At 44.3% G+C, this 119,262-nt stretch overlaps 1 protein-coding gene across 1 annotated transcript; it reads left to right on the forward strand.

Moving 5' to 3' along the window:
• The first annotated feature begins 23,878 nt into the window (after positions 1-23,878).
• Positions 23,879-81,827, forward strand: LOC146009006 (hexokinase-1). The gene is made up of 18 exons (XM_083148953.1): positions 23,879-24,266; positions 38,597-38,759; positions 52,338-52,486; positions 60,434-60,553; positions 64,269-64,364; positions 66,392-66,491; positions 66,572-66,755; positions 68,239-68,394; positions 69,656-69,889; positions 70,687-70,991; positions 71,466-71,614; positions 73,730-73,849; positions 74,074-74,169; positions 74,766-74,865; positions 75,703-75,886; positions 77,810-77,965; positions 78,806-79,039; positions 80,801-81,827. The coding sequence occupies exons 1-18, from the start codon at positions 24,204-24,206 to the stop codon at positions 80,943-80,945; spliced, it is 2,754 nt and encodes a 917-aa protein (XP_083005079.1). The 5' UTR covers positions 23,879-24,203; the 3' UTR covers positions 80,946-81,827.
• The last annotated feature ends 37,435 nt before the right edge of the window (positions 81,828-119,262 follow it).

Consider the following 119,262-nt stretch of genomic DNA (forward strand, 5'->3'; position numbering starts at 1 on the left):
ATAAGTATCTTCAACATCCAATGGCTGGCGCATAGTTTATACAGATTCCTGGTAGGGTTAGTATCCATCATAACGTAACGTCACTTCCGGTGACGTAGCTACGGCTCCCGTGTCGTTCTCAAGTTAGCGCTGTGTTCTCCGATTGAAGTCTCCTTCCGTAACGTCACTTCCGGTACTTTTGTTCCGGCCTTGTCTATCCCCCGGCTTCCTATTGTGCGTTCCAGCTGCTTATTTCCTGATGACGTATCTGCGTTCCATCTGCAAATACGTGGGCTGTTTAATCTGTATCGTTTTACGTGCCAATGTCATCGCGTGAATTTTGAACTTGATCCAAACCTATTAGGATCAAATTAGCAGCATCAGGTTCTTTATTTAGCAGCATCAATTAATATTTAGCAGCCACAGTATATATGTTTATTTTAAAAGCATCGCAAAGGAATTACTCAAGGGGACATGATGAATTAGCAGCATTGGTTATGTAAAAAAATTTCTTTTATTATAAAAAAAAATTTTTTTTCTTTATATAAATATTATTAGCAGCAGATATTTGATGATAAATAAGCAGCCTATTAATTTTGATAAAAATAGATAAGGTATAAATACACGTGATCTAAGAGAAATTGCTTAAAAAAGAAGGGGGTGTTTCCAATTTTTTGGACTTATATAGAAAGATTTTTTTTAAAATTTATTTTTCATTTAAAAGGGGGAATGTTTTAAGAAAAATTTATTTTGAGGAATATTTGATAATTAAATTAAATAATTAAAAGCGGAGAAACGAGGAAGATAATTTTTAAAAGGGTTTGGGTAAGAAACAGTTATTTTAAAAAGCAGATTTGAAAAAATATATATGATATGGGTTCTACAAGAACCATTTCAGTTCAAAGTCCTGATTGAGACCATCAGGGGCCAAAGTCTTGCAATTATATATAAGTTTCATTTCTGCTTGTGCCAATATTTTGGGCAAATTTTTGTTCCTTTCAGTGGTTTTTACCAGCTTTATGCCCCAAAAGCCTTTTATTTCGCTGGGAGAACATTTGTGCTGAGTTTTAAAGTGAGCGGATAAGGAGTGTACTTCCACCCCCTTCCGAATGTTTCTCAAATGCTCTCCGATCCTGGTCTTAAGTGGTCTGGATGTGCGTCCAATATAGAATTTATCACAGGAGCATCTAATTGCATACACCACATTGGCGGTGTTGCATGTGATAAACTCTTTTATCTTAAAGTTTTGTCCATTGATAGAGATGTTTTCAAATTTTGATTGGCTATTGCTTGGAATATTACGGCATCCAAGACACAGCCCACATCTGTAGAAGCCTATGGAGCGGTTGTAACTTTGTCTGGTCTCAACCGCTGGACATAGGCTTTGTACTACTTTGCTTTTGATGTTTGCAGATTTTCGATAAACATGGACTGGTCTATCTGGAAGATGTTTACCTAATATTGGGTCCTGTTTAAGGATGTTCCAATTCTTTTTGAATATTTTTTCAATTTCTTTGTGTTGAGCACTATACTGAGTAATAAATGCCCATTTCATCCTATCATTCTGGCGTATTCTTTCTTTTGGCTGTAGCAAAGTCTCTCTTTCAGTTGCTCTTGCTTGTGCCAAACCCTGTTCTACATTTTCTTCCTCATAGCCGCATGATTTAAAAGCCTCCTTCATTCTTGTAGATTGTTCCTCAAAAATATTGATCTCAGTACAGTTCCGTCGGAGGCGTTTAAATTGGCCTCCGGGGATCCCATGCAACCAATTTCTATGATGGCAGCTGTCTGCCTGAATGTATGCAGTTGAGTCCGTAGGTTTTTGGTACGTCTTTGTATGGATGGTGCCATCTTTGATGTAAACAGTTAAATCTAAAAAGTTGATGGTATAATGATCAATATTAAAAAGAAGTTTAATGTTAAAAGGATTTTCATTTAAAAAACTGCAAAAGAGGTTCGTTACGGAAGTGACGTTACGGAAGGAGACTTCAATCGGAGAACACAGCGCTAACTTGAGAACGACACGGGAGCCGTAGCTACGTCACCGGAAGTGACGTTACGTTATGATGGATACTAACCCTACCAGGAATCTGTATAAACTATGCGCCAGCCATTGGATGTTGAAGATACTTATGAAGATACACAGAAACACTTAGGATTAGATCGTATGCACCTGTGACAGGAAGTACATCACTATAAATATCTGGAAGGCAGAGGGAACAAAATACACCTTGAAAAAGAACCATTAGAGTTCGAAACGCGTCGGTGGAGTTCCCTTTGCTTTTATTTTGAGGAGGCAAACAGCTGGTGGAGCGGAAAAGGACGTGGACTGGCGGTGGACAAGGAACAAGGGGCCCCGGTAAGACTTGTTTCCACCTACTCTTTACCATCATTCCGTCCAGCCCTTACCGGCTCCACACAGTTTAAGCAGCCTCAAACACTGTTTTTAATTGTATATATTGCAATAAAAGGATACTTGTTCAATTGTACAAGAATCCAGAATCATCTTTTCACTGGTTCCTACACTGGGATACAAAGAACCTGTTCCATGCGAGTAAATGTCAACTCTATTGTGAGTATTTGGTGTAGGGGAGATCCCCCGACACCCATCAGCTGATAACCTTGGAGATTATGTTTTCTTGATATGCGACACTGATCTACTCCTTTTGTGAGTAGGATTGTGAGGGGGTGATACCCCAACTCTATAAGATTGGAGATTATATATATACCATCTAGAATTTATTCTGAAGTGTTGCTTGTAGAAACAGGATTACACGAGGGGTGCGGCCCTCTCTCTTTCTCTTTTTATGTCATTTCATATACTTCGATAAGAACAACTAATCGAAGAAACCACATCTGAACAACTGGGACCTGGAGGGGAGTATTAAATATTGTGTCCTGTCTACGAAAGTAACATGAAAACCGTGACCTTTCAGCGACCTTTCAGCGCGTAAAACAGTTTATAGCAAATAAAACATGTAAATATCTTGCATTTGTCCTGTCATTGAAGTGACTGGTAAATAAAAGGGTTGAGATCGTTGGGTCTACAACAACTAGGTCGACAAGCATTGAGTCGACACCACTAGGTCGACATGCAGCAAGGTCGTCGTGGGTTAAGGTCGTCGTGGGTCAAGGTCGACATGGATCAAGGTTGGCATGGGTCTAGGTCGACATGACATTAGGTCTACACAAGCATTAGGTCGACATTGGCTAGGTCGACAGTCAAACGGTCAACATGGGGTTTTTCACAGTTGTTTTACCCGAATGTCCACAAAGTCGACATGGACACAGTTTGAAGTGCACCGCATTCCCCCTCACAATGCTTCGGGCACACTATTTTATTCTCTCACCATGCCCTAGTGGATGGTAGGGCATGCAATACCGCCTGTCGGCACATGTCAGCTCAGAAAACAGTGAAAAACATCATGTTCACCTTTTGACTGTCGACCTAGCACATGTCGACATAATGCTTGTGTCAACCTAATGTCATGTCGACCTAGACCCATGTCAACCTAGACCCATGTCGACCTTGACCCATGTCGACCTAGTGGTGTCGACCCAATGCTTGTCGACCTAGTTGTTGTAGACCTAATGACCGTATCCCAAATCTTTCTCACAACAATGGCGAAGGTCACAGAAAAGGATGTTTCTGAAGATAAAAGGAAGTGACCTAGTTTCATTGTTAATTGTATGGACCTTGACAATTTAGCCCTTTCAGATTGCAATGCCGGGTATGACCCGGGATCTTTATCCTGGGTCCGACCTAGCACTGACCCGAGTCCGATGCATTCACATTATAACTAGGTTACCCATTATACAGAGGATGACCCGGGTTTAAACCTTCTTATAACCCGGGTTGAATTGCCTGGTTGGTCAACACGTCAGCAACCCAGCAATTACCCAGGTCTGAGGGGCAGTGTGAAAGGGGTATTTGTGGTGTGATGGTACAGAAAGGCACTGTAACATACTGTATACTCGCGTACTCTGCCACACTATCCAAGTTACCATGGCTTAGCTACATGCCTTGGACGGGAGAAAAGAACATTTGGCAACTATGGGCATAATCCAGAGATGTATCTAAACCCAAAGTTTATGTGCATACTGAGGTTTTCGATCTCTGCATGCGCAGAAGCCAATTGATAGTTTAATGCCACTGACTGTTGTTAAATTTCCTCGCAGATCTGTTCGGTCTCTTAAAGATAGCAAGCCAATAGTGACAGGAGCCTATTGTGTGCTGATGCCACTGAATACAACACAATAAACAGACTCCCTTAAGTGGAACCTTTGAAAAAGCTGCAGACAGCAGCAAAACGCGTAGGTGTTTGTTATCAGGACGGACATCAGACCTTTCCTCCACCCTTGCCAGAGGATCCATTGGTCCCCAACTTTGTGGGAAGCATTCAAGTTTGGACCCACTTTGCCACAATCACCCACTCTTCGACACTTCCCCTCAGGACTGCAGCCGATCCTCCTACTCAACTCCGAGGCACAAGATCATCTTCCGGAGGCACGCCACCTCCTTAAAGGCCCGGCATCACTGTTGTTTGAGGACTTCTGCACCATTGGCTCCCAAAATCCCTTTAAGCAAAAAGGGTCGATTACAACTAAATCTTGACATCCTCGGCACAGGCACAAAGATATCCGTGAGGCTCCACATATCCTGGCATTGTGGAAACTGAGGGTGACTATTGGTCTAAATGTCCTATTATTTTAGTACCTGCTTTTTAATGTTTTTTTTTTAATGTATATTGCTATTAAATTTGTTTTCTTATCCCCGTACACCTGACCACTCCTAATAATTTTAGAGTATTCATAATCTACTACTCCAGCGCAATCTACATCTCTTCCTGTTTCTTCAGTAACTATACAAATCCGTTCCTAAACGGAGCCTGCACATGCGCATAAATGCCCAGTAGCAAAAAATCGCTCCTATGTGCAAACGCGCAAGGGAGCGTGTCAACCAGAATGACCTCCAAAGTTCATATCCTCCTCATCTCCCCCTACCACTTGTCCCCTTGATCCTGCCAGCTCCCCTGCTCTTTAATTCCTGATGTGTTTTCTCCCACCTTGCCAATCTCTCCACCGTGTCTCTAGTTCAGTTGCCTCTTCCTCACACATTCTCTATGCTCACCCATTTAAGAAACCCTCACTCAACCCAGACTCTCCCATGTGCTTCTTAGCTTCTTGAGAGGACTCGCCTTTGTACTGCCCACATGTTCAGTGCACACCTTGCTTTGTGATAATTGCTGAAGCTAATATTTGCCTCAAATTAATTGAGAACTATCATTTATTTCTGCTTATAGTCAGTTATACATTTGCATACCCTGTGCAGACACTGCCACCTACTGTCTCCCTACCTCAGTTATTCTTTTCTTTCTGCAATCTCTCACTGCATGATGCACCTCTATAGACTGGTCATCCAACCTATTGTAACCTATGTAGTACACCCTAAATGGCTGCCTTGCCTGGTACTTTTAAAGACAGGATGGGAAAATGTGGCATTGCTTATGCAGTAGGTATTCTGTTAGTTAATTTTCACCAAATTTGGCTGTTTCATCTGGAGCTCTGTGTAGAAAACAATGCATGGTATTGATTATCTTGCAAGGCTTTTGCCATTTAATTTCCCTTTGCCTATTATCATCAGTTCCAGGCATTGCCTATTCTGCCCAGTGTAATCTGATGTAGTGCACCAAAAATGGCTGCCTCACCTGAATCCTTTGTGTGTAGGATGAATAATCTTTGGAACTAATGACCCCAAATTGTGGTTTCAGCCTTTGTAGTATCTCCACAATATCTGTGTGTCTTGCAAAGTGAAATCTTTTCTTGTGTGCACTATTTCTATACCGTATTACATACCAAACCTCTCAGAATGGCCAGGAGGCTTCTGAAAATTGGTTCCCCCTCCTGGCCCCCCAGGAAGATGGGCAAATCTCCCGCATTGCCCCCGCACCCCCGTTTCCCACTGCACCAAGTACCAGAATTTGCAGGTCCGCGGCGAAGGGTCTGGGCTAAAATGAAGCGAATCGAATAATTTTGCATAATTTCAGGCTTGGTGAAGTCAGCCTCCCCCTGGTCTCTGGGAGAAGCCCGGAGAGGAGAAGAAGAAAGTAGGCAAGTATGCCATATTATAGTCATTCTGTCTGTTAAGTGTCTTAAGTAATATTGGAGAAAGAGTGCTATATGCATATTTTATTACTAGTAATAGAAGTATTATCTCTGTCTCATTTTGGGAGTTATTCAGGCCTGATCGCTGTTGTGCTAATTTGCAAGCCGATCGATTAATGAATGACTGCACATGCCAGTGGCATAACTATAGTGCTGCAGCCCCCGCGGTGGCAGGGAGGCGCCGGGGTGTCTGCGGGCGCTATTGTTGCTCCCCCAGCTCCCTCCTCCTTGTGGGTGCAATGGGGAGAGGGCAGGGGGGTCCGTGCGACACGGGGGTACCTGCGGTCATGGAGAGGTCCCCCCCCCCTGAATCTCAGCCAATCAGCGTGCGGCCAGTGTTTTCAAAGTCAGAAGCGCTTCCCGCGCCGCCGCCCGGCAGATAGCAAGTTATTTCCAGGTCACTGCAGTGACCCCGCCAAACGTAATACTCAGCGTCGCAGGGACCTCTCCATGACCGCAGGTACCCCCGCGCTGCATGGACCCACCTGCCAGCTCCCCGGGGGGGGGGGGTGTCTTGTGTTTTAACTTAGGGGGGGGCGGCGAAAATTTTCCGGGGGGGGGGGGGGGGGCAGATTTTTTTGTTACGCCACTGGCACAGGCTTACAGTTCTAAGTAAAGTAAAAAGTTTGGTGAGATTCTTTTTTGCGCAACCAAGCAGCAATTCCAGGTAATGGCTTGGAGGAAACACCACACCTCCAAAAAGAGATAGAATGTAAAAGAATATAGGGTTGCCCTCCACCTCAGAACAGCGCTAAAAAAATTACGTAACTCCCCTGTTTATATGGAACTGCGTACAGTTCGTAGCACGCATGAGGGAGGTCAAACAGTGACAAAAATCAGTGATTGCTTTTTTTTCAATCCTCTTGACTGACAGGAAGCTGGCGTTTGGGGGTGGGCACCTGCCCCTTCTGGGAGTGTCAGAAAAAATGCAGGCATGCCCAGGTGCTTTAAGGGAGGGTGTGTGATGTCAGCTCTGGGCTCGATCAGCCTGTCTGTGTTGCAAAGTCGGGGAAGGGGCAGAGTTATGCACAATTGCACATACTGGGGAAATCATTATAATGTGAGTGAGTTGCAGATGGATTTGCAGATCATCGATTCATTTGCAAGCCATTCATAGACTTGCATGGGCCAGGATTTAACTCTGTCTGGATGGTGGCTACCTGATCGCAGTCCTTTGCAAATTTTCACTGAATCAGGCCCTCTGTTCCTTTATACCCTCTCACTTCCTGACCCTCTTCAATCTGGCTTCTGTCACCAGCATTCTACTGAATTTGCCTTCACCAAAGTCATCAATGACCTTTTTATGGCCAAATCAAAGAGTTGCTTCACTCTTCTCATCTATCCAAACCTTTCTGCCGCTGATGACAATCCTCCCCTCAACAAACCATACAATCTCTAAACCACCATTCTTTCATGGTTCCAGTCTCTCCACCTGCTCCTTTTTCCATCTGTACCTTTGTATCCACCTCCCTCTTCTACCTATATGTATCCTACAAGTGTTTCTTGGCCCTCTTCTCCCACTAAAATCTTGAAAACCTTATTACCTCCGATAATACCAACTATATGCTGCTGACAAGAAAATCTGCTTCTCCTCCCCTTGCTCATGTTTCTTCTTCTTTCTTCCCCTGTCTGCCATCTCTTCCTGGATGTCTCCCTACATTAAAGCTATCTCTCAATCTTGCTGTTTCCAGCTTCAGAACACTGCCAGAATGGGTGTGGTATAACACACCGACAGTCGGGATTCTGACAGTCATTAGCCCTACATCGGAATCCCGAATGCACATCGGGGCGAGCGCAACGAAGCCCCTTGCGGGCTCGTTGCGCTCACCACCTATTTTATTCTCCCTCTATGGAGGTTGTGGACCCCCACGAGGGAGCAGTCGGGATTCCGATGTCGGGGTAATGACTGTCGGAATCCCGACTGTCGGTGAGTCGTCCGGCACATGCCAGAATACAACTCTTCCTTATCCCTGATGTCACCAAAACTAACTTCCTCTCTCATCATTTCCCGCCTGATTCAGAGTTGATTGCTGATGTGCAAATTCTCATATTGAGCGATTATTGATTTACTGCATATGCATACAGATCGTAGCTTGTATAAGTAAGCCCAAATAGCGACAAAAATAGCATATGGATCATCATCGCAATCCCCTTATAATTTAACTGACAGGAAGCTGGCATTTGGGAGTAGAAAACCAGCTATTTTCTGGGAGTGTCAGAAAAAGTGCAGGCATGCCCAAGCGTTTATGGGAGGGTGCGTAAAGAAGGTGCAGGCCACAATCAGCCCGCCTCTTGTGCAATTGTCTTCAGCACTTATGCTTGCTAGTACAAATCAAAATACGTATATCTCACAAACTACAAACAATTGGGAAACTGCTCCCAAAAGCTCTCACTTTTTGATTCTCGCACCCGTATTATATGGCCCTTTATCTTAACTTTATCACATAATGCAGAGTACTAGGGGCCTTATTCAGAGCAGTAGACAAAGCCAATGGTTTGAATACTACTCCTTTGGCAGGTGGACTGAGCATGCTGGTGGCTTCATGTAGCTTCTTCACTTACTGCACCAGTATTCTGTAGCTTCTTTATTTAATTCTGCATGTCTCTGAATTGTATTTCCCTTAATGTAGATTACTCCAATTCCCCTCACAAGCATATTATGACCATTCAATACCTTAAACATAAACAGGTTCATATTGCCCTCCTTCCAGAACATACACTCATACACTATTTCTCATAGGCTCCACCAGAAATACCGATTTTACAATTGCTAACCTTTACCAACCTATCAATGCTCAAAGTGCCTTCCTCTCCATGGTCTTTACTAAGATTTTTAAAGTTGCCAAGGGTAAGATTATTATTGGTGGTGACTTTAATACTATGTTTTCATCTCAATTGGATTGGAATGTTCCTATGTAGATATCATCCATTCAAACCCAGGAATCTCCAAAGTTGTTCTCTTTATTGATCTTATATGACTTTTATGGCGATTATTATACCCCACTTTTCGTGAATACTCCCACTTCTCTCATCCTCACAAGCTTTAACTAACTGTTATGGTTTATGGGTATTTATGGGTTTTATCCCACAGCTGTGACCACTGTTTAGGATGGCCACAATGAACCCTACACTGTCTCTGTTGATCTGTCCCAATGGATGGCTAGTAACTGCAGTTGCTAAGGCTTCACCTTTAATCGCCACGAGGGGCAAATGAAGCCTGCCCTAACTCCGGTGCAACCATGTCTTATGGTTGAACAAGGTACTGGAGATCCTTCAGAGACCGTCAAAAGATGGAACTGACTAATGTTGGCCACACATCAGACCAACTTTCCTCCAACCAACCAACTAGTTGGTTGGATGGAATAAAAACCTGGAACTGGATAGGAGCAAATGTAATTTGTAATTAAGTCATTTGTTTCTCAAATCTGAAAATGGACAACAATTGTCACTCAGACAATGTACTGTAGATGGACCTATTTTATTTAAACTATTTCACTGAATGTTTTTGTCCATTCCTCCTGAGTTTGTAAGCAAATTGCTTATTGGCATTTGTCCTAATACAGTACCAGATTTTCGGTCCAACCAACCAACCAACCAACCAACCAACTAGTTGGATGGTTGGAGGAAAGTTGGTCTGATGTGTGGCCAGCATAACATGGGCCTGACTTAGAAAAACACTAACTAACTGCTCCTGAGCCAATCCAATTGAAATGAGTAAACAAAATGTATAAGCGACCTCGTCGCAAACTAAGGACGACCTAGACATAAACATAAGAAAAGATGCCACCCAAAAGCACAATATAACACCAAACAACAAGACACAGGAAATTACACAAAGAGATGGTTACTCGCAATACCCAGGAAAGCACCATGCGTGGGTGAGAAATAAACTAAAAGGTAGCACAGACCTGCGGCAATCCTCTGGCAATCCTAGAACGAAAGTACCAATATGGACCAGAGAGATATAACAATACTGTCCATAAGGTAACTGGCAAAAAAATTAGGAAAGGAATAAAGCAGGGCTCCAGGTGGAGCTCTTACAGTGTCCCATGACTGGGACTGGAAGCAGGCAGGAATGTCCAGGAGAAAATGAGACCAGAAGCTTCTGCAGGAAACTGGAACAAACTGGAGGGCAAGTGAATACCACCAAGGTGGAACTAGACAGCTGGAAGCAGTGAGCAAGAAGCTGGTACTAGAAGCTAGGAACAAGACACAGGAGCTGAAGCAGAAGCTATACTCAGCGTCAGGGTCTGCGTATGCAGAGAATATAACAGGAGCAAGCACCAATCAACACTGCTGGAGAGGCACAGGCCTCCTGAAGCACAAATTACTGCAGCTGAGTCCTAAAGTTATAACAGCATTGTACAGAACAATCACGCAGAATAGAGCTGCAATAGCACAGATTCACCACAGGAGGCCACTAGCGAGTCGCATATCAGAAACAGAATCTTGGAAAGCTCACAGAAACTGACATAAAAATAATGGCTCATGATCCCCCCCCCCCCCCCCTGATGAGGGGGTCAACAGACCCCAATTTCCATATTATCCCTTATAAGGATACATAAGAACCCAGAATATTGGTTGAAAGGAAACAGTAGCAAAAACCAGGCAAAACAGAAACAAGCTATAACTACAGCGTGTAACAGTGCTCCCCCCCCCCCCCTCTTGATGGTGGCCACAGGACAAGAACATTTTGTGACAAACTGGGTGAAGGAAAAAGATCAGTGCTTAATTCTCTTATTTTTCTTCGTCTTCCCTTGATGATGTATAGGACAGCTTTCACGGAGCAGAATCTCCTGCTTGGAGAAAAAAAGACCTGGAATAAATTATATTTTGTTATCTTCAGCATCATCACTGAAACTAGAATCCAATTAAAAAATTGGTCTCACTCTCCTAGGAGCTGAAATTTTAAGGAGGCTGACCGTATGCGGTAGACAGGAAAGCACATCCCATTGTCAAAACAATGGGTTGCTGTGGATTCTCACCCGGTTACTTAAAACCAAAACCATTCCTTTTAAAACCAAATTCCTCAACGACAGCCTTACAGAATGATGGGAGATCTTGAAGGCAAGTGGTTAGGCCATGAGCACATTTAAGAGGTTTACCTTTCAAGGCATAATCGAGGAGGTAAACAATATTATCCAAGGTGAACTCTGACCTTAGAAAGGCGCTATAGTGATTGTTCAGAGCAAAAAATTGGGCTAGATCTCCATCAAAGATTATTGACGTGGAGACATCCACCAAGTCATCTGGGCCATCAAGACAGGAATCCTTTGCAGGAATAACGTCATCAGAGACTTCTCCTGAGGCTGAAACCTTAGGGGCCGGACAGACAGTGCCCCCTCCTGGGGCCGGACAGCCTTTGAGAACCTTGCTGAGGCTGGGGACTTCGAAAACCTTGCTGAGGCTGTGGCCTTTAGGAACTCAGCTGATGTTGTGGTCACCCTTTCTTGGGACACAGCTTCTAAGACCCCTCTTGGGGACGGACAGAGCCTCCCTCTGGGCCTGGACAGACTGAGCCCCCTTCTCCTTCACTTGCACAATACCTTTGATTTCTGATGGTGTACTGCACCAAAACGCATAGACTGAGGAGTTAAACAGCCATTTTATTCCATCTGGATATATTACCAACAAGAACCTTTATGTATATTGGATTTAACATTTTTTTTCTGTTTTGTATACATTTTGTTTTTAGAACTCTTTTTCATTTTGCAATACTCTGCCTTCGGATTACTACTGTATATGATATTTGAAACTTTGCTAGTTGTAAGTAAGGTACGCAAAAAAGGTTGAGGTTCCTGCTACTTTAACCCTTTCTATGAAAGATAACTTTATAGGAGGTCCAGCCACTATATTCATGTGAGCGTGGGTATGCCCCCACCCTTCTATATAAAAAAAAAAAATCACTTTTTTTTCATTGTCACGTTAAGAGGTGAGCATATCTATTAATGAAGCCCTTTTGGAGTTAAAGAAACTAACCACACAAAGATACCTTGATAAGCCCAAAAGAATCCATCACCAACGTGAGTAGGGTATGCATACTCAATCCGGTTGTTCATTCAGGGGTGAATTTATGAAGCTTGGAGAAGTGTTATCTATCCCCATAAAGAACGTTATGAGCAAGGTGATAATGGTTCAGCCAATCAGCTACAATATGTAAATTGACAGGTAAGAGCTGATTGGCTGAACCATTATCACCTTGCTCATAACATTCTTTATGGGGATAGATAACACTTCTCCAAGCTTCATAAATTCACCCCTCAGAGAGGGTAAAGGATTCAATCTTCGCAGAATCTAGGTCTAAGAGACCTTGGTACTTGTGTATTTGCAGGGCGCCCAATTATCATATGTACGCTAGCGTAGGGAAATCGCATTGCCCGTTTTAGTGCCGAGTTAATATGGTATGGACGTTAGGCAGTTAGCGTAGCTGTGCTTTCAGAATCAGCTTAGGCTGCGCAAATAGCGTAGTCAGTCAGAACTTGCGTAGTGTTCCCGGTCCCTGTCAGATTCAGTCAGAGCTGAATAACTGACAGTAATGGCTGCATCAGGAAGAGCAGAAAACGAGAACAAAGGCCCTTATTCTGATCGGTGCGGTTATATCCGCGTGCGTTCGGGCCGCCGATGTTTTGGGTCTGCGCATGTGCAGAGGCGTCTCTGCGCATGTGCGAGCGGGGCGTACGGCCAAATCCCGCATGAAATGTGAACACTCCGAACAGGGGGTGGAGAGGGGCGTGAAGGGCTATTTGGGCTCAAACGCTGGGCGTACGTATGGTAATGCACTCGTGACGCACGTGTAGGGGGCGGACATATGACATCGCCGGATGTCAGCTGCCCGCCCAGATCCCTGCTTTTGCACGTAAAAATGTCCGTGTGGTCTGAGGTTGCGGGAGCTGGTGGAGCACTCGGTCCTGCATTCGATGGTCAGCGACCATCGAATGATGGGGGAGGTTCCCTGAGATGGAGGAGGCGTATTCCGTGAAAAATACACGTGCGGTCCGTTCGGCCAGCTTCTTACCGCATACGGATGGAGTTGGCGATCCGTATGGAAGGCGGGGTTTCGCACGCACGGTCCAGGCCGCATATTCGGCTCCGGCCGCACCGATCAGAATAAGGGCCAAAGTGACAGTAATGGCTGGTGAACCTGTGACATGTTCACCTTGCCAAAGACAAGGAGGAGGCTGTTCGTTTTTTCCAGCAGCACAATTTGCTTCCAGTCACACAAAATTGTGTCAACGGCACCCTATGCGCCTATCGATGAAAGAGTGCATGTGGCGCTGCCACATTAAAGCCTGTCGCAAGAAGGTGAGCCTCAGAGTGGCGCATTGGTTCCTGGGGTGCCGTTTATCATTCCTGACCCTTGTCCTCTTTATATATTCCTGGGCGGAGGAGCTGACAACTGTAACTTATTGTGAGCGTCAACTGCAGTTGTCTAATAAAACTACAGTGCAGTATAAGAGTTTAATGCGTGAGGTCTGCACTATGGACCTAATAGCACAGCCCCAACGGCAAATTGGCGGTCCTGGTAAGATAGTAGAAGTGGACGAAAGCCTGTTTGTGAAACGTAAAAGCCATGTGGGATGGATGCTGCCTCAGCAGTGGATCTTTGGAGGGATTTGCAGGGAGACTGGTGACTGCTTTGTGACTCCGGTCGAGAAGCGTGATGCCACTACATTGATGGCCACCATCAATCAGTTTGTGGAACCAGGAACAATGATTTACTCTGATTGCTGGCGGGCCTATAATACGGAGCAGCTTGAGCAGGCCGGATATGAACATGCTCGTGTGAATCACAGATTGAACTTTGTCGACCCGGCGCCAAAGAGGCACGTTACGCAAACATTTAGACTCCTACCTGCAGGAATTTATGCGGCGGAAGACTCTGGGCGCTGATAATGCGTTTCTCCACATTCTGCATGCACTTGCCCTGCTTCTGAAGGCCAATGCACAGTGTGAAGAGTGACTTTGTTATTAATGTTTTTTTCGTTATTAATTGTCATTATTCATGTTCTTTTATTGATTTATTGTTATAATTGTAATTAATTAATGTGATATGTTATTAATTATTAAGTACATTTCAAGTTAATCGTTAACGCATGTCGTCATTACTGTGTCAGATGTATGATATGGCAGGTGTGAATGTGTTCCTAAAACACCCCCAATATCCACGCCACTCCGAAGCATGGTGAGTGTAGTGAGCCCCGTGAGGGTATGCGTAACGCGTCCTTCCGACCTTTTCATACCCCCACTATCCACGTCGGTGTGGAGTTGATTATAAAAAGTGTGGCGAGCCACTGAGCCCGGATCGTGGCGAGCGCAGCGAGCCCCGTGAGGGGACGCGGATTACTTTACATGTATTCCGTGTGCGCTCGCCACACTTTATAAAATCAACTCCACGCTCATGTGGATAGTGGGGGTATGAAAAGGTCCGGAGGACGCGTTACGCGTCTGCTCGCTACGCTTCGGAGTGGCGTGGATAGTGGGGGTGTGCAAAATAAAACACAAAAAATGGCATGGGTGCTTTCAAAATTAAGCACCCATCATATCTCATAGCATGGGTGCTTATACAGTGGGTGGGGGCTTTCAAAATGAAGCACCCATCATATGTCATAGCATGGGTGCTTATACAATGAAATATCGCATTGCATCGGATCCCACCCATTGTATGGTGCCGCGCGATCCGATGCGATGCTCTCCTCGGGCAGGAGTGCACTTAATATTAACTAAAGGAGCATCGCATCAGATTGCATGCCACCATACACGGCGTGCGATCAGATGCAATGCGATTTCACTAGGGAGAATAGCTCACTAATCAAATTGCTTAGTGTTCGCCGTGGTACTACACAAGTACCGATACCTTTATATGCTGATACCTAGCCCCACTTTGTGTGTGAGGGTACGCCCAATTGTTTCCTAGTTCCTGTTCTTCAAAAAATATACATGTATAAGGATACTTAGAAGTAATAATATGAAATTCTCGATTTGATTTCATATTCCACACATCATGATTCATTGTGATAAAGTAAAGAAAAGTCCTGCTGGCTCTTCCATCACTTATAAAGAAACCATTATGGACTTTACTAAAGCACTTAAAACCGTTGGTACGTCACTGAGTCCGTTTATATCACCTGCACTTCACTAGGATTAAAAGAAACCAAGATAGGTGTGTCGGCTCCACAAAGTTGTGTGAGTTTGGTACATCATCATATTAAGGAATATACACAAAATTATTTGGTACTTGTGGAGTATCACGGCTCCCATCGTTTGGCATCATATGCCATATGTAGTGGCATACGATGGTATACGATGCGATTTTTACAGATTTTTCAGCATTTTTGGTCAAAAATCGCATGCGATTGCATCGGATGCCATACGATGGCATCCGATGCGATGGCATACGTTTTTGATCTTAAATGCATCCAAATGCATTAAAATTAGTATGAAACATGTTAATTGGCCCCCAACTGTCATTTTTCACTGTGTACCACCCCCCAATATCAACACCAACCCGAAGCGTGGCGAGCACAGCGAGCCCGCGAGGGGCGGCGGTACGCGTCCTACGACCTTTTCATACCCCCACTATCCATGTCGGCGTGGAGTTGAGAATAGAAAGTGTGGCGAGCGCAGCGAGCCACGAGCCACCGAGCCCGAAGCGTGGCGAGCGGACGCGGATACCTGTGAAGCCCGCGAGGGGACGTGTATAGCTGTGAAGGTATCCGCTTCCGCTCGCCACACTTCGGGCTCGGTGGCCCGCTGAGCTCGCCACACTTTCTATTCTCAACTCCACGCCGACGTGGATAGTGGGGATATGAAAAGGTCGTAGGACGCGTACCGCTGCGCTCGCCACGCTTCGGGTTGACGTTGATAGTGGGGGTGGTACACTATGAAAAATGGCATTTGGGGGCATTTCACATGTTTACTACACATTTCAATGCATTTTGATGCATTTCAGTGCAAAATCGGGTGCGATCGCATCGCATGCGATTTGATCGTATGCGATGCAATTTTTTATCATACGATCAGCATACGATCAAGGTCGTGGGAGCCGTGATACTCCACAAGTACCAATTATTTTATAAATACAATACATAACATTGGTTATATTTTGTTTCCTTTACATGGTTTGGGTACACACACTGACAGCGGTCCAGCACACCAAGTCCTCGCCTTGAAACTATAACTGGAAAGGAGCGATATCCAACAAAAAGACGTATAATTGTTTTTATAGACCTTAAGTTGCACCTTGTTGTTTGTGGATTGTTTTACGTTTTGATTTGTTTTTAATTTTTATCTGTCATTCCCTGAAATATTTGAGAGTGTAGCTAACCAACTCCTGTGACAAGCTTTTTGATGCATATTTTCCACCCCTCTTGGAGAAAATCCATTGTGACTTTAGGACTTCACTTCCTATTTTGGATTGGCCGCATCAACGCCATTAAAATGAATGTCCTCTCTAGATTTCTGTATGTCTTTCAAACACTCTCAGTTAGAGTCCCTCCCCTCTTCATGGCCACCCCTCTTCAGAGTTTAATTTCTAAGTTTATATGGTCAAGCAGGAGACCCAGAGTGAGATTTCGGATTCTATGCCGATACACCCATGAAGGTGGTTTGAGTCTTCTGAACTTTCAGAAATATTATTTGGCAGCTCACCTTACTCAAGTTGTTCTTGCATATGCTGACCTCCATGCCAGAGAAAGGGTTCATCTGGAAGCTCATCTTGTCAATTTTCTCTGTTCTCTCTTCTGGATGCAGCCCAAACATAGCCTCCCTCCTACCCTTCTCTGATGATTTGGGATTGTGATTGTTGTAGGACTTACTTGATGGTCCAAAACCATTTGCTCATAATCCTGTCTTTGTAGCAACAGAGAGTTCAGTCCAGTGAGCAAAAGGTTTGATCCCAGACATCACCCCTCTGCGGGTGTTCCCTCAATTTTCTGCCCTTCAACACCAGTTCAGATTATCTAATAAATGTTTCTATCATAATCTTTAAATCCAACATCAATACGCATCGCTTATGGTCTCTCGCTCTGGCCCAATTTATATTCCCCTAGAGACATTCTGCCTCCAAAGCTCTCATAGCTACACTGTATGGTCTTCTGATTGCCCACAACCAACCTCTCAAGGAGCCTCACGAGCTGGCCTGGGAGAGAGACCTCGGAAAGACTTTGGAGCCAAAGGAGTGAGCTGAAATTCAGGGACTGGCTGCTAAATATTCTATTTTCTTTAGGATTCAGGAAAATGCTTTAAAACACCTATATCACTGGTATCTCAAACCTTTCTCTCTCTGTGCTATATTCCTCCAGGCATTGTATAGGTGTTGGAGGGGATCCGATACAATTTGCCGGCGGTCGGGATTCCGACCGCCGGGATCCCGACCGCCGGCAAATCGTATCGGATCCGACCACTGGAATCCCGACCGCCGAAATCCCGACAAGGGGGGGACATGGATCGCCCCCCCTTGCGGGCTCGCTGCGCTCGCCACGCAGCGGGCCCGTTGCCTCGCTACGCTCGGCACGCTATTTTATTCTCCCTCTATGGGTGTCGTGGACACCCACAGAGGGAGAAAGTTTCGGGATTTCGGCGGTCGGGATTCCAGTGTCGGGATTCCGACCGCCGGGATCCCGACCGCCGGCAAATTAACTGCATCCCGGTGGAGGGACTGTGGAGAGGAGAGCACCTTTACTTCCATTTGGTGCCAGTGTCCTTAAATTAGGGGCTTCTGGCATATGGTAAACCATTTAATTCTCTCCCTATTGAATTATTCACTCCCATGTTGCATATCATACTCTTTTACCGCAACCCATTCCCTATTGTAATAAAAACTCTCAAGAACTGATCCAGCACATCCTCAATGCAGCATATTGTGCCATTGCAGCATCCTGGAATCAGTAGACCCCCCTCTTCCTCATCTCTTCAGAATTCAATTTGGCATATTTTCCATCTGTCTACGTAAATTCACTAATATTTGGTTCCCTTGGATTTCTTATAATAAGGCCCACACTCATAACTTATAACTCTCCACTACACACAGCTTCTACAAACAGCTCCCCATCCTTCTCTTTCCTTATCCATACACACAAAACCAGTGCCAACAGCCCCCATCCTTCTCTTTACTTATCCCTACACACAGCTACTGCCAACAGCCCCCATCCTTCTCTTTCCTTATCCCTTACACTTCCCCACTTATATATTATTTTGGTACTTGTTTCCTAGAACGGCCACACCGATTTGCATTGGGGTGATCGTGTCGGAAAAATCGCGTCGGTCGCATCGCATGCGACCAAATCGCATGCGATGCGACCGACGCGATCAACCCGATTTTTACATTGAATCAAATGTGAATAGGGTCCCTGGGACCCTATTTTACATTGGATTCAATGTAAACTATTCCCCAGACACCCAATTTTACCCCCTCAACGCCACCCCACGATTGACGCCAACCTGAAGCGTGGCGAGCGCAGCGAGCCCGCGAGGGGCGTCGGTGCGCGTCCTCCGACCTTTTCATACCCCTACTATCCATGTCGGCGTGGAGTTGAGAATATAAAGTGTGGCGAGCCACCGAGCCCGAAGCGTGGCGAGCGGACGCGCATAACTTCACAGGTATACGCGTCCGCTCGCCGTGCTTCGGGCTCTGTGGCTCGCAGCGCTCGCCACACTTTATATTCTCAACTCCACGCCGACGTGGATAGTAGGGGTATGAAAAGTCAAAGGTTGCACACCGCCGCCCCTCGCCACGCTTCGGGTTGGCGTCAATCGTGGGGTGACGACGGGGCCATATACAATGTGAAATGGGTCATATTGGCCCATTTCACATTTTTTCCTATGTGAGATGGACTTAATCAAGTCCATCTCATCTTTGCCATTATAATGGCACAAGACTGACGCGATGCTCCCGATTTCAATGTTAAAAATATTTTAACATTGAAGCCTACGGCAAAATTGCGGGCATCGCGGCAGTCGCGTCGGGGGCCATGTTAATGCACGCGACCGACGCGATGCCCCCGATTTTGCCTTTGCCGGCAAAATGGACCTGATTTCAGAGGAAATCTGGTCCATCGCGGGCATCGTGTACCTTAACATTAAGGTACACGTTGCCCGCGATTGTGGCCGTTCTAGGAAACAAGTACCCTTATTTTAAATGTGCTGGTATCTATTATAGCTAATTGCTGCTTTTGTAATGCCTCTGTACTTTTATTTCATTGGGATTTTATTACTATACTTGTATTGCAAAAACCCCAATAAAGTATTCTCTCTAAAAAAAAAAGAGTAGTCACTTAAATGTCGTCTCCAGCAAATTTCAGCAAATATTATTCCTAGAGTTTTGTCAACTGGTTTCACTAACAGGAGGAGCTACACATGGTCCTATCCATTGATTCCATGCAGCACAATATAGACATACATGAAATTCATATTGCAGACAAGTTGTTATCTTTACCAATGACATTATTCACTAGTCTTCTGATCAAGGGTGTCATTTAAAGTTAGTGCCTTATATGGGTCTCTGCTGTAACGTGCACGGGTGCATGTGAGCAGTGGTGGTAGGCAGAGCCCTCAGACGGGACCGCTGTTTAGAACGTCCATGGCAAAACCCTACTCTGACTCTATTGGCCGTCCCGGGCAGGTGACAGTAGGTTGTGAGGTGCTAGGCGTCTCCTTTAGTCGCCGCGTTCGAAGGCGCGAGTTAAGCATCACGATGCAACCAGGTTTGAGGATGGTACAAACCTACGGAAACCGTCAGGGACAGTACCAAGAGGATGATCTATCTAACAGGGCCTAGCTGAACTAAACACCCTGGCTAATGGCACCAGGCCAAGGACGAGGAGTGTGACCTAGTCACGGGACCAAGTAGTAATGGGGTGCCACCAAACAAAACACACGCCAACACAAAACAGTACGCTTAAGGTAACGGTACCCCGACACAGGCCGAGCCCACAACTGTGGCCTCGCCGAATCACGGAGAGCTGGACTAGGACAATAATAAGGATAACTAAGGATAAAGGGCAGCTTGCCTGCAGAAATGAAAAGATAAGAAACCAAACTCTACCGGAGCACTTACGTGACTGGACCGAACCCTCCGGCAGCACAGGATGAACAACGTGCATGCCAGCAGCGACTTGGCAGGATCGGATGGTGATATGCTGACCAAGACAGAACCGGATCAAGACTGGACCAGGATCGGACCAAGACGGGTCCGTAACCGGACCGTAACTGGACCAAGACTGGACTGAGACAGAACCAAGACTGGACGCTGACCGCAGCAAGATAACAGCTGGACAATGGCTGAACCACAGCTGGACAATGACTGGACCACAACTAGACCACAGCTGGACAAGACTTCTCAGCACAGGGATGCAGCAGGTCCGGGACAACAGAGTGCTGCAGGCACTCTGTGGGGAACAATATCACCGGTGGGGCTGAGCTGGGCCAGATCCCTTAAAAGGGATACGCCGGCCAATAAGCCACTGCCGGACCAACCCCCTGGATTTACTTAATTTAATACAGCTGGCTGGGCGCGCGCCGCCCAGCGCCCCCTGGTTGCCGAGCAACCTCCGGGCAACGCGGCCCGACTACTTCCAGTGTCCCGACCTACCTCCAGCTCTCTGTCTCCCATCAGGTGGAAGTACCCAGTCCTTCTTAGGGCACCGGGATGCTGCTGCGATGCCACAGCAGCCGAATTGTCAGCGCTACTGACATCTGCTTTCCTTAGGAAAAAGTCTTGTATAGCTGTGGCCATCCCTGGAAATGTATGACAGTTGGTAACTAGGAATTCTCATACGTCATTTAAGACCCCATACACTATGCGATTTGGGCCAATTTAATCCAATTCTGGCAGAAATCTAGTGACATTGGCCCAAATAGCAGGTGTTTGACATCCATCCTATGTGCAGTGGATCGGGTGGATCGGACCCAGAGATCATACGTGCTTCATGTATGATCTCCGTGTGGACCCCTCATGGTGTCAGGGAGCCCGGATCGCATGCGATCCACCTGAGCTGTTCAAGGGGAATTGGATGCGACTTCTCCCTTTAGAAAGTTGTAATTACACACATACTGGTTCCTGGGGAGAATGTGACAATGTCAAATACAAGCAATTTAAATGCTTTTTATGCGATTTATTGCCGCAATCGCATAAAAAGTAACTGAATCGCATGTACACCACCTAGTGTATGGGCACAGGGGTAAAAGACAAAGAGGTGGTCCCAGGCTCTGTGTCCCCCATATGTATTAATTGATATTTAAAAATTGATCTGTAAAGTCCCCAACACGTCCTGTCTGGTCGTTATATTCAAGCACTGATGACTGACCTGAGGTCCAAGCCCTATGTTCACATAAGGGTCTCGAATATTCTAATTATCCCTCAGGAAATGGACCGAATTCAGTATTCGTATGTAACGACCACGCTGTTCAGTGAATGCCCAAACTCACTGACCCATTTACTGTACCCTATATACAAATATAGGTTTCTTTGAATCTTCTATAGCGCAAGACAATGTTGTTGACTCTATTCACCCAAATCAAAGGGTACCCGGGTAGGTGGCCCTTGTACTCACCAAGGGAATAATCCTTATGTTCGCTGAGAGGTTTCTTTATTGAGCCGTCCCCAAGAAGGTACACAAAGAAAGTGGTGTGGTCTAGTCCTCCATAAGAAAAAAAAGTTTTTATTTGCAATACAGCTGCCATCGTGAAAATCAGCAATTAAAAGGGTCCAATGGTTAAAACATGATAAAATGCAAAAACACAATAACAAAAAACAAGACAGCCTGGTGCTTGGAGACTGTGGGGGTACCGCCATATCCAGATAGAAGGATCCCCCAAAACAGAGAAGAAAAAATGCTGAGTGTGATTCACAGCAGGTCTCAACAAGCGATACAGGTGTGCCCTCCACAGACCAACACGGTTCAGGCTACACAGAGTGTGTATGGGCACAGGGGAATTGATAGGCTAAGAGACACAGGGGGATGGGGGATACAGGAGGATGGGGGTGAGGATACATGGGGGAGAGAAACACAAGGGGGTGGAAAGAATAGTGTGGAAAGCCACTGATGAGGCTGGAACGATACAGGTAAGAAATGAGGCTGGAGAGAAACCGGGGTGATAAGCCAATGGCTGATTAGCCTGTACCTACCTCGGAGGGATAGGAGCCCCAATAAAACATGAGTGTCCTGGGAAGAAACATTTCTTGTTTCCCGGCCCTGCTGAGCAACAATGCTCAGGCGCATCAGTACATGCCCACTTTAATGCCGCACTGTTACATGTTGCTTTCACAAACTCCCTTAAATTATTTTTTAACAGTGGCAAGTATATATCCCACAGGTGGTTCAAGAGGAGTAGGGTCATTTGCAGTATCCCAGTGAGCCCCTGCTCTTTCATCAGCACCATTTTCCCAGTGATTTTTGTTTCACTTGGCACACAGGAAAGTATAAGCTATATCTGGAGGGTGTGCGCTGTGGAATCCCTGGATCCAGGGGCCCTTGTCCACCACACACCCATCATAGATACGCCCATCTATGTCTACTGCAAATGTGTACAATTTACTCAGAATAGTGTATCCTAACTTTGTCCTGAGTCTTGAACCCTGTTATAGCTGGAATATGGAGTGTGTTACTGCGCCTCCCACCATACTTTCACCAAGATGGCCACCGATTCTCAGTCTGCACATGAACAATGCCATAGTGGTAGGCAGCTGTATACCACTTAACTCCATGCGGTATGCTGGTATATCCTGCTGCCAGTGTCTACATAGCATGGCCAGTCCACTGCTCCATCTCCGCTATCCATATGTGTATCTGTGAGGACGGCTGTACTGTATCGTTGCACTACAAATAAACCAAACCTCCTGGTAAAGTCCATCCGGCTGGTGTGCTCCAACAGTTCTTCTTCCCATTGGTGTCTGCTATTCAGCCCCCTGTGTACACTACAGAATAGCACTCATATTAATAGTTATTACATAAATGTCATATATGATACACACTTAACCAAGATCTTAACAGTGTTGCCATATTTCAGAAAGTTTCTGCCCTATATCCCAGTGTGACATGCCAGAAACCAAGGACTATAAGACTACAAGGTGCAGTGATTCACACTAGATTGCTTTGTCTCTTTCAGTCCTGTGCTGTGTAGACCAGCCGCACCTGGGGCTTCTTGCATTATATGTTGGTGGCCTGGGTAATATGTGGGGGAAGGGTGGCTGCTTGCTGTGTCATCATCACCTCAGGTTGTGATAGGTAACTATGACAATGCCATTAGTGACACAGAAGGAATGCAGCCCTCTACTTCCCCTCCATGCTATATGTATACCAAACACAGTACACACCTTTCTATTGAGGGTTCCTAGCACTCACATGCTCTGCACTTCTGCACTGCCTCATGTATCAATAATAACTGTGCTGTAGTATGCAGATAAGCCCAGCCAGGAGAACTGTGTGTGTGGTAATGTGAGATGATTACAGTGGTACATAGCGCAGAATCATGTCTGTCATGGGGTGTAGTCACCATCAGAGTGGGCACCATAGCAGCCCCCTGCAGTACGTGCTGGACGTGTTACAAGGACATATTTAGTAGCTGAATTAAGTCCTGCCCTTTCCTCATAAGAAGTTACATCTTATACTCCCACCCCCCTTCCTGGCTGCTGTGCAGGAGCCTGTACGCCCCCCTGAGTGAGTGCAGTGTGTACACCCTTCCCCCTACACCTTATTCTGCTGCACAGCTTCCCCATACCACGTCTTGCACACACCCAGCTCTGCACATATATAGATGTAGCATACACACACACAGCCCCCAGTGATGATGATGGTGATCAGCCTCTCTCCTCAGTGCAGCGAGTCCTCATGTTACAGCCAATCCCCGGCCAGGAAGTGGGTTGGATCTAACATGTCACTGTCAGGGAGGAAAGGAGACATCGAGCAGCAGCAGCAGCAGTAGCAGTGTGGTGTAGTAGGCAGTGAGGAGGAGGAAGGAAGCACTTGGCTGCTATTAGAGCATTGCTGCACAGCACATCTCTCCTCTGCTGCACACATACATACACACACATATACACAACACCTTCCACACCAGTCAGAAGGATGATAGCTGCCCAGCTCCTGGCCTATTACTTCACAGAGCTCAAAGATGATCAGGTCAAGAAGGTGAGTTAAGAAACCCCATGTATAAACTGCCCCCTGTCATCACTGTCTCCTGTGCATCGCTTACTAGGTGAAAGAAGTGTTACCTGTAGTGTATCATGTCATTATAGCCTTTACCTGTGCGGATCAGTACCATCCAGGTGCATTAGAGGAGGGCACAGCAATGTATGGAGGCCTGGCAGGAAGACTGGAGCAGGTCTCTGGTGCAGTCTGCAATGTCCTTGAAACCAGGATGTGGATGACATTTCATGTGTTACCCTGTTTAGGCCTTTCCTAGATCCTACGCACATACAGATGGCCTGCTCTGCTCATTGTACAGTGGTTGGAGGGAGGGGGGGGCACTACCTGCACCCACATTACCTGTACCAGTTCATTGCCAAGCTGGCACACAGGTGTGTCTGTGTGGTCAGTGCTTTTGAGCAACTTTTGCAACCATGTTTGAAATGCATTGTATGCTACTATTGCCACAACAAATGGGTTTCCTTCTGATATATATAATTATTTTATTATTATTGTTGTTATTTTGAATAATAGAAGTATTTCACATCATATTGGGTAATGCTCATACTGACATTTTTTTTGTAGTCATTCATAGTCCTTCAGTATGGATTATCCATCCCTCCATCCTTTAGCTTTCCTGCCATTATTCCCATATAGCCTTGAAGCAGCATTGCCATCTAGTATTCTGCAGACTATACTCATTATCATTAAGAATTCATTGAATTCCATAAATATATGACTAATGCGTGTATATATATAACAACTCAATTTAAATGGCAGCTGGAGATTCCCTTAGTTAACTGTATTCCTTCTAATCCTCATCCGGACTAGCGTGCATGCAGAAAGCAGGCTGGATTTATGTGCAAGGACACACCTTAGTGTGCATGGTTTGGGTGGATGACAGTGATGTCCTCCTCATTCAACAGGGCTTATTACACTAAATGCAGTCACTTACCTGTTACTGGGCTGACAACACTCGGGAAATAGAGTAGGTCAGCTGTGTCACCTCTGCTGTGTTGTGTACTTGGGGACCGCCGTAGGGGAGGTCAAACCACTTGGGTGTGTGTTTATATGTTGCCATTGCTAGAATGGTTGTAGGCTAACAAATTAATGCCATCTCTTGTTTATGTCATTTACAAGCCAATTCATGTTAAGTGGGCTCGGCTGTTATTGTATTAAAAGCTGGAGTAAAATTCAGACATATTATTTATTAAGAATAAAATTACTTTGCCTTGGCCATCTGTTTGATGGGTAGATGAGTGTTCTATAAAACAGGACCAGGCTAGTTATATTGTTATTTACCTATTTAAAATTACCTATTGCCTATTATATAACGTTGTTAATGGATTTTATATGGACGTGCAGCTCCGGGAGACGAGTGGAATTTAAAGTGGTGGAGTACAGGGTATCCATTCCACTTGTGACCTTGTATAGGTCAGTCTGTGTACTCACTCTAGGCCTGTGACTTTTATAAATGCTGGAATAATATGCTCATTACTGCTGTATCTAGTAGCTCTGTAGTTTATAACCTAGCAGTGTAAATTTAATTATATTATAAGGCCCTAAATGTTCTTGGGACAGTAAAGGCTGAGAACTTAATGTTTATATGCGGCAGAGGAGTTTGATTTGATATCCGATGATGCTACTCCTTATAGTACTTAGGGGCAGATTTAACAACGAATAATAGTATTCTAGTTATCACTTATTACTAACGATAAATGGTGATCCAGCCAATCAGCTCCCAACAGTCATTCTTCAAATCTGCCTCTTAAGGCCCCCATACATTACTGCGACTTCTCCGAGGGGATAATTCACAGCCGACCCCCCCTTGAGCTGCCTGGAACCATCGCATGTGATATATCGCATGAACACACCTTTCTTGTAAATTTGGGCCTGATTCAGTGGACACTTCTAACTACTGGGTAGAAATTGTATAATCAGTAGTATCCTACAACATTTACACCTACAGCTTTAATACAAACTGAAGAACTTTCTTGTCGTATATTGTTTGGAATCGCCATCATTTTACCATTACTGCAGTGTTTTGTGAAATGGTAGTCTTACGTGGTAATTCTATTACATCTGTGTATTAATAATAGCAGACTGACTTTTTTGAGTGACTTTTTTTATGTGTGTATATGTATGTATATAACTTGTCCATATAAAACAAGTTAGTTAATGCACCAAAAAATATTTAATTCTCACAAAAACAGCCTACCATAGGCAACAGACATATTTCAGTATTAAAGCAAAAAAAAAAAATTTAAAACCCTAAAATAAACACAATTGAAATTGAACCGTGCTCAGAATTGGAAGGCCTTTTGTTTTAGCTCCTTCTCATAGGCAGATTCAGTTAGTAGCAGTTTCTGATTAGAATCACACAAAGTAGCAAAGTCTCTGGAATTTGTAGTATCCATCTGTGCCAGCAACTTAAGGGGTATACACACATAGGGATGTGTGCTAAGCGTTTTTACATAGCTATTTAGGGTAGGTGTTGTCCATAGAGAGCCCATACACATGCAGGGATGTTTGATAAGCCATTTTACTATGTGATTTTACTTAAGCAAAAAAAAAAAAAAAAAGGCAGGGTATTGGTTTAGAATGATGTAGATTGCGATCGCTATCTCTTATTCAGTACCCACAATTTGCAGTCACTTGTTAAGCAATTTAACTAGATTTTGATTACATGCACTGACTTAACTAACGGGCGATAGCAATGTGCGGGACCGTGCATTGCCATCGCACAGGGTGCATACACACGGAGGGATGTGTTCTTACTTTCTAAGCGATCTGGTCACATCGCTTAGAAAAAAAAGCACAAAATCTCTCTGTGTGTATGTCCCTTTAAATATTATTGAATAAACAGTGTTTATGTAGCAAAGAGCCAGATGTACTAAGCTTGAAAAGTGATAAAATGGAGAGTGATAAATCAGCTCCTAACTACCATGTCACAGGCTGTGTTTTAAAAATGACGGGTAGGAGCTGATTGGCTGGTGGTTTATCACTGTCCATTTGATCACTTTTCAAGGCTTAGCACATCTCTCCCAAAATGTTATCCAGCAAATCACAATGCATCACTATTGTGACAGTTGGTGAACACTCCATGTGCAACTGCTGGCTGGTCTAGAAAATGTGACACTTATTTTCAGCCACCCACTAAGCAGGGATTTTTTGGGGAATTTAACACCTAAGGGGGTGAAAACTGGTAAAATGTTTCGCCCAGCAAACCTTTGCCCAGTTGAACCCGTGCACATCAATTAGTTTTATCTTATTAGAACATCACATTGTAGTAGCACACTATAGGGCTCAGTTTATGATGCTGTAACCATGGCAACACCAAGGAGGTGGACAGGAGGAAGCAATAAAGGTTTTGAATACATGTAAACATATATACAGAATACTTTTGTTGATAATCAGCTGAATGACTCCATACCTGTACGATAAAGTTATTATTTGTGCCTTGGAGTGTAATGGGCCCCATACATCAGCAATCACAATTAATGGTTTTCCAGATCCAGTGATTTTTTGGCCAGATAAATGGTTTCTACAATCTATTTGACTTGCCCACACATTACAGATCGGCAGATTTTTCCCATCTAAAGATTGCATCTTCATATCTGGAAAGTGCCCATACATCACCTCAATCGATTGTCATTTCAGATGTTACTTCTTTTCATAATGTAAATAGAAGAAGATGAGATTGGAATGCCCAGACATATAAAAAAACAACCGCAGATAATACCAGATTATTAAACATGTTTAAAAATCTGATTCAGCAATCGATTGGCCATCCCGATCAATTTTTGATCGGGATCGCCAAAAGGGGAGCCCACACATTAAAGATTAAGGTACTTGTTTCCTAGCACGGCCACACCGATTTACATCGGGGTGGTCGTGTCGGAAAAATCGGGTCGATCGCATCGCATGCGATTTGGTCGCATGCGATGCGATCGTCGCGACCGACCGATTTTGGACCCGATTTTTTTTTTTAATTAAATGTAAATCGGGTCCCTGGGACCCGATTTTACATTGGATTCAATGTAAAATATTCCCAACCCCCCCCCAAATGTCACGGCGTACACCCCACCCCACGATAGACGCCAACCCGAAGCGTGGCGAGCGCAGCGAGCCCGCGAGGGGCGGCGGTGCGCGTCCTCCGACCTTTTCATTCCCCTACTATCCACGTCGGCGTGGAGTTGAGAATAGAATAGTGTGGCGAGCGCAGCGAGCCACTGAGCCCGAAGCGTGGCGAGCGCAGCGAGCCCCGCGAGGGGACGCGGATACCTTCACAGGTAAACGCGTCCCTTCGCGGACTTCACAGGTGTCCGCGTCGCCACGGACACCTGTGAAGCCCGCGAGGGGACGCGTATAACTGTGAAGGTATCCGCGTCCCCTCGCGGGGCTCGCTGCGCTCGCCACGCTTCGGGCTCAGTGGCTCGCTGCGCTCGCCACACTATTCTATTCTCAACTCCACGCCGATGTGGATAGTAGGGGAATGAAAAGGTCGGAGGACGCGCACCGCCGCCCCTCGCGGGCTCGCTGCGCTCGCCACGCTTCGGGTTGGCGTCTATCGTGGGGTGACGACGGGGACATCTAAAATGTGAAATGGGTCATATTGGCCCATTTCACATTTTTCACATTTTTTCAGGATTTCAATGTTAAAAAATCTTTTAACATTGAAGCCTATGTAAAAATCGGGGGCATCGCGTCGGGACCTATGTTAATGGTCCCGACCGACGCGATGCCCCCGATATTTTACCTTTCCCGACACGATTTCAATGTTAAAATATTTTTTAACATTGAAGCCTATGGGGAAATCGCGGGCATCGCGTCGGTCGCGTCGGGACCATTGTTAACGGTCCCGACCGACGCGATGCCCCCGATATTTTGTCCTAGCCGGCCAAATGGACCTGATTTCAAAGGAAATCGGGTCCATCTTATGGATCGTGTACCTTAACTAAAGGTACACGATCCATAAGATATGTGGCCGTGCTAGGAAACAAGTACCAAGATTAATTATGACAATCATCTCCAGATATGAGGATTGTCACAATTAATTGCTGATGTATGGTGCCCATTCCTCATTTAATTGTTGAAAAACCTACAGTACCTGTATAAATGTGACTGCGCACTTCAAGTTGCGGTACTTGTGTAATATCTGGGCGCCCGATTTTGTTCATCGCATGTCACTATGTAATGGTTCCCATACATCAGCAATCACAATTTATGGATTTCCAGATCCAGGGATTTTTTGGCCACATAAATGGATTTTACAATCTATCTGACTTTGCCCACACATTACAGATTTATTTCAGTGATCGGCAGATTTTTCATCTAAAGATTGCATCTTCATATCTTTTAAAAACCTGATTAAGCAATCGATTGGCGATTTTGATTAGGATTGTCAAAAGGGGGAGCCTACACATCTAAAATTAATTGTGGCAATCATCTCCATGTCTGAAAATTGTCACAATTAGTTGCTGATGTATGGGGCCCTTGAGTGCATGCGATGTGATGCGATGGATTTTGCACGCACTAATGGGCCCCAAACATCAGCAATCACAATTAATGGATTTCCAGATCCAGGGATTTTTTGGCCAGATAAATGGATTTTACAATCTATCTGACTTTGCCCACACATTACAGATTTATTTCAGTGATTGGCAGATTTTTCCATCTAAAGATTGCATCTTCATATCTGGAAATTGCCCAATCGATTGTCATTTCAGCTGTTCATAATGTAAATAGATGAAGAAGACGAATTGGGAATGCCCACACATATAAAAAAGATCTGCAGATAATACCAGATTATTAAACATGTTTAAAAACCTGATTAAGCAATCGATTGGCGATTTTGATTGGGATTGCCAAAAGGGGGAGCCCACACATCTAAAATAAATTGTGGCAATCCTCTCCATATCTGAAAATTGTCACAATTAATTGCTGATGTATGGGGCCCTTTACTTTGCTGGACTAATCATGCGTATTTCTGATTGTTACATTTCTTACTGTTATTTAATTATTGTTATATTGAATCATTATGTTTGCATCTTATGTATTTTTTGTTAATCTTTGTTCATTTTTTTCTTGTTATTAATACATGTATCATTTAAATCCGGTTGTCATTAATGTGTCAGATATGAATGATATGATATGAATGATTTTGTATGTTCTGAATGTGTCTACAAGGCCCACAACCAGGCCACTATAAACGTGAACCCGAAGCGTGGCGAGCACAGTGAGCCCGTGAGGAGCGGCGCTATGCGTCCTCCAACCTTTTCATACCCCCACTATCCATGTCGGCATGGAGTTAATTTTACATAGTGTGGCGAGCGTAGTGAGCCACCGAGCCCGAAGCGTGGCTAGCGGACGCTTATTACTTCACATGTAATTTGCATCCCCTCGTGGGGCTCGCTGTGATCGCCATGCTTCGGACTCGGTGGCTCGCTGCACTCACCACACTATATAAAATCAACTCCACGCAGACGTGGATAGTGGGGGTATGAAAAGGTCTGAGGACGCGTACCGCCGCCCCTCGCGGGCTCGCTGCGTTCGCCACGCTTCGGGTTGGCGTTGATAGTGGGGTGGCATTAACAATGGGGGGCATTTAGCCATCAGGGTGGGTATACAATTAAAAATGGGGTCTGGGGGGCCATTTCACATATGAAACAGGCATCTGTATGCCTGTACATATAAAAATTGCGTCGCATCACATGCAATATGATTGTATGTGATGCGATACAACGCGATTTTAAGGTGCGATGAACAAAATCGGGCACCCAGATAATACACAAGTACCCAAGTTGCTAATGGAGCTATATTAATGTAATTACCTTTAGCATGTTTAAGTGGTTTTTGTTTTTGCAGTGAGACTAGTTTATATACTAGTTTTTTGTTTCAAAGCAAAATAAAATAGCTTAAAGTAACCCATATTACTTCTCTACAAGTTCTAGTTTCTGTAGTCTAGGTTAGGGGTTACAAAGAATGTGCCTTCAGAGTCACAAGTCTGGTTTTTGGTACAGTATGTTGTGCTTTTCTACCAATTATGACATTATAGCCTATGACCAGTATTTTATTTTTTTACTGCTGTAGTACTAGACCCAGTGACCAATGACTGCTTCAAAGCCCTGAGAACAACGTGTTCTAGTTGTAATGCAAACCAGGGTGACATTTAATAGAATGAGAGTTTTAGTAAGTTTTCAAAATCGCCCATTATCGCACTTTTTAAAATCACATTTATTGCCATGAATTTGCATATTTAATGAGCTGTGTATTCCGGGCAAAAAAGTGCGATACGGTGCGATAATGGGTAATTTTTAGTCATGAAAATGTGCAAATTTGTGTTAAAAAAATAAAAATAAAAAAATGTCGCGAGGTCCCCCCTCCTGAGCCAGACCTGGTTCCAAAAATACGCGGGGGGAAAAAGCATAGTCCCGGACTCTTGGACCAGTCCTGGTTCCAAAAATACGGGGGACAAAAAATCTGGGGGTGTCATGACACAAAGGCGGGACACTTTTTACATAAAGTCCCCCGGCCGAAACATGAGCACCGTGGCTGGTCAGCCTTGGATGGGGTACCTGGAGGAGTGGGGACTCCCCCAATAAAGCCCCCCCCCCCCAGGCTTCACCCATCCAGGGCTGAAGCCCGGGGCTGTCACCGGCGTCCCAGGGCTTTGGACGCCGGCCTGATAGGGTTAAAACAATCATTCATAACATTGCTTTATACAGGTAAACCGTAAGTTCCAGCATGCGGGGCATTAATGGGCCCGCTGGGGGACTTGCAGTCCACCTGTAAAAAAAATGTTTAAATAAAAGACACACACACAGAAAAGTATAACTTTATTACACACACAAACACACACCTCACTTTTACAACAATATACTTACCAACCCACGGTCCAGCGCTGTCCTCCCTTCTCCATAGCCAGCTCACCCCGCACTGACAGTGTGGTTGGCTTATGCATCTCCATGGAGATGCATAGCTCAGCCAATCAGGGCCATGCCCATGTCAATAACAGAGTGGGCAGGTAAGTGATGACACAAGTGGCCCCATCACATTGGCTGTCATGCCTATCTCTATTCAGCCTGCACATCTTTCTGCATAAACTATGATTTTATTCATCCTTCACAGAATTATTGATAGGGAACCTCCCCCAGTGAGCCTAATTCAAATTTGTATGCAAATGCAGGTGCAATAATCTAGGCTTCGGAATTGCTAATATTAGAAAGTGAAGCTGCAGTCCAGAAGGAAAGAGACAGCTACCAGAGCCATTGCAAACATATTCACAATTGCGTACACATTCACATATAGCCTGATGGAGAACATCAGGCTATAGACCAACTTTTAGCCCTGATGTTCCTCACATGTAAGTATATAGCAAGTATGCTAAGAAGTGTCCCTTTTCTAGGGAGGGTGGATGAAGAAGTGACTCCTGAAAGTGTAGCATGAACCTACTAATTACTTTCTGCACAAAACTACTTTACAGTACACTGCTGCCTCTGACCACTCTGCAACATTACAGGGCTTGCTTGCTGATAGGTCTGTGCTAGCCATGAATGCAGTCAGATTGCTATGTTGATAACTTTGATAATTAACAGTTGTTCTCCATTGTTGAACTTTCTTTTGGGAGCGGTGATATACAACCACCTGTTTGGACACAACATTACAGCACAGGGGGGGGGGGGGGGGGGGTGTATTTTGAAATATAATATATAGTATCTTTTAAAGGATCTTTATTTTTTTAGTGAACAGTTCTTGTACATTCCACTACTAGAACAGTTTGGGGTTAGACAAGTGGAAGTCTCAATATTGGCCAGATAAAGCTGCCCCAGGAAGCAGCAAATTGTAGCCAAACAATTGGATCACACTAATTAATGTGATTATCAGCGAAGTGTATGTACTACAGTAGTATTCCCAAGATAAAGTATATAAGTCCTATGGACATTTTGATATGAACAATTGTTTGCAATATAGCACAGCTGCTCAATAATTGTTGTTCTGTGTGCTGATTGCAATGTTAGGCAATGTTTCATCCTGAATGCTGCAAAATGGAGTATGATTATAATAGGTCCTAGAATACCCGCCTGCTGTAACATGCTTATTGTGAGGGGACTATCCTGCCGCCGCAGAGCAGGAGAGGTGTAGGGAGCAATTTCCCTACCTACATAACAGATGCAGCTACCGTCTCTATGTATGCCAGTAACATGGTGATTTTGTAGCCAGGAGGCAGTCTGGCACTTCAAAAGTGCTGAGCACACCTCGTGGAGGCCTGTCCAAGCCTATATGGAAGGGTGTGAATATGAATTGTTGACATTATTCAGGTTAACATGAGAACATTGACAGGCCTGATCTGTCAACATGCATCATATCTGCATTTTGACAGTGTCCATGACGAGGTTCATAATGTCTATGCAGATTATATGTCGACATGATTATTATTCAGCAAATCGTCGCTGGTGGTCTAGTGCAGTGGTAGCCAACCCTAGCCCTCGAGAGCTACCAACAGGTCACATTTTCCAGGCAACCTAGCTGCTGCACAGCTGCACTCATTAATCACTGACACATTTTAAAAGATCTGCAGGTGGAGCTGATTAGCTCACTTGTGATTCTGTGAGGAGACCTGCAAAACATGCACTGTTGGTAGCTCTCGAGGACTAGGGTTGGCTACCACTGGTCTAGTGGCTTCTTGTCTTCTACCAGTGACAGTGGCGACTCCCGCATGTTCTGGGTGCTGGTGATGCTGCAATGTTCTTGTGAGTATTTCTCCCCCTAAGCCTCACCCTGGTGCCTAACCCTAGCATCTTCACCCTGCAGCCTACTAGCCTTAACCCTTCCCTCGGTGCTTACACCTAATTGTAGACCTTTTGAAAATGTTGACATTTCAAATGGTGACAGTGTGAGGATGTTGGCATAGTTTCTGTCTACAGTTTCAGTGATGTTGGCATTCTAATGTCGACATTGGCCTTATGAACATCTATATGGTCACTGTTGACCGTTCATCTGGATACCATTTGTAAGGTGGTCACGGCCACTATGATACATCCATGACCTTCAGCATGCATTCCCCATGTCCAGAAGTCATAATTCTGGCATTAGCTAATGTTGGGAGGAATGGGTGTTCGTATGCTTGCCAAGAGAATTCAGCACATACTTGGAAATTGTATTCAGTTATTGGTCAGGATTGTAATTTATTAGTGTTCTAAAATTGCATATTGTGTAACTCCTTCAGTGTGACTACACTACTACAACTCAGATAACTGGTTTCTTTAGCACATTATAGGTTAATAAAAGCCCTACATCAGGGGTCTTCAACCTTTACGACAGTGTGGGCCACATTAAAAAATTCAATGAAGCCTGAGGGCCACTAATCTCTACTGTGGTAATTAGCACAGTCCTTCATAGATAGACATCGCAGCCCCCATAAAGCACAGCCCTTTATAGATAGCACAGCCCCTGCATACATAGTTGGCACAGCTGCCCATACACATAAACCCCATCCCCAATATATAGTCAGCACCAGGACTATTTCTAGACAATTAGGGTCCCAGTGCGAACAGAAAAAAATGCAGCTCCCCATACATAATATTATATTGATGAAATTGCACGCGGTGTAGACGCGCTCCCAAAAATGGGTGTGGCCTAATTCTAAGGGGCGTGGTCTAATTATAAGAGTGTGAACTAGCAGGAAAACCATTACCTGACATCTCACTTTTGCAACCTGCATGACCAGACATTGGTTACAGCAGGAATAGTTGTTGTCCTTCCACGCTTAAGTTGGCTGGCTAAAGGCCACACAGTGACATATAAACATTAAGGTCCACACAGTGACCTAGCTCGCCTCACAAATCAAGCCCAAACAATGACAGGCTACTTAAATTAATATACACGGTTTATCTGTAATGTCCATTACACATTGTGCCACACACCATAATGCCCATTACACATTATGCCACACACCATGATGCCCATTGCACCTTGCACTATAATGCCCCCAATACTCCTGCTTATACATATTATGCCCCCAGCAGTGCCTCTTATAAAATGCCACCAGTAGTGTCCCTCACAAAATGCCACCAGTAGTGTCCCTCACAAAATGCCACCAGTAGTGTCCCTCACAAAGTGCCCCAGTATTGCCCCCCATAGTCAGCACCACATTGCACAGCCTGCCAGCCCTCCCATAGTCAGCACCACACAGCCAGGTAGCCCCCCCTCATAGTCAGCACCGCATTGCAGCCCATTCACCCCCCCATGTTCAGCACAACATTGCAGCCAGCTCGCCCCCCCCCCCATAGTCAGCAAAGCATTGCAGCCAGCCCACCCCCCATACTCAGCACCGCGTTGCAGCCAGCCCCCCCGAAGTTAGCACTGCATTTTGCCAGCTTCCCCCTTCCCTAAGAAACTTGCCTGAATCTTCTGCAATGTCACAAGATGCTCCATGTCCCTGGCAGAGGTCTCAGGAAACAACAGCTTCATCAGAGGACTGGCGGCGGCTGTCACTGCGCTCTGAAAGGGCGCAGGGGGGGACAGGTGCACGGTATCAGGAAATACACAATGCGCATGTCCGCGCACAGCCACTGCACATCCACCTCTGCCGCGTCCCACATGCAAAGGGGACTAGCGCGGAAGGTTTTTTTTTTTTTTACACAGCAATGAGAGGCAGCAGGTGGAGGGCCACTCAAAACAACTCAGTGGGCCACTTGTGGCCCGCGGGCCATGGGTTGAAGACCCCTGCCCTACATGAAATGATAACACAAATAATACTTCAGTTTTGGGTTCAGGTAAAAAAAAAATAATAATGCTGAATACAATGTATATGAAGGCCCGCATTGCTCCCAATCACTAAAGTAATGATCCAGCAATACTTTTCCTGCTGCATGCTTGTAGCAGTTTCCTCAAAAAACCCTTATTGTGAATGGAAGTTTCTGGAACAGGGGCTGGACTACAAACTAGCTGTTCAAACAAAGAACCACCTCATGAGCAAGGACCGTATTAGATCTCTCTCACACATCACCTTGGTTGTGTCTATCATGAAAGGGTCAACCAGGTTCTCAACCCTGGTCTTGACCAGGGTTAAACATAGAACCAACCCGGGTAGACTGCAGTGTGAAAAGTGGGAACATGCATTATTCTATCAAGGTAACCTGGGTTGACAGTATTCACATCGACCCTTGACTCGGGTCCCAGCAATATCCGATCTAAACCCTGGTTCCTTGCCTCAGTGTGAAAGGGTCTTAAACGGATATCATCATGGCTTCAATCAGTGTTGATAATCCCTGATCTGAGACAGGAAGTAAGTGAGAAAGATTCCTCTTAGATGTAGCAGTACACACCCATGCTTCTAGGTGCCACATTCACAATGTATTTTCACAATCTCTGCATATATGGATCAAGACACGCCCTCTGGGTGGAGCATGACACACCCCATCAATGGGGAATGTTCAAAATTCTGCTATCAACAATAATCTCCCTGAAACTAGTTTTCAAAAGTAGTACTGATATCCTCACTTATAACTGATGAGTTTTGATATAACCAGTACATAAACCTGTTTATTCAGTTCCGCTATAATAGTCAGTACTGACATTACCCAGTGCTCAGGCATGCTCTGTCACGCAAGTCCCTACACTGTAAGTTCCTGTGCAATGTTTACAAAATCTTGGTTTCTGTTGTAAAAAGAATCCTCCGCAAGTAGTAGCAAGTTTAATCTCATTCAGAATATTTGCTTTGAAACTAAAGCATGGTACCCATTGGTTGTGCATTACAAATAATGGGACTATGCAACAAGCGATGGCCATGGGTACACGTTATGCGATGCGTGCAATAAATCAGTCCGATCCATGCTGGAATACATATCATATTATATATTGCATAGTGGGCCTTGATTCGGCTTTTTATGGAGGTGCGTTAGCGGTTGCTTACAGCAGCGATGCACTAATATGGTAATGCGTCTGATATAAGTACACACCTTCTTGCATTAATGGTATGTGCTGCCTCTGAGGACACTGCATCAGATCACCTATGACACAATTGGCCGGATGCGTGACCTATGGGATCACCCAAGCTGACTGCCACATATACAACAAAGAGGCCAGAAAATCTGCCTGATCCTGGCTTCGTCACTCCCCCCAAGATGATACCACTCCATTTTCTGAAATGGCCGCCCTCGACCTGAAGCATAAAATCTATCACTGGCAGTCTGCAGTCGATCTGCTTCTGAAATCTCAGACCTGTACTGCACATGTACAGTATAGATCCGGTAACGATTGTTGGTACTTTGTGGCATGAGCTGCACTACCACTGGAACCTTAATCAACCCAATGTGTACCCGACTTTAGTCCATAAACACCATGGGCCTTATTCAGAGGGAGTTCTCAATAGCATTTGCGGGAATATGCAAATACCTATCTCCACCTTCCCTTTATGCTCCACCATGTGACTAGGGGCTACTTGCTTTAATCCAACTAAACATGGCCTCTAAAGCAGGGGATTTGTGATCGAGAATTCAGCAGCATTCCCAGACTTGCCGTGGCACCACTGTAATATGCCCATGAAACTGACCCTTTTTGTGCTCACCTTAGGTTACCTTCTGTATTGTGTTTGTTGTTGTTGTTATAATTATAGTTGACTTTACCAAGCATTCTCTAAAGGCCCCCTTACACTTGTCAACTTATTGTCTCAACAAATTGAACCTGATTGACTCGAGATTTATCCTATGTGCAGGAGGTTCAATCTCTTCCAATCTCTTGGTTATACTCAATGGCACAGGATTGTAGATTGTGTCCTACACATCAGGCACATAAGATTTTGTCAGATGGCACATCAGATCTCGTCAGAAATTGACTCAAATTGGATGAAATCTCACAAAATCTCACAAGTGTAAGGGGCCCTTAAGAGTGTGTTCACACGGCAGATACTGCCGTGAGATGTGAGTCCCGACGCGATCAGATCGCATCGGGACTCGCATCTCATGGCATGCTAGAGGGGCACAATTTACACTATATAGTGCAGATCTGCACTATATAGTCTTGCCTGCCCTGTCTGTCTGGCTGCCGATTTGCGCTCACACGGGAGCGCGCATCGGCAGCGCATCGGGCTCGCAAGCCCTAAAAAAGGTTTGCATGCGACATGGCTTCCGATGTTCACTATATCGGGAACATCGGAAGCCAAATCTTACGGTCTGTACACACTGTAACTCTTAGACCTAGAGCTGCAGGTCTTATTTTATACAAATACACTTAAAATAAGCAACGTGCTAATGTAATACCACCTTATGTATTATGGTTGTTCTACAACATTGTAGATCTAATTAAATTGTTTTATTTTCTTCTCTTTACAGATTGATAAGTATTTGTACGCAATGCGGCTTTCAGATGAAACCTTATTGGACATTATGTCTCGGTTCAAAAAAGAGATGGAAAACGGTCTGTCAAGGGACACAAACCCAACGGCCATTATCAAGATGCTTCCAACTTTTGTGAGATCAATTCCTGATGGAACAGGTAAACCAACGTCTTATAAATATATATAGAGCTGCACTGGGGGGGGATTTGGCACCTGGTGTGCCATTTTTACTTGCACTAAATTGCATGCATTTCATTGCATGTAAAAAAACTCTTGGGGAGTTGGCAGTGGCGGAAGGGGGGGGGGGGGCAGCGCGGTCCAGCCAGTGGAATTCTCTCAGCCAATCAGCATCTGGCCAGTCTTTTCAAAATATTTTTTTAAATTCAGCAGCGCTTCACATCCCACCACCCGGCAAATTCCGCTACCACCTTCCAGCAGCACCTCGGACGCGCTGGCCGGACCCCGCTGCTGCACATATGTGTGTGCCTGTGGTGCTTAACAGCTGGCACACACATAGGATCGGACCCAACACCTCGTGGGTGCTAAAAAGCTGTAGCTGCTGGGTCCGACCCGATGCGCATCGGGTCGGAGGGGATGTAAAATTTGGGACAATTTCTCGGCCCGATCTGTCGGAATCAGGTGAAATCGGCCGAAATCGGATAAGTGTAAGGGCACCTTTAGCCCAAGTCTTTTAATAAGTTAATGCAGTTGTTTGAAGAGGTATGATTAATATTTTACTAGGGAATAGAAGGCAATCTGGACTAGGTCAACCACTATTGGTCGACATGGACAATAGGTCAACACAAGTAAAAGGTCAACATGGACAATATGTTGACACATGAAAAGGTCGACATGAGGATTTTACAATATTTTAAAAAAAAAATCATGTTTTTCTTACTTTTACCATTTATGTAGACTACAGTTGGGAACGGTACAGTGTGCCGAGTGCACCTGACCCGAAGCACGACAAGCTATTCGAGTGTACGTGGCATGATAATTGGGATCCACGTTCTGAAATCTACAAATTGAAACAAAAAAAATTGTGAAAAACTGATGTCGACTTTTTCCCATGTCGACTTTTGTGCATGTCGACCATTGGGTCAACCTAGACCCTTGATGGCTAACCTTGACACTCCAGCTGTTGTTGAACTACACATCCCATCCTGCTCTGCTTCAGTATTGCTATTTGGCCATACTAAATCTGATGCAGAGCATGCTGGGATGTGTAGTTCAACAACAGCTGGAGTGTCAAGGTTAGCCTTCAAGGACCTAGACCAAGGGTGGCCAAACCGGTCCTCGAGATCTGCCCATAATAATGATGATTGTTGGTGATAAGGGCAGAGCCGCTTTGTGCATGAAGCCAAACGGAGCCTCGTATTGGCCCTACGGAAACTACATTTGCATAAGGTAGAAAATAAGGCTTCCATGACATCATATAAGCACAGGAACATTACATCCGATCCATAGTCAGCCCCTTTATCATCTATCTACTTTCCCATATTAATATGGTAGAGATGTATCTTAGTATAATGCACCAAGTCTCCCATTGCAAGTTGTAGAGAAAATATCTGCATACCAACTCGGAGGAAAATGGCAAAAAAAGATATATTGACATTGAAGTGTCAAACAAGCAATAAAAATATAAATAATATGAAGAAAAAAAAAAAAAAAACCTACCACATAACCCCCCACCCTGTACAACCCACCCCCAACTTAGGCGTACTTGTATCCCATAACCTAAACCTACCCCTTCCCCACTAATTATCTATTGCGGACTATAGAATGGAAGTAGATTAGTGGCCCTTAGCTAAAATAAAGCGAAAGTTACATTAATAGGATGTGGACATTATTATGTTAGCTAAACTATGCCAAAAATAATTTAACCTACCCCTCTCGCCCTACCCATCCACCCACTAATTCTATCTTAATCATACCCCCCCCCCCCCCAACTGAAGGATGACTGCTGTATGGACCTAATGGGGCAGTGAACTTGTGGTAATGTAATATCTCAAAAACAACCTTCCCTTCCCATCAAAAAAAAAAGGAACAGGTAAAAAGGGGTGTCATTATACCAGCAGACATGTAGCAGCGGATGGACTGAAAGATAAGAGACAAATATAAAATCAGAGCAACAAGCACAGGAGCTGTAAATATTTAGTCTGGCCAGGCCCTCTTCTCATGCAGCGCCATATAAGTAGCAATTCGTCCATCATCCAACGTAGATCTCACATACAGCAGCCTGCAGTACTGGGATAAACGTTCCAAGGCCATGCCATCCCATCCAGCCAGGGATATTGAAACACATAGAGGAAGCAGGCAGCGAGGGAGTTATTTATCAGCAGCACAGCCGCTGGAGCCATAGGACGGATCTTTGTAAAGTCCCCAATATTAGGAGTTGATACTATAGTAGAGACAGCCGGGGGCGGCTCTTTCCGGCAGGATAGAACCAGAGAGGGCACAGATGCAGGTGACACATCAGTCACAGGTGCAGGGTTTGTAGAAGTAATGTGTACATCTCCAAGTTTAGCAAGAATCCTCTGTGTAGAGGCACTAATGGCCTCAAGGATTAGGTACAAAGGACCAGACATCCCTGATGTATTTTAACCAAGATACAGTTCAGACAGATAGTAAAGGCTAGATTGCGGTGGCTAGCACACCACAGCCACAACAATGGAGTGGCTGTCTGAAGCAACCCAATGTACACAAAACTATTGGCAGGAGTGTTTAATGCTGCAATGATCTGCAGGGAGGCACAATAATCATGGCCGTCCAATATGTAGTCTGGAGCAGTCTGGTCTAGTGTAATCTAGAGCAGGAACATAGGCGTGCGCAGCCCATTTTATTAGAGGGTGCACCACGGGGGGGGGGGGGTGTCCATCACATCTATTGGGCGTGTCCATCACCGCCTATGGGCATCAATGCAAACTAAATAGGTGACTTAGTTATGTATATGCACTTCAGAATACTAAAAACAGGGACAGTGCGCGCCGAAGGTGCGCTACAAAAATTTACACTGTAATGCCCATTACACATAATGACACACACAGTAATGCCCATTACATATAATGCATTGCACAGTAATGCCCATTCTACATAATGCCATCCAACATAATGCTCATTCCACATAATGCCACACACCATAATGCCCATCACACAGTAATGTCCATTCCACATGCCAGGGCTTGACAAATTTTTGTAAAAAAGGGACCATAGGGACAGTGCGCGCGCCGAAAATTTTCACCGTAATGCCTATTACACGTCACACAGACATTACATAGTATACCACATGCCATAATGCCCATTATATGTTGTGCCTCACACGGTTAAGCCCATTACGTCTCAGACCGTGATGCCCATTACACATTATGCCACACACCGTGATGCCCATTTCACATTATTACACATTATTTGACACAAGTGATGCCCATTACACGTTATGCCACACACCATAATGCCCATTACATGTTGCGCCTCACACCGTGATACCCATTACAAGTGCGCCTCACACCGTGATATCCATTAGATGTTGTGCCTCACATCATGATGCCCATTATGTCTCAGACCATCATGCCCATTACACATTAAGCCACACACCGTGTTGCCCATTACACATTATGCCACACACCCTCGTGCCCATTACACATTATTACACATTATTTGACACATGTGATGCCCATTACACATTATGACACACACACCGTAATGCCCATTACATATTATATAAAACAGGACAGACGGGGGCAAAGATGGACAGATAGAACAATATAGATAGACAGATGGACATGGGAAGGGGCGAGCACAGATGGATGGATGGGGGGGTAATAGACAGATGGGGACAAAATACCATATTGGGGGACAGACTAACGGATGGAGGGGCAGCATAGACAGAGGGAAGAGTTGGGGGGGCAAAGGAAGGAAAGGCTGGGAAGAGCAAGGGGGGGTATATATATGTAAGTACAGTATGTGTGTGAGTATATATATATATATATATATATATATATATATATATATATATACACACACACACAAACTCTTACTGTACTTGTAAATGTGCTGCCTGCCTTACTTTCACTTATGTAGATGTTTGGTGAGGCAGACAGTCTGTGCACAACGACTCCTGCAGGTCCACGGCCACGCCTCCTTCCTTCTCTCTGCAGCCTGCGTGCTCAGCCAATCACTGAGCCGCAGGCTGCTGTGTCAGATGTGATTGGACAGCTGAGCCGTCGCTCAGCTGTCCTGTTATATACGGCGCCGGCACCCTATATGGTGCTGTCAATCAGCAGGACTCCCGGGACCCGGAGCAGAGCGCAGCGCGATAAGTAAATACACAGCCTGTCCTGCACAGGCGTCGGCGCCCACCGCAGACCCCGCTGGCGCTTGCTCCTCCAAGCAGCCGCGGGGTCTATCTGGCTGCAATCGTGCGGGTGCGCGGGGGTGCCCGATCATTAGGAGGTGCCTGTGCACCCCTGGCACCCCCCGTGCGCACGCCTATGAGTTGGAGTGTAGTACCTGAATTCGTGGGTATGGTGCACTCTTCATGTACAAATTGACCTCGGCCCAGCTGCTTGATAAGTGCAGCTATACAGTTGCAGGAGATAGGGGATACAGACTGTTGAGCCACACTCACCCCACTCAAGATGGATTCCAGTAATTGCCCCCGCTGTTGCAGCCTCCAGGGCCCAAGCAGAGTTGTAGATGGAGCAAGGAAGGATCCAAGATGGCGCCCGGTGCTCAGGGGTGGCCACACTGACGGGACAGGGCACCGGTGCTATTGCCCTCCGGAATTAAGCATCTGCTGCTGTAGAGATCCCAGGAGGTCCGGCCCCGCAGATTGAACACCAGCTACCTCCGCAGCAGTCGCCAGACAGTGCCGCAGCCGGAGCCGCCGAAGGGAGGATTTCAAGATGGCGCCCGGGAGTTCAGCGCACGGAGGGCCCGGCCAGCCACATCAGCCCACAGAAGCCGCACAAAGAAGCAGTCGGCGGTGCAGGGCGTGCAGGAGATGCTCCGAAGGTTTAGTGGAGAGGGGTGGAGGATCACCGGACCCAGGGACAGGAGATTCAGGCAGGATATCAGCGGAGCTCCCTGGGCACACGTCCCACCCAAAGCTAATTCTATCTACACATGTTACATCTGCCCCACCTGCAGTGCACATCCTTTTGTCCACTGGAGAAGGAATTTGCCCTTGCGAGTGAACCAGAATAAGGGCCTGTATTTGTGCAAAATTGTGTGCCTAACACCAGGGTCGTGTTTTGGTGAAATTGAATCCATTTTATTAGAAAAACGCAGTATGATCAGTATATAGCTATGTATAGTATGATGCAATCCGTATCCTTCTCAAACCTGAATAATTCTACAGGCAATTTGCTCATGTGTTACAACTGTATACACATGACTGTAGTATCCATGTGCGTTGTAATATTATATGTAAATAGACCCTGCTCTCACATACAGTATTACTAGCAGCCTGGACACTGTATGATGTGTACACACTGTATGTGATCACACGCTCTCTGTCCTCGCTCAGATTGATTGACCCACTTTCTCCCTCTCCCCATAAGTAGCCAGGGAAAGGGCCTGGGAATCGCAGGCTAATCTCCTTTACAGGATACTTTCGGCCTGTGCTATTAATGTTTGTGTGGCCTGGCTGCAAGCTATTTAGGCCTCTATACGGTAAGTAACAGCAGCAATCTGCATTCCGCTTATTTGAAGAATGTTAAGCCGTTTTACTGATGAAATTCAATTACAATATGGAGAGTGACTATATTACTGTACCTTCAGTGCTAATACATCATTGCAGATACAAGGGGACATACGTGTCATTGAGATTTGACTCTGGCCATAACAGAACTTGTATTACTTACCACGTAGATTTTTCTAAATTATTTATTTATTAACATCAGTTGTCAATTTGCATGTTGGGTCTTTTTTGCTGGCTGGTAGCTGTGACCATAACCTCAGTGCTGTCAGGCACTAACTGTAACCATAACACACAATAAAGGCCATTCTGGTTGACTCACAAAGCTGCGAAATTCGTTAACTAAACGCCGCCCGCACGATCGCTGCATGCATGCAGATTTTCCCTGCATGCATGCGAATGGAGGTTTTGCATAAACATCCATTTGCAGCTTGCGTGCGGGCCAGAAATCATTCAATGGTCGATGACTCTCTGGTGACTCAGATTCGCGGCTCCCTGGTACGGGAAGAGGGCGGGCAGCTGACATCCGGTGACATCAGCTGCCAGACACGGGTGAATTACCATGAGAATGGCCAGTGTTATAATGGGGATGCCCAAGAAACGCTGGACGTGCCAGTGATTATACAAGTCACTGCGTCTGTTGGCACAGATGGCCTGCACATGCCCACAATATGAGCAGTCAATCACCATCGCTCACTGTTGTGAATTAGCAACAGTGAGTGTCAACCAGAATGACCACCATTGTTCTGTGGGGTTGGGCATGGGATCCTGACAGTCGGAATTACAATGCTGGGAACGCCGAGTAATTATTTTGCCCTAACCATCTATCCCAAAGCAGGCTAACTCTAACCCAAACCTTCATACGATCTTCGAGGATCCCTCATCCTTATCGGAAACCAGATGACTGACATTGTTTCCAATATCTTCTATTGGGCTTAAGTATAGACTTGAGGCAGATCAGGATAATGTATAGTAGGAAGTTTCACAGTCTGCCCATTTTGTACTGTACCCACTATAGTTCTAGTAGGTGTTACATGCCAGCCACATTGCAGAAGGGAACATGATCTTGGATGTTAGGAACAGGTTGTCACTCTGACACTATAGTACATATTATATGGATAGTGAGCTACACAATGTTACAGCTACCAAAATGACACACAATATACATGGGTGGGCAGTCGTGGCAACTATAGGTACCTACTGTAAACAAATGGGATGGTGTGAACTTTGCACTGTGCTAACAATACATGTTGTTGTTGCTATTATTGTTATTAATAAATCTTAAAGAACATACACAAATTGAGATGTGTTCTAACTTTTTGTGCTAAGCTATCTAGGGTTGGTGATTTTCCCTTGAACTTTCCGGTGTCTTGATATATTGGTAATACCCCTTTCACACCAGCCTAAATTCCCGGGTTGAGTCCGGGAACAACCCGCTACTACCTCTGGTGTGAAAGGTACCCGGGACAAATTACCGGGCTAATTTGCCGGCAATCCAACCATGCTACAGTAGGTATCAGGGTTGTTCCCGGGTTCAACCCGGGGACCTGGCTGGTGTGAATGGGTTAGGGTATATTTACCCGGGTTGCCGGCTCCTCTGTGTCCTCTCCAGCAGGGATTTGATGCGGGCGCAAATGACGAGACAGCCGGTGGATGATGATGATGATGATGATGCAGCTCTCTGGCAGCAGTGAGGGCACCGGAGAGCTGCGTCATCTTCATCCGCCGCCTGTCCCGTCATTTGCGCCGCCGCCTGTGTGGATCCCTGGCCTGTGCGGAGGACCAGCAACCGGGGTGAGTATTCTCCCCACCTCCTGCCCACCTCCGCTGACTGCCCGACGCCATCCCGCCGACTGCCCGCCTCCTCCCCACCTCCTGCCGGCCTCCTTCCCGCTCCCTTCACACACCAGAAAATGCAGGGACTTTTCTGGTGTGAATGGGTCCAAACCCAGGAATGTCCCTGCTTGTCCCGGGAACTGAATTACCGGGTTTGTCCCTGCATTTCTGGTGTGAAAGGGGTATTATTTGTCTACTAATCCATTCCCTGGAATTTGCCCAGTGGTCAGGACCTCTGAGCACCTCACAGTAAGGCCCATTGCTGAAGTCATTAGACTTGCTTCAGGTACTGGTGTACATGGAGGGGATTTGCCCACAGCAGGCACAAGGGGAGATGTATTAAGCCTATAGAGAGAGAGAGAGAGAGAGAGAGAGAGAGAGAGAGAGAGAGAGAGAGAGAGAGAGAGAGAGAGAGAGAGTGAAGAATTTGCCCAATGCAGCAATCTGCTTCTGTCATTTCATAGAATATAATTAGTAAATTACACTTTCTTTCACCAAAGCTTAATTACACCCCCCCCCCCCCCCTCAGTCTTTCCAGACCAATGGGATACATCATAGTAGAAGCATTCTGTGATTTGTAACATTTATCTCTCATGTTGTCATAGTTTTTTTTTTTTTTTTTTTATTTAAATAGTGGGAACCAATTCCATTTCACGTAGCATAAGTCCAGTTTTGAAGGAGGACCTCATCCTAGGCATGTCTTCCTCACTAGCTGTCTGCCATACCCTAGTTCTCAGTTACAATATGTAGGCCATGATTGGTGTGGCAAAGCAAGGACCTTGCACATGGTCGGATCACCGTTGTTATCCAATCACATTTCTTACCAATTCATATTTAATAGGTTACTATGGAGAGGGCTAAAGTACCAACCAATCAGCTCCTGACTCCTTTTTCAAACATGGGTGGTTCATGGCAGGCGCTTATTGGCTGGTAATTTATCACTTTCCAACTATTAACCTAGGTGTTACCTAAAAATATCATATCACATAGTGAATCTCTCACAGTCATAATTACAGAGGCTAGATTATGTGAGCGGTATCCTTACTTTCAATCTGTGACATTTCAAAGGCAGCGTATCTGGCTTGTGTTGTCTGCGTCTCTGGTTTCTTGTGTTCCTATATTTAGCAAGGATGCCATGACAAGCTGGTTAAAAATACAGGGTGCTAACAAACGGAGAAGGACAGCGTGGTTCAGATTGAGAGCCTGTCTCTGTCACCTGTGCACCTGTTTATTGTCCTTTTTGGCTCTGTTGTTTGAGAGCGGTAATAGCCGCCTCCCAAATGCTTTAGCAATCATTGGGGCGATACAGTGAGACCTTTCCTACCTGGCATTTTACAGACACAATGATAAGTCATCTTCTCACCATATTCCCAGGTAATGGTAAATCAACACCTATGAGACGCTGAGAATTTTCTTCTTTAAAACAGGCTTTTATCGTGAATGACAGAAACGCAGCTATTAAGTTGTCAGTTAAAACCTTTCCATAGGTTTAACTGGGGTTGTATTTCATCACCTTCTGAGCAGGTGAGAAACTGGTGAAAATCTTGCATTTTAAAGTAGAAATGTCAGGACTTGGGCCCTCATTCTGGTTTAACACCCCCACCCTGGCCTTCTGGCTAGGGTCCTTTATTATTTATTTCTCTTCCCCCTCTCACGTTTGTCACTTTTCACGTTCCTTGTTTTTTGTAGTTTTGTCACTTTTTTTGGGTTGTGTGGTCGACCCTTTCGGGCCTTCCATTTCCCCAATGTGCCGAAGCTCTCGCCTTTTGGGGAGAGCTTTGTGCCCCCCCGAGGACGACCCCGAGCCGCAAGGCGGAGGGAAGTCTACCGAGGGTCTCTCCAAACCTTCGGGTGTTGAGGAATGAGGGTCTCTTTAAGCTTCGGCGAAGAGGACCCACCGTTCCCTATTTTCCCCTCTTCGGCCTTATGGTTGAGAGGGGTTAGGGGAAAAACGGGGCCCTATCTCCTTCGGGAGATGGACCCACTTCGAACGCACGGCCCCCTTTGCACATGTTTAGGCACAGCACTGGTGGTAGGGAGCACACCTCGGGCTCCTGAGTTTTTTCAAACTCATTCTGGTTTAACCAGACACGTTTGGGGCTCTGCATATCGAATGATTTCTCCTGCTGCGGAGATATGCGAGGGGATGTGTTTTTGTTACCTTTGCACGTTAAAGAGGGGAACTATCGGCAGCGGGTGTTTGGACGGTTGGTATCTCTGGTGCTCGGTAAGCTGCAATCCTCGCTGCTTACCCAGCCAACCAGAATCACCACTTACTCATCCCTGCAAACCCCTTTCACACCGCACAAATAACTCAGGTCCGACCCATTTCACTGTGCTGTGTGAAAGGGTCTTTTGAAAAATCCCAGGTCCAGCAACTAGGCAATCCACTGCATGGTCTCTGTTTTCCAACTCCTAAGGTTGCCATAGACCACACGACCAGCCACACAATCCTGCTAAAGTGGGTGAGGGGCTAAAAAAAACATAATAATGGGCCTTATTCTGGTTCACTCTGAGGCAAATTCCTTCTCAAATGGACAAAACCACGTGTACTGCAGGTGAGGCAGATATAACATCTGCAGATAGAATTAGATTTGGGGGTTTTCTTCAAAGTGAAATCTATATTGCAGTGTAGAAATAAAGCAGTCAGTATTTTCCCTGCACAGAAACAAAATAACTCACCCAAATCTAATTCTCTATGCACAAGTTATATCTGCCCCCCTGCAGTGCACGTAGTGTTGCCCACTTCAGAAAGAATTTGCCCATGAGAGTGTACCAGAATCAGGCCCAATATCCTGTGTGTCCATATACTGCATGGTATAGGGGCCGTGCACAATCTTTCTCTCACTTTAGAGAATCTGCTGAACAACAGGAAGGTCAGAAATGTATGGTAATCAAACAATCCCATTTTTTAGCCGTATGATTTAAATGATGCTGTCCATTCACTGGACGATAATCCTCTAGAAATATATTGACTGGATTTGAACGATGCATTCAGTGTGTGTGTGTGAGCATTAGTTGTAAATAAAAACCTGATTAATGCTGGAGAGTAATTCTCATTCATCACTGTTTCAGTAAGATAGATGCTAATAATTATATCTGACCTGTTTAGCTTTGCTACTGACTGTAGTGCTGTTATTCTTATGTTGGTATTGACTTCGTTGTCTCTGTACACTTTGATGCCGATTACGTCAAAATAAATGTGAACATTGATTTCTTGCGACCACCCTAACGTAGTGCAATAATTAAGTAAAGCAAAATTTGTGCGTTTATACTTTGCAGGGGCATCTATTGCAGTTGGGAAAGGGTATATACTGTGCGTTTATACTTTGCAGGCAGATCTATTGCAGTTGGGAAAGGGTATATACTGTAGGGGAAGCAACAGCTGCAGTTACTGAACATTGGACTTGTTCTAAGGACTTTTTTTTAAATTATGACCAATATTTAAACATGACGTGTAAAGTGTTTTTTTTTTTATGTGTTTAGATGGAGCTATATCTATATACAGTATACTGTAGATATAATATGTGCCTATTTGTTCTTCAGAGTCTCCTAAATAGCTTGTCGGATCTGTACCAAACTTTGTACACATCCCCTTCCTTATCCAATTTAAAATACTGCTAGGGATTAAACTAAAACAACCCATCTGGGGCTAGGGACACACAGTATATCTTACCTCATATATATGTTTGTTTGACTACCTGGTTATGCTTTTGGACTGTACTGATTTGAATGAAACCAACTTGAAGTGGTCCAGTTGGATCTGGCCAGGTTTTAGGTGATTAGGATCCCAATCTGACATCACTGTGGAATTTGCTGACCCAGGGCGCCTGTTCTGGGCCTTCCATTGGATGGATATGAATACTTATGTTCAAGATGTCATCTGACAGTATTCGAGTATCGGTACTCTCACAGGCGTCAGGATTCCAGTGCCTGTCTTCTGTCCCCTGTAATACAGGGATGCCAAATACATCCTATTTATATGCAAGTGTGCTGCATCCTTACTGCTCTGTATATGCCGGTAACTAGCAGATACATAACTTTACAATGTATGTTACAGCTCAAAATAGTCAATTAGGTGAAGATGTCATTGAGTCATTGAGTAAGTAAATTCACAAATCTTTATGTCAATCAATTCATTTGAAATTTGGCTGCAAGCTGTGGGGGGAATTCAACTGAGAACAAATCCACTTGCTTGGCCGAAAATGTGTGGCAGCCACTTCGCTTTACGCTCCGGGTGCTACTGTTTACTACCCTCCATTGAATTCCCCTACGCGTGTTTTTCTTCTGCCATTTGTGAACGGAGATGACATGTAAAAAAAATAGTGAAAGGGCTTTTTAGGCCAGTTCCTTCGGTAATGTCTTCAAGAAGCAGCAGTTTTATAGGAGATTGGCCCCTATACAGCTCATAAGCTAATTTACGGTAGGAAGCAAGGTCTACTCTTTAAGTGTAAATATGCTGCCAAATTTTTTGCAACCATGTAGGATGCCGGTCGAACTCACCCTTTTTTAAAAAGGGTAGTCGTTTACAGGGCAAACCCAAGCATTGTAAATGATTGTACCTTTAAAAAACCTCAGCGTTCTGCTGGCAGCCGAACTCGGAGGCTATTACATTTGGCCAATGATTTTGTAAATGCACACGTAGAAAACCTACATCCCTGTGACCATATTGTACTTTTGCAGTTTAGGGTTATCACGGCTTACCGTGGTGTTGCCTCCTTCAGTGACAGGAGCCATGTGCTGCACTGTAACATTACGTGCAGCAAACGCCTCCTGTCCATGTGTAGTAGCCGACAATGCATTCCAGCCTCCACAGGCAGCTGCATCCCTGGGGCTCACGGTATGAGTCCGGTGGGTTCCAGTGGGATATGAACATGAATTTTTACCTCCAACGCATGCACAAAATCCGGAAAACCATGTTCCCTTTTTCTTTGGCCCACTGACATTCAGTCCACCGCACCAGTTGTCGACCCTGGGACTAGTAGTGCAACAGGACAAATGCAGACGTTTGTTTATGAACTATCTTTTACCCAGCCGTTTGGCACAGGTGTTGTGAAAATCCTCTGGGCTTAAGCACTAGGCTATTTTCTTTCTCTGAGGAAGGGGGGCATGTTTTTTGCTGTCCTGAATTCCCTAGGGAACTCATGCGTGTTACGAGCAGGCTAGGTCTGCTTGCCCTTTTGCCAAGGGGACCCTAAGCTGCAGGATTCCTCGTTTTAGTGTCAACTACCCAAACTATCATAGCCGAATGCTGGCCTGTGCCTTTATTGTAAATTTGGCCAACTGGGATGAGCTGCTGAATTGTTGTACAGCTAGGCCCTGCTTCAGAGCAAGGGGCAGAACAAAAGCAAGTTACCTCTGGAATGCTGACTGCTTCTGCGTGTTGTGAACAAATACTGGGCAGCATTGTTCTTAAACTGGGCAGCATTGTTCTTAAAGTGAAATTTGTAATTATGACAGGACACGCCCCTTCTTATTTGAATAATAAATCTTTCTACACATTTTAAATCCACTCCACCTGTGGTGCAACATAGTTTTGCCCAAATGCAAGCTGCTCTTCCTTTTTTTATGCTCTTTTGCTAATTTCTTTGTGATTTGCTCCTTACTCTGTATAAGGCCCCGAATCCGGGATTAGGTAAAAAAAAACCGTATCGTTCGACCAGATTCCGGCAGCTATCTTAGTCACTGTATAGCTAGTAGAGTGCTTCCCCATCTGGGGCATGTATATGACAGCAGTCACTAGGAAGACAGGGAGGGAAAGATAACCCCCCCCCCCCCCCTACACACACACACACATTCAGGATTTTTTTCCTAATCCCCCCAAATCCTTAGTGGTTCCTTGTACATAGAAGGGGCGGTATGCATAAGAAAATGTCTCCAGTGCTCCTATAGATGATATCTGCTCACTGTACTACTCTGAGTGCTTGTACTGCTTAGTTACGTTGTGCGCGCAGTCTGGGTACTTTTGCTACATTAGGTAAATTCTATTTACCTTTTGTATTATCTAGTGCTTAGTTGAAGTACATCTCTGGGCTCACTCATGTGTAACACACAAGCTGTCGTGGTGTTCACTTTGTGTCATTACGGAGAAAAATGTTTGTAATAATCTGTGTCTTTTTGACAAAGCCCCAGAAATGCGCATCCACCCTACATGTATTCTCAACCTGCTAATAACGTACACAATTCTTCTCTTGTTGCACAGAAAAGGGAGATCTTATTGCGCTGGATCTGGGTGGATCATATTTCCGTATTCTGCGGGTTAAGGTTTCACATGAGAAGAAACAGACAGTGCAGATGGAGAGTGAGATCTATGATACACCAGAGGACATCATCCATGGCACCGGCACTAGGGTAAGCATTTTGTTCTAGCTCAGTTGCAACTGAACAGTCTTTTTTTTTTTTGTTATTAGGTCATATATGTTAGACATCAGCGTAGGCCATTTTCCTATTATACACTCCAATGGGTGCAGCCATCTTAGGTTCCTGTCAGGTGAACACTGCAGGCCAATCAAAACCAGGATTGCCCTCCCACTCTTTCATCAATGACCGTTACATGCAGACTATTTAAACTGCTCAATTGCGTCTGCGCACTGCCAGTAAAACTTGTATCTACCAGTTTTTGGTTTGATTGCTAAGCTTAACATCTGGCACACAATCGATCCTGCACACTCTAGTTAAATAGAAACATATAATAGCAGATAAAAACAACATGGCCCATCCAATCTGTCCTTTAGGGTTCATTTATTAGAGTTCAAATAGGGACTGGTTGGGATAAGGGTGTTAGGCCAGGTACACACTAGGGCGATGCGTTCCTAGCCAACTGTATGATGCTGCAATGTATGCGCTCAAAATGGGATGAGGATCACATCCCGGCAGTCAGAATACCACCTCCGGCATCCTGACCGGCTCTGCAATTCCGACATCAATGAGGATGCCAACGCCAGAATCCTGATTGCCGGCATCCTGGAAGTATGTATTTGGGGTGGGCTAACGTTGGGATGGGGAGTTAGGTTTAGGCTCTAGTTGGGGGCTTAAGTATAGGGAAATGGGGAAGGGGGGTTAGGGTCAGGCTGCAGGGAGAAGGTTATTATTGGCGGGGTGGATGGTGGAGGAAAGGTAAGTATACTCACTGGACGTCCTCTATTGGGATCCCGGCGTCAGTTTTCTGACCACCGACATCACATCCGCTGGTCATCTGTGTATGTATTTCATTAAAGCATTATCTCTTCTCTATTATAATCTGAGTAAATTGATTGGATGCAGCGCTGGTTTGATTGAGAGCAGCTATGACAACACAAAGCAAAATAAATGAGTGTTTAATAAAAGTTATTACTTATAATAATCTGCAGTAAAAACAATGAATGCAGCTAGATTTTAATAAAGCGGTGTACATCCAGGTACTCGCACAAAAATCACAGTGATCAGATGGCAATGTAAAACAGTGCTTTCTGGGTTCACCATACTTAGCCTACTTTTGAAAGTTTCAGGGAGATTATAGTTGGTAGTAGAATTTTGCAAAGCGCCCCATTGAGGGGGCATGTTATGCTCCTCCCAAAGGGCGTGTCTACTTCCATATTTGGAGAGATTGTGAAAAGAGATTGTGAATGTGGTACCTAGAAGCATGGGTGTGTACTGCTACATCTGAGAGGAATCTTTTAAAATGACTTCTATCCAAATGTAGATGAGCCCCAAAGCAGTTAGTAAGAGCTACTATACTTGCTAAAGTGCTGGGAAGTGGTGCTGACGATTCAATGTAAATGTATCTGTCTCTCATTCCTTTTTTCCCAAAAAATTTCACAGTGTAATGTGGGCAGGGGCAAACACAGGATTTTCAGAAGGGGGTTTCCAGAGGGGCGGAGCAAAGCATGGAGATGGACAATTAGGTGACCCAGTATATGCCGGGTCAGTTAAAGTATTATAGATAGACCAAATGTATATAAATAATAATAATAATAAAATATATATATATATATATATATATAAATACACACACACACACATACATACAGGGGCATCAACAGCAGTGTAGTCCCCTGGGCATAGCAATGTATTGGGGCCCCTACCGATCCTCCAGCGGTAGGGGTGGGGGAAGCTTTGATGCCCCGCGGGTGGTAGGTGGTATTATATCAACCGCTCAGCATGTAGGGCCTGGATCAGTAATTTCCACTAATGACCCCTTTACTGCACAGATGGTGGGGGGGTTTCTGGGTACTCAGAAACCCCCCTGCGTGCGCTACTGGTGGGCTAGGTGAAATTAGGGAGATTGCTAGACTAATGAGGGAGAGAGGAAGATTGCTGCTATTTCAGGGAGTCTCCTGAAGATTCAGGAGCGTAGGCAGCTATGGGGTGAACACAATTGACCAAGGAAATATATAAAACGCACAAGTGATTACATATTGTAATGTACATGGCACATTATTGGCCCGCTCAGTAATGCTTTTTTATGTAAAGATCAGTCAAGGGCTTATAGAGTTTTTCCAGCTTCACATAATAAGATAAAGTGCTTAGTTATGGGGTCATCTGCCCTAGTAGCCCATCTTGCCACCCTATCCACACTTTTCTCTCACTTTTCAGCTTAACGTTTAGTGTGATACACAAAATCAATGCGTTGTAGGCTTTCACATACATATTAATGTGACTGTAGGATGCTTTTTGTTTTAAGAGTATGAGACTGGCATATACAGAGAGACAGAAGAACCTAGATTTACACCCTGCCACTAGCCAACCCTTCCGCACACTGTGACCCTAAAAAGTCTTGTTTTGTTTAAGTCTGCTAAATAAAGAATGCATAGGGAAAGGAGAGTTTAGGAAGACAACAGAACTGGTTTACAATTGTATGTAATCTGTGTGCCACTCCCATGTAGAGTATGTCATTGTGATTACCTCCACAGCAATTACTACATTTTTGGTCGTTTATGCTTCAAGGCTTTCTGTTTTCTTAAGTTAGAAGATGCTGAAAGGATCGCTTGTTTTCCTGTCATAGGCCCTTATTCTGATTGAGTCGGACGGCTCCGAGTGCGGACGGACGGCCGATGGTTGGTGTTTGCGAATGTGCAGAGGCGTATTTGCGCATGTGCGAACGCCTCACACTTACGAACATGGCGTGAGGTCCGTGCAGAAAATGATCGTACGGAACCATCCAAGCAGGGGGTGGAGAGGGGCGTGAAGGGCTGTTTGGGCTCATTACCATATGCGTACGCCCCGCATTTCATGGGCGTTCCCATGAAACAGCTGGGCGTACGTATGGTAATGTGGCCATGATGCATGTGTGGGGGGCGTACATATGACATAGCCGGATGCCAGCTGCCCGCCCATATTCCTGCTTTCATACGGAAAAATGTCTGAGTGGTCTGGAGCACTCGGTGCTGCCTGACCCCTCGGTCCATTATTCGATGGTCAGCGACCATCGGAGGATGGGGGAGGTTCCCACAGATGGAGGAGGTGTTCACATGAAACATCCACTCGCGGTCCGTTCGGTCAGTGTTTTACCGTATTCGGATGGTGTGAGCGATCCGTACGATAGGCGGGGCTAAGAACAGTCGGTTCCTCTCCGAAATACGCATCCGACCGAATCAACTAGAATAAGGGCCATAGAGAGAATGCTGTCAGTGACGCCAAATTGTAGCTGACTGATAGTTGGATAACATGTTCAGGTTCCCCCACAAGGTTGCCTGCCTACATGGGAGTAGCATATCAAAGCATTATTTATTGCTACTTATGTAGTGCACTTTTCCTACAGACAGAATTTGGTCATTCATACCAGTCCTTCCCCAGAGGACACACACATATACACTAGGGTTCATTTTCTTGTAACAAATCCAATTAATCTTCAGTATAATTTTGGATTGTGGGAGAAAACTTGATAACCCGGAGAGAACCCATGTAAGCACAGGGAGAATCTATAAACCCAATGTGAGGGCCACGGTGGGAATCTGTACTGGTTTTTACTTCATTACCGCATTTTACAGTTTGCTTCCATAAACCTGTAGATCAGGATTCTGTACTGTATTGTGTTATATCCATATACCAGGCAGACAGACTGTGTCCCACCACTGCAAACAGATGTTATAGGCTGGTTTTATGTCAGCGAGGGACAGCAAAGGGATAATTGCAGCAGGCCAGCTTTTATCATTCACTACAGGGGGTGCTTTAGCAATATACAAGAAACAATTTGTCAATATCCAGCAGACCATTATCCTTTGTGTTTACCCTCTACCAGGGTAAATCTATTAGCAGCCCATTGTAGCTTGCACCTGTCACCCTATAGCTGAACAATAGTATGTGCGGAAATGTAAATAGGATGCTCTTATTTCTAGGGTGATCTGTTCTGTGAAAGAGCGAGAGGCCCAACGTCTTAAAGAACCATAAGATGATAGTGAAGACATTGGCCCTTATTCTGATCGATGCGGATATTCCCGCTTGCGTACGGGCCGCCGATGTTTATCTTCTGCGCATGTGCAGAGGTCACTCTGCGCATGTGCAGGCGACTTCGCCGCAAGGATTCTCTATACGCCGCACAGGGGGCGTAGAGGGGCGTGAGGGGCTACTTATCCTCATTACCCTATGCATACGCCCCGCGTTTCATGGGCGTTCCCATGCAAACGCGGGGCGTATGCATGGTAATGAGGCCGTGACGCGTGGGTACGGGGCGGGCAGCTGACATCGCCGGATGTCAGCTGCCCGCCCCCATACAAGATTTCACACGGACAAGTGTCCGTGTGGTCTTGTGTTGCGGGACCTGGTGGAGCGTGCGGCCCTGCATTCGATGTTCGGCGACCATCGAATGCAGGGGCTGCTCCCACCATGGAGGAGGCGTATCCCCGTCCAATTTCATGCGGATCGCCACATATCCGCGTACGGACGGCCGTGGCGATCCGTATGGAAGGCGGGGATTCGCCTGCACGGTCGGAGCCGCATATGCGGCTCCGGCCGCACCAACCAGAATAAGGGCCATTGTCATTTGTGACCATTTAGCTATTTAGTTCATGCACAATTACTGCTTTAAGAGTGCACAAAAATAGACATAAATGTCCAAATACAACACTACTGTAACACTGTATTTTCTCATGCACACACATTATAACTATATTTGAAATTGATACCAGTCTGTGGGTATTTTCTATGCTTTCTGCCAGGTAACCGGCTTTATTCTACATAACTTCATGGACCATGAACCAAATTTGCTTAGACTTGCATGTTCTCAGCGGATAAACACAGAGGTTGGGACGGAGCAAGCATCGCATTTTGCTGCCACTCTTACATAAAACATAATGGCGCATATTAATGCCGTATGCTGGAAGATAATCCCAAGAACAGCTCTTACGGAAAGAGCTGTCTTTTGCAATGATCGGATCCCAGGTCGTCAACCTGGATGTCTTATCTGCTCATGCCTCTATGTGATGCACATTGCAGGGGGTGCAGGGAGGGATCAGATTGGATCCGTCTCAGGGAGGAATTTTGAAAGGAAGCCCATAAGCTTCTCTTGGGTAGCGCCATCTAAACATGGTATTGCCCTCTGTAGCCAAGTCCTGGGACCTATCGCATTCCTGGGCTTGGTGCATACAGTATGTGGTAAGTGGCCAAATGGCATTTTTGTAGGCAGTTATGAGGTGATTGGTTGGTACTACATCTCTCTCCAAGGCTTAGTATATATGCTTCTATATCACTTATTCTTAAAGGGTGCGGTCAGGATACTAGAATACTGACTGATCCTAAAGGTAAGTACTGGGGTTAGGCTATGGGAGGGGGGGGGTTAGGGTTAGGCTGTTGTAGGATATGGTTAGAGTTAGGCTGCGGAAAGGGATGGTTCGGATTAGGAGTAGGGTTAAAATACTTACCGCGATCTGTCAGGATGCTGCTGTCCGCATTCTGTCTGCCAGGATTTCATACTCATTCTTACTATATATGATATACTATAGCAGCAACAGAAGGGGATGCAGTTAAGATCCCGGCGGTCGGGATCCCGGCGTTCAGAATCCCGACGCCGGAATCCCGACCGCCGAAATGCCGACACTTTCTCCCTCCTGGGGTGTCCACGACACCCCTGGAGGGAGAATAAATTAGTGTGCCGAGCGTAGCGAGGCACCGGGCCCGCTGCGTGGCGAGCGCAGCGAGCCCGCAAGGGGGGGCGATCCACGTCCCCCCCTTGTCGGCATTTCGGCTGTCGGGATTCCGGCGTCGGGATTCTGAACGCCGGGATCCCGACCGCCGGGATTCAATACTGAATCCAACAGAAGCACTGAGGAATTTAGTTGTCAGGGAAAGAGCTAAGCCAAATGAAATACAAAATATTATTTTATCCTGTGACAAAATGGGACCGTTTCCAGCGCTACCTATGTATTCCATTAAGCGTTTCTCTATATCAGTTTGCAGGCAGAGTTTTATTGAAATTGTCATCCAATAAAACCTCTGTGTGGTTTGCAGGGAAGCCATAGGGCATTGACAGCTTTAGGTGGGCTCATGAGGCCAGTGGGCCGGCAGTTGCATTGCCCTGGCTAAGGAAATACTACTTTTTTTTTTTTCCTTTAAATGTTTTTATTGTAAGTATATGGTTCCAGAGTCAGTAAACAAACCAAAATGACAAGTATCAGATTACATGAGATAACAAAATGGTATACATCGATGGTAACAATGCAAAAACGGTTATTTGTTGTCACCTTTATTAAGGACAAGTCTCTCGAAGCCCCAACAGTACGTCAACTAAATTGCTGGGTCATTAGCTATTAAAAGTGTTAGGTACCAGGATGTGGCTGAGAAGCATTTACAGCCAGATGTACTAAACCTTGAAAAGTAATAAAATAGAGAGTGATAAACCACCAACCAATTAGCTCCTAACTTTCATTTTTTAAACCCAGCCAGTTACATGTCAGGCAGGAGCTGATTGGCTGAAACTTTACTACGCTCCATCTGTTTTCAAGCTTAGTACATCTGGCCCTTACAGAGGAATGGTTGAGATGCAGCTTTCCCAGAGCCCAAAGAAAGAGGCAACCCGGGACCCTTTACTAAGAGAAGCTTCCATCCAGTACATTAGGATGGAATAACTTCTCCTTAAATAGAGAAGTCCTTACCTAAAGAATTGTTTTTTTTTAGCAGCAGAGCTCAGGATTGATAAAAGTTTACTACCACCTCCAGAAATTCTTTAGCCTAGAGCAGCGGTTCTCAAACTGTGGGTCCTGACCCCAAAGTGGGTCCCAACATCTCAGAATTAGGTCGCGACTCCATGTTACTGACCATCAGGCTGATGACTTTACTAATCTCAGTCAGTGATTCAAAGAGTCTGAAAAGTCTGTTGAATTGTCTGTTATTTAGACTCCTCCCATCATGTTGTGCCTTCACAATGCTGCCATGTATGTGCTGTCTGCTGACTACACATGTGATGTGATGACCTCCTGCAGTAACTTGCTGGGGTCCTGTCATTATTTCTATTGTCTGATGGGGTCCCAGAGCAAAATAGTTTGAGGACCGCTGGCTTAGAGGTATCATTGCAAAAATAATCCATTCCGGCATAAGGGGTAAATAATGTACCAAATTATCCATAGCGAATTTCTACACCTTAAGCCAAAAATGTCTAAGAAACTACTTCTAAACATAACATAGGATGAAAGTGCATCATGCATTTCTTGTTCAGACGGCAGAAAGTAGTAATGCAAGATATAGCAATGTTCTGCCATCCGTTGGGTTCATTAACTGTGTTTTATCTCTAGCATTGTCTATGGCTTTGTAAAGAATGTCGAGTATTTTATTCTAATGCTTATGTAACAACAATAACTTTACTCAGCAGCTGCACATCGGTATTTACAGAGTACGTACAGTGTCCCTTACAGCACTGTGCTGTTCCTGACCATTTTAAAAGCAATGAATGATATCTAGTATGTTTTAATGACATCTTTTTCTATTTTGTGAAATATTTGCATTAGGAGCAGAATCCACAGAGCACAGGCTCAGGCTGTAACTAAGGGGCTTACAGTCCTGTATAATCTCTAAATCATATTATTGTAGGTTCGGGTTCCTTTTAATTTGTTTCTCGCATGTGGGTGACTTTTTATCCTTTCTTGATCGCCAGTAAGTTTACTGGCGCTTATCAGCTCTGGTGGATGGAAACCAAAATGTGTCAGTTGATGTGTCCAGTTGTTTTCCATGCTTATCCACTAGAACAGTAGCCCAGAAATATACTGCAGGCCGATTCATGGTTACTAGAAGTAGATGGTTTCTAGCTGAGGAGGCGCAGAGCCTGGATTGCCTGTTATGCTTCAGCTGTCATTGTGTATCTCACATTATAAATGTGCCTTGACTCCCTAGCTGTTTGACCATGTCGCTGAGTGCCTCGGAGACTTCATGGAAAAGAAACAGATTAAGGATAAGAAGCTGCCTGTGGGATTCACGTTCTCCTTCCCGTGCATGCAGTCCAAATTAGATGAGGTAAAAATTTGTGTGCAATGTGTAACTGCTCTCAGCTTATTGTTACTATTACTACTACTATTGCTGAACCATATCTTATGCTCATTTTTGTAATGGCCTTTCTGATTCAGCAACATATAGTGGACCTGTTGGGTTACTGACTTATACCACTTTCACATTGCAAAATGCAGGGTTGCACCGGGACTTTGAAACGGTCCAGTCCCGATGCTACCCTGCATTTTGCTATGTTCAGATCCCTTCAGCTAACCGGCAATATTGCTGGTTTGCTGATGTCATGCGGGGGCGGGGCAGAGCGGCAGAGTGTCTCCATCGGGGGGCGGGGAGGAGGCAGCGTTTAGAGCTGGTTCTGCTCCAAACACTGCCTCCTCCAATAGTGTGAATGGGAAACGGGTCGCTCAAGCCGATTAACTCAGTCACACTGCACAGCAACATGGCAACAAACCGTTTGTACCAGTTCGTAATGCCATTTTGCTGGACCCGGGTTAACCCCTTTCAGATAACACCAATTACCGGGTCGAACTGGCAACAAACTAGCATGAACCTGGTAATTAGGTGCGATCTGAAAGGGGTATTACAGTATAACTGCATATTTACAGTATATATACATGATAATTATATAATCTGTGATTAGACAGGTGGGCTATCTGTATACGTGGCCTGATTTACCTTTAAACTTAGCTTTAAGGATTGTGGTTTTTTTTTTATACTGTTTTAAATTGACCATAATGTCTATAAAATGTGAGCCTTTTTAATCCAAGTCTGTTCAGTTTCTGAAACATGGTTCTACATGAACCACTGACAAGGCTAGAAAACAATTACACAGGAGAAGGAAATAATGTTCACTGGGGCTAATTCATATGTGTACAGAGACATTATGGCTGGACGCAGCAGCCATAGCTCTGTATGCAGATGCAGCAGGAGGGGTCTATTACAAGCAGAGGCCTCATGCTGCAGTAGTGATCCGAGCTGCATCCTATTACGCAGCATTGGATCACTGAACACCACCATCAGGTGGTTCTTGCCACCAATGGGGTTGCACTAGCCGCCCATCGCAGTTTCAGTGACCGAAAATCTCCAAACCAATTATGGAGGTCCTAGTCTCTTCGGTCTACCTAAATGACATGCCTTAACTTTTAGATATGCAGGTATTCATCACACTGTCAGTCGCTCACAGTCTGTGTCAAAGGACCCGTTCACACAAGCGCAGAACTGGTGCTGTACATATGTAAAGTACATAGAATTAACTAATTAACTATACGTAGAATAAGTGGAGAGGGGGGCAGGAGAAAAGAAGGGAACAAATCCGGAAGGCCCCTGGAGGGATGTGTGTTGGATAAGGAACTGCTGTACATATGCTAGTCTCCCCAAAGCTGGACGTGTCTATGTGACTAAGTACTAAAGATACTTTTACTCCTGTGTAAGCTGTTACTGATTTGGAGGATACAGGGTCTGACTACCAAGCACTGGGCTGTACTGAGGAGTTGCGCAAAGAACCTGCCATCGTGCTCATCAAGTCCTTCCAGAAGGAAACCAAGGAGAATGGCCATGGGTATTTGGAGATCCGCACCCAACTATATCTTATAAGCATAGGCGAATCTGGGGGGTGGTCTGGGGGTGCACAGGACCACCCATTAGCCCATTTTGTAGCTGAGGGATGGGGCTTTCCAACGAGCCCAACCGCGTGTCTCTAGCCCCCTGGGAACCGGAAATACTGCCAGGCAAAGCTGAAACATTTTCCCTATAGGATAACATGGGACCCGCTAATTCCGACCCCCACCCAGTTCAACGGCTGCCAGTTCCCCCTTTGGCATCACTGAAGCTCGAGGTTGATCTCAGTCGAACCCAAATCGCTGGGCCTTCAATCTGATACCAGGCTGGATCCATATGGGTTAATTGGTTCCAGGGATATTGAGGGTAAACCGTTTTTTTTTTATTTCTTAAATGTAATTTCATGACTGTTTATGTTCTTTGAGGGCAGATTTCTCTGGAACCAAACAGCCCAGTTTCACGGGACTAAAATCATTCGAAGCCAACTCAAAAATTCTTCAATATGATACTGATCTCATGTAAATGGGTCTGTTGGTTCTGAAGATATAGCTGGTTGGTTAAAGGGGAGTAGGGAGAGGGGAGTGGTTGTCTCTCCCCCTCACACCAGAAAATGCAGGGACTAGGCTAGTGTATAAGGGGTCAGCCTGGGAATGTCCCTGCATGATCCCGGGACCATATTCCCGGGTAAATCCCTGCATTTTCTGTTGTGAAAGGGGTATTATTTCAAACAGCCGTGACCTGCAGTGCTCTGAATACAGCCGGGCAGCCCCCTGCTCTCTGCCCAGCTGTCAATGACTGTCACCCCTGCAGCTTCCGCTCCAATTCTTATCCCCGCTTTCACCTCAGCCCGTTCCCCCTTTAATCATGTGGTGCCGGCGCCCGGCGTGCTCCCCCGACGTCACGCACAACAACAGCGTGCACAATATTTCTAATGTCCACTCGGCTAGAGGGGACACCAGGAGGGGAGTGGGAGCGTGCTCTGCACTGCACTCTGCTCCTCTCCCCAGAGATGCAGTTGCACCACTCTCCATCTCTCCCTGCAGCAGCAGCGAAGGCTCATATAAAAATTTACCGTAAGTGGCACTTTTGGGGGCATTGCTTAAGGGATGCTACAAGTGGCGGTATGTGGGGGCATTACGCATAATGTGTGGCTTAATGTGTAAGGGGCATTACAGTGTGCAGCATCATGTGGAAGGGGCATTGTGTGTGCAGCATCATATGTAAGGGGCATTATGTGTGCAGCATCATGCGTAAGGGACATTATGTGTGCAGCATCATGTGTAATGGGTACTATGGTGCGCGGCATCATGTGTAATGGGTACTATGGTGTGCGGCATCATGTTTAATGGGGGTACTATGGTGTGCGGCATCATGTGTAATGGGTACTATGGTGCTATCAAGCAAGAACCCCCTAGCAATGAGCACGTAGGTAAGCAGCACTTATGTGGCAAATATGTAATGGGCATTACGGTTTGTTATATAGTATGTAATGGGCATCATGATGTGTGGCACAATGTGTAATGGGCATTATGGTGTGTGGCCTTATGTGTAATTGGCATTACGGCGTGTGGCTTTATGTGTAATGGATATTACGGAATTTGCTAAAATGTGTAATGGGCATTACTGTGTATGGTCTAAAGCAGTGGTAGCCAACCCTAGCCCTCGAGAGCTACCAACAGTTCACATTTTCCAGACAACCTAGCTGCTGCACAGCTGCACTCATTAATCACTGACACATTTTAAAAGATACACAGATGGAGCTAATTAGCTCACTTGTGATTCTATGAGGAGACCTGCAAAACATGCACTGTTGGTAGCTCTCGAGGACTAGGGTTGGTTACCCCAGGTCTAAAGTGTAATACCACACCCCTTTTTGTGATGCCACGCCTCCTTCCCATGAGGCCACGCCCCTTTTGCCGCGCGGCTACGCCGCGCAAAGGTCCCCTTACTATTATGTCTACATCTGGGACCACCCATTACCATAATTCTAGATTCGCCTATGCTTATAAGGAGCTTAGTGATATCTCACAATTGTGTAATCTGGGGCAGAACCAGTGTTCTGATGTATTCAGAGTTTAGATTCACTGAAGTTTACACTTATTTTATGGAGCTTTCTCTCCCAGCCTATTCCATGCACACTTCACTGATATTATTATTGTTTCCACAGGGTGTGCTGATTACATGGACCAAGCGATTCAAGGCCAGTGGTGTGGAAGGCATGGATGTGGTTAAGCTACTGAACAAGGCAATCAAGAAACGTGGAGTAAGTTATTTCCTTTTAGTTATCTGGTGTGTATGCTTGTCTTTTTTATGTAAGAAACATATTTGATTTAATTTTATGCATTTTTTTTATTTTGGGTGCTTGAGGTGCAATGGTCTCTTCACCCAGTCCACATGTGCAATACAAGCAGTCCTCTGGAAGACTGGGTCTTCAGCTGTCCTTCTAAGCTTTAGACTGGTATGCTAACATCCTCAGAAATGAATTATAAAAGGAATACATGTTAGCAGTAATGATTGCATAGTGCACCTGCCAACCCCCTCTGTTTTGCATATAACTAAAAATCTCAGCAAGGTAGCACCTCCCATTACAGGGTGTGCAGTCTAGGGCCCCCCTCTTTCCATAGTCTATATTGTGTATCCGTACACACCTGAAGCCTGAGATTGCTTCTGCCTAGATTAGCACCCCTCTCCCACCACCCTCAAATGTTTTTAAGCAGGGACTAGCAATGACTGCACAACTGTGATGAAGGCATAATTCCAAGTAAGTCCTAATAATCTATAAATGTCAGTTTTCTTGGGGTTGTTGTCTGGGTGCGGGGTCCCCTTGAGCTTGTCTGGCTGGACCACTCCAGGGCATCACTACTTTACACATAGTCTCACATAAACATATCATTTTTCTATGTATGTCTTTTTTTATATGTATTCTTTCACGTTTTTTCACATTTTTTCTTTTTTGACACACCCTTTATCACTATTAGTTGCTTACACATACCCTACATTCTATGACACTATACACTCCATTACACTTCACAGCTATATTTTATTTATGTGATGCCCTGGGGTGGTTTTGCTGGGCTGTCTTGGGGGTGCCTTGCACCCCAGGCATGAAACCCATAGTGCTAGGGACCTGCTCTATTGAGGAGACCTTAACGTGGTGAGCAGGTAGATATATTTGGCCAAATGTATGCTAACATCCTCAGAAATGAATTATAAAAGGAATATAAGTTAGCAGTAATGATTTCATAGTGCACCGGCAAACCCCCTCTGTTTTGCATATAACTAAAAATCTCAGCAAGGTAGCACCTCTCATTACAGGGTGTGCAGTCTAGGGCCCCCCTCTTTCCATAAGCTTTAGACTGGGCAAGAATCTTCAGATCTCTTTTGTTTCACAACTGTGTAACTTCCAGAAGTTTAGCATTGTGGAAGCCATTAGGATCAGATTAATTGGCCTAGCTCTCATGGAAGAGACTCATAGAGGATAGCTATACCCTAGCAATACAGAAGAAAAATAAACAAGGTGCAAAGTTACACTTAAAGAGTGGAATAAATACGCAAAAAGCTGCCCGAAGAATGTCATCAGTCTTTCATTAATTTTTAAATAAAATATTCTCCCTCATCCAAATCCATGGCAAAGTAAAAGTGTTTTGTGGCTGAAATCTTTGTGCTTCTCCTTGGCCTTGCGCAGGCTACACCGTCACCACTCGCCGCCCACTTCTACTCCGCCCGCCCGCCTGCCTCTTCTCCTCCTCTCCTCCGTCCGCCTCAGCCTGCTGTCTGCTGAGGAGGTGCACTTGCCGAGAGGCACCGTGCACCTCCAAACCCACTCCCGGCCGCCCGCCCGCTCGCTAATGTAAGTAAATGTGCGGGTCGGCCGGTGTGGGGATGTCTATGGGAGTTATAGGGATGCCGATCCCGGGAATCCCGGGATTGAGCATTTTTCAATCCCGGGATTGAAAAAATGCCCCGGGATTGGCATCCCTAGTCTGAACACACCCCACCCAAATCTAACTGTCTCTGCACATGTCACATTTGCCCCACCGGCATGGTTTTGCCCATTAGAGAATTTTTTTTTTCTTTCTTACTGAATAACCCCATGGACTTTCTAATTACTGTATCAAACACATGTATGCAGTACAGGTGTAATAAGCATGTACACCGGACAAGCACGCCTGCATCTTTGGAAACATGTTAGATGATATAATATTTTTCTTTTAAAGAGCTTCTAATAAAATATCAACATTAAGGTTTATTTTAAGCATCATCCAATGCCTGTCTTTGCTTTCTACCTAGGACTATGATGCAGATATAATGGCTGTTGTAAATGACACAGTTGGGACTATGATGACTTGTGGGTTTGATGATCAGCGGTGTGAGGTTGGCATCATCATAGGTAATGTGATATAATCATTTATGTGTAAGATCCTACCCATGGCTGCTGGGGTATTAAACTCATGTGATCTATCCCCCAAGGTACTGGAACCAATGCATGCTATATGGAGGAGTTGAGGCACATTGATTTAGTGGAAGGAGACGAAGGCAGGATGTGCATTAATACAGAGTGGGGGGCATTTGGAGATGATGGATCCCTGGAGGATGTTAGGACAGAATTTGATAGAGAGATTGACAGAGGCTCCCTAAATCCAGGAAAACAGCTGTAAGTATCTTCACAGATCCAAAACTGTTCAAGATAAGCCCCCAAAAGTGATAGCTTCATTTGTATGTAGACAAAATGCACTGTGCTGCCATGATTTTCCACTGAGCTATTTAAAATAAAAATAATATGAAAACAAATATATATATATATTTATTTATTTATTTATTTATTTACAGTTTCTTATATAGCGCAGCAGATTCCGTTGCGCTTTACAATAGTAGACAGTGATATATATATATATATATATATATATAATAGTGCTGCCTCCCTATTCAGGTGTTGTATAATAGATCTACAGAAAAATAAACAGTCAATGGGTCGACCCCCAGATTATCAACAGGTTCAAAAGGTTGAAAGTGAAGATGTCAACTGTGTCTGAGGTCGACAGATACAAAAGGCCATCTTGAAAATGGTCAACAAAAAAAAGATTGCCAAGGTTTTTTTTCTTTACCCCAAAATTTATCTATTTGACAGTCTGACCACGATTAGTGGAAACGTAGACCCTCTCCACACTTTATTTATTTATATAGCACACCCATATTATGCAGCGCTTTACAGAGAATATTTGAACACCCACATCAGTCCCTGCCCCAGTGGAGCTTACAATCTATATTCCCTACCACATGTACAAGCACACACATTCATTCTAGGATTAATTTTGTTGGGAGTCAATTAACCTACCAGTATATTTTTGGATTGTGGGAGGAAACCGGAGTACCCGGAGGAAACCCATGCAAGTACAGAGAGAATATACAAACTCTGCACAGTTAGAGCCATGGTGGGAATTGAACCCATGACCTCAGTGCTGTGAGGCAGTAATGCTAACCATTACACCATCCGTGCTGCCACTTCAGGCTACTATTCCCATTAGTAGTTCATGTGGAGGGTAAATGAAGCAAAAGTTAGAACATTATAAAAAAAAAAACCTTGTTCCAACCACTGCAATGTCAAAATGTTGTATCTATCGACCAGCACAGTCGACTTTTTGACAGGTCGCCCCCATATAATCGACACAATCAGTCGCCTATCCATTGACTGGAAGTTCACACATTGCAGTTCTGCAGAGAGAGTCTGCAAGACGTCAGAATAATGATCGGGGAATGGGCTTCTCTTGAGTAAAAAATGTGAGCCTAAGTTTTACATAACCACTACTTATTGGTGGTATGTTCCCCATTGGATTTCTCTGTATATAGTATTACAAGCTACAATGGAGGTGGGATGCAGCTAGAAGTGGAGTACTAGTTACTGCTATGGAGGCCAGCCAAGTACATTATAGGCCCTGGGAGAAGTATACATAGGGCTTCCATTCCCTTTTTTAACCTACACATTCAAAATTTTCAGGGCCATATATGACAGATTGTAGGTATTGTTCTAAAGTACAATATGTTATGTATAGAAAAGTCCTACTCAGCTCAGTGAAACACTTCAGTATAAACCCCTGTACTCTCTATAATAGGCTACTGACTATTTGTATTCTCCACAGGTTTGAAAAGATGGTGAGTGGCATGTACATGGGAGAGCTTGTCAGACTTATATTAGTAAAAATGGCCAAAGAAGGACTTCTGTTTGAAGGAAGAATTACACCAGAACTCCTGACTAGAGGGAAGTTTGAAACGAAACACGTCTCTGCAATAGAGAAGTAAGTCACTTGCCAAGAGCGGTCGCCAGACTGAAATGGGTCAAGTATGGAGTGGGAGGAGAGAAGGCGAGTAAAGCAGTAGGAGACAATATGCTCAAGGAGGTTGGAGGCAAAAGGAAAGGAGAGAGATGGGTCAGTAGGTGGAGCGGGTATTTGGATCAAGGGTAGGTCTTTTTTTTTTTTTTTTTTGAGGAAACAAGAGCAGGCTTGAAGGCAAAGGGGATAATGCCTGATGAGTGGGAGAGATTGAGGAGGTGAGCTAGATGGGAACAGGCAGAAGGAGAGCGGTAGGGGAGGGGATAGGGTTAGATGGCAATTTGAGGAGGGGGGGGGGGATTGATGAGGGTCATGACTACCTCACCAGATACATGCAAGAAGGTTGTCAGCCTTGGTAAGAGATGTGGTCCATTCATCCTCTTACAGTTCTGAGCGTTCACGAAATTCAAGTCCTTTTGTGTATTTGAATTGGCTGTGCAGGGTATGACATGCCCCAGAAAAGACACCCTCTCTACTTTTTTATTTCAATAGATTCTTTTGCTCACAAAATTATATGTGCAGTTTCTGCTGCGTGCTTCGGAAATGGCCTTCAGTGTTTTGTTATTTCAGAATTATATGGTCACATTGTGTTTCTCTCTAGTAATATAGGTTACCATTTCAACTTCAATTTTACCAGTAACCATATTGGCTCAAAATATGTCTTCTTCTCTCCATTATGTTCTACTGCAAAATATATTTTCATTCTATTACAAAAGATTAATGAAAATCTACTAATGCACTGTTTCCCATCTCCAGTCCTCATGGATCCCTTAAAAGTGCATGAAGGTTGTTCTCGTGTGTACAGGAGCAACGATATATTGCATGCGACCAAACAGTGTGATATATCGTTCGGATGTTTGCAAGATTGCAGTGCGTGTCAATTTGGCTAGTTCTGAGCTCAAGGGAAATTTGTCAGTAATGTTGGAATGATTGGCGGTCGCTCCAGTGTGTACCCAGATTTATAGATCTCATAGTTACGGCACAGGTGTATGTATTACTGGCTGACACATTTAAAAACTTCCACAGATGAAGCATTATGAGGGGTCCCTGAGGACTGGCATTGGGAAATGCTTTAGTTCTGGATAAAGACTATAGTTGTCCTCAAATTCGGTGGTTTGTAGATAGCTGCAGAGTATATTTGATAAAGAGAATACCATTACATTATTAAAGTAAACAAATGTGCTTCTATTTGATAAATTAGCAAATGACTTATTGCTTTTTCTAGGAATAAAGAAGGTTTAAGCAAAGCCAAAGATATATTGACCAGGTTGGGTGTAGAACCGTCCCATGAAGATTGCATTGCTGTACGACATGTGTGCACAATTGTGTCTTTCCGCTCTGCTAACCTGATAGCTGCTACACTGGGCGGCATCCTCTCACGGCTGCGAGACAATAAAGGGGTTCCCAGGTTGCGTACCACAGTAGGCATCGATGGGTCACTTTACAAGATGCATCCGCAGTAAGTGATCCGATTATCCTTCAACTTCATCATTTTAAAATATGTGAATTGTTTCCCCAAAATATGTATTATTGTAATTGCGAAAGTGGAGAATGAGGTAAAAAAAAAAAAAGCTTATACAGTGATTCTTTTTAAGGGATCATTCTTCTTAAAACATGATCGTCCACCCACCAAACGCTGAGTTTACAAAATATAACGTTGTCACATAAAGCCACTTTGGTTGCAGCATTCAAGATATCTGTCCGGTCCCCTAAATAAATGATTTTCAACCACTGTGCCGTGGCACACTAGTGTTCCTTGAGCTGTTCTCAAGTGTGCCCCCAGATCTAGAGATACCCAAACCAGTTTGCAGCCACCACCAGTTCAACTATTATTTACTGGTCTCTTTTCATGTAAAGGGCCAATAGATTAGGTTTTTTTTTTCCTGTGGGGGCCAAGGTGTTTTGCCCTGTGTGGATCTCATGGTGTGCCTTGGCAATTTTCAAATCTTATTTAATGTGCTGCAAGGTTAAAAGTTTGAAAACCACTGCCCTAAATTCTGCTGCGTGCCCTGTATTACTTCTCTTGCTTATGTTGGTGACTAAGAACATGTTGCTTCCTGGCTGCATGCTCCTGCCACCTGTCATTCAGCTTTTTGTCCACATTCATTTCCCATCATGCAGTGCTGCCTGCCACACCCTTCATATGCCCCCCCCCCCCCCCCCCCACCCCCCACACACTTTTTTTTCTATACTGAAAAAACTAAATACAGAATGTTTTAAATACTACTTATTGACTATGTGTTTGGTTTTGTGCAGGTATTCCAGGCGGCTACATAAAACAGTGAGACGTCTGGTCCCGGACTCAGATGTGAGGTTCTTACTGTCAGAGAGTGGCAGTGGTAAGGGAGCCGCTATGGTGACAGCGGTGGCATACCGGCTGGCCGAGCAGAGAAGACAGATCGATGAGACCCTGGAGGAGTTCAGCCTCACTCATGAGCAGCTGTTGGAGGTGAAGAGAAGGATGAGGATTGAGATGGAGAGTGGGCTGAGGAAAAAAACTCATGAGATTGCAAAAGTTAAAATGCTGCCAACCTTTGTCCGCAGCACACCAGATGGCACAGGTAATAGTAATACATAGATCAAAGTCCGTCAGAGATATTATGGAGGGAAATTCAGCAACAATTCAAAAGTTACTAATTCGGTCTTAATGTAAACTCGTCTTTTCTACCCTCTCCATAGGGTCGAAAAGAGCTGATTTGTTCTCAAATTTGTTCTCAAAATGGGCAAAACCATGCCGCACTGCAGGTGGGGCAGATGTAATATGTGTAGAGAGTTAGATTAGGGGGAGTTATTTTGATTCTGTGCAGGGTAAATACTGGCTTCTTTATTTAAACACTGCAATTTAGATTTCAGTTTCAATACACCCCACCCAAATCTAACTCTCTCTGCACATGTTACATCTGCCCCACCTGCAGTGCAGCATGGTTTTGTCCATTTTGAGAACAAATTTGTCCTGCGATCAGGTCTGAATTAGGCCCAGTATTAGGCATGGTTTATGTATGGTTTTTAGTTGTACATTTTTTTTTCTCCCCTAGAAAATGGTGATTTTCTGGCTCTGGACCTGGGAGGAACAAACTTCAGAGTTTTACTTGTCAAGATTCGAAGTGGTAAAAGGAGAATGGTGGAAATGCATAATAAAATCTATGCCATCCCTACAGATGTCATGCAGGGTACAGGGGAGGAGGTACGTCACATACATTTTATAGAGAATTTTACATGCAGATGTGAGGCAGTAATGTGATCATACTGTAAGTACTTGTTAGCTGATTTCTGTTATTAACTGGATGTGATCACATTTTTACCTCATACAGATGGAGCAGCCGCCAGCCAGCCTGCCCAATTGCCAGATCTCCTGAGCTGGCGGATGGCAGCGCCATCTGACCGGGACAGCCGAGCGTCTCACTTGCTCGGGTGTCCCTGTCAACAAAAATGTAGAGAAAGTTTGACAAAAAAAAAATATTTTTTTATTGATTCCTTTTTTATTGATTACATTTTTGATTGACTTGTTTTTTATGACTTTGTGCTTTTGATTGTAGTTTTTCCCTTAGAAAGACTTTATTTTGAATTTAATAAAATTTGGATATGCCTTTTAAGAAAGGACTTTTTTTTTACTTATGTCGGGATATTTTTGTATTAAAGGAGGAGCAATTCAGAGACAGTTGTAACATCTAGTTCACTCTACAATCCAGTAGATCCAGCGCTGTAGGAAGTCCATAAACACTTTTTTTGAAAATATTTATGTCCCTGTCAACAAGGCAGCAGGGAGCGGCTTCCCTGCCCATCTCCGCTTCAGGGAGATGGGCAGGAAGAGAGGGCAGGCTGGGGCAGCTGAGATAGAGAGGACGGAGGGCTGACAGAACGGGGCGGGCGTCACCCTTCAATCAGAGGACGGCAGCTTGCGCGGGGGGGGGGGGCGGCGGCGATTGGCGATAGAACCGACAGGAGCAGCTCAAATGAGAGCTGCTCTATCTGTATAGGGGCTATTTCTGAGATGGGAGCAAATAAACCTTGTTGCAATGCCACAGGTGGTGTAGATACATGTGCAGGGTAAATACTGTCTGGTTTTGATTTAGATCACAAATTCTGGACAGCTTTATTTTTCCACTGAAATTTAGATTTCAATTTAGACACACCTCACCCAAATCTACATTTATCTGCACATGTTACATCTGTAGCCTAGTTTTACCCATACGCAAAATACAGCTGGGTGCACACTGGCCGAAAAAGTGGGTTCAGACATCTGCAGAATCCTCCAGTGACTAACTTCACAACTGGGGGAGCTAATGTAAATCCTTGCCCGGTTGTGACATCAGACATGACACATCTGGCTCACAATTGCTAAGCGCATGCACTTAGCAATCATCAAACTACTGATATGTCATGCTAGTATGTACTCAGCATTGCTTGCTCTTTGTTTTGCTCCCAGCTCAGAATCAGCCTCATAGAGCGGTATTCAATGCTATGACAGCGAGCAGTGCTGATAGCTCGCCATCACAGTATTCAACTCCCTCAACGGAGTAGGGCGAGGGAGTTTCCTCACTGAAAAAAAGCTATCCTCGGCGTAGAAAACCCGCCGTGGCGTTGAATACCACCCCTTGTGTCCCTCTTAAACATCTGCATAGATGCAATTTATTTTTATTTTGTAAACAATATATGTGAGAATCGTGTGTCAAATACACCCATGAACGTCCGGTGGATTCACATTTTTGATCTGAGAATGCAGTTCATCAATGAGAAACCATTGCTAGTAGGCAACGGGAGCCATGTTGCTGGCTGTGGATAGTGTTTCATCGGCTTCCAGTAAATTGATCTCCGAACAGTATTTATACCCACCAGATATGATGTGGTGAAGTCTCAGGTGGCACTTTAAGGGGGTATTCAATCTGTGCCGATATTTCTCGATAGGGTAAATAATGGCACTCGCCTGTCTTTAATGACAGCAATGCTGATGTTACCAACAGCATTGAAGGCTGTCAGATCTGACTTTTTTTTTTAAAGTCAGATCGGTTCTGTCGGAAACGGATGTGGATTGTCAAATTCACAGATGATTTCAGACAATTCATGGACGTTTTTGCTGATTTCGAGACTTTACGACACTCTACTGTCGGTAATTTGAATTCCAACAGTCGAATTAATGTTGGAAGCCGGACGGGATTCTGACTGTCGGAACGTTCTGATAGTCGGAATCCCGGATTGAATATCCCTTTCCTAATGTATTACATTAAATTATGTCATTTGTAACTATTTGTACTGTTTATTTTGTTCAGAAATGACAATATTATTGTGAACTGTTTTTCAGCTGTTTGATCACATTGTCCATTGCATCTCTGATTTCCTCGATTACATGGGGATTAAAGGAGCACGACTTCCCCTGGGGTTCACCTTCTCTTTCCCCTGCAAGCAGACTAGTTTGGACGCTGTGAGTTACGGGGCTTATACTGGGCTCTGGGTTCTGACATGGAAACTGAAAGGTCCTGTTGGAGAGTCACTTGGCTTTGTTCAGTCAATGGCATGTGATAAAATGTAACACTAGTATTCCTTGAGCTGTCTGATGGTGTGCCTTGGCAATTTTAAAATCTTGTTATGTGTGCCGCGAGGTGAAGAAGGTTGAAAATCACTACATATAAATATATCTATGTACAGGGTATCCTGCTAACCTGGACCAAAGGCTTCAAAGCGACGGACTGTGAGGGGGAAGATGTGGTTACACTACTAAGGGAAGGAATCAAGAGAAGAGAGGTGTGTGTGTGATTTAACTTGCCGCCTACCTCACAGAGTAATCACTTCTGTATGCAGTACACAAACTGTCACTACGTACTGCAATAGGAGCTCATTTTATGGCTTTATTTTGTTTACTTTTCATAACGTCTATGTATTTTCCAATGGTAAAACATACTGTGCACGGCTGTACTGTTTTATTAGAATTATAGCAGTTAAATGATAAGCAGAGTAAACCAATGAGAGCTTTACAAAACGATGCAAGAGATAAAATTGTATTAGTTACTGACACACTTGTGAAGTAAAATGACTGTTTATGCACAGACCAGGGGATGTTGCCTGCAGCTGCTGACCACTGATTGCTATATGCTCACATTAATGCGGATGGAAGGAGACTGTCTAAAATACACAATGCAATGTGTAATAGTACATTATAATATAGCCTATCCTATCACAGTATGTTCTCATAGTATAACATTGCATTCTGAGCCAGCCTAGATCAGATGCTTGGTCACAGCTAGGTATGGTTACTGGCATGTAGTACTGTACGTTGCTCTGGGAACGGAAGAAATAAGACCATTGTTTTAAACTGTCTTCATTTTATTCCCTTTCATAAGGAATTTGACCTGGATGTAGTGGCCGTAGTGAATGACACTGTTGGAACAATGATGACTTGTGCATATGAAGATCCAAACTGTGAGATTGGTCTTATTGTAGGTAAGTGCGTTATTTCTTGGTTATCCAACACAATGCCCAGATGTGCCTAACTTCATCTTACCCATGAACGGGTAGCGGTTGTGAATTTGGAGCGATTGTGACTACTCGCATCTGCCCACAACCAGTTCACATGAGCCGTTCACAACCAGTTCATGGGATGTGCGTGCATACACGCATATCTACGGGCATGCTCATTGCGACAACAAGTCGTATTTGCCACATTTAGACTGTGAGATATGCATAGACACAACTGTAGATGCAGTTACCTAGAACAGCATAAGTGCTCAGAATAAATATAATAAAGTAAATAGATAAAAAAAAGACAAATCTAAAAGTAATGAAAGAACAAAAAAAAAACGTTTTTCAACAACATTTCAGCATGATTCTTTATACTAAAGCCTTGTACACACAGGGCGTTTTTTAAGCCTGTATTGCCGGGGATATGGTCGCAGAGCAATATGGGCGGCGGTCGCTAGGAGTGCTGTCCCACAACCAGCCCAGTACTGGTTGCTGGTCCGAGGAGCATGCGCCTGCGACCAGCAGCTTTCTCCTTCAGTGAATCCATTTTCATCACGGACCATCGCTGGCCGCTAATGAAAACAGGACACTGAGCAAGTTGGTCGCTGAGCGATATTAGGTCCAAATCCCTCCATGTGTACGGAGCTTAAGAAATCATTTTTAATCTGCTATTTAAATATAGCTTGGTGCTATAGTTGTCCTGGAGCCTAACATTATGTGAATGGCATTTTGTGTCCTATAATGTATTAAGACTATTGAGGTTGTTGGCGATCTATTCTTCTATATCACAATGTAATTTACATTCTGGGCCTATTGCAGGTACCGGCAGCAATGCATGTTACATGGAAGAGACAAAAAATATAGAGATGGTGGATGGAGATGAAGGAAGGATGTGTGTAAATATGGAGTGGGGCGCATTTGGGGACAATGGCTGCCTGGACGATATCCGCACAGTATATGACAAAGCTGTTGATGAATTGTCACTAAATTCAGGAAAACAAAGGTATGCTGTTCAGATGTCACAGAAATGTGTTGACAAGCAAGACGGTATGGGGAAAACCAGGCAGGATGTGGAGCTAAACCAAATATGGGGCTAAATGTAATAGGGTGAGAGTTTCAGAAAGTGAGAGAATTTGAGAGAGTTTTCCCTTTTTTTTTTTTTTAAAGCGGCAATCACTTAGGGCCGCATTTATCAACTAATATTTACAGCTAAATCCCTGAAAACACCCGTTTTCGAGGGTTAACCGCAAATATTAAGTATCCCCCTAATATATCACAGGGAACCGCAGCAGGAATCTCCGATCCCAGCTGCGATCCACCCCCGCAGCGCCGCCAGCCGCATCCCCCATAGATTTCTATGGGGGATGCGAAGCTGCCCGATGTATCAACATCGGGCAGCCCGGCATCGCACCCCTGGGCTATCGCCATTCTGATATGCCCATTGTAGCCTATGGCTACACAACGCAGTGCCCGAGCGGCAGTGCGGACAGCGGGGTCGCGCGGGGGGGGGGGGGCAGCGCGTAACCGTGCATGCGCAGACCCCCCAGCTTCCGGCTCCGGGCATCGCAGGGACAGGCTCCTTTCAGAGCCCTGCGCCTAACATGTGATACATTGGGGCGAAATGATCGCATTCTACAATGCGATCCTGGGCGGTAATATTCCACCCAGATCGCATTGTAAATGCGATCAATGATAAATGGGGCCCTTACACTGCAAAACCAGGTGGATTCTGCTATGTAATTGATTGCTGCTTTAAAAATGGTAAAACTCCCCCAATAGCTCTCACTTTCTGAAACTCTCGCCCTATTACATTTGGCCCATGGTGTTCTCTGGAATAATTGACATATAAGAGAATCTTCTTAATTGGGCAACATACATGCATACATACATACATACATACATACATACATACATGCATGCATACATACATACATACATGCAGTCATCTGTTGTGGTCCTGGGACTGTCAGTGGTTCAATATTTATAAACGAACCAAGAAAGGAAATAGACTCTGGTAGGGGTACTCTATTCTACAGGGAATAAGCTCAAATACTGCTATTATAATCTAATTTTTATTAACTATACATTAAAAGAAAAGATAAAACCCTTACATAGTAACGTAGCTCTCTAGAAATCATATACGGCAAAAATATCTATTTACAATTCTGTATATAATCAAAGCACAAATGCATCGTAATCAAAAATCATAAGCCGGAAATATATGGATCAGCCAAAAGAAATGACACGTGTTAAATGACTTTATATCCAGTGCTGAGGATAAACAAGAATATTGGACAGAAAAGGAACAGACGTGGAAAAAATTACCTTCATCTCACCTATGATTTGGGTACATCTACAGGATATAAATCATGGTTCATGTGTAGGTGCTGCCTTGCAAAAATGTGGCTTGCCCATATTAAGAATAAATTAGTACCTTATGATTTGTGACCATGAATGTCGTTATATACCAATATTAATCAGTATTACATAGTAGGACAATGTTTCTATAGGGATACATCTAACCTTCAGAAAATAAGGGGATTATTCTGAATTTCAGAATATATATTTTTCTAACATACTCACCTGTTCCCCTGTCATCCCCCAACGTCCACGGTGTTCCCTGGTGTCCACGGCGGCCATCGTATTCCTCTTCAGCAGCATCCCTAGTCCCAAAGATCCATTGCGCTGGTGACGTCACCGGCACACCCACGCAATGCATCTTTGGGACTGGGGTTACCGCTGAATAGGAGTCGTGGATGTTCAGCTGAGCCGCTGACCGAGTCTGCACTACCACTCACATGTGTACATCATGTGACCCCTCTCCTTGATCACAGGGCACAGAAAAATGTATTGTAAATTGATGTAAAGTTTTTAATCAATAAAACTTCCTCTTACCCTTCATTAATCATTATGATATTGCTTTTAGATACGAGAAGATGATCAGTGGAATGTATTTAGGAGAAATTGTACGGAACATTTTAATCGACTTTACAAAAAGAGGATTTCTGTTCCGAGGTCAGATTTCTGAGGCTTTGAAAACAACAAGTATCTTTGAGACAAAATTCCTTTCACAAATTGAGAGGTAAGTAGCAGACAAAGATAACATTTATCATAAGCGAATCATAAATAAGAAGTCATTACACAGTATAAGCACCTATAAAATATTCACTCAATTTGTATTGTGTTAGGTCACTGAACTCTTAACACTGACCCATGCCAAATACTCTGTTATGTAACACACACAAATAAAAAACTGCTAACGCTTTCTTATTTACAATTTACAAAGTGGAGTGGAGCGAGCCACCATACGCGAGGTGAGGCAATTAAGCTATCCCTCAAGGGTACAACCTGTACAGACCTTGCTCCTCCCCCCTGCTGTCGCGGGTAACATGGTTGTGATGTCAGAGGTCCTTTAGCCTACTTGAATTTAACCACAACCGTACAATTAGTGTTTTTTCAAATACACCTGTCTTACAGGATCATGGTTAGTGCATTTCTAAATTTACATTGTGACATTCAAGGAGTATTCAAGGAGTATTCAATTTGGTTTTTAAATTGTACAGTATTTTGTTTTCACCAGTGAATTTCCCCAATATACTTCTTGATTCTGTTATAGGTGAATAACATTTATTCCTGCAGTAATGGATTAAAGAGCATCATTTTTATATTAATGTTATAGAAAGTAAATTTAGTGCAATATCTCACACAGATTTATAGTCTGAGCCACTCTTTGCATTGAATGGCTTAGTATATCGCCTGTAAATCGCTGATCACAAGTAATAGGATATTACCCTATGTCTCTGCTAAAAATGTGCATATCTCTTATAAGAGAAACTCTGTGTCCTGTCATCCACATGGGGTACACATTAACATAAGCTCTGGAAAGAGGAGGTGATAACAAAACCTGTCTTGTCTCTTACAGTGACAGGTTAGCATTGCTGCAAGTACGGTCAATCCTCCAGCAGCTGGGGCTGAACAGCACATGTGATGACAGTATAATTGTCAAAGAGGTTTGTGGCGTTGTATCAAGAAGAGCCGCACAGTTGTGCGGTGCTGGGATGGCAGCTGTTGTGGATAAGATACGAGAGAACAGAGGTCTGGACCATTTGGAAGTCACCGTTGGTGTTGATGGAACTTTATATAAATTGCATCCACAGTAAGTAAAGAGATTTTTACGAACTCCTTTAACTCTGCTAGATATACTGTATATATAATATATCTCCATGTATGTGATTTTTATATCACTGTATTTGTATTTATTAGAGCATGTGGTCACAGGCCACTTTCACCCCAACCTGGGAATGGCGAGTGCTGTTTGCACCCCATTCGTAGGGATGGCGAGTGTTGTGGTACTCTGTATGTGTGTATGTATATATATATATATATATATTATATATATATATATATATATATATGGGAAAAGAAAGAAAATAGAAGTGTTATTCGAGTTGTTAGTACAGAGAATTTTTCATCCGCTAGGACTTCCTCAGGGGTGCTCTTGGCCTAGTCTAGTTAATATAAATGAACTAGAGCTCTCAGAAGAAATTTGTCTAAAAACACAATGTGTTATAAAGGACTGATATCATCAAACTCTGTGTCAGACACCTTGTCAAACAGAGGAAATAGGCTCCATAGCAACCAGGAGTCAAAACCAATATTGAACGAAGGAATTGACCACGCATTGGTGAGTATCACTTTAAAATGGGTGCCGGACGGGATCCCGACAGGCATTTAGCCGACGTCGGGATCCTGACTGTCAAAACACTGACAGCCGGGTTCCCGACAGCCACCTGCTATTTTCCCTCATGGGGGTCCACGACCCCCATAGAGGGAGAATAGAATAGGTGGCTCGCGTAGCGTAGCGAGCCAGCAAGGGGCATAGTTGAGCTCACCATGCTGTCTGAGTCCGGCCAGTCGAGCTAATGACTGTCGGGATCCCGACTGTCGGACCCCTGTACCACACCCCTTTAAAACAGCTGTTTTAAGAAGGGTGTCACTTCCAAACAAGTTTTCAATGGTACATTCAGTTAGCCTGGAATGATCTGTATCCCCAGTTGAAAGCAGCATCGCGAGGACCAAGCAAACTAAAATCAAGCCCTTAGTACATAGAGCCCTTTGTTGGAAGAGTGACTGTTGAAGGCTTAGTAAATATGCTCCTGTATGTATTTCTTTGTTGTCTAGATGATATGTCCAACAACCTTTCTGCTTTAATAGATTTATGCACCTGAACATTAGCTTATAGGCTTTGTTGGTATTTACAGTAAATCATTCTGCCTTCTCCCTGGACTAAACCTATGCTAGTGGCTTCAACACAACACTAGTACATAATAGGTCCATCCACTGGCCTCATTAGGGAAATGTAGGCCATTCCCAGGTGCATGTAACATTACATGGTGCACTCTGATCCAGTAACAGGATAGGAGCCAGAAGTGCATCTAAAATAGTGTGGGGGCAACTCAGTTTCTCTCCGACCCCAGAGTGATGGAAACAGGGGTTGGACTCTAGGGCCACACCCTCTTCCCAAGAGACCACGCCCTTTATTGTTAACGGTTATTGGTGGATATGTTTAAAGCATAACAAAAAGACAACAGAAGAGAAAGCAAATTTGTATCAGGAATCAGTTTAGCCATTGCAATACAAAGTCAGGGGGCTGAGCCCAGTACAGAGCTGTAGAAGTATAATCACAGTAAGAGGTTCATGCAGTGTCTGCATGTTGGATAAAAGTACACTGAGCACTCAAGTGAGGACAGCTGAACCTAGAACAGGCCAGGCTTACATGATAATATGACATTCTCTTTACTAGTGCCCTAAGGTAATTAATGGAGAGACCCCAGTGATAAGGCAGTTGTCCGGCAGTCTACAGCTACTCACTAAATTATTTATACCATCAATGCTGAATACATTGTTTCTTTTGCAGCTTCTCCAGAATCATGCACCAGACGGTTACAGACCTTGCCCCAAAGTGTAACGTCTCCTTCCTGCTCTCAGAGGATGGCAGCGGGAAGGGGGCAGCTCTCATCACTGCTGTTGGGTGCAGACTCCGCGATGCCGAGCAGAATTAAAGATTGAATCATCTCGCTTGTGTTTTCCTGCCTTTTCCAGCACTTTCATTTCAAGCAGTAACTCTAACAGAACTGGGTTCTTCCAGCTGCCCTGTCCATAGGAAACTAACCATAGCGGAAGTAGGAGACCATCGTAAGAAGAGTATCTCCAGCATCGAATGTTACTGGACTCCTGTCTATCACTCCTAAGCTAATACCACCTGCTTGTAGGCCATTGATATCTGTTTATAATTTATTGTTATTTTATACTTTATTTATCAGTTTGTTAAGACCGCTGTACAGTTTTCCTTTTCAGTTTCACCCGTTATACAGGTGACTCAAAACCTGGATTCCATCAGCCACAGACGGTGAGAGTACTTAAACCAAGTTATTTTGTTTGGTTTCTGTATTAAATTTGACCATTGTTTCCATCTTACAAACCGATGTAGTCCCAGGCAGCAGGGGCAGTATCAGTTCCAGCAATCTGAGGGCTAAGAGAGTGTACCCAGAATTCCTAAGAGAGCATCGGATGCACATGTTAAATCTGGTGTCAATGACATTTCTCATTGCTTGTATGAATAGTGTTGTGTTACTGGTATGTATCAATTCCACATGTATGTTTTGTTCTTAAAGTCAGGCAAAATTCAACATGTATCTGTTGACAGGAAGCCGCTTATTTTTATTTTTTAGCTGTTACACCAATGTTCCTGAGATCTGAGAGGTTGTACACTTTTATATGAATATTTTGTCGCACTGTGATTGGACGTGTTGAGATAGATGTTTTTAACGTCTGTGTTAAGAAACAATGCCTGGCGTATTTTATTTAGGTCCGAGAAGCATATTATGCTGCACTAGAGTCACTACTGTTATTTATCAATGTAATAAACTTTCTTTTCCAATGTGTCCCCTATGGTTTAGTGTGTTGATTATATTTCTGCAGGCGTTACTTCAGGAGATGAAGATCATTTACTAGGAGAAAGAAAAAAATTTAATAATTGCTGCTATTTGTTGTGGGCACAGATGCGATCGCCAGAGACACTGCAAGGAGAACTGCTAAACCATTTAATAAATACAACAATGAAGAAGGACAGGGTGTTAAGAAATATAAATGATTGTACATTTTAAAGGCAGTTAAAAAATATTAGAAATTCTTATGAATACTACGGGAGTAGTCTCATCCAATTCCCCATGAGCCACCTGGGACACTCCCGGACGGCAGTATCGCATAGGACAGCCCTTCTGCATGCAATGTATTGCATGCGATCCCCACTCCCTGCCACTGGGAGGGGGTCTGACCCGGAGACCATACGCACAGCGCGTATGATCCGATGCGCACGGGACTGTGCATTCAATTGGATCGATGATGCATGCTATTTGGGCCAATTTTAACCAATTTCTTAGCCCAATCCACCAGAATTGGATGAAATCGGGACCAGTGTTCCCTCTAAGCTGTGCGCGCGCGCGCGCACACAACTCGTCGAGCGTGCGCACATACATTACAACAGAGCGCACAAAGCAGCTGTGGTCCCGTTTTGCAGTTGTGGACTCAATTAATGTGTGTTAACTACATTGTGTGCTGTGTTTTGAATGTTTAAATGTTTAATATTATTTTGAAGTAAAGTTAACACAAGTGCTGAACGTCATTTTCCAGTTATATATAAGTGACGCACAAAAATTTAAATTTCCTTCCAAAGTTGCACAGCCAAAATCTTTTGCCGCACACAGCCTTCGTAAAATTAGAGGGAACATTGATCGGGACCAATGGGTGCAAGCCCCAAGCATTCTGTATTTTTTGTCTTATTTTTTTTGTATTGGGGAAATTATTTTAAAAATGGGAGGACATGATATGGAACTGGCAGTATTGGGGACATGTAAAACAAGACATTTTTTCCTCAACACACTGAGCAATGCTAGTAACCAATCTAGAACACTACATGATAATAGAATTCAGAGATATTGGTTACATATACCTGCGCAGGTGTATGCTAAGCCCCCAAGCCGCATCAAGGCTTCTCTGTATATTGGGGGTCCCTAGCGCTATATCTAGGTGCAGGGTGCGGCACCCCAAAAAACCATCATAAGCTGGGAAGCCCAGCGCGGCATGCCAGTGATATACTAAGTGTTAATAATTAGTGATAGGAAGCCGAAGCTATATAAAAAGAGAGATAAATGAATGTAATTAAAATAGGATAGAAATAGTGTTAGTGAGGGAAAAGTGTTAATAGAATGTAAGGGCATGCCGCACTAAAGCCACCCCAGCCCATCCAGTCCAGGAGCACCGCACCCCACACCACCGTTACCCTAAATTGGGTCTACGATTAACCAGCAAGGAGCCACATGATAATGGCTCCTTACTTGATATATCCAAACTAAGAGCTACCTACCTTGGAGCAACCCCGGACTACTCCATGTGGCATATCAGGACCCACATCTCCTCCTAATGTGGGCTCCCTTCTGCCTCTAACAACATACATACAGGTAGTGGTAGATGCTCAATTAGTTCAGTAGCATTTCCCAGGTGCATGAGGGAGGGGTTAAATACTGGGTAAGTAAAACAAGACATTTTTTCCCTCAACACACTGAGCAATGCTAGTAACCAATCTAGAACACTACATGATAATAGAATTCAGAGATATTGGTTACATATACCTGCGCAGGTGTATGCTAAGCCCCCAAGCCGCATCAAGGCTTCTCTGTATATTGGGGGTCCCTAGCGCTATATCTAGGTGCAGGGTGCGGCACCCCAAAAAACCATCATAAGCTGGGAAGCCCAGCGCGGCATGCCAGTGATATACTAAGTGTTAATAATTAGTGATAGGAAGCCGAAGCTATATAAAAAGAGAGATAAATGAATGTAATTAAAATAGGATAGAAATAGTGTTAGTGAGGGAAAAGTGTTAATAGAATGTAAGGGCATGCCGCACTAAAGCCACCCCAGCCCATCCAGTCCAGGAGCACCGCACCCCACACCACCGTTACCCTAAATTGGGTCTACGATTAACCAGCAAGGAGCCACATGATAATGGCTCCTTACTTGATATATCCAAACTAAGAGCTACCTACCTTGGAGCAACCCCGGACTACTCCATGTGGCATATCAGGACCCACATCTCCTCCTAATGTGGGCTCCCTTCTGCCTCTAACAACATACATACAGGTAGTGGTAGATGCTCAATTAGTTCAGTAGCATTTCCCAGGTGCATGAGGGAGGGGTTAAATACTGGGTAAGTAAAACAAGACATTTTTTCCCTCAACACACTGAGCAATGCTAGTAACCAATCTAGAACACTACATGATAATAGAATTCAGAGATATTGGTTACATATACCTGCGCAGGTGTATGCTAAGCCCCCAAGCCGCATCAAGGCTTCTCTGTATATTGGGGGTCCCTAGCGCTATATCTAGGTGCAGGGTGCGGCACCCCAAAAAACCATCATAAGCTGGGAAGCCCAGCGCGGCATGCCAGTGATATACTAAGTGTTAATAATTAGTGATAGGAAGCCGAAGCTATATAAAAAGAGAGATAAATGAATGTAATTAAAATAGGATAGAAATAGTGTTAGTGAGGGAAAAGTGTTAATAGAATGTAAGGGCATGCCGCACTAAAGCCACCCCAGCCCATCCAGTCCAGGAGCACCGCACCCCACACCACCGTTACCCTAAATTGGGTCTACGATTAACCAGCAAGGAGCCACATGATAATGGCTCCTTACTTGATATATCCAAACTAAGAGCTACCTACCTTGGAGCAACCCCGGACTACTCCATGTGGCATATCAGGACCCACATCTCCTCCTAATGTGGGCTCCCTTCTGCCTCTAACAACATACATACAGGTAGTGGTAGATGCTCAATTAGTTCAGTAGCATTTCCCAGGTGCATGAGGGAGGGGTTAAATACTGGGTAAGTAAAACAAGACATTTTTTCCCTCAACACACTGAGCAATGCTAGTAACCAATCTAGAACACTACATGATAATAGAATTCAGAGATATTGGTTACATATACCTGCGCAGGTGTATGCTAAGCCCCCAAGCCGCATCAAGGCTTCTCTGTATATTGGGGGTCCCTAGCGCTATATCTAGGTGCAGGGTGCGGCACCCCAAAAAACCATCATAAGCTGGGAAGCCCAGCGCGGCATGCCAGTGATATACTAAGTGTTAATAATTAGTGATGGGAAGCCGAAGCTATATAAAAAGAGAGATAAATGAATGTAATTAAAATAGGATAGAAATAGTGTTAGTGAGGGAAAAGTGTTAATAGAATGTAAGGGCATGCCGCACTAAAGCCACCCCAGCCCATCCAGTCCAGGAGCACCGCACCCCACACCACCGTTACCCTAAATTGGGTCTACGATTAACCAGCAAGGAGCCACATGATAATGGCTCCTTACTTGATATATCCAAACTAAGAGCTACCTACCTTGGAGCAACCCCGGACTACTCCATGTGGCATATCAGGACCCACATCTCCTCCTAATGTGGGCTCCCTTCTGCCTCTAACAACATACATACAGGTAGTGGTAGATGCTCAATTAGTTCAGTAGCATTTCCCAGGTGCATGAGGGAGGGGTTAAATACTGGGTAAGTAAAACAAGACATTTTTTCCCTCAACACACTGAGCAATGCTAGTAACCAATCTAGAACACTACATGATAATAGAATTCAGAGATATTGGTTACATATACCTGCGCAGGTGTATGCTAAGCCCCCAAGCCGCATCAAGGCTTCTCTGTATATTGGGGGTCCCTAGCGCTATATCTAGGTGCAGGGTGCGGCACCCCAAAAAACCATCATAAGCTGGGAAGCCCAGCGCGGCATGCCAGTGATATACTAAGTGTTAATAATTAGTGATAGGAAGCCGAAGCTATATAAAAAGAGAGATAAATGAATGTAATTAAAATAGGATAGAAATAGTGTTAGTGAGGGAAAAGTGTTAATAGAATGTAAGGGCATGCCGCACTAAAGCCACCCCAGCCCATCCAGTCCAGGAGCACCGCACCCCACACCACCGTTACCCTAAATTGGGTCTACGATTAACCAGCAAGGAGCCACATGATAATGGCTCCTTACTTGATATATCCAAACTAAGAGCTACCTACCTTGGAGCAACCCCGGACTACTCCATGTGGCATATCAGGACCCACATCTCCTCCTAATGTGGGCTCCCTTCTGCCTCTAACAACATACATACAGGTAGTGGTAGATGCTCAATTAGTTCAGTAGCATTTCCCAGGTGCATGAGGGAGGGGTTAAATACTGGGTAAGTAAAACAAGACATTTTTTCCCTCAACACACTGAGCAATGCTAGTAACCAATCTAGAACACTACATGATAATAGAATTCAGAGATATTGGTTACATATACCTGCGCAGGTGTATGCTAAGCCCCCAAGCCGCATCAAGGCTTCTCTGTATATTGGGGGTCCCTAGCGCTATATCTAGGTGCAGGGTGCGGCACCCCAAAAAACCATCATAAGCTGGGAAGCCCAGCGCGGCATGCCAGTGATATACTAAGTGTTAATAATTAGTGATAGGAAGCCGAAGCTATATAAAAAGAGAGATAAATGAATGTAATTAAAATAGGATAGAAATAGTGTTAGTGAGGGAAAAGTGTTAATAGAATGTAAGGGCATGCCGCACTAAAGCCACCCCAGCCCATCCAGTCCAGGAGCACCGCACCCCACACCACCGTTACCCTAAATTGGGTCTACGATTAACCAGCAAGGAGCCACATGATAATGGCTCCTTACTTGATATATCCAAACTAAGAGCTACCTACCTTGGAGCAACCCCGGACTACTCCATGTGGCATATCAGGACCCACATCTCCTCCTAATGTGGGCTCCCTTCTGCCTCTAACAACATACATACAGGTAGTGGTAGATGCTCAATTAGTTCAGTAGCATTTCCCAGGTGCATGAGGGAGGGGTTAAATACTGGGTAAGTAAAACAAGACATTTTTTCCCTCAACACACTGAGCAATGCTAGTAACCAATCTAGAACACTACATGATAATAGAATTCAGAGATATTGGTTACATATACCTGCGCAGGTGTATGCTAAGCCCCCAAGCCGCATCAAGGCTTCTCTGTATATTGGGGGTCCCTAGCGCTATATCTAGGTGCAGGGTGCGGCACCCCAAAAAACCATCATAAGCTGGGAAGCCCAGCGCGGCATGCCAGTGATATACTAAGTGTTAATAATTAGTGATAGGAAGCCGAAGCTATATAAAAAGAGAGATAAATGAATGTAATTAAAATAGGATAGAAATAGTGTTAGTGAGGGAAAAGTGTTAATAGAATGTAAGGGCATGCCGCACTAAAGCCACCCCAGCCCATCCAGTCCAGGAGCAGCGCACCCCACACCACCGTTACCCTAAATTGGGTCTACGATTAACCAGCAAGGAGCCACATGATAATGGCTCCTTACTTGATATATCCAAACTAAGAGCTACCTACCTTGGAGCAACCCCGGACTACTCCATGTGGCATATCAGGACCCACATCTCCTCCTAATGTGGGCTCCCTTCTGCCTCTAACAACATACATACAGGTAGTGGTAGATGCTCAATTAGTTCAGTAGCATTTCCCAGGTGCATGAGGGAGGGGTTAAATACTGGGTAAGTAAAACAAGACATTTTTTCCCTCAACACACTGAGCAATGCTAGTAACCAATCTAGAACACTACATGATAATAGAATTCAGAGATATTGGTTACATATACCTGCGCAGGTGTATGCTAAGCCCCCAAGCCGCATCAAGGCTTCTCTGTATATTGGGGGTCCCTAGCGCTATATCTAGGTGCAGGGTGCGGCACCCCAAAAAACCATCATAAGCTGGGAAGCCCAGCGCGGCATGCCAGTGATATACTAAGTGTTAATAATTAGTGATAGGAAGCCGAAGCTATATAAAAAGAGAGATAAATGAATGTAATTAAAATAGGATAGAAATAGTGTTAGTGAGGGAAAAGTGTTAATAGAATGTAAGGGCATGCCGCACTAAAGCCACCCCAGCCCATCCAGTCCAGGAGCACCGCACCCCACACCACCGTTACCCTAAATTGGGTCTACGATTAACCAGCAAGGAGCCACATGATAATGGCTCCTTACTTGATATATCCAAACTAAGAGCTACCTACCTTGGAGCAACCCCGGACTACTCCATGTGGCATATCAGGACCCACATCTCCTCCTAATGTGGGCTCCCTTCTGCCTCTAACAACATACATACAGGTAGTGGTAGATGCTCAATTAGTTCAGTAGCATTTCCCAGGTGCATGAGGGAGGGGTTAAATACTGGGTAAGTAAAACAAGACATTTTTTCCCTCAACACACTGAGCAATGCTAGTAACCAATCTAGAACACTACATGATAATAGAATTCAGAGATATTGGTTACATATACCTGCGCAGGTGTATGCTAAGCCCCCAAGCCGCATCAAGGCTTCTCTGTATATTGGGGGTCCCTAGCGCTATATCTAGGTGCAGGGTGCGGCACCCCAAAAAACCATCATAAGCTGGGAAGCCCAGCGCGGCATGCCAGTGATATACTAAGTGTTAATAATTAGTGATAGGAAGCCGAAGCTATATAAAAAGAGAGATAAATGAATGTAATTAAAATAGGATAGAAATAGTGTTAGTGAGGGAAAAGTGTTAATAGAATGTAAGGGCATGCCGCACTAAAGCCACCCCAGCCCATCCAGTCCAGGAGCACCGCACCCCACACCACCGTTACCCTAAATTGGGTCTACGATTAACCAGCAAGGAGCCACATGATAATGGCTCCTTACTTGATATATCCAAACTAAGAGCTACCTACCTTGGAGCAACCCCGGACTACTCCATGTGGCATATCAGGACCCACATCTCCTCCTAATGTGGGCTCCCTTCTGCCTCTAACAACATACATACAGGTAGTGGTAGATGCTCAATTAGTTCAGTAGCATTTCCCAGGTGCATGAGGGAGGGGTTAAATACTGGGTAAGTAAAACAAGACATTTTTTCCCTCAACACACTGAGCAATGCTAGTAACCAATCTAGAACACTACATGATAATAGAATTCAGAGATATTGGTTACATATACCTGCGCAGGTGTATGCTAAGCCCCCAAGCCGCATCAAGGCTTCTCTGTATATTGGGGGTCCCTAGCGCTATATCTAGGTGCAGGGTGCGGCACCCCAAAAAACCATCATAAGCTGGGAAGCCCAGCGCGGCATGCCAGTGATATACTAAGTGTTAATAATTAGTGATAGGAAGCCGAAGCTATATAAAAAGAGAGATAAATGAATGTAATTAAAATAGGATAGAAATAGTGTTAGTGAGGGAAAAGTGTTAATAGAATGTAAGGGCATGCCGCACTAAAGCCACCCCAGCCCATCCAGTCCAGGAGCACCGCACCCCACACCACCGTTACCCTAAATTGGGTCTACGATTAACCAGCAAGGAGCCACATGATAATGGCTCCTTACTTGATATATCCAAACTAAGAGCTACCTACCTTGGAGCAACCCCGGACTACTCCATGTGGCATATCAGGACCCACATCTCCTCCTAATGTGGGCTCCCTTCTGCCTCTAACAACATACATACAGGTAGTGGTAGATGCTCAATTAGTTCAGTAGCATTTCCCAGGTGCATGAGGGAGGGGTTAAATACTGGGTAAGTAAAACAAGACATTTTTTCCCTCAACACACTGAGCAATGCTAGTAACCAATCTAGAACACTACATGATAATAGAATTCAGAGATATTGGTTACATATACCTGCGCAGGTGTATGCTAAGCCCCCAAGCCGCATCAAGGCTTCTCTGTATATTGGGGGTCCCTAGCGCTATATCTAGGTGCAGGGTGCGGCACCCCAAAAAACCATCATAAGCTGGGAAGCCCAGCGCGGCATGCCAGTGATATACTAAGTGTTAATAATTAGTGATAGGAAGCCGAAGCTATATAAAAAGAGAGATAAATGAATGTAATTAAAATAGGATAGAAATAGTGTTAGTGAGGGAAAAGTGTTAATAGAATGTAAGGGCATGCCGCACTAAAGCCACCCCAGCCCATCCAGTCCAGGAGCACCGCACCCCACACCACCGTTACCCTAAATTGGGTCTACGATTAACCAGCAAGGAGCCACATGATAATGGCTCCTTACTTGATATATCCAAACTAAGAGCTACCTACCTTGGAGCAACCCCGGACCTTGCCGCACCCTGCACCTAGATATAGCGCTAGGGACCCCCAATATACAGAGAAGCCTTGATGCGGCTTGGGGGCTTAGCATACACCTGCGCAGGTATATGTAACCAATATCTCTAAATTCTATTATCATGTAGTGTTCTAGATTGGTTACTAGCATTGCTCAGTGTGTTGAGGGAAAAAATGTCTTGTTTTACTTACCCAGTATTTAACCCCTCCCTCATGCACCTGGGAAATGCTACTGAACTAATTGAGCATCTACCACTACCTGTATGTATGTTGTTAGAGGCAGAAGGGAGCCCACATTAGGAGGAGATGTGGGTCCTGATATGCCACATGGAGTAGTCCGGGGTTGCTCCAAGGTAGGTAGCTCTTAGTTTGCATATATCAAGTAAGGAGCCATTATCATGTGGCTCCTTGCTGGTTAATCGTAGACCCAATTTAGGGTAACGGTGGTGTGGGGTGCGGTGCTCCTGGACTGGATGGGCTGGGGTGGCTTTAGTGCGGCATGCCCTTACATTCTATTAACACTTTTCCCTCACTAACACTATTTCTATCCTATTTTAATTACATTCATTTATCTCTCTTTTTATATAGCTTCGGCTTCCTATCACTAATTATTAACACTTAGTATATCACTGGCATGCCGCGCTGGGCTTCCCAGCTTATGATGGTTTTTTGGGGTGCCGCACCCTGCACCTAGATATAGCGCTAGGGACCCCCAATATACAGAGAAGCCTTGATGCGGCTTGGGGGCTTAGCATACACCTGCGCAGGTATATGTAACCAATATCTCTGAATTCTATTATCATGTAGTGTTCTAGATTGGTTACTAGCATTGCTCAGTGTGTTGAGGGAAAAAATGTCTTGTTTTACTTACCCAGTATTTAACCCCTCCCTCATGCACCTGGGAAATGCTACTGAACTAATTGAGCATCTACCACTACCTGTATGTATGTTGTTAGAGGCAGAAGGGAGCCCACATTAGGAGGAGATGTGGGTCCTGATATGCCACATGGAGTAGTCCGGGGTTGCTCCAAGGTAGGTAGCTCTTAGTTTGGATATATCAAGTAAGGAGCCATTATCATGTGGCTCCTTGCTGGTTAATCGTAGACCCAATTTAGGGTAACGGTGGTGTGGGGTGCGGTGCTCCTGGACTGGATGGGCTGGGGTGGCTTTAGTGCGGCATGCCCTTACATTCTATTAACACTTTTCCCTCACTAACACTATTTCTATCCTATTTTAATTACATTCATTTATCTCTCTTTTTATATAGCTTCGGCTTCCTATCACTAATTATTAACACTTAGTATATCACTGGCATGCCGCGCTGGGCTTCCCAGCTTATGATGGTTTTTTGGGGTGCCGCACCCTGCACCTAGATATAGCGCTAGGGACCCCCAATATACAGAGAAGCCTTGATGCGGCTTGGGGGCTTAGCATACACCTGCGCAGGTATATGTAACCAATATCTCTGAATTCTATTATCATGTAGTGTTCTAGATTGGTTACTAGCATTGCTCAGTGTGTTGAGGGAAAAAATGTCTTGTTTTACTTACCCAGTATTTAACCCCTCCCTCATGCACCTGGGAAATGCTACTGAACTAATTGAGCATCTACCACTACCTGTATGTATGTTGTTAGAGGCAGAAGGGAGCCCACATTAGGAGGAGATGTGGGTCCTGATATGCCACATGGAGTAGTCCGGGGTTGCTCCAAGGTAGGTAGCTCTTAGTTTGGATATATCAAGTAAGGAGCCATTATCATGTGGCTCCTTGCTGGTTAATCGTAGACCCAATTTAGGGTAACGGTGGTGTGGGGTGCGGTGCTCCTGGACTGGATGGGCTGGGGTGGCTTTAGTGCGGCATGCCCTTACATTCTATTAACACTTTTCCCTCACTAACACTATTTCTATCCTATTTTAATTACATTCATTTATCTCTCTTTTTATATAGCTTCGGCTTCCTATCACTAATTATTAACACTTAGTATATCACTGGCATGCCGCGCTGGGCTTCCCAGCTTATGATGGTTTTTTGGGGTGCCGCACCCTGCACCTAGATATAGCGCTAGGGACCCCCAATATACAGAGAAGCCTTGATGCGGCTTGGGGGCTTAGCATACACCTGCGCAGGTATATGTAACCAATATCTCTGAATTCTATTATCATGTAGTGTTCTAGATTGGTTACTAGCATTGCTCAGTGTGTTGAGGGAAAAAATGTCTTGTTTTACTTACCCAGTATTTAACCCCTCCCTCATGCACCTGGGAAATGCTACTGAACTAATTGAGCATCTACCACTACCTGTATGTATGTTGTTAGAGGCAGAAGGGAGCCCACATTAGGAGGAGATGTGGGTCCTGATATGCCACATGGAGTAGTCCGGGGTTGCTCCAAGGTAGGTAGCTCTTAGTTTGGATATATCAAGTAAGGAGCCATTATCATGTGGCTCCTTGCTGGTTAATCGTAGACCCAATTTAGGGTAACGGTGGTGTGGGGTGCGGTGCTCCTGGACTGGATGGGCTGGGGTGGCTTTAGTGCGGCATGCCCTTACATTCTATTAACACTTTTCCCTCACTAACACTATTTCTATCCTATTTTAATTACATTCATTTATCTCTCTTTTTATATAGCTTCGGCTTCCTATCACTAATTATTAACACTTAGTATATCACTGGCATGCCGCGCTGGGCTTCCCAGCTTATGATGGTTTTTTGGGGTGCCGCACCCTGCACCTAGATATAGCGCTAGGGACCCCCAATATACAGAGAAGCCTTGATGCGGCTTGGGGGCTTAGCATACACCTGCGCAGGTATATGTAACCAATATCTCTGAATTCTATTATCATGTAGTGTTCTAGATTGGTTACTAGCATTGCTCAGTGTGTTGAGGGAAAAAATGTCTTGTTTTACTTACCCAGTATTTAACCCCTCCCTCATGCACCTGGGAAATGCTACTGAACTAATTGAGCATCTACCACTACCTGTATGTATGTTGTTAGAGGCAGAAGGGAGCCCACATTAGGAGGAGATGTGGGTCCTGATATGCCACATGGAGTAGTCCGGGGTTGCTCCAAGGTAGGTAGCTCTTAGTTTGGATATATCAAGTAAGGAGCCATTATCATGTGGCTCCTTGCTGGTTAATCGTAGACCCAATTTAGGGTAACGGTGGTGTGGGGTGCGGTGCTCCTGGACTGGATGGGCTGGGGTGGCTTTAGTGCGGCATGCCCTTACATTCTATTAACACTTTTCCCTCACTAACACTATTTCTATCCTATTTTAATTACATTCATTTATCTCTCTTTTTATATAGCTTCGGCTTCCTATCACTAATTATTAACACTTAGTATATCACTGGCATGCCGCGCTGGGCTTCCCAGCTTATGATGGTTTTTTGGGGTGCCGCACCCTGCACCTAGATATAGCGCTAGGGACCCCCAATATACAGAGAAGCCTTGATGCGGCTTGGGGGCTTAGCATACACCTGCGCAGGTATATGTAACCAATATCTCTGAATTCTATTATCATGTAGTGTTCTAGATTGGTTACTAGCATTGCTCAGTGTGTTGAGGGAAAAAATGTCTTGTTTTACTTACCCAGTATTTAACCCCTCCCTCATGCACCTGGGAAATGCTACTGAACTAATTGAGCATCTACCACTACCTGTATGTATGTTGTTAGAGGCAGAAGGGAGCCCACATTAGGAGGAGATGTGGGTCCTGATATGCCACATGGAGTAGTCCGGGGTTGCTCCAAGGTAGGTAGCTCTTAGTTTGGATATATCAAGTAAGGAGCCATTATCATGTGGCTCCTTGCTGGTTAATCGTAGACCCAATTTAGGGTAACGGTGGTGTGGGGTGCGGTGCTCCTGGACTGGATGGGCTGGGGTGGCTTTAGTGCGGCATGCCCTTACATTCTATTAACACTTTTCCCTCACTAACACTATTTCTATCCTATTTTAATTACATTCATTTATCTCTCTTTTTATATAGCTTCGGCTTCCTATCACTAATTATTAACACTTAGTATATCACTGGCATGCCGCGCTGGGCTTCCCAGCTTATGATGGTTTTTTGGGGTGCCGCACCCTGCACCTAGATATAGCGCTAGGGACCCCCAATATACAGAGAAGCCTTGATGCGGCTTGGGGGCTTAGCATACACCTGCGCAGGTATATGTAACCAATATCTCTGAATTCTATTATCATGTAGTGTTCTAGATTGGTTACTAGCATTGCTCAGTGTGTTGAGGGAAAAAATGTCTTGTTTTACTTACCCAGTATTTAACCCCTCCCTCATGCACCTGGGAAATGCTACTGAACTAATTGAGCATCTACCACTACCTGTATGTATGTTGTTAGAGGCAGAAGGGAGCCCACATTAGGAGGAGATGTGGGTCCTGATATGCCACATGGAGTAGTCCGGGGTTGCTCCAAGGTAGGTAGCTCTTAGTTTGGATATATCAAGTAAGGAGCCATTATCATGTGGCTCCTTGCTGGTTAATCGTAGACCCAATTTAGGGTAACGGTGGTGTGGGGTGCGGTGCTCCTGGACTGGATGGGCTGGGGTGGCTTTAGTGCGGCATGCCCTTACATTCTATTAACACTTTTCCCTCACTAACACTATTTCTATCCTATTTTAATTACATTCATTTATCTCTCTTTTTATATAGCTTCGGCTTCCTATCACTAATTATTAACACTTAGTATATCACTGGCATGCCGCGCTGGGCTTCCCAGCTTATGATGGTTTTTTGGGGTGCCGCACCCTGCACCTAGATATAGCGCTAGGGACCCCCAATATACAGAGAAGCCTTGATGCGGCTTGGGGGCTTAGCATACACCTGCGCAGGTATATGTAACCAATATCTCTGAATTCTATTATCATGTAGTGTTCTAGATTGGTTACTAGCATTGCTCAGTGTGTTGAGGGAAAAAATGTCTTGTTTTACTTACCCAGTATTTAACCCCTCCCTCATGCACCTGGGAAATGCTACTGAACTAATTGAGCATCTACCACTACCTGTATGTATGTTGTTAGAGGCAGAAGGGAGCCCACATTAGGAGGAGATGTGGGTCCTGATATGCCACATGGAGTAGTCCGGGGTTGCTCCAAGGTAGGTAGCTCTTAGTTTGGATATATCAAGTAAGGAGCCATTATCATGTGGCTCCTTGCTGGTTAATCGTAGACCCAATTTAGGGTAACGGTGGTGTGGGGTGCGGTGCTCCTGGACTGGATGGGCTGGGGTGGCTTTAGTGCGGCATGCCCTTACATTCTATTAACACTTTTCCCTCACTAACACTATTTCTATCCTATTTTAATTACATTCATTTATCTCTCTTTTTATATAGCTTCGGCTTCCTATCACTAATTATTAACACTTAGTATATCACTGGCATGCCGCGCTGGGCTTCCCAGCTTATGATGGTTTTTTGGGGTGCCGCACCCTGCACCTAGATATAGCGCTAGGGACCCCCAATATACAGAGAAGCCTTGATGCGGCTTGGGGGCTTAGCATACACCTGCGCAGGTATATGTAACCAATATCTCTGAATTCTATTATCATGTAGTGTTCTAGATTGGTTACTAGCATTGCTCAGTGTGTTGAGGGAAAAAATGTCTTGTTTTACTTACCCAGTATTTAACCCCTCCCTCATGCACCTGGGAAATGCTACTGAACTAATTGAGCATCTACCACTACCTGTATGTATGTTGTTAGAGGCAGAAGGGAGCCCACATTAGGAGGAGATGTGGGTCCTGATATGCCACATGGAGTAGTCCGGGGTTGCTCCAAGGTAGGTAGCTCTTAGTTTGGATATATCAAGTAAGGAGCCATTATCATGTGGCTCCTTGCTGGTTAATCGTAGACCCAATTTAGGGTAACGGTGGTGTGGGGTGCGGTGCTCCTGGACTGGATGGGCTGGGGTGGCTTTAGTGCGGCATGCCCTTACATTCTATTAACACTTTTCCCTCACTAACACTATTTCTATCCTATTTTAATTACATTCATTTATCTCTCTTTTTATATAGCTTCGGCTTCCTATCACTAATTATTAACACTTAGTATATCACTGGCATGCCGCGCTGGGCTTCCCAGCTTATGATGGTTTTTTGGGGTGCCGCACCCTGCACCTAGATATAGCGCTAGGGACCCCCAATATACAGAGAAGCCTTGATGCGGCTTGGGGGCTTAGCATACACCTGCGCAGGTATATGTAACCAATATCTCTGAATTCTATTATCATGTAGTGTTCTAGATTGGTTACTAGCATTGCTCAGTGTGTTGAGGGAAAAAATGTCTTGTTTTACTTACCCAGTATTTAACCCCTCCCTCATGCACCTGGGAAATGCTACTGAACTAATTGAGCATCTACCACTACCTGTATGTATGTTGTTAGAGGCAGAAGGGAGCCCACATTAGGAGGAGATGTGGGTCCTGATATGCCACATGGAGTAGTCCGGGGTTGCTCCAAGGTAGGTAGCTCTTAGTTTGGATATATCAAGTAAGGAGCCATTATCATGTGGCTCCTTGCTGGTTAATCGTAGACCCAATTTAGGGTAACGGTGGTGTGGGGTGCGGTGCTCCTGGACTGGATGGGCTGGGGTGGCTTTAGTGCGGCATGCCCTTACATTCTATTAACACTTTTCCCTCACTAACACTATTTCTATCCTATTTTAATTACATTCATTTATCTCTCTTTTTATATAGCTTCGGCTTCCTATCACTAATTATTAACACTTAGTATATCACTGGCATGCCGCGCTGGGCTTCCCAGCTTATGATGGTTTTTTGGGGTGCCGCACCCTGCACCTAGATATAGCGCTAGGGACCCCCAATATACAGAGAAGCCTTGATGCGGCTTGGGGGCTTAGCATACACCTGCGCAGGTATATGTAACCAATATCTCTGAATTCTATTATCATGTAGTGTTCTAGATTGGTTACTAGCATTGCTCAGTGTGTTGAGGGAAAAAATGTCTTGTTTTACTTACCCAGTATTTAACCCCTCCCTCATGCACCTGGGAAATGCTACTGAACTAATTGAGCATCTACCACTACCTGTATGTATGTTGTTAGAGGCAGAAGGGAGCCCACATTAGGAGGAGATGTGGGTCCTGATATGCCACATGGAGTAGTCCGGGGTTGCTCCAAGGTAGGTAGCTCTTAGTTTGGATATATCAAGTAAGGAGCCATTATCATGTGGCTCCTTGCTGGTTAATCGTAGACCCAATTTAGGGTAACGGTGGTGTGGGGTGCGGTGCTCCTGGACTGGATGGGCTGGGGTGGCTTTAGTGCGGCATGCCCTTACATTCTATTAACACTTTTCCCTCACTAACACTATTTCTATCCTATTTTAATTACATTCATTTATCTCTCTTTTTATATAGCTTCGGCTTCCTATCACTAATTATTAACACTTAGTATATCACTGGCATGCCGCGCTGGGCTTCCCAGCTTATGATGGTTTTTTGGGGTGCCGCACCCTGCACCTAGATATAGCGCTAGGGACCCCCAATATACAGAGAAGCCTTGATGCGGCTTGGGGGCTTAGCATACACCTGCGCAGGTATATGTAACCAATATCTCTGAATTCTATTATCATGTAGTGTTCTAGATTGGTTACTAGCATTGCTCAGTGTGTTGAGGGAAAAAATGTCTTGTTTTACTTACCCAGTATTTAACCCCTCCCTCATGCACCTGGGAAATGCTACTGAACTAATTGAGCATCTACCACTACCTGTATGTATGTTGTTAGAGGCAGAAGGGAGCCCACATTAGGAGGAGATGTGGGTCCTGATATGCCACATGGAGTAGTCCGGGGTTGCTCCAAGGTAGGTAGCTCTTAGTTTGGATATATCAAGTAAGGAGCCATTATCATGTGGCTCCTTGCTGGTTAATCGTAGACCCAATTTAGGGTAACGGTGGTGTGGGGTGCGGTGCTCCTGGACTGGATGGGCTGGGGTGGCTTTAGTGCGGCATGCCCTTACATTCTATTAACACTTTTCCCTCACTAACACTATTTCTATCCTATTTTAATTACATTCATTTATCTCTCTTTTTATATAGCTTCGGCTTCCTATCACTAATTATTAACACTTAGTATATCACTGGCATGCCGCGCTGGGCTTCCCAGCTTATGATGGTTTTTTGGGGTGCCGCACCCTGCACCTAGATATAGCGCTAGGGACCCCCAATATACAGAGAAGCCTTGATGCGGCTTGGGGGCTTAGCATACACCTGCGCAGGTATATGTAACCAATATCTCTGAATTCTATTATCATGTAGTGTTCTAGATTGGTTACTAGCATTGCTCAGTGTGTTGAGGGAAAAAATGTCTTGTTTTACTTACCCAGTATTTAACCCCTCCCTCATGCACCTGGGAAATGCTACTGAACTAATTGAGCATCTACCACTACCTGTATGTATGTTGTTAGAGGCAGAAGGGAGCCCACATTAGGAGGAGATGTGGGTCCTGATATGCCACATGGAGTAGTCCGGGGTTGCTCCAAGGTAGGTAGCTCTTAGTTTGGATATATCAAGTAAGGAGCCATTATCATGTGGCTCCTTGCTGGTTAATCGTAGACCCAATTTAGGGTAACGGTGGTGTGGGGTGCGGTGCTCCTGGACTGGATGGGCTGGGGTGGCTTTAGTGCGGCATGCCCTTACATTCTATTAACACTTTTCCCTCACTAACACTATTTCTATCCTATTTTAATTACATTCATTTATCTCTCTTTTTATATAGCTTCGGCTTCCTATCACTAATTATTAACACTTAGTATATCACTGGCATGCCGCGCTGGGCTTCCCAGCTTATGATGGTTTTTTGGGGTGCCGCACCCTGCACCTAGATATAGCGCTAGGGACCCCCAATATACAGAGAAGCCTTGATGCGGCTTGGGGGCTTAGCATACACCTGCGCAGGTATATGTAACCAATATCTCTGAATTCTATTATCATGTAGTGTTCTAGATTGGTTACTAGCATTGCTCAGTGTGTTGAGGGAAAAAATGTCTTGTTTTACTTACCCAGTATTTAACCCCTCCCTCATGCACCTGGGAAATGCTACTGAACTAATTGAGCATCTACCACTACCTGTAAGTATTGGGGACATGACATGGAACTGGCTCTACTGGGGACTTGATATTGAACTGGCAGTATTGGGGACATGATATGGAACTGGCACTACTAGGGACATCTGTAACTGGCACTATTGGGGACATGATATGTCACTGGCATGAAGCAGTGATAAGCGAGGAGAACTGATAAAGTGCCTGGTACTTTATCACCGGCCAATCAGCTCATAACTGTCCCTTTTTAAACCCAGTCTGTAACTTAACAGTCAAGAGCTGATTGGCCGATGATAAAGTACCAGGCATTGTATCACTTCTCCTCCCTTATAACTGCTTCATACATCTACCCCTTAGTATAATGAGACCCTATATAGCAATCCCGGCACCCTGAGCTGGACATCCTGCAAATTCCCTTACCATGCAGGTGGTTTAGGTTGATAGATCTAGTGTCTAGATAGACAATCAATAGGTCTACTCCAAAATGTCGACATGCAATAGGTCGACAGAGTCAAAAGGTTGACATGATAAAAAATGGGAAACTCATGTCGAACTTTTCATGTGTCTACCTTTTCCATGTAGAGATTTTTCAATGTTGACCTTTTGGGGTAGACCTATTGACATGGTCTATCTAATGATCTACATCCCATGCAGGACACACTTGGTTTGGGGTGGTGTAGAAGAGACTGCTGAAATAAGAGGCATACTCCATATGCAGGTACTGTGTAGCACTCAGGCTGCTGTAGAACTACATTTCTCAGCATGTCCTGATAGCAAGACTTTGGCAGGGTATGTTGGGTTGTTCCACAGCTGCTGCAGTGCCGTACATTGCCTTACCTTGAGCGACACATGAGGAAGGCTACAGGTGCCCGGTAACACATCACTCAGACTAGGCAATATCACAGTACAATATTGCACTGAAGGTATACAGAGAAGATATCAATTATGACATAATAACAGGCTATATTGCATATTCCTCACTTAAAATAATTAGTGCAGTAGACAAGTATGCAGACGAACCTTGTACAGATGGCTGATATGTCTGCAGTATCTGTCTCATTCCGAATATCTGTAGCACTTTACAGTGACTTGGCTCTTACTTCCTGTTACTATAGCAACAAGTCAGTTTCCATGTTTAACACCTACGCCTACACAATAGCTACAGTATTGGTTAATTCTCAAAAAGTTATTTAAAAATGTTTCTCCACTTTTGTTCCTCACTGGCAGGTGACATCTCATTTTGTGCTACCTCCACATTAATTTGTTGATTTTGAGTTTGACACAAAATGATAACATTTGAATCGACTTATAGGAGGAAATTTACTAAGGGCAAATCGTAAAAAATAGGTGTATTTGTATCCAGAAATACACTTATTTTTTTACAAATTCGTATTTTTGGGATTTACTATCCCAAAAATACAGCAATTCCTATTGATGGCACATTCGTATTTGTATTTACAAATACGAATACATACGCCATTGATAGAATATGATTCGGAATCACCATTCAAAAAGAATGGTGATTCCTAATTTACTGTATTTGAAAATACGGCCACTAATTGCCTGCCAAATACACCAGGAAAATACACTTCTTTCTTCTTCATACTTCATTGCAGCTATTACATTGGGTTCATCCCTCTCTCTCTCCCAATTATACAGGTAGTTTTTCCCCCCAAGATCTAGCTCCTCCTCTTCCTCTCCCTATATAGCAGAGCACCTCCCCATTATCCATAGTCTTTTTCCTGTCTTCTCTGTCTGTAAACAGGTAGTTAGGTTAGTGTTTGCTATTTTATATATCCAGTGAGCTGCTTATGCTACTGGATCCTGGGCAGCACAGGGGCTGGTGGTGCCTTACCCTTTGAATATGGTCTGGGCTGGTGGCATGGACTTTTCCCCATGGGTATGGGGCTGGTATGCCTTACCCTATTATTTCTGACCCCGTGGCTGTGTGCAGCTATGGCGGAAGGTTGGCGGTGTCTTACCCCTGTTATGGCTGGGCTGATGGATCCGGCGGGTGTCCTGGCTTAACCTGCAGCGGTGGGGGCGAGGCGGCCGGAGCTCTGGAGTCACGGGGAGGCAGCAGGTCTGGCATGGTCAATGTAGAAGGCAGCATCTTCTAGCCGCGACCACGGGAGCTAGCGCCAGAAGTGAGGTTCATTTACTTCTGGCGGGCGCACAGCCTGCGTTCCAGGAGCAGGTCGCGAGTGTTCCACCGGAAGTGCTGGTATTTAAGCACCTGGCCAGTGTAATAGGCGCTGTGCTGCTGTTGGATCATTCTTATAATGGAGGAGGCCTCTACAAAAGTAGTTGGACCGCTGCCCAGGCAAGTCCTCTTGGACTGGTTATTATAAATTTTTTATGGTTTCAGATAGTTAGTAGATTCTTTTCTAGTGTGCCCTCAGCACCTAAGAAGAAAACCTTTAAGAAAAAGAATGTCAAGTGTTGCTCTGTAAGTGATATATAATTTGTAGGAGAAGAGGTTTTGTGTCCGGATTGCACTAGGAAAAGGGAAGGCCCCAGTGTATCGTTCCAGATTACCTAATTAATGAGCTGGATGAAAAAAATTTGTGACCAAGGATGAGTTTTTTAGTACCAAAAGGTCTAGGTCACAGACCAGCTTGGATAGGGACGAAGAGTGTGGATCTGGAGAGTTTTATTTGGATAAAGAGTCTTTTGATTCCAGTGCAGAATCAGGCGAAGTTCTGGAGGATGAGCGGTTGTTTAACCTTGAATTGGTGGAAATGTTGTTAAAAAATTTATATAAAACTCTTAACTACAAGCAACCAGCAATGTCTGAGTTTGATGCCCTGTTTGAGGACAGATCTAGGAAAGGCAGGTGTTTCCCTGTACACAAAGTTGTCAAGGATATACTGTCTAAGGAGTGGCTGAATGTACTATGTTGTTAAACCTATGCTTACCACCTCTGCAACGTCGTGTCTACATGATAGGTGTTATGTTTTTTCTTATTTGAAAAATAATAAAAATTATTGAATAAAAAAAAAAAAGTTGTGGCTGAATGTGGATAAGAGAGTGGGGTCATTCAAAAGCGTCAATAAAATGTATCCCATTGATGATGAGAACTTTATGAAGTGGTGTGGTATCCCTAAGATTGATGCAGCAGTGTCTGAAGTCATTAAGAGAACGACTATTCCCTTAGAGCAGGCATGTCCAACGTTGGCCCTCCAGATGTTGTGAAACTACACATCCCAGCATGCTTTGCCACAGTTTTGCTATTAGAGAATGCTAAAACTATTGCAAAGCATGCTGGGATGTGTAGTTTCAAAACATCTGGAGGGCCAACGTTGGACATGCCTGCCTTAGAGGATGGGGCTTCCTCAAAAGACGCGATGGATTAGCAAATGGAGAGCGCTTTAAAAAGGTTACATATTTCCAGCTCAGTGTCTATGAAATCAGGAGTAGCCATAGGCTTTCTTTCCAGAGTGCTTACAATTTGGTGCGCATCGTTTCAAGATTTGCGAAATAAAACTGTGTGAGCAGATCAGTAAGAATCTAGCCCATGTCCAGTTAGCCGTGGACTATATTTATGAGGCTTCCTTAGATGTGCTGGACTTTTCGGCTAACTCACTAACATCAGGTGTTGTAGCCAGAAGGGCCCTATGGTTGAAGTCATGGGCTGCTGATTCTCACACCAAAAATAAACTGGCCACTCTCCCATATGAAGGGGCATTTCTTTTTGGGAGCAAGTTGGATCAGATGATCCAAAGAATGTCGGGGGGGCAAGCTTCTTCTTTCAAGAACAGAAAGGGAAGCTCTAAAATTGAGTTTAAAGGGATTGGTCGACTCGGGGGCAGTCAAGGAAGTCCCAGATGCAGAAAAGGGGCTAGGTTTTTACTCCGTCTCTTCATTATAAGCAACATTTCTGGAGGTTTCAGAACCATACTGGATTTAAGAGGTCTGAAGGACCGAATAAGAAAAAGAAAGTTTCACATAAAAACCACCAAGTCTATCCTGATGGGACTCAGAAGGAACGACTATTTAGTATCGATCGATTTGAAAGATGCTTACTTCCATATTCCCATTGCACTCAGCGACAGGAAATACCTGAGGTTCTGCATAGGAGAAGGGCACTACCAATTCACGTTTTTTTATTTATTCTTTTTTTTTTTTTTACACACTGAAGCCGATACAAATTCATATCTAAAAATACAAATTTGTATTTAAAAATACGAATTTGTATTTAAGACATTAATTTGTATTGGCTACAATATGAATGGATACGCCATCAGAAACTACAACTGATTAGTAAATTTTCCTCCGGAATACGAATTTGCATACAGCTAAAACAACTGTATGCCTTCGTATCCATTCGTATTAAGAATACGAATACAATTTTTCGCATTTGGATTCTTAGTAAATTTTTCCCATAATGCTTTGGGCCAAATGTAATAGGTTGTGAGAATCAGAAAATTAGAGATTTTGGGAGAGTTTTCCCATTATTTTTTTAAAGCGGCAATCATTTACATGGCAAAATCAACCTGGTTTTGCAATGTAACTGATTGCCGCTTTAAAAAAATAATGGAAAAACTCTCCCAACATCTTTCACTTTCTGATTCTCACACACTATTACTTTTGACCCTCTGCGACAATTTACTCATCAGTGCATTTTAGTAAGATTGGTCTGCTAGCAATAGGTTTACAGGGGAAGCCCAGTGTCTGAGGGCCCACCCCCTCCTCTAGGGATTAGGTTTTACACTGTGCACGTGAATCATAGATTGTACATATGTACGATTATACTGCTCAGGATTATGGTGCATTTTGTACAGTGCATTCATTTAATGGTTAGCCAAGCCACAGTCCTTGCTAGCCATACAGCCAAGCATGGGCCCCTACTACTGCATTCTCTTGGTGGTCCCTTGTGTCAATCTGATATTGTTTGGTTTCAGAAACATTCCAATTACTTTTATTAAAGTGCCATGCCATAAAGTGGTGCTGGTAAGAACTATTATAAAACAATAGGCCTGATATTCATAGAGTGGCCATTATCAGAACATAAAGAGCTATAATATAAAAATTCTAATGTCAGCCCTCCATTGGGGCACCAGGGAGGTCAAAAAGTATAAGCACTAAGATGCCAATTTGCAGTGTCTCTGGGCAGTGAAACTGCGCTTGTGGTTCTGAACACTCCACCATCAGCGCACTCTTCCACCGTCAACACTTGGCTATGTGCTGCTCTGTGTTTCCTTCTCAAAATACCATAAATATGGCTGTAAATCTGCATTTGGAAATGCAGCCATGGTTACTGACAAGCTAGCAACACTCCTGCTCCATGCACATAATTGTGGTCACCTTCCAGGCATGCCCATGGTTGGGCATAAATAGGAGGTGGCCTAGTGACAATGGTGTTTGCATGCAGTCAGGGGAATGCATGTGCCTTAGAGGTTTTAGGACTTTGCACATGTGCAGTAGCAAATAAATGCTCAATAGCTTAAACGTTTGCATTGTGTGCACCAGTGTCTAAGGCTCAATAGGAGCAGTCCTGGACTAAAGTGTTACTAAACCCTATGCTGCGGAGGATGAGTGGGACTAGTCCTCTCGATATACAGCTAGTCTGAGGCGGATGAGTCCCACTCATTCTTCACAAGAAGGGGCTCAATTACAAATAAAATGATTTTGCCCCACCAGTCCTAACAACCTAATGTAATTTTTGTATATAAAAATAAATAAATAAAAATCTCTCTCCAAATCCAGCACCTAAAAAGATTGCCCCCAGTGTGATCACCAGGCAAAACTCCTGACACTATGAAAAACTCATGGAGTCCAGGGATGGAGGAATGGCTCCCTTTAATCTGGCATCCATAAAATATTGGGCACCCCCTTTTTTTTAGAGAGGCAGGCTGATGGGTCTCCTTGGCACTTATTGTCTATGATCTATGATCACTGGACAATCATACATTATCATGCCCATAATTACACCTGCAAATGGGGTGCACTCAACTAAACACACACGCACAAAGCCTGCACGCGCATGGGGGCAGGGCACCCTTTCATGAAAGAGGGGAGTCTTCTCTTTAAAACAAAATGTTCATTAGTAGATATTGTTTGATGAACACCAGACAATAACTGAAATATTGCTCAGAAAAATCATAACATTTTTTCACTGAATGGGGGCGGGGACTACTAAATTATCTGCCCAATATAAGAGGATATAATGCCACCTGGAGTTACTTCTCATTGCTTTGTGTAACTCTTTAATGGTTATTCGTTCTGGATTCTCATAAATTTAGGTTGTTATAGCCCACACATGAATTGGCATTATATCAGAAGGTAAGCTCATATCTATATACCACAGATACACTGAAGGTACAGGAACAGAACATGATCCTTAGGAATAGTGATGTTGATTTATCAGAAATGCTGCTAACCACACACCAAGGAAGTGATGCCATGCACGTATGGGCTGGAATGTAATTAGACTATTTTAGTAGCCCCAAAAAAGTTGTTTAAAGTCTTCCAACTTATTTACGGAACTCGGCCAATGTAATGGTGTGCAGCTTTTATGATCTGTTTGCCGGATGAAACTTCTTGTGGTATTTAGACCAGGAAGTGTCCAATTTATTTAGGCATGCGAAGTAAGTTTTATTTATATAGGGCTCTTTCTCCAACAGGACTCAAGGCACTTGAGGTATATAGTATACAATTGCAGGCCAGGAAGCAATGGGAGCTGAATTAGCAAGTCTCACACAAAACAGCTCTATAAAGTCGAAAATAATTAGAGCAGGTTTGTTTGGGGGAGTTATAATCGCCAATGTTTAAATTAAAACAAAATTAGTGCCAATTTTTAATAAACATTTTTTAAAATTATTTCAGCTGAAAATGGACATGCTGAGGCTTGCATAACTTGTAATACCATAGGCAGGATCAGCAAGATATGCTGAGGCTGGTATAACTTGTAGTAGCATAGGCAGGAACAGTGCTGAGACTGGTATATCGGGATGCAGTCACTTTCCCGGCGGTCAAAATCCAGATGCTGGAATCCCGACCACCGAAATCACGGCACTTTGTCCCTCTGTGGGTGTCCACGACACCCATAGAGGGAGAATAAATTAGTGTGGCGAGCGTAGCAAGTGGTGAGTGTATCAAGCCCGCAAGGGGGGGTGATCCACGTCCCCCCCTTGGCGGGATTTCGGCCGTCGGGATTCCGGCATCGGGAGTTTGACCGTCGGGATTCCATACCAATTCCGGTATATCTTGTAGTAGCATAGACAGCAACAGAAGGGTTTGCTGGTATATTTTGTAGCACAACCTCCCAACTTCTTCTTTTACATATTCAGGACAAATGCATGCATGCCCAAAATAGGGGGCATGACCCTTTTTCACCACTGTGGGGGCATGGTCAGTGCTCTAGAAGCTGCTGGCCATGCTCCCTGGGCCCTGTTCAGTGAATATATACTGTGCTCATGTGCAAAGAGTCTATTAACCACTGTGGCAGAAGGAACTCCCAGCACAGGGGACACTGCTGGCCCCGGGTAGGACATGGGACAGTCACAAAAAAAATTGTGACTGGCCCGTGGTATTTGGGACAAAGGGAGGTATGCAATAGATAGGTACAGCAGATGTGCTGAGGCTGCAGTTAACTTGTAGTATCATAGGCAACAGCAGGATATTCTGATACTGGTATAACTTGTAGCACAGAAGACAGGTACAGCAGGATGTGCTAAGACTGGTATAACTTGCAGCAAAATAGGTACAGCAGACATGCCAAGGTTGAAGTTAGCATATAGTACCATAGACTGGAACAGCAGGAAGTACACAGACTGGTATTTGAAATGTGCTATATACACTGGAACATTATTAAATGTTTAGTAGGCCACTGTTACTAGGAGCAAGTAGGAACTAGTGCTGAGACTTAAAGGTGCACTCGGAGTCAGAAACAATAAGATGTGCTGAACAGGTCGTACACATTTGCAGTGGGAGATGTATTGGGGAGCCCAACATAGCACCACAGTAAGAGAGGACACACAGGATCATTATAAATTGCAGAGACAACAGGTGATGCTTGAGAGTGATTTAAATAGAGAGCTCTGGCTGTTGGTTGGCATCAGTGGTCATGTGTTGCAATGCTGCTCCTGGACTGGATGGATTGTGGTCAGCTGACTTAGAGCAAGATGTTGGTTCCCACATCTCAGCAGCACCAGATCATGATATAGAAAACCTGTCCTGCAGTAAACCGCTATGAAGCAGCAACATTTAGTACAGATGTGGGGTTCTTCTGCTCATTTGACAAGCATTCTCTATTAGTATATCATATGTAGATGTCTTTTGCTGGCCAAGGCATATGTCACAGTCGACGAGACTGTTTTGGTGGGTTATCCACCTTCCTCATGGACTGCATGAAGGTGGATATGCCTTGGAAGCTTTATAAGGATGGGTGACTAAATTATTCCCCATGCTCTTTTTTTTATAAATACATATGATTCAGCTGACATGCTATGTATTGCTGATTTTGTCTTTTTTTAATTAAATTTGCATATTTAAAAGGTGTGCTGTCCTATATGTTTCTACCCACAATCGACATATAAGTTACACTATTTATTATATTGACTGGCACCCTGCAAACTTTGTTAAAGACAGACTCCCTTTGATAAAGTGGTCTGTGGATGACGAAACGCGTTGGTCTAAGCTGCACTTTTTATTGGACTTTGGAAACCTTCTTGCTGCCCCACTTGGACCAGCTCTCCAATTTGGTACTGAGTCACCATTTGGACTATACATCCTGGGACACCACCACCTGCCACACTGGAGCCTACTTAAATGTGAGTTGAGAACCAGCATCCTCATGGGTGGCAGTTACTCCACCAAGGCATACTTTAAGGTCTATGGACACCCAGTACTCCATGTATTTATGGACAACCTTGTGACACACCGTATCCAACAATAAGACTGTGGAGAGCAACAATAGGAACAAGCGACATTTGCTATTAGTACTATTTGCATAATGGTGTGGCACTCGGAAGAGATACTTTACACTTGAATGTTAGTGCAACGTTTCAGTTTTATCAACTGTTTTCAAGCAACCATACATGTGAAAAATACAGTCCTAAATCCTTGTGCTGGCCCCTTGTAAATCCTTCCGAGTACCGCACCATTGTCCCACTATTTTGTTTCTACTGTAAGGGCACCGGAGCTCATCGTATTTTCGGTACTTGTGTATTAGCCAGGCGCACGGTACGTAGTTAGCGTAGTCAGAATCAGCGTAGTGTTCCCACAGCCAGCGTAGTTAGTGTAGTCAGTTGCCTCCTGATGAAGTCCTATTGTTACGAAACGCGTTGAAGGTGTTCCTTGCTGACGTTGCCGTGACGCTGAAGCCATCCCAGGTCCATCTGTTCCGGTCGCCCCGAGCTTGCTGTCTGCACGTTACTGTTTGGCGCTCACATCGTAGTCATTCGGGTGATAACAGTGTATATATATCTGCTGTTGATGCGCTGGTACCTGCTGTTTTAAACCTCTGTGTACATGAGGTTTATTATTTATAGTAAATTACTTTTTAATTTGTGCTCTTGTGCGCTTCTCCTGTTTGTTTCCTACACATGCATCTCGATTACCTGATTAATTGAAACAGATTGCTTATATCACGATTGGAACTTTGCGCAAAATTTTGGACTTCCCTGTATGTATGTAAATATATATATATATAGATATATATAGAGAGAGAGAGAGGGGGGGGAGGGAGGGAGAGAGAGAGAGAGAGAGAGAGAGAGAGGGAGGGAGGGAGGGAGGGAGGGAGGGAGGGAGAGAGGGAGAGAGAAAAAGAAAACTTTGAAGAAATCGCACTCATTGAATCAAATGATAGTGTAGGGTGCCGGTCAATAATGAAATAACAAATCCTCGCCAAGTATCCCAGCAGTAAACAGCAAGTCACTGAGTTAGTGGGCCAGCACACCAAGTAAACAATTCACGGCTTTTTAATCCAACATCAGCCAGAAGTATCCAACATTTGTCACCCCTTACATGAATGGGGACAGAAAAAATGTGTACAGTCAACGATACCGTTTCGGTGTATAGGGCACCTTCATCCTGGACTGCTCATATATATATGATAGGTGCAGCACACTGATATTTCCAGTAAACCTGTGTTACAGTGTGTCTGGTGGTACAGTAGCACAGCATCACAATTGCTGTTTGTAGTGTTGAGTGAATACAATTATGGAGGTAAAACTCATGATGACTGTAGCTGTGCCCTCCTGCAGGAAAACTATGGTTATGATGACTATTTCACCAAACCAATGTGTGGACATACTGAGGGCAATAAGTGTATCACAATGCTCATAGATATATAACAAGAAATCCAACTCGGTGGTCTTCCTGTTGCTCTATACACACCTGCAAATGTGTCACTTTTAAGGCACTCTACCTATTACCCTTCTTATATGACTTTCAGCTATTACATCATGGATATTCCCTCAGAGCATTAGTGATTACACCAAGGACTCATCCATCACACACAGTAGTATCAGTCATTGCCCATGTATCTGGTAATACCACTGTATCCATCTGCCAGATAACGCATGTATATACGTCTTCTTGTTCAACGAGGCTGAAGTTGGCTTCTTATTCGGCCAGCTTCTTATTCGAGCTCCAGCTTCTTATTCGAGCTCCAGCTTCTTATTCAGAACAATCACTTTTACAAGGGTTAATGAATCATGGACCACAAATTTCACTGCAGAAATCAACACAGGGGGGTTGCCTACATATGACCCACTTGCAATTTCTTTTGACCAACAATGATTTGGGCAGAAAATGGGCACAAAAATGGGCATGGGTCCCAGATATCATTTTGAATAAGTAGCTGGTGTCCTGCAAGGGTTAAACAGCGTTGGTCAAAACATATTACAGTGGAAACCCGCACAGGGGGGTCACTTACATATGACCCACTTGCCATTTATTTTGACCAACAAGGATTTGGGCAGAAATAGGGCACTAAAGTGGGCATGGGTCCCAGAATCATCATTTTGAATAAGTAGCTGGTGTTCTGCAAGGGTTAAACAGCGTTGGTCAACAAATATTACACTGGAAACCCGCACAGGGGGGTCACTTACATATGACCCACTTGCCATTTCTTTTGACCAACAAGGATTTGGGCAGAAATAGGGCACTAAAGTCGGCATCGGTCCCAGAATCTTCATTTTGAATAAGTAGCTGGTGTTCTGCAAGGGTTAAACAGCGTTGGTCAACAAAAATTACACTGGAAACCCGCACAGGGGGGTCACTTAAATATGACCCACTTGCAATTTCTTTTGACCAACAAGGATTTGGGCAGTAATAGGGCAGTAAAGTGGGCATAGGTCCCAGATGTCATCATTTTGAATAAGTAGCTGGTGTCCTGCAAGGGTTAAACAGCGTTGGTCAAAAAATGTTACACTGGAAACCCGCACAGGGGGGTCACTTACATATGACCCACTTGCCATTTCTTTTGACCAACAAGGATTTGGGCAGTAATAGGGCAGTAAAGTGGGCATGGGTCACAGATGTCATTATTTTAAATAAGTAGCTGGTGTCCTGCAAGGGTTAAACAGTGTTGTTCAAAACATATTACACTTGAAACCCACACAGGGGGGTTGCCTACATATGACCCACTTGCAATTTCTTTTGACCAACAAGGATTTGGGCAGAAATATGGCACTAAAGTGGGCATGGGTCCCAGAAACATCATTTTGAATAAGTAGCTGGTGTTCTGCAAGGGTTAAACAGCGTTGGTCAACAAATATTACACTGGAAACCCGCACTAGGGGGTCACTTACATATGACCCACTTGCCATTTCTTTTGACCAACAAGGATTTGGGCAGAAATAGGGCAGTAAAGTGGGCATGGGTCCCAGAATCATCATTTTGAATAAGTAGCTGGTGTCCTGCAAGGGTTAAACAGTGTTGGTCAAAACATATTACACTGGAAACCCGCACAGGGGGGTCACTTACATATGACCCACTTGCCATTTCTTTTGACCAACAAGGATTTGGGCAGAAATAGGGCACTAAAGTGGGCATGGGTCCCAGAATCATCATTTTTAATAAGTAGCTGGTGTTCTGCAAGGGTTAAACAGCGTTGGTCAACAAATTTTACACTGAAAACCCGCACTAGGGGGTCACTTGCATATCACCCACTTGCCATTTCTTTTGACCAACAAGGATTTGGGCAGAAATATGGCACTAAAGTGGGCATGGGTCCCAGAAACATCATTTTGAATAAGTAGCTGGTGTTCTGCAAGGGTTAAACAGCGTTGGTCAACAAATATTACACTGGAAACCCGCACTAGGGGGTCACTTACATATGACCCACTTGCCATTTCTTTTGACCAACAAGGATTTGGGCAGAAATAGGGCAGTAAAGTGGGCATGGGTCCCAGAATCATCATTTTGAATAAGTAGCTGGTGTCCTGCAAGGGTTAAACAGTGTTGGTCAAAACATATTACACTGGAAACTCGCACAGGGGGGTCACTTACATATGACCCACTTGCCATTTCTTTTGACCAACAAGGATTTGGGCAGAAATAGGGCACTAAAGTGGGCATGGGTCCCAGAATCATCATTTTGAATAAGTAGCTGGTGTTCTGCAAGGGTTAAACAGCGTTGGTCAACAAATATTACACTGGAAACCCGCACAGGGGGGTCACTTACATATGACCCACTTGCAATTTCTTTTGACCAACAAGGATTTGGGCAGAAATAGGGCAGTAAAGTGGGCATGGGTCCCAGAATCATCATTTTGAATAAGTAGCTGGTGTCTTGCAAGGGTTAAACAGCGTTGGTCAAAAAATATTACACTGGAAACCCGCACAGGGGGGTCACTTACATATGACCCACTTGCCATTTCTTTTGACCAACAAGGATTTGGGCAGTAATAGGGCAGTAAAGTGGGCATAGGTCCCAGATGTCATCATTTTGAATAAGTAGCTGGTGTTCTGCAAGGGTTAAACAGCGTTGGTCAAAAAATCTTACACTTGGAATCCACACAGGGGGGTCAGATACATATGACCCACTTGCCATTTCTTTTGACCAACAAGGATTTGGGCAGTAATAGGGCAGTAAACTGGGCATAGGTCCCAGATGTCATCATTTTGAATAAGTAGCTGGTGTCCTGCAAGGGTTAAACAGCGTTGGTCAAAACATATTACACTTGAAACCCACACAGGGAGGTTGCCTACATATGACTCACTTGCAATTTCTTTTGACCAACAATGATTTGGGCAGAAAATGGGCACAAAAATGGGCATGGGTCCCAGAATCATCATTTTGAATAAGTAGCTGGTGTTCTGCAAGGGTTAAATAGCGTTGGTCAACAAATATTACTCTGGAAACCCGCACAGGGGGGTCACTTACATATGACCCACTTGCCATTTCTTTTGACCAACAAGGATTTGGGCAGTAATAGGGCAGTAAAGTGGGCATAGGTCCCAGATGTCATCATTTTGAATAAGTAGCTGGTGTTCTGCAAGGGTTAAACAGCGTTGGTCAAAAAATCTTACACTTGGAATCCACACAGGGGGGTCAGATACATATGACCCACTTGCCATTTCTTTTGACCAACAAGGATTTGGGCAGTAATAGGGCAGTAAAGTGGGCATAGGTCCCAGATGTCATCATTTTGAATAAGTAGCTATTGTCCTGAAAGGGTGAAACAGCATTGGTCAAAATATATTACACTTGAAACCCACACAGGGAGGTTGCCTACATATGACCCACTTGCAATTTCTTTTGACCAACAATGATTTGGGCAGAAAATGGGCACAAAAATGGGCATGGGTCACAGAATCATCATTTTGAATAAGTAGCTGGTGTTCTGCAAGGGTTAAACAGCGTTGGTCAACAAATATTACAATGGAAACTCGCACAGGGGGGTCACTTACATATGACCCACTTGCCATTTCTTTTGACCAACAAGGATTTGGGCAGAAATAGGGCACTAAAGTGGGCATGGGTCCCAGAATCATCATTTTGAATAAGTAGCTGGTGTTCTGCAAGGGTTAAACAGCGTTGGTCAACAAATATTACACTGGAAACCCGCACAGGGGGGTCACTTACATATGACCCACTTGCAATTTCTTTTGACCAACAAGGATTTGGGCAGAAATAGGGCAGTAAAGTGGGCATGGGTCCCAGAATCATCATTTTGAATAAGTAGCTGGTGTCTTGCAAGGGTTAAACAGCGTTGGTCAAAAAATATTACACTGGAAACCCGCACAGGGGGGTCACTTACATATGACCCACTTGCCATTTCTTTTGACCAACAAGGATTTGGGCAGTAATAGGGCAGTAAAGTGGGCATAGGTCCCAGATGTCATCATTTTGAATAAGTAGCTGGTGTTCTGCAAGGGTTAAACAGCGTTGGTCAAAAAATCTTACACTTGGAATCCACACAGGGGGGTCAGATACATATGACCCACTTGCCATTTCTTTTGACCAACAAGGATTTGGGCAGTAATAGGGCAGTAAACTGGGCATAGGTCCCAGATGTCATCATTTTGAATAAGTAGCTGGTGTCCTGCAAGGGTTAAACAGCGTTGGTCAAAACATATTACACTTGAAACCCACACAGGGAGGTTGCCTACATATGACTCACTTGCAATTTCTTTTGACCAACAATGATTTGGGCAGAAAATGGGCACAAAAATGGGCATGGGTCCCAGAATCATCATTTTGAATAAGTAGCTGGTGTTCTGCAAGGGTTAAATAGCGTTGGTCAACAAATATTACTCTGGAAACCCGCACAGGGGGGTCACTTACATATGACCCACTTGCCATTTCTTTTGACCAACAAGGATTTGGGCAGTAATAGGGCAGTAAAGTGGGCATAGGTCCCAGATGTCATCATTTTGAATAAGTAGCTGGTGTTCTGCAAGGTTAAACAGCGTTGGTCAAAAAATCTTACACTTGGAATCCACACAGGGGGGTCAGATACATATGACCCACTTGCCATTTCTTTTGACCAACAAGGATTTGGGCAGTAATAGGGCAGTAAAGTGGGCATAGGTCCCAGATGTCATCATTTTGAATAAGTAGCTGGTGTCCTGCAAGGGTTAAACAGCGTTGGTCAAAACATATTACACTTGAAACCCACACAGGGAGGTTGCCTACATATGACTCACTTGCAATTTCTTTTGACCAACAATGATTTGGGCAGAAAATGGGCACAAAAATGGGCATGGGTCCCAGAATCATCATTTTGAATAAGTAGCTGGTGTTCTGCAAGGGTTAAATAGCGTTGGTCAACAAATATTACTCTGGAAACCCGCACAGGGGGGTCACTTACATATGACCCACTTGCCATTTCTTTTGACCAACAAGGATTTGGGCAGTAATAGGGCAGTAAAGTGGGCATAGGTCCCAGATGTCATCATTTTGAATAAGTAGCTGGTGTTCTGCAAGGGTTAAACAGCGTTGGTCAAAAAATCTTACACTTGGAATCCACACAGGGGGGTCAGATACATATGACCCACTTGCCATTTCTTTTGACCAACAAGGATTTGGGCAGTAATAGGGCAGTAAAGTGGGCATAGGTCCCAGATGTCATCATTTTGAATAAGTAGCTATTGTCCTGAAAGGGTGAAACAGCGTTGGTTAAAACATATTACACTTGAAACCCACACAGGGAGGTTGCCTACATATGACCCACTTGCCATTTCTTTTGACCAACAAGGATTTGGGCAGAAATAGGGCACTAAAGTGGGCATAGGTCCCAGATGTCATCATTTTGAATAAGTAGCTGGTCAGCGTTGGTCAAAAAATGTTACACTGGAAACCCGGACAGGGTGGTCACTTACATATGACCCGCTTGCCATTTCTTTTGACCAACAAGGATTTGGGCAGTAATAGGGCAGTAAAGTGGGCATGGGTCACAGATGTCATTATTTTGAATAAGTAGCTGGTGTCCTGCAAGGGTTAAACAGCGTTGGTCAAAACATATTACACTTGAAACCCACACAGGGGGGATGCCTACATATGACCCACTTGCAATTTCTTTTGACCAACAATGATTTGGGCAGAAAATGGGCACAAAAATGGGCATGGGTCCAAGAATCATCATTTTGAATAAGTAGCTGGTGTTCTGCAAGGGTTAAACAACGTTGGTCAACAAATTTTACACTGAAAACCCGCACTAGGGGGTCACTTACATATCACCCACTTGCCATTTCTTTTGACCAACAAGGATTTGGGCAGAAATATGGCACTAAAGTGGGCATGGGTCCCAGAAACATCATTTTGAATAAGTAGCTGGTGTTCTGCAAGGGTTAAACAGCGTTGGTCAACAAATATTACACTGGAAACCCGCACTAGGGGGTCACTTACATATGACCCACTTGCCATTTCTTTTGACCAACAAGGATTTGGGCAGTAATAGGGCAGTAAAGTGGGCATAGGTCCCAGATGTCATCATTTTGAATAAGTAGCTGGTGTTCTGCAAGGGTTAAACAGCGTTGCTCAAAAAATCTTACACTTGGAATCCACACAGGGGGGTCAGATACATATGACCCACTTGCCATTTCTTTTGACCAACAAGGATTTGTGCAGTAATAGGGCAGTAAAGTGGGCATAGGTCCCAGATGTCATCATTTTGAATAAGTAGCTATTGTCCTGAAAGGGTGAAACAGCGTTGGTCAAAATATATTACACTTGAAACCCACACAGGGAGGTTGCCTACATATGACCCACTTGCACATTCTTTTGACCAACAAGGATTTGGGCAGAAATAGGGCACTAAAGTGGGCATAGGTCCCAGATGTCATCATTTTGAATAAGTAGCTGGTGTCCTGCAAGGGTTAAACAGCGTTGGTCAAAAAATGTTACACTGGAAACCCGGACAGGGTGGTCACTTACATATGACCCGCTTGCCATTTCTTTTGACCAACAAGGATTTGGGCAGTAATAGGGCAGTAAAGTGGGCATGGGTCACAGATGTCATTATTTTGAATAAGTAGCTGGTGTCCTGCAAGGGTTAAACAGTGTTGGTCAAAACATATTACACTTGAAACCCACACAGGGGGGTTGTCTACATATGACCCACTTGCAATTTCTTTTGACCAACAATGATTTGGGCAGAAAATGGGCATGGGTCCAAGAATCATCATTTTGAATAAGTAGCTGGTGTTCTGCAAGGGTTAAACAACGTTGGTCAACAAATTTTACACTGAAAACCCGCACTAGGGGGTCACTTACATATCACCCACTTGCCATTTCTTTTGACCAACAAGGATTTGGGCAGAAATAGGGCACTAAAGTGGGCATGGGTCCCAGAAACATCATTTTGAATAAGTAGCTGGTGTTCTGCAAGGGTTAAACAGCGTTGGTCAACAAATATTACACTGGAAACCCGCACTAGGGGGTCACTTACATATGACCCACTTGCCATTTCTTTTGACCAACAAGGATTTGGGCAGTAATAGGGCAGTAAAGTGGGCATAGGTCCCAGATGTCATCATTTTGAATAAGTAGCTGGTGTTCTGCAAGGGTTAAACAGCGTTGGTCAAAAAATCTTACACTTGGAATCCACACAGGGGGGTCAGATACATATGATCCACTTGCCATTTCTTTTGACCAACAAGGATTTGGGCAGTAATAGGGCAGTAAAGTGGGCATAGGTCCCAGATGTCATCATTTTGAATAAGTAGCTATTGTCCTGAAAGGGTGAAACAGCGTTGGTCAAAATATATTACACTTGAAACCCACACAGGGAGGTTGCCTACATATGACCCACTTGCAATTTCTTTTGACCAACAATGATTTGGGCAGAAAATGGGCACAAAAATGGGCATGGGTCACAGAATCATCATTTTGAATAAGTAGCTGGTGTTCTGCAAGGGTTAAACAGCGTTGGTCAACAAATATTACAATGGAAACCCGCACAGGGGGGTCACTTACATATGACCCACTTGCCATTTCTTTTGACCAACAAGGATTTGGGCAGAAATAGGGCACTAAAGTGGGCATAGGTCCCAGATGTCATCATTTTGAATAAGTAGCTGGTGTCCTGCAAGGGTTAAACAGCGTTGGTCAAAAAATGTTACACTGGAAACCCGCACAGGGTGGTCACTTACATATGACCCGCTTGCCATTTCTTTTGACCAACAAGGATTTGGGCAGTAATAGGGCAGTAAAGTGGGCATAGGTCCCAGATGTCATCATTTTGAATAAGTAGCTGGTGTCCTGCAAGGGTTAAACAGTGTTGGTCAAAACATATTACACTTGAAACCCACACAGGGGGGTTGCCTACATATGACCCACTTGCAATTTCTTTTGACCAACAATGATTTGGGCAGAAAATGGGCACAAAAATGGGCATGGGTCCCAGATATAATTTTGAATAAGTAGCTGGTGTCCTGCAAGGGTTAAACAGCGTTGGTCAAAACATATTACACTGGAAACCCGCACAGGGGGGTCACTTACATTTGACCCATTTGCCATTTCTTTTGACCAACACTGTTTAACCCTTGCAGGACACCAGCTACTTATTCAAAATGATGAAATCTGTGACCCATGCCCACTTTACTGCCCTATTACTGCCCAAATCCTTTTTGTTTAAAAGAAATTGCAAGTGGGTCATATGTAAGTGACGCCCCTGTATGGATTCCAAGTGTAACATTTTTTGACCAACGCTGTTTAACCCTTGCAGGACACCAGCTACTTATTGAAAATGATGATTCTGGGACCCATGCCCATTTTTGTGCCCATTTTCTGCCCAAATCATTGTTGGTCAAAAGAAATTGCAAGTGGGTCATATGTAGGCAACCCCCCTGTGTGGGTTTCAAGTGTAATATGTTTTGACCAACACTGTTTCACCCTTTCAGGACAATAGCTACTTATTCAAAATAATGACATCTGTGACCCATGCCCACTTTACTGCCCTATTACTGCCCAAATCCTTGTTGGTCAAAAGAAATGGCAAGTGGGTCATATGTATCTGACCCCCCTGTGTGGATTCCAAGTGTAAGATTTTTTGACCAACGCTGTTTAACCCTTGCAGAACACCAGCTACTTATTCAAAATGATGATTCTGGGACCCATGCCCATTTTTGTGCCCATTTTCTGCCCAAATCACTGTTGGTCAAAAGAAATGGCAAGTGGGTCATATGTAAGTGACCCCCCTGTGCGGGTTTCCAGTGTAATATTTTTTGACCAACGCTGTTTAACCCTTGCAGGACACCAGCTACTTATTCAAAATCATGATTCTGGGACCCATGCCCACTTTACTGCCCTATTTCTGCCCAAATCCTTGTTGGTCAAAAGAAATGGCAAGTGGGTCATATGTAAGTGACCCCCCTGTGCGGGTTTCCTGTGTAACATTTTTTGACCAACACTGTTTAACCCTTGCAGGACACCAGCTACTTATTCAAAATAATGACATCTGTAACCCATGCCCACTTTACTGCCCTATTACTGCCCCAATCCTTGTTGGTCAAAAGAAATGGCAAGTGGGTCATATGTAAGTGACCCCCCTGTGCGGGTTTCCAGTGTAATATTTTTTGACCAACGCTGTTTAACCCTTGCAGGACACCAGCTACTTATTCAAAATCATGATTCTGGGACCCATGCCCACTTTACTGCCCTATTTCTGCCCAAATCCTTGTTGGTCAAAAGAAATGGCAAGTGGGTCATATGTAAGTGACCCCCCTGTGCGGGTTTCCTGTGTAACATTTTTTGACCAACACTGTTTAACCCTTGCAGGACACCAGCTACTTATTCAAAATGATGACATCTGGGACCTATGCCCACTTTATTGCCCTATTTCTGCCCAAATCCTTGTTGGTCAAAAGAAATGACAAGTGGGTCATATGTATCTGACCCCCCTGTGTGGATTCCAAGTGTAACATTTTTTGACCAACGCTGTTTAACCCTTGCAGGACATCAGCTACTTATTCAAAATGTTGACATCTGGGACCTATGCCCACTTTACTGCCCTATTTCTGCCCAAATCCTTGTTGGTCAAAAGAAATGACAAGTGGGTCATATGTAAGTGACCCCCCTGTGCGGGTTTCCAGTGTAATATTTTTTGACCAACGCTGTTTAACCCTCGCAGGACACCAGCTACTTATTCAAAATGATATCTGGGACCCATGCCCATTTTTGTG

Source organism: Crinia signifera, chromosome 6, assembly GCF_055691185.1.
Source record: "Crinia signifera chromosome 6, ASM5569118v1, whole genome shotgun sequence".
Taxonomy (NCBI): Eukaryota; Metazoa; Chordata; class Amphibia; order Anura; family Myobatrachidae; genus Crinia; species Crinia signifera.

Coding starts and splice junctions, on each gene's coding strand:
- LOC146009006 (XM_083148953.1), top strand. CDS start 24,204: ATGATAGCTGCCCAGCTCCTGGCCTATTACTTCACAGAGCTCAAAGAT. Junction 24,267..38,596: donor AAGATGATCAGGTCAAGAAG/GTGAGTTAAGAA, acceptor TTCTCTTTACAG/ATTGATAAGTATTTGTACGC. Junction 70,992..71,465: donor CAGCACACCAGATGGCACAG/GTAATAGTAATA, acceptor TTTCTCCCCTAG/AAAATGGTGATTTTCTGGCT.